This window comes from Diadema antillarum, unplaced genomic scaffold (assembly GCF_040938485.1).
Source record: "Diadema antillarum isolate AM-2024a unplaced genomic scaffold, OU_Dant_1.0 seq00002116_RagTag, whole genome shotgun sequence".
NCBI lineage: Eukaryota > Metazoa > Echinodermata > Echinoidea > Diadematoida > Diadematidae > Diadema > Diadema antillarum.
Window position 1 is genome coordinate 33,564 of NW_027272757.1, and position 144,179 is coordinate 177,742.

At 38.7% G+C, this 144,179-nt stretch overlaps 1 protein-coding gene and 1 long non-coding RNA gene across 2 annotated transcripts; one reads left to right on the forward strand and one right to left on the reverse strand.

Annotated features, from left to right (window-relative positions):
* Positions 1-5,074: 5,074 nt before the first annotated feature.
* On the reverse strand, positions 5,075-19,928 carry LOC139713984 (uncharacterized). The gene is made up of 7 exons (XM_071625706.1): positions 19,868-19,928; positions 16,180-16,368; positions 12,320-12,654; positions 11,002-11,163; positions 9,301-9,404; positions 7,076-7,198; positions 5,075-5,162 (listed from the first exon to the last, which is right to left on the reverse strand). The coding sequence occupies exons 1-7, from the start codon at positions 19,926-19,928 to the stop codon at positions 5,075-5,077; spliced, it is 1,062 nt and encodes a 353-aa protein (XP_071481807.1).
* Positions 19,929-36,034: 16,106 nt separating this feature from the next.
* Positions 36,035-117,920, forward strand: LOC139713983 (uncharacterized). Its single transcript, XR_011709666.1, has 3 exons — positions 36,035-36,168; positions 71,128-71,180; positions 117,198-117,920. It is a non-coding gene; the product is annotated as an uncharacterized lncRNA (long non-coding RNA).
* The last annotated feature ends 26,259 nt before the right edge of the window (positions 117,921-144,179 follow it).

The window sequence follows — 144,179 nt, forward strand, 5'->3', positions numbered from 1 at the left end:
CTACGCCAATTTCTGTAAATGCAGTCATTTTCAATTTTTTGCGACTTATGAGATAATAACTTGGGCGCAACACGTGTTCCATACGGTGAATTGTGTAAACTCGTTGATCCATGTCAACAAAAGATAACGCTTTCATAGCTTTCATATTGGGAGCGCGCGCACACACACACACACACACACACACACACACACACACACACTGCTTTTTCCTGGCCCGTGCCCAATGTGAAAGCTGTATCTTTTGTTGACATGGATCACCGAGCTTACACAATATTCACCGTTTGGATCGCGTGTCGCACTCAAATTATTATCTCGTAAGTCGCAAAAATCCGGTGAAATTTGACAATGACTGCATTTTCAGAAACTGGCGTAGAATAAAAAGTACTGAACCAAATTGAATGATTTTGGTATCATAGTCTTCTGCCGAAGATGCTCTTTGTAATAATGTCAAAAGATATATAACTTTTAGACCGCAAGGTACTGAAAATCCACCGTTCCGCTTTTTTTGGGACACCCGGTATATACATTGTATATATATATACATTATATATATATATATATATATAAATATATATATATATATACATAAAATATATTATATCTTATATATTAGCGAAAATATCAACTTTTACAGTATACAGTTTATAATCCTCTTCCTCTCTTCTCTCTCACCCACACACAGTTGGCAACATACTCTGAACATGATATCGACATTTCTCTGATTTCACAAGTCTCACTAACTTGTTCCCACCCATAATACAAATGCTCTGTATACCATCTCAAAGTTGGGAAAAATCACTTAACTTCTTGAAAAGGGACATTACTCTCTGTAACTCTGGTTCTAGATTTTGCATTCAACCACTTGTAAAGCTGTCATGCAAGTCACAATTTACTACGTGCATGCGTTACAATAACAGAATACAGTGTATATAGATGGCTCATAATTAAAGTACAGTTGTACCTTGATACAGTACATCAGATAGAAATATGAACAATCATATTGCATTTGTTGTTGTTTTATTTTCATCATTTTCTCACAATGAAATGTGACAATGCAGAAAGAACGAGAGCTTAACATTTTTTTAGTCAAACTGAAGTCTTGGCCAACGGTATACATTAGGATATGAAGACACAGAAACAAATCCCACTACAGAATGGCCGTTACTCTTCTTGAGTAAATACATTGTGAGTGTTCTCTAACTCTGCATGTTTTTGTACAACATTTCTTGTATGAAACATTCTTTAATACCATGCAAAGAAATTACATGTATTTCAATATATGTACACAAGGTTACAGCAGAGTGACATGTTATTCATATCTTGCTCTCGCTCTCATACAACCTGTCTTGGATAATTATTTGCAACAGCTTTACCTGATGCATGCAATTAAGGCACCAATTTAGAACTCCGACATTGAAGGTGTACATCAACAGGACAATACAATTGCAGTATGCAGACCTCACAACCTTTCTGACTTCAAGATAGTGATGATCTGGCTCAAAAGTAGGAAAGGAAGAGAAGAAGAGCAGACAGTGTAGTAAAATTATTACGAAAAATTAGAAACTCCTATTGAAACAAGTGCCTGGAATGGTCAAAATTCAGATTCTTTCCTCCAAATTCAGAATGGTTGGGAGGTCTGAGTTATGCTAATGAATTATTGACGATGGTGTGTGTTCAAGAGTGGCACCAACCAATCACAGGTGAATGCCTAAGTGGGCGGGATTTTGGATACCGAATATTCATGACTTCTATGTTGCCATGACAACACAATGATATGTGTGGATTACTGGCTCCAGAACAACATTAATCTTCACTTCCATACACTTTGTGTGGCACATTGCAGTACGATATTTGAAAACATAAAAATAGCAAGTAGTAATGTTGAAAAGACAATAATTCTCCTCTCTCGGTCAGTTTAGTCACAAGGTGTAGACAAAACAATAATACTTCATGAAAATAATGTTGCAAGCATTGATTAGTTACTTTCCATTGCTATTCAGGGGAACATCAAAATAACATATCGCCCAAAAATGCATGACAAGCATTTTACTGTTCTTGCCAAGAAAATAATTGCCTATTGTCAGCTGCCATAAATCATGGAGGGCTGATTAATAATCCTGGGATGCCAATTGGGCACTCATTTGGTAATGCATATAGAAATACGTTTGCATTGTAACATGGAATATTTTACGTGGAACTTCCCCCAAAACATGAGGGATCATCAGCATTTGCCTGATGACTATCAGGCATTGATCTACAAGTACTGTCTCCCTAGAAACTTGTAGATGGTAACATGGAATGTGTCTGTATGGATTTATGATTTTGTGGCATTTGTTTGAGGCTCAGCATCTCCACAACGCAGCATTAATTGATAAAATCACTGCTCTTTTTCAGCTTATTAAAAAAAAAAAATGAAACAAAACATATGACAAATTGAACATAATCTCCTCTTTCCCCAAGTCCCTCTACTCGAGCACAAGTACAGTTAAATTCTGATGACAAAAGAAAAATTCATCTCTATTATAATATTCAAAATGAGATATTCAAACCTGATAGTACTGTATCAGTAGGAAAAAGGTTTCAAGGCACACATGTGATCATTCACATTCTAAATTTCAATACAATATCTTTGGAAAGTACAATGACGTCTTACAGCAATGTGTATGCCAGTATGTGATTTTGCACGGCACTAATATCTGTGCAAATGTACTGTCTAGTAATAATCACATATCATTATGAATTTTAAACAGAAGATAAAGTATAATGCAAACCATGTATTAAGCTGATTAATACTACTCAAAGAAAGCACCAAATTTGGACTACACTATCAGATGAATCGTCATCAAAATTAAAATGTTGCACACTAACACTTCCCTTTTCCCCCATTTACTGTAGCTATGAAATTTCATGCATCTGGCTAATGTGTTCACTTGTTTGTACACTTTGCTTGACAGAAGAGAACTTAAAAATTCAATCTCTTGCATGTCCCATATTGTGAAAGAAATTGCACATATTACAGACATTTAACTTACATAGCAATCATATGTACAAATATGTGCAACAGAACAACAAAAAAGAAATAAAGAAAACCCTGTTTAAGTTGCATACACTTATTAAAAAAAAAACACCAAACATTTCGTGTAGAAAAGCATTCAGCAAATGAATTTTCATCCCTTATATATCTGCATTATCTCAGCTGTACAAAACGTCTTACTTGTCTTCCGTTTCTAAAGAACTGTTCATGAAATATTTCATATTTCTCTTTACCAGAGATGTTAAATGCTGAAGGTCCCTAGAAAAAAAAAAATTACACAAAACAAGACAAAACAAATACCAAAAACATATCTTCTCACTGCAAAATAAATCTCTTTGCAGCCTCCTTTTAAATGAAGTGGCAACATTACATTTCTGTAATAATTACTATTTACCATAGAAGTGAAAATTTGTGTGCATTTCACGCGCCCAGAAAATAGTGCAAAAATTAAAACACATGAATATTTTTGCTTGCTATATGTACCACAATGTAATGTCTTGATTACACGGAATTAAAAACCCGCAAAATTCATCTTACTCCGCCGAGTGTGAAAAATTTCTCGCCAGAAAATATAAACTTTTACAGTAATTAAAATTGTATCCTTCTGCATGCAGTTGTTTTGTTTGCGCAAAGGAACGAGGAAGTATATGACAACTCCTCCATCTCTTTTTTGGTCCCTCTTTCGAATAGCACTTCGAATATTCTACATCTAAGCCAGGTCGTGAGTAAAAACATTCATCCAACCAACAAATACCCAGAAGCCAATACATCAAGAAAGTGTATACAAATAAACTATGGAGTAGTTTTATTTTTGCAAATTTCGCGGGTTTGAAAATGCGATCTTTTCATTTTGTCAAGTTGATCGTAAAATTCAAATCACTCGCAAAATCATTTTCAAAACCTTATTTGCAAAATACATGTACGATACTCGCAAACTGTATGGCGCACAGAGTATTGCTCCGATGTTGACATAAGTGATGGGATACATTTAGCTAATGAACATAAAATTGCACATTCAGCTCACTGAGTATTGTGATGACACATTGTACCCAACAACGGACGAACATTTTGTTCTCTCTCTCTTCTACAATTCTGTCATCAACCTTTTCTCCTCGTATGTAAAATTCAAATTATTTCATTCCATTTCTCAGTATTCAGGTCAAGCATGTTCCAACTCATCAACAACACAAGCTTGCAAGTTGTGTAGTTAAATTCACTACATCATGTAACATGAATTAGAAATTTTGAATGCAAAATCTGAAGACAGCAACAACACTACATGATTTACAGAATATATACATCACAGCTGCAAAAGAATTTTAACAATCTTTAACAGTAACTTTTATGACCCTCAAGAGTACAAGTCAGTGTATGCAAATGTAAGAACTTTAATGCCAGGACGCATTCTAAGAATCTAGACAGTCTAACATTTCCTCATATTGGCAGAAAAAGGGGTTAAAAATGAGAAAGTGGGGAAAACTTGTTCCTGATTGTCCTTTGGTATGTAACAAGGCCTTGCGGGTTTGACTTATGACAAAAAATACGGCAGCAGAGCTAGACCTGAAAGTTCCAACAGACATGCATGACATCATCAATTCTGTGCATGTGTTTTATCATCCCCAAATACAAATCAGTGATCAAATGGGAAACTATACCTAGTGGAAGGTCAGTAGTTATTGAAGGTTACAATAAAATGCAGATATCATCATCACTTGCTGTCCACAAGAAAATATTTCAGTTCATCAACAATAAATATGTGGGTTCTGAATCAATTTTATGCCTTTGTCTTGCGGACGCCAGAGACAACATCTTTTTACGTTTCCATTTGAAATCAGCACAGGTATTGTGATGTCATCTCTATGATTATCACTGCGTGAACACAAACTCATTAATATGTGATGTCACTGGATTTTTGTTTTCTGTTCTTATGTTGGAAAGCGATGCTGCTTTGAGCAAAAATGGGGGGGGGGGGGGACAATCAGAAGAAAAAGCGCCCTCTTTGTCTGAGATCAACCATCTGTGACTGGACAGGTGCGGCTCCTATGATTCCGACACTGCAGCTATCACCAAGTTCAGTCTCTGGATGCAGGCAATCATTTCCGGAGCAGCGCTGGACATCTCTTCGATTCTGAATTTGGAAAAAGAAAAAGGGGGAAAAAAAAGAAGAAGAAAAAAAAAAACAAGAAATACCGGTAGGTGAGACACAGTCAGAGATGAAACAGAATTGAGATTACCATTACTGCTGTAAATGGCTAGTTAAGGACTACAGTTTCTGCTTCACAGACTACATATTGTACATGTACATTGTACAATGCAATTCCTCACAAAGTTCAAACTTAATACAGTCAAACCTGTCCATCGTGGCCACGCAAGGGAGATGAAAAAAGTGGCCGCTGTGGACAGGTGGCTGCTACAGACAGGGTCATTAACATGGGGAAAATTGTGTTTAGTGGTCGCATATGGCAGGTGGTAGCTATAGACAGGTTTGACTGTACATTAGGGTGAAGTAACAGAGTACAGGAGGTTTAATAGAACACTGGACCAGAAGTAGGAAATCTATGAAATCTAACACTTTGAGGTGACTCACGCAGTAGCATACAGTATCTATTGGGTGCAGGTGCGGGTTTGAACTCAAGTGAGTCTTAGCAGTGTTTGTATGTTACCATGCTGTCCCATCTAGAAAAGGCAAAGCCTTGTCCCTTGGATAGGACATAAAATGGAGGTCCTGTTGTGTCAGAGAGTAACAGCCCACGCACGTAAAAAATCCAGCTTCATTCATTTGTCCCAAAGAGCAGGTGGGGGCATAACCCACTATAAATGGTCTGTCCCATGTATACATAATTTGTACACACAACTGAATCCCATGGACGACCAGCTGGTGTAGCTGAATTATTGGACTATCCAGCCATCTTGTCAGATGAAAAACGAAAATAAACATTTTCAGAAAAAAGATGATGCACCCAAAGTAACCACATGTTCACCATGGAGAAGGTGAAGATACCACGACATCATACCTCTCCCATTGACCTACAGTACATTGACCTTCACTTAATTCCACCTCACTGATATAAAGTGCACTCCCGTTTTAACTAACATGGTTATAACGAAATTCCAGTTACAACAAAGTAAAAATTCAGGCCGCAACATTATTCGCTCTATGTCTTTTATTGTTTGTTTGGATATAATGAAATTTCGATATAACTGCCGGTCCCGAAGACTTTGTTATAACAGGAGTCCACTGTACTTCTTATCCTCACTTCATGACTAACATAAATCCCATAAACCCCATATGACTCCTGTCTGACAATCAGGAGGTGAAGGGTTTCAGTCCCGACCACCCCAGTATGCGTGCCCACAATTTTCGTCATGATGGCTATTACTCAAACACTGATTGATTGCTGTTAATCTATGTCAATGAATGACAGTTTGTCAATCAGTTGCAATTACAGTAAACCTTTGAAGCAAATTACGCCTATGAAAATTATCAAAATATCATTTACTGTGTGTGATGATTGACACATTTTGTAAGATTAATCCAAAAATCTATGGTCACTTCCTTGTAGTATTATATCAAATAACTTTGTAATCAGTTGCTAACTAGTATTTGTATCTTCATCAATATCAGAGTTTTAAGTTGATATACAATAGAACAATGAAGCCATTTCTAAAGAATAAGATTAAATAATTCTTCATTAGGAGATTGGATGAGTTCATACTGATAGATTGATATACGTCTCGAGCTCAGCTGTAATGAAAGACATTTTTTTCCTGACAGTTTGAAAATTTCACACAATTACCTGTAATCAGTGGATGACAATACCCGAAACACTTCAATTACAACGCTTTACACTGGCACTAGTCCGATGGGCCATGACCAGTAAAAATCACTGTCACACAAGTAACTTTTTCAGGAGTGGACCAGTAAAGAATGGAAAAACTGGATACCTACTGGTCTGACAGACAGGCCAGACCAGTAGAAAAAAAAATGGGTTAGTGTGCAGCCCTGCTAAATGGCTGTTCCTCTCTTAACAGCACACTCACCTTGGTTTCCATGCTTCAAGCACCTCCCGGCTGAAGTCTCCCTTCCGCAAAGCCTCCACACACACGGCTGCGAGTCCCTGGTAACATGTGACCTTTAACCTGTTGTGGGCGGGGCACTCCCACCTGTAAGGAAATCAGGAAGAAATACAATTCCAATCAACTTATTCATGTACTTTAAAAATAATAAACAAATAGATAAAATATGAGGGGTTTCACACTTACAGCAGAACTTGCTCCTAATCATGTTTTCTCAAATGTGTTTCCAAACAAGTATAGAGTTCTAGAATGTTAAGACGTTCAGACATGTAAGATTAGTGTGCTTGTTGACCTATAGGGGCAATTAGTATTCCATACAACCTTGTCACACATTCCATATATAACCTGTCAATCAAAGAGGCTTCAGTTAACAGACCCATTTCAGAAAACAAGCAGTGCACACGTCTTAAGTTCATGATGTTTTAGTGGGGATGCAGTGCACTCGTGTATTCACAATGTTGCAGCATTGTAAATACTCTCGAGCACGCGCATCTACACCAGAGCACACTCTCGCCTGTGCGCCATTTTGTAGGCTATGTCATACAGAGGGACAAACAGCCTGTTGACTTAAGCTCAGAGTAAGAAAAAAAAAATCATCATCATCATCATAATAATAATAATAATTTCTTATTTTTCATCTTCACTGTTCTATTAATTTTTTATGTCTAATACATGTGTGTAATGATTTTTGTATCATAATTCACTTTTTCTAACTACGCCTTGAGCACATTAGTCATGTGGAATTGGCGCATTATACACTTGTAAGCACGGAGGTACCTCCTTGCTTGTAAGTGCCCTGTATTATTATTATCATTACAAAAATAGTTTGCTGATAGTTTTGCTCATGCTTAGTAGTTGCGGAATATATATGCTTCACACTTGTTTTTCTGCAAGGAAAGATCACTGCTGTCCTTAAATGTTGAATGAATACTAAGCTGAATTCCCTATTGAAGTACAAACCATGGGGGGGGGGGGGAACAATAACCCCACCTCGCACAATGGACTACACTTGGCTTTGTATCCTGATGAATACCCAAAACAGCAGTGCCCATCCCTGCTTACCCTATACAACTTTTTCTTGGTCTAGTGGGTCTGGACCAACCCATGAAACAATTAATTCAACCACACAGAAGCTAAGAACCATAATCCCCTTTGCAACCCCTCTTATCCAGGCATTGGCAAAGTCTTTCTTTGCGGCTATGGCATGCTTCTCTGTTGTTGTCTGATGTTTTTCTTGTTGTTCTAGTCTTCTTTCTTTTATCTTACAAGGTTTTCACCATGGAACATTTCATTCAAGTGCCTGACCACTCTACTTAATATTGCCCTGGTGGCTGGAATCCAAGACCACACCTATGGCGCAAGCAATCCACTTCATTCTTTGGGGGTATTTCAGCTAAGCAGACATGTATACAGTGCACACACATTTGATGATAATGCACACTCTTTCATAATGGCACAAGTGCCAGAACTAGGCTTGAACCCAAGACCTGTTTACGTTCAGTGCAGTATGCAATCCATCCTTTAAGAATTTTACACTAAATTTTACTTTAGTATGCAATCCAAAATGCTTCACAGCCCACAATAGCAATGCTACAATGCATACATGACAGCTGGCTGTCATACTGTAAAAGTGGAAATTTTTCGCGGTGTTGAAATTTTCGCGCATGTCATGCAACCAGAAACTAGCGCAAAAATAAAAGCATGTGAATATTTTTGCTTGCCATATGTTCCAGATGTTGATGTCTTGATTCCACGGAATTTAAAACACACGAAACTCTTCTTACCCGGCTGAGCGCGAAAAATATCCACTTTTACAGTATATAATGTCATGTCTTCATGTTCAGCAGAAGCACCCCTACACACATATCGTCGCTGGGGTGACAAGACCTCGTATCTCAAAAATGACAAATGTTCAGGAGAGCAAAAAAACATGGCGCCCAAAGCACTGTAGTGAATGGGAAAGCCTTTCCTTTGACATGTCATGGTGGCTTCATTTTTGGAGTAAGACAGTTGGGACTTGGCCAAGACATCACTTGACCCATTATTTGACCATTAAGCCAAACAAAAATTTTTTGACATTTTTGAGATACGAGGTCTTGTCACCCCATCGACGATATATCAATAACACCACTGTTTTAAAACAAATTAAAAAGGTTAATAAACTTCATTCGCAATGACCTCTGACTTACACAGGAAGTTTATGGACGTGTCGCCAGGCAACAAGGACGTACTTGATGGCTGCATCCCAGGCTCGGCAATGAAGAAAATGTCGGCCATGTTGAACACACTCTTTCTGTTAATCATTAAGAGGAACAAACAAAATAAACAACAGAACACGATAATGATACAAAAGGTAGGATTTTGTGTTCTGTCTGTCTTTTTAGCAAGTAAAGTAAACAAAACAGCACAACCATTTCTACCATTGACACAAGTTTTTTGAAAGATTAAATCTCTAATATTTTAGCAATGTAACTTGACAAACTTAACTGACAAATTACAACAAATATCCATCCTGCACTTGACCATTCTTGACCATCTATAGTCATCTTTGGTCACCCTCTTTAAACATTCCCATGGTCTTAGTCATCTCTGTCTCAAAACTCAGCAACCCTTCTCCCCAGTTTCCTAGAACTCCACAATGGGATTAATCCAACATAACAGCAGCCTTGTACCCCCCCCCCCCCCCCCCCCCCCCGGTCTTTTGCTCACTCCATTGCTCTAACACTAAGTGCTTAAAGGGAGATCGTACAGTTTTGGTTGAGACCTAATTTCAGGTTTCTAACATTTTTTGGTGAGAGAATGAGAAACCTCTTATGAAATATGAAGGATCATGCAGTTCTATGAGGAATTCAACGTTTATTTGATGAAAATTGGTTTTGAAATGGCTGGGCTATCCAAAAAAGAGCGATTCTAATAAAGTGTGGGACCCACACTTTATTACAATCGTTTTGTTTGACTTTGTTTTTGGATGTTTCAGTCATTCCAAACCCGATTTTCATCAAATAATCTTTGAATTCCTCTTAAGATGGTATGCTCTGTATTATATCATAAGTGTTTTGTTGGTATCTCACAAAAAGTTAAAAGCCCAATTCTCATCTCCACCAATACTGTACCATCCCTTTAAAAGAACAATACATGGATTACACATGAACTAGCCAGTCAAACACTTATCCCCACTCCCTAACCAGTCCCATCACACAAAAGAGAAGCCTAGGTTGTGTAGGCACAATACAGGTAAAGCCAGGGTAAAGTGAGTTACTGCATTGTGGGGAACATGTAGGGGCTTGCACCCCTCGTAATCCGTTACAGGACAATGTATTACAGCAGAATTGATGGAATTACAGAGTACAATGCAATTAACCACTCTGACAGTATTGACACAAACATTGAGTACAGTCCCACAACTGGGGTTTCTTCACTGGTGCTCCAGGAAGGTAAATCATGGGCTTGTTATACAGATGCATTAGACCAGACTGCAAACTGCACAAGAAGTGCACATAGATGTGGCTAACACCATTGTCAATGTGTGGTGCTAATAGAGTTTTCGTAATCATGGTCATTCAACACTCACATTTTCATGTATGAAATTCCTTAAAGGGATTTAACTCGCAAACTTTCCTTATAAAGTAAATAGTGATTGTTAATTGAAAATCATAATATTCACTTACAAACACATAGAAACACTATTTGGGAACATGGATAATACACTGTTTACAATGGCAAAACCTGTGAATATTAATATCTAAGAACTGAAAACATGTCATTACTATGTCAATTTGATTGATAATGTAGTGTGAATAACATGCATGTTATGAGGCCTTAGCCAGCACTTACGTAGTCCCACATACAACCATTTAACTTGAAAAAAAGGTGTGTCTGTTTCTTTGTACCTTGAATTTAATGATGTGTAGGCGAACACGGCGATAGTGGAAGGCACTTCGGGAAGAGCTCAGTCTCTGTCGCGGCATGGCGCGGTAGACGCTGTGTAAGAGGTCGCATATCTTCTCCTCGTAGCTGGAAACGTCTGGTTCTGGAATGATTTCTTGCAGGTCCTGATATAAATGATGTCCACGAAAACAAGAGAGGATGAATTAGAAATAGCTAATCCTCATATCAGGGCAGTTAGTAACTCAGACTTTAGTAAGTCATCAGACAGAATATTGATAAGGTAGTGAGAGAGATGTATTTTGTGGAACTAATTGATAAAAAGATGACCAAGGATATGATGAACATCCTTGGGTTGAAGGAATCAGTAAAATGGCTAGCAAGGGCAAACAGATTACGCTGGTATGGGTACCCAGTACTGTAAATGTAGATATTTTTGCCTGAGTAGTTTATCCCACTCAGCTGCATAAGATGAATTTCACGTTTTTAATTCCGCGGAATCAGGACATTCATTCCTGATAGGGAAAGATTCCAAAACAAGGCATGCAAAAATATTTGCTTACACTTTTAGTTTTGCGCTAGTGCTTCTAGTTGCGCAAAATGTAGGAAAATTTCCACAACGTGAAAACTTCCACTTTTACTGTACATGTATGTGTTGAGGAAGAATGATGATGAAGCTCTGAGGAAAGTAACAGCATTTAGAGAGAATGAGCCCCAAAAGCGAGGACAACTGAAGAAGACGTTGAAGACACAGGTGGAGGAGGAGCTTGGGAAGGCTTGCTCACAAGGAAGGAGGATGCCCTGAATCGGGTGAGGTGAAGAGAAAGTGTGACAGCGGTTGCTGTTCAGAGTGAAGTAAATCTGGCCACCCCCGTTATCTGTGACAAACCTGAATCAAAACTGGATGATGAGGATGATGATGACGATCTAATATGCTGGGTGGCCTGATAGCAGTAAATGTTAAAATCACGAATGGATCAAGGAGGTGAGTTACACAATGGCAACATCAGGCAAGAGATGCAAACATTAGAGAGAAATTATTTCATCATGTAAAAAAAATAGATTCCTGAAGAGTGTGTGTTAATTAAAAACTAGTGAAGTACCTTCCACAATAGATTATGGATAGCAGAGTGGAGTCTGCTGTTGGAAAATCTAAATCTAAGAAACCCCTGGAACAAGTATTCTTCTGGGAGTGTTTTTAAAATTACGAAGAACAAGACAGTTTACAATGTCAAAAACAAATATCAAACAAAATATCCCAAAAATACAATGGTTACCAAGTGAAGATTATGGCACGAGAAGTTTCTAATTTAGAAAACAGACCTCTTCTAAGTCAGGGTGCTTGCGGACGAGATCTGATATGACCGTAACAAGCTGGTCAGCTGTGAGGGCCTGCAGCCTCTTGGTCAGTTCACTGGACGACTCACGCCTCTCTAGCCGCGCTTTCTTGGCCCGCCTTAGCCACGACACACTCTCCTCTAGTATGGCTTCCTCAGGTGACCCCGGGTGGCTGAAATAGTCCGACGTCTGCGTCCAGTGGCGTTTCCGCGCTGACTGGAGGGTCCTTGATTGGGATCTTTGTGGTGTGGATGGTCCAGGCGTGCTTGCATACTGTGGCGTGAAGTCTTCAAACGTTGGTGTTACTGGGCGCTCAGCATCTGAACATCAACAAGTGATAAACATTTCACAGGATTAAACATATTTATTTCAAGAACATGACAGACTCACAAAGTGCACTCATGTGGTAGATAAACGATACACTGTATGTAAGATATTAAAAATATAAGTGCAGGATAATTTTCTAAGGATGATTAAAGCGTTAACCCCTTATTACTTCCCCTAAGGGAGGAGGTTATGTTTTCATTTTCATTGGTTTGTTGGTTGGTTTGGTAATTAGTAAGTTTGTTTGTTTGTTTGTGTGTTTGTTTGTTTGTCTATGGGCAAGTCCAAGATAAGGTCCCCTCAGAAGGCAAAATTTCATCTTTGCTCAATATTGACATGTTTGGTATCATTTTGAAGCTTATGAGTTGAAGTTTTGATCTCTGTGGAGGAAAAAATGATATTATGTAAATTTATGCAAATTTCAAGGGCTTCATTTGCATAAATGTGAAACACAGCGTTACGTATGGGACATTTATAAAAATTCATATTAATTCAAAGGAAAGCAAATGATATTTGATTGATATGTGGACATAAGAAGTTCATCACATAGTTTAACTTTGTATGAAAATTTAGGGATTATGCAAATGATTATGCAAATTAGCTCGTGTCCTATCATGAGATGTCCCATACGTAACAAAATGAGGTCATTTTTTTAGGTTTTTTCTGAAATTGCTAAGGTTATTTTAATGCCCTTTTGGAAAGTTCTAATTTATTGTTTAGAGAAATTAAATACCAGAGAAAAAAGAAAAAAAAGTAAAAGAAATATTTTTTATGAGGCATTGAAATAATGTTACATATGGGACAAATGCGTTACGTATGGGACATCCTCATACATATTGCATGTGAATGCATGTAGCTAGCTGGGAAGGTCTCTCAGTACACAAATGGTCAATCATCCTGAAGAAAGCATCCCAACATTGTAGTTACTTTTTGAGTTATAGACACTTGAAACAATACATGAACTTGACTGAACAATTTTCAGAAAGGGGGAGGGGAAAATGGCAAAATACACAATGAAAAATCAGTATTAAAGGGATAGTATAGTTTTTTGTAGAAATGGGGATTCAGTTTTCAACATTTAAAGAGATGATTGGAAACCAATTATATGAATTACTTAAGAGCATAAAATCCTAACACTAGAGGAATTCAAAGTTTATGTGATGGAGATCCAATTTGAAATGGTTGTGATATATATAGAAAAAAAATAAAAAGTAAAATGATTTTTTTTTTTAATTGCAAGTGATACACAAATTGTCCTTATTCAGTTTTCAGAAGTAGCCACAACAAAATTCATGGGTATACATACTGAGGTGTGACTCGAATCAATGACCTGACTGCTAGACAGATATCTACTCGATCACTGGGGTTCCACGCACCAGGTATTGCTTATTTATTAAACTTAATATTTCTTGTGTCAAGTTGTTTTTTATTGAAACTAAATGGCAAACTGCCCTTCATCAATGGAAGTAAACACTTTAAACTATTCAATTTTTCAGGAGTAACTATCCTGATAAAAATAGGGCATACATACTCAGGTTGGTCATAAAAAATATAGAATATGATTGAATGTGATTATGATGGTAAATATCTGGGGAATATTGTTCCCTGGTCAAGCTGGATCAGTATTTGAGTATTTTCAACTGATTCCACCTCAATAATTATGCAAAAATTTGCTTATGGGTATTTTGCAAAATTATTTTGCAAAATACCCATAAACATGGTTCTCCACACACTAAACGAATGGGGGACAAAGGGCATGCATACCCAGGTTGGTCATAAAAATATAAAAATATGATTGAATATGATTATGATGGTGAATATTTGGGGAATATTGTTTCCTTGACAATCTGGATCAGTATTTGAGTAGTTTCAACTGATTTTACTTCAATAATTATGCAAAATACCCATAAACATGGTTCTTCACACACTAAATGAATGGGGGACAAACTGTCCCATACGTAACTGTCCCATACGTAACACGTCATGTCTGTCTTTAATTAGAACCTGTAATTAGAGCTTTTTGCCTAATGACATGAAACTTACCTGTGATAATCTTGAGTGTTGTGACTTTCATCACAGTGAGTTACAAGTCATAGAATGATATACTTTCAGAGAGTTTTGAGGTTGAAAAAAATATTCAAAAAAACAAAATTTTTCTGGTCCCATACGTAACGGCACATATTTTCTCTTCTAGAATATAATAGTCAAGGTCATTTTTCTCAATTTTTTACATGATTATACTTCTCCTAGATATCAGTCACCATGATAAAGTTCAATATGATCAAAGGCCATTAACACTATTTTTCAGGTCATAAAAGTCTCTGAATGTCCCATACGTAACGTGCGCGTTATCTTGGACTTGCCCCTATGTGCAAAAACAACTCATAAGGTTGTGAACGGATTTGGATTAAACTTACAGGAAAGGTTGAGAAAGACACAAGTAATAGATCTATGATTAAATTTTGGTGGTGATCCGGGAATTCCTATGGATTTTACAAAGGATTTTCAATATTTTGGCAGGTAGGGTCTATGAACTTGGAAGTTCAAGCAGACCATATTTGAGGTTAGCATGCGTGCACTAGTTTCTGCTTAGGCGTGGCGCTGCGCAGCTGAAAGTTAATGACGTAACAAAAGGCTTCTATATTGGGAGAGTGAGCAATTTCAGCATGCATTACTGAGTGGATATCACCGATCTCCATGGAAGAACAAAATCAGTGGTGGAAAAACCCGCTTGGCACTCTCAGAGTGCTTTTCTAGTTTGAGGTCCCCCCCCCCCCCCCCCCCCCCCCCCCCCCATCTTGGTATTACAGTAAAATGAACAATTCTCAGGATAGGATGCCAGTAGTGTAATACAGTCTTCAGGAAATACAAGTCCACTTTTACAGTAATGGTGTTGCAAGTTTTCCATCATAGAGAGTGAGGCAAGCTAGAACTTTTGTTGTGAGCAGATCAGATGGACCTCGCCTCTGGGCTTAAAAACATTTCCCATCCCGAACCCACTCATTTCCCCATTCGACCACAACCAGCACAGACATGCAATACTGAGCGAGAGTACACCATCACATGCATTACTGACTTGTATGCATGCATTTAAAATCACATTGCCTCTTAATGTCTCTGTCTCGGTACCTGGTACATGAAGTTTTAATATCTGACCAGGTACAAGCATCTTCACACAGCTAGGTCACTAGATTTGTTCTCTTAATTATGTTGTGGGAAAAGGTGACCCAATCAAGGTTTGAAACCAGAAAGCTGCAAGCTTTGCTGTGAAGTAAATCTTACAACAAAGCTATGGTCATGATGCTTCCAGTGTATAGTATACTGTGACAAAGTTAATCCATTATTCCAGGTAAATCAGGTAACTGTTGGACTGCAATTCTAATACAATTGTATCTGTGAGGAAAAATTTTCAAAAACCCCTGGCACACATCAATCTAAGATCTGTGATTTTTTGGTATGAAAGCAACCACCATCTGTAATCTGAAACAGCCTGGGGTCAAAGGCTAGCTCATCTCACGTACCTATGCCCAGCTCCAGCCGTCTCCTTGTTCTGCCGGTGGAGTACACATACTGGACGGGGGAGCAGAAGGGGCCATCTCCCCCTCCTCCTGTGGTGTGGATCGGAACCAGTGGGGGTCCCTCGGGGCTCAGGGCCAAGGTCATGGCACTGGCAGATCGGAGACTTCGTCCAATGTTGGCATCACTGTCAACTGCAGTAAGATAAAGCACACAAACTTAAAGTATGTACATATACATATTGCACATCATGTAAAGGTACATGGGCATAATTAATCAAGAATTAAACAGATTTTTTTCTTCTTTTCATTTTTCTTTTTACAAAGACACTACCTAACAATTCATTTTATGTTGACTCGTGAATGACACTCTGAATGAACATTTTACTTAGATTCAGCTTAAAATGTGCAAGGTAAACAAAGGCATGGGACATAATTATGTTACTTGGTGAATGTCAAACACAATCGCATTACAAGGGGGCCACAGAAGGGGGGGGGGGCAGTTAGGCAGGGTTACCATTGACCCTTTAACACCCACACTGAAAATATACCCGCAGCCCGACTAGCCTTTACCCTGGGTCCCAAAAGGTTTAGTCAGAACTAGTCACTAGTTCCGACTAAACCTTTTGGGACCCAGGGTAAAGGCTTTATAAAAATGTAATCCTCTCTCCATAAAAGGAACTGGAATACATATGGTTACATCTTTGCATATCCCATAAACTGCTCAGGGTATTTTAAATAGCATTCCTAGTTTTTGGGCCACACAAATAATAGAGGGTAAGAGGGACTGTTTAGTTGCAACAACAAAATTTGTGTCGAGCTGGGGTCACCTTCCTGTTGGAGCCATTACACATATCTTACTGTACCGTATCGCCTACAACCCGGCCCTGCATAAATGAAAGTAGCCAGAGGTACTGGTACATGTTCTGCAGCATGTCATTTACGATGTCAAATTACACATGATTGTTGTGGCGCTTGATATCAGTAAAGCAAGCCGGCCATAGTTTGACCGTAACATGGTCCAAATTCGACCACTGGCTACATGTAGAAACCTACGCTTTTGCGTGCAGTCAAACCCAATTGGTGCGAATTTTTTAACCTACCATATACATTTATGTGGGTCGGGGTCCACAACTTGAAATTTGAGCATATTGCAAGCTCTGAATGTGAGAATATCATGGAATTGTATCTGCGTGGAGTACACATTACGAGTGTGCACAATATTTCACAATCACGGTCAAGCAGACAACGCGCAAGTCAAGCAAGCTGTAGGATTTCCAGAGTGAGCTCGCCCACGCATGGGAGGAGATTTCTGTACATGGCATTTTATTGCATGGCTTGTGTGCTGTCTGCGCTGGATGCCACGGAATGCTTGCATGAAAGGCGGCAAAAGGATGGTGGACGGCGGAATCACAAAGAAAGTAAACCCGTAATACCTGCAAAGTGATTAGTTTGCTCACAAATTGAAGTACCCACCTACTCTATCAGTGTGGAGTACCAAAACGTACAGTATAACTTCGGAATAGAACCTAGGCCTACATGCACAAGATCAGGTTAGTACAGATTTTATTTTCTCTTTACAAATATTTGTAAAATGATGTCAGACTTCCATTTCATGGAGCTGATTCATGCATGGAGAGGCAAGAGCCGCAGAAAAAAAAGCATAAAAATTTTGAGTCGAATCAGGCCAAGGTGCTGCAGCCCTGCATCTAACTGTGAAACACAGCCCGAACGCCGAATGCGAAGGAGCGCCCCGGGGTTACCCTGCATCATGATCAAACTCACTGGCACCCGTGTTCTGGTGGGTCGCTGCATGTACATCGATTGATTAAAACTCAATTTTTGTCAAAAAACGCAGAGAATATTCCCTCTTTTCATCATATGGAGAGTGGACACGTGTGTGAAACAAAAAAAAAAAAAAAACTCACGGAGCAAACTTGCGAAAATTTGTATGTCATAGCCTAACGTTAATAATAATGGATAATAGCCTATAGACCTTATGCATATGACGTACGTCACACAGTCTTAGCAACTGAAGGGCGCCCTCCCTCAGAGGGCTTTTATACGCGAGGTACATCATGCATTTACACACAGCATCAGTGTTTCTTTTACTGTCTTTTCTATTGCATCTAATTCACAGCCCTAGATCGGCAAATTCAAACTTGTAAGTTGTATAGCAAAACCAAAATTTCAGGTTACATGCATTGCACTCACCAGATTAATTATATATCCAACATTTTGGTAGAATTTTCATGAAAAAAGATGCAACTATATCAGCGGTTGGAACAACTCTTCAACATATGAATCTGTTAGCCAATCACATGCGAGGTAGATTTCTACGTGTTTTTTATTAAAACACGTACCTCGCACGTGATTGGCTAACGGATTCAAAATGGCGACTTACAGCTAGCAAACGGCGATGTTGTGATATGGATACAAATTTCTGCGATATAACCTAGGAATACTCTAGTTACTGAATACTGTGAGTATTTCGATTGCACAATGTTAGAAAGTTACCCCAAATATTGCTGCATAATGTGTCATGTCATGTCAAACTTGTTTGAATGTAATAAAAAGCTAGGTCTGAAATTTGGTTTGTCGTAACGTTTGATCTGTGTGCGCAACAGCTGGCAGCGCATCCTACAGGAGCCAGCATCATTGCCTTCGGTCTGTATAGGTCAACTCCACTACATATTTTGACAGTTTTGACATAGTAGCCATTCTGTCCCTGTTTTTTTTTTTTTTTCCTCTTTGATTTGTAGAGACGAACAACGAAACATAAAGACCGCACTGCCACTGGCCTGGGGACGAATGGTGGCGAGTGAGGCGCCGGCGATCGCCGGAAACGCGCATAAGAAAAGCATATAGCTAGCTGCACGCGTGCGTTGTCAAGGACTTCGCTTATCCCTCTAGAGTCTAAGATGGCGTCGCGATTAGTTGTCAAGCGAGTGATGATGTCATTGCATAAGGTCTATTTAAAGTGAACAGGGGGTCTTGTCAGCATCTCGCTCCAATGGCCTCATGAGCACTCCTGGCCCTGCCATGAGCATGACAAGGAGGGATCCCTATGACTCTAACCGTTAAGAGTAGATGCCCCCCTCATGAGCGGGTTTCCCCCCGGACTGATCTTAGTCTACTATGTATCAAATTGATTGACTGACTGAGCTGACCATGGCATGCCTACCGAGAGATGACAAGATCCCGAGATACAATGTATTTGCCCCTGAACCAAATTAAATCAAAGGCAAGGGGAAGAAGGTCTGTGTAGTAATTTACTGTACAAGACTGTAACGTTATAGCGAGAAGAAAATCTACATTTTTGCCAAAAATTAGGTGCAAGCACAAGATATTGAATTTGAAGACTTCATCTAATACTGTTTAATAGTAATAGTTGACGCAATTGTTACATCAATAACAGTCATCATACACATGTAGTAATGTACATGTACCTGGCTTAAATTCGTCAATATAAACCGTCTAGATATTGACTAGAATCTATGGCATGAAGATTTTTGTCAGATCTCATCAGGATTGTTGATTGCTAGGTGCCAAGGTGGCTTCTCAAACTAATTATCAACTCTGTAAACCGCATTGTGTATTCTTTATCATCTCATTTAGTCATAATTTGATACTGAAGACGCTATTCTGATACTAGGACATCAGCTAGACGTTGTTCTACTAGTTTTTTACTCACTGCTTGAGACCGGCAGCTCCCGCAAAACATCTTCATGTCTGAACGACCTCGATCGAAACATTTTGAAGAAATGAGACGCAACAAGGATGAGTTGTTGAGCCTGAACTTGGCTGAAGCATCAAGAGCAGCTGCACGGTACGTAGATGTTCAAACGTCCTTGCAGTTTTTCGTCATAATATTGGGATCTACTTCCGCAGAATTAACTAAAAGCTGCTACAATACAAAATCGAGCGTGACCGATTTCTGAATCTGAGGTCAGATCAGTTCGGTCGTGTAGAAACTCGATCTCGTCTGCAGTATGCGCTCAGGTCATCTCAGCGCACAGCACAGGAACCACGGAACCACTGGATCGCTAAATTCGGAACGCTGCACTTCCAGGTTTGCCAGCCAGGCCAAGTCGACGCTGATGAGATGTGGACCTGCCAGCTAATCGAGCCGATCATTATCTGTTGGAAATCCAAAACAATACTGAAGTTACTAGGTTGGCTTTTCTCAACCTTCTGTTAAATGCACGAACCAGGTAACCTGGAAAATATTCGTTTTTCAGGTGCTCGTTAGCACATCCAAGCGATCGGTCGAGGTCAGCATTCACAAATTAAATGCTCTTTTGTGTGCAGAGTGCAAGTGTACCGTACCCGGTACGGTGCCGCTGACCAATTTGGGAGTAGGAGGTCCAGGCTCGGCGTCAGCATAATTGACGCGCGACAATGCTAGAATTTCGCGCGGGAGTAAACAGATCATTGATTGGTTAGATTTTTTAAGCAAATATGAATATTCAATAGTTCTCTCGCTCAACTACCTTCGTGCACTGCTACTAGTATTCTGGCCATTTTTTCCCTCACGAATTCGCTTACTTTTGATGAGGAGTTTCCTAGGAAATTGTGTAATGGGGGAAAAATATCTCTACCTTGATAAAATCTGAGAAAAAGCTACCAACTGCTTTACAAATTATCGATAACATCCCGACAATTTTAACCGTGTAGATGATAATCTGAGTATATGAATAAACATGAGTTAAAGAGCCCTTGTGAATATCAGGAGGCGTGGTCTGTAACCAACTGCTGACCTGAAAATTTCGCGCGCGAGCAAAGCTACTAGACACTACACTATCGTACTGCTCATACTGGATTATCATAATCATTCATGGTATTGACCGTAATACTCTTGCTTCAAATATATAGGACATATAGGCCTACATGCCGCGATTTCCCTTATTTCATTCAATTTTTTTCATTTAATTTCATTTCCATCAATACAAAACATTTACATACATTAGGCCTATATAGTGAAAAAAAAGTATTGTGAATTAAAGGGAACATAAACCCAAAGAGCAATGTTGATCGAGTAAAAGCAGTAACATTAGTAGAACACATCAGTGAAAATTTGAGGAAAATCGGACAATCGATGCAAAAGTTATGAATTTCTTAAGTTTTGGTGCTGGAACCGCTGGATGAGGAGACTACTAGAGGTTATGACACTGATCTCCTCAGTGGGTTATGACGTATGAGTGGACAATAATATAAAGAAAATATAAAAGAAATTCCACAAATTCACTTTTCTAGCAAAATGAAAGAGTACTTGACTAGCCGCTCTTAGAAAGCGGGGGGAATAAGTGCTACCCCTAACATATGTCAGTATCAAGTTGATGGAATATGTAATTTTCATGAAAAATGAATTTTTATTGAATTCCCTTTATATTTTCTTTATATTGTAGTCCACTCATACGTCATAACCTCTAGTAGTCTCCTTACCCAGCAGTTCCAACACCAAAACTTTAAAAATTCATAACTTTTGCATCGATTGCCCAATTTTCCTCAAACTTTCACTGATGTGTTCTACTAATATTACTACTTTCACTCAATCCACATTGCTCTTTGGGTTTACGTTCCCCGTATAGGTCCTACTGCGCATCACTTTCTGATGATATCAATTTAAAATTGAAATTGCCGGCAATGGAGGAGGAGGACCTTAACTAGGGGGGTTCAGAACCCCCCCCCCCCTTTTGAAAAAAAAAATGAAAGGGGCTTTGTAGTTGCACCAGAAAATTGCGTTAGTGACGCGTTTTGTTTTTTTGTTTAGTTTTTGTTTTTGTTTTTGTGTTTTGGTTTTGTTTTTGTTGGTTTGTTTGCTTGTTTTGTGTTTTTGTTTGTTTGTTTGTTTGTTTGTTTTTGCTTGTCAGCTGATTAAACCTAGATATACGGACCTGAGGAGACATGCTAAAAAGCCAAGCTTGTATTTTGCAGTCTCCTCGTGGACATCCCCCCCCCCAAAAAAAAAGTAGGCCCTATCGTACATGCAAGCAATTGTGAAGGCAGATTTAAGCCTCAGTGGCGGCAGAAATCTTTAGGCCCCTGTATGCCATCATTAGCGTATTGACAATTTTAAAATCTTTTATAGTGTGTTGCCATGCAATTACTATCAGATAATGATAACGAGTTAGCAGTGCTTAAGCGCATTACACATGCATAGGGCTTAAATGTCCCTGTATGCACTCAAGAAAAAGAAAGACTACACAAGAAAAGACCTATAGAATGACAATGGCATCGAATTTCATGTTTGTTTACACTGTGAAAAATATGCGTTTTCAAAGCAGACTTTCTGGGGTAGCTATTCCATACCTTTATACCCAGATGATTAAAAAAAAAAAATGAGTTTGTTCGCAAAAACCGATAAGACCATATTTGCCAAATGGAGATATTTGCGAATAAAAGTCAAGAAAAATAAAGAAAATAATAAGAAAATTTTTGCTTCTTTTGACCATAACTTCAAAAATGTACCTTTATTATTATGTAATGACCATGAATCATTTAAAAGGTATTATTTTGTACTTTATGACAGAGACCGTACTTCAAAATCTTCAAAAATGGACTTATCGCTTTTTGCGAACAAACTCTTCAAATGTTCACTCTCCGCATAAAATCTGGTTCTTCTGTTCGGAATAAATTATAAGTCTTTGTTTTTTGTACGAAGGTCGTTCCTCTCTGATATGTAGACTTGAAGTAGTTCTTTTAATAGGACGGAACAAACAATTCAATAGATAGGCCTATAATGTTCAAAAGCTAAATAATATTTTATCATCTTATAAGACTTTTGACTGGAAATAAGTATACAACCCATGAAATTTTGTTAATGATTCTTGCTTTTGAAGACTACTCGTGCATCAAAGTTTGGGATAGCTGCTTGTAATCAATACACGGCATGACCGAATTCACAACTTTAATCCATTACAAAATCAACAATCAGACATAAATCTAGTAATCAAGAGTTTTTATTCCGCAATAACCAACATAATCAGTAACGTGAAAACAACAAAGAGTTCAAGAAAGAGTTATTTTTGACACTTTTGAAATCATCAAAACACTCCTTAAATCCTAAAAATCATGTTGTTTGGAAATCATGGTAAACAGTTGCCGCATTAACCCGAAATGAATTATGTTGTTTTCTATACTTTGATTTAATTATGGTTTTTACAAATATCAAAACTAAACAAAATACCAAAATTTCCAGTCGAGCAAACAGTGAGAATGCCATGTTGGCATTATTAGTACATCAAACGAAACTGATGGGTCTTTTGTAATAAGTTTGGCTATGATCAGCGCCCGTTGACGTACCACCCACATCAGATTGCTTTGCTAGCTCCAACAACTCCAGCTCCTCCCAAGAGCATTTACGAGCCACTGGTGTCGACCCATAGAGCTATTATTATGAATCCAACTCTATGTGTCGACCACACCTTCACCCAACTGGGCAACCACGGCTAAGCTGTCTGCTGCCATCTACTGCCGTTAAATGTAGATTGCGATTCAGTTCGTCGGTCTTGCGCCCATATCAGTGTCATGCACCTGACTGGAAAGCAATGTGGGCATTCAGGCCCGTAGCCAGGATTTTTCAAGGGGGGGTGCGGTCACTAAAAAAACGGACCTTCGGTACCAATACCAATGATGACACACACACACACACACACACACACACACACACACACAATTATATATATATGAAAATATATATATATATATTCTTTGGACGACCGAACTACAAAAGTTGTATAAGAATTTGCGCGCGAAGCGCGCCGCAAATTGTGAATTTTGACTGTTTTAATGACGTTTTAAAGTCTCGAGGAAAGTTGTATTTTTGTCTGTTGCATGCAATCGCGTTACGGTATTTCATCTAGGAAATAGTAAAAACTCATTTTGCCAGGAAGTTGCAAAGTTTAATTGTGTTCGAGACTCTGCGCGCGTAGCGCGCCGCAAAATTGAGAATAGTGATTTTCCTGGTGTTGTTTTAACTTTAATTTTTTCTATTGTATACCCGCGTTAGCAGGCCTGAAGCCAGGATTTTTAAAGGAAGGGGGGATTGCGTTAATTAACAAAACGGTCCTTTGATACTGTCCCGGGAGGGGTAGCGACAATTAAAAGGTGAACACCATGCTCATACATAGACTTTCTAAACGAGTAATGATCATATGATTTTTTCGGGCCTGGTAAGTATTCCTTAAATGTTTCCTGCACCCTAAAGAAGTACTTCATCATGATTGAACAATATACCATTTTCCCAAATTTCGGCCTTTTTGATACCCTTTGATTATATACGCTCGTAACATCACACTTTCCATCTAATCCGTGAGAAAAAACGACCCCTATTACGCGTTTTCTTTAGCGAGTATGGTCACGGTGTCCACCTTTCAGTTGGAGTTTTCCATCCCATTGGATGCTGTTTGGAAGATGAAACATTCACTTTACTATACAGTATATCAGCCGTTGGTATGCGAGTTTGTCAAAAACGAAAATAAATAAGAAAATTTTTAAAACAAAATGAATTGTAAATGTGAACCATTTATATTTTGCCTCCTTGTGGTAGGATATTTCCAGCATTTCCGAACTTTCAAATAATCATTTTAGATTTAATAATATTAAAGGTAGTAGATCCGATTCGCAAACATCTCCAATATCAGTCAAATGTCATATTAACCATCATGCTAAGAAGGTTTTCTTTGTGAAATTTGGAGGTCAGTGAAATTCAAAAATTAAACATCCGTTAGCCATTGGAAGAAGTTGAGTGCAAATTCAGACCTCAGGCTTAGTGCTCAGATGTTTTCCTATTTGATTTGATCTGTCTTACTGTGCACACTAAGATACATACTGGAATGGTTATTTCTTATTCATTAAATTATAGTAGCATATCATTCCTTTACAACATTATTTCAGTTGATTACCTGTGTACAACACGTGTATATAAGCGCCCGATTGCAGACAGCAGGTGGCAAGGTGACCGTTGCAACTACTTACATTATTACCACCTCCGAAGGAAATGCACCAGTCCGACTACAGCCATCATCGAAAAATGAGATGGAATGTGGAATGCTTTGGTCGTTTTGCTCCCAAACTTAACAGTTATGTTGTCAATAAGGCTGCTACGTATCTAGATAATAGTCTCACATACAACTGTATCTGGATATTGCGTTGAAAATGATATTTGGCGAGAAACAAAAGCTTGAAATCACAGGAATTCACACTGCTGACAACGGCAGACAGTGAAGGTCAACGGCTCAAATTTTCGTTGGTAGTCTCGTCACGTGATAGTTCTGTATGGATTGTACACGTTCCCTATGACAACAATTGTGAATGGGTAGTCTAGATTTACTGCAAATTTGCGTCAGGACTGCTCAACCAATGGACAAGATTCTTATGTCACAAAAATGGGCAGAACATCTACTTTCTGAAACCGTGCGCCCAAAGTTTGTACGATCTTCCGTTCTCGAGATATCCCGTCTGGAAGAATTGCAAGACGGCAAAATATGCTCAAATTCGTCAAATTTGGACTGTTCGCCATAGACAATTCTACTCATAAGGTACTTTTCTGATCTAATTTGCGTCACTGCTACAAATGTTACAATAAAGATATATACACATAAATAATCCCTAAAGTGTCCACTTTCAGAATCCGGGCGCCCCAAGTTTGCTTCTTAAACAGTTTAAAAGTTATGGCAGATTTTGTGGAAAAATGCGTCGATTTTTGACCCGTTTTACGTGTTGTATAGTTGCGTTCGCGCGGAAGCGCGGCTTCGCAGATGACCGAAAGTTTTCAATATGTAATAGCTCGCACAAATTGATACAGAACATTTGTGTTTGTGTGCATGGGGACGATCCGATAGTTCATACAACAAAAGGGTTTCGTACAATTATTTTTAACATTGTTAAACGTACTCTTCCACATTTACGTAGCATGTAATGTGTCTTTATATTTATTTGGATTGTTATCTTGAGAATTGCTAAAAACCGTTATTATGAAAAAGTGGACCTTTCAGAATTTGGGGGGGTGCGTACGCACCCGACGCACCCCCCCCCCTGGCTACGGGCCTGGCATTTCATTGGCCTGGAGACATGACACAGAGTTAGATGGCTACCTGGGCCCTGTTTCATAAAGCTGTTCGTAAAGTTACGAACAACTTACGAGCGACTGGTGATCAGTTCTGATCTGCTATACTTATCAGAATTTCCATAATTTAGCACAAGAACTGATCACCAGTCGCTCGTAAGTCGTTCGTAACTTTACGAACAGCTTTAGGAACTTACACTCCCCTGGTGTCTACTCGAGCCTGGTAGTCTGCTGGATGCCGTGTGGTTCCATCGACGTCTCTGCGACTTCTTCGGAGACTATAGCCGGAGAAGTCGCAAGAGAATCAACCATGTTCGATCTTTTCTTTCTTTCTTTCTTTCTTTTTTAAAGACTTTCTCTATATAGTCTCCGGCTGGTCTCCGAAACATCTCCGTAACGCATGTCTCCGCGACGTTTCCGTCAGTCGCAGCCACATTGCGGAAGCTACTTTTGTCCGCAATGTCCGTCCGCTACGTCCGTCCGCGATTTTTTATTCAACTTCGAGCAATCTTTTCAACAGAGTTAACACTTGCGTGGTAATCCTTTACCAGGACCACAAAATTAAATCTTACCCTCCACTTAAATTCTGTCACATATTCATGCCTTTTAGACACACTACTGAAATTATCAGTGTTCTTATTTATACCCCCATCTCGCTAGACGGCGATTCCGCTACGATCATCAAAAATCGACAAAGCGCGGCGGATCGTGGCTTGATCTCCATCGTATCTTCAGCGGTTCAGAAGCGCGGAGAGTCACCACCATCGCCATGGTCGGCGACCTCGCTACGGAAGTTTTGAACATGTCCAAAACTTCCGTAGCGAGGTCGCCGTGGTTTTAGAGCGTATCATAATCGCCTCACGAGCGCATTAAAAGCGCCACATTCGTAACTCATCGACGGGGTAGCAACGCGTAAAGTGTAACTCAAGCGCATCGAAAGCGGCCCCCATCGCCCATGAAAATTACCACTTTTACAGTATTACGTAACAGGAACCAATCATGCGCGATAGAAAGTGATGCACAGACCAGGAAGGTGGACATGGAGAGAAACGTATAAAATTCCTTTTTCCAGGTACACTCAGTACGAATCTACTCTGTTTATCAAATTGTTTGTCATATACCATTGCCAGTCAATGAAAGTAAATTAAGTTGTAATCTTTTCAAATATTTGAAGAGTTTGTTTGCAAAAACCGATAAGTCCATTTTTGAAGATTTTGAAGTAGGGTCTCTATCAAAAAGTACAAAATAATTTCTTTAAAATGATATATTGGTCACCACCCATTATAAAGGTACATTTTTGAAGTTATGATCAAAATAAGCAAAAAGTTTCTTATTATTCTCTCTATTTTTCTTGACCTTTAAAGGGAATATACAGTTCTGGTTGAGACCTAATTTCAGGTTTCTAACATTTTTTTTTTGTGTGAGGTAATGAGAAACCTCTTATGATGAAAGAGCATGTAATTCTATAATCAATTCAACGTTTATTAGATGAAAATTGGTTTTGAAATGGCGGAGATATCCAAAAAAGAGCAATTCTCATAAAGTGTGGGACCCACACTTTATTACGATAGCTTTGTTTTACTTTGTTTTTGGATGTTTCAGTCATTCCAAACCCGATTTTCATCAAATAAACTTTCAATTCCTCTTAAAATGGTATGCTCTGTACTACATCATAAGTGTTTTCTTGGTATCTCACAAAAAGTTAAAAGCACAATTCTCATCTCCACCAATACTGTACTATCCCTTTAATCGCAAATATCTCCATTTGACAAAATTATGGACTTATCAGTTTTTGCAAATAAGCTCTTTATATCTTCATAATTATTATAATCGTCTCATTGTAGGATACGATTTGTAGTTTGCTTTATTGTAAGCCGGCTCCTTAATATTATATACACATTTTTACCCTTTTAATTGAATAGATGACTTAACTAATAGTGCGATTTCTCATCAGGTTCTAACTGGTGTGTTCTACAGTGCTACGATGTAAGGGTAAAACCATATTATACAAGTCATATCCATGTTGGTTTGACAGTGACATCTGCCTGAAGAAATCCAATCATGAAACCCATTTTATACCCCGATCGCTTCAGATCGTACCATGAGCCCGGCGTAAACGTATTACTGTCGCTCCGATCGTATCACTGTTGTAGCGCGGTCTTGATAAGCGTACGAATACAGTCGGTTTGATCTCAGAAGAAGCGCGTCTCGTCGGCCTGGAAATGCGGCAACAACGTGGCAGAGTCGTATATTGTCATCGTGGCGCTATCGCCTATATAGCGCAGGTTGAGCGTGGAGAAACCGTATTGTAATCGCCTCGGAGGCCAAAAATGGAGACGGACGGCGATCGCGCCACGATTTGTTAAATCGTCACAGATCGCCAGGTCGCCATGGCCGCCTTCCTGGTGAGATGGGGGCCTAAGAACAGAAAATCTAATCTTATACGGTTGATATAAAAGCTAGAGTTCAGATGATAATAAATCGCGAAACTTTGATAAAAATGAAACGAAAATAATCATAATGGGGGTACATCGAATGCCCTAACCAATGCGTTGTTCGAAATAGCCGTGTTGGTAACGCGATTTCATAAACTACATTAGCGTAATGAATAGAGCGACAGAAAGAAAATCCGCCTTCTTATGAAAATTATGACATCCTCTGTCTCGTAGAATGTCAAGAACAAGGTTGTGTGGATATTACATCTTTGACAGTATAAGGAAAATATAAAAGTTGTCCAAGTGGTTTCTTGTTATTTCTACAACGTTCTTCAGGATCTGACTCAACTCGTGGCTGAAGAATGCGTTAGCCTGTATTGGATAGGGTCTGATTCTTTTTCCACCTTGTCAACATCAAAAGAGTTTGACAGAAAAACAAAAACAAAATAAAACTGAAGGTGAACTTGTTTTCTGCAGATTTGGATTGTTATCTACCATTTTTGCGAAAAGTGGCCGTAAAGAAAAATATGCATGCCTTGCATTATGCCATGCATTTATTCGAGTTTTTCAGACGAATCAGAGCCTTCTACAACAAGAAGGCTCCGCGACGAATCAGTGCCGTATATCAATCTTTATATGGCACTGAGACCAATGCTATAAGTGCGCCATCTACCGGCAATGGATCGAAATGTTGCAGCAATCCCCGTGACCTGGCAGTTAGACCACCCAATACTGCGCACTGCATACTCTCTAAAAAAATCGAGTGAAAATTTTCACTCTAAAAAGAGTGAATACAAAAAAGAGTGAATTTCGAGTGAAATTGGAGTGAATTTTGAGTGAAAATGCTCATTTTCACTCGTTTTGGAGTGACCTCAGGGATCACTCCAAAATCTTCGAGTGATCCCTGACGTCACTCCAAAATGAGTGAAAATGAGCATTTTCACTCAAAATTCACTCCAATTTCACTCGAAATTCACTCTTTTTTGTATTCACTCTTTTTAGAGTGAAAATTTTCACTCGATTTTTTTTAGAGAGTACCAACCATAATTGTATAAGCTTTTACAACGGACGGATTTTCCTTTGCCTTTTCTTCACAGTATTTCATATCAAATTAAACGAGAATGACTAAAACAAAAGCGACCAAAATAAGGACAATAAACAACAAAATAGGTGGCCATCATTAATCTGAATAGCATTTATAAAGTTAACGAAAAACCTCGAGTTCGTATATAAGTTTCTGTACCATGCCCGTAAAACGAAATTGGCTCTATGTGAGAATGAAAAGATAGGTGGACAAACATTATCACTAATAAATATATGGGATAAGTAAATAAATGCATAAAATTGATAGAAATATGCGGCGAGTAATCATTATAATTAATGCACATTTATCTTTAAAAAAGAAGAAGAAGATATTTGCGTACAAACCACCTCTGGAGAAAACAAAGGGAGGTATCGTAACAAAGTAACTTAACGTTTAGTGTTCATGTAAACTATCAAATATTCTGCTTTCGGATTACCTCTTCTTTCATGTTGCCATTGTCTTTCCTATTATGATAATTTGTGCTAATCTCTTATTTTGTAAATAAACAATAAGGTTTCTACACAGTGTTAAATGCGACTTATGTTGTAAAATCAAATTAGATGAATACGGTATAATATCATTAAAAGCAGACGTAAGGTGTGAAAAAAAAAGGAGTTGGTGATCAACGTATCGTGAATCTCACTGTTGTTTTGTATACACACCAGCAAAGTGGTAATGCTTACAAAATTAATTGGGTCGAGAATTTCGCAACATTCTGTATACTGTAACCTCTTCCTATCGTAGCTATTATTATAGTGGCTATTACAGAACGACGTAGACTGATATATCGCATTCTTGTTGAGTTTATTTCAAACAAAAAATATCAAAGATTTGTTCACAGTTCAACAGAAAATGCTTAATGTGTTGACTCTGCGATTCATTCTGTCTATTTGAGTACGGATGTGGATCCGACGAATGCCATTGTGGTAAAATAGGTCTTACACTGCAACAAGTAAATATGAAACACCGAGCTGGTGTTAAATATTCGGTGCTCATTTCTGGTGTTAGATTGACACCAGTTCCTCCAGGTGTCATTTCAAAATATAAAATTGTTTTTTGAAGAGTTTCTTGGTAACTGCACTTCTTGTTGATTTTCAACTTTAACAAGACGATCAAGAATTTTCCGATAAAGTACTTGATTTTTGAAAAAAATGTGTAAACACATTTACACCACAGTAACACCAGTTGGTGTGGTCTCCTATTGAAGCTGGACGGGTGTTATACCATTGACATTAACACCAGCAATACCAAATCAACACCATGCGGTGTCAGCATTGAACTAACACCAGCACACTACAGGTGTCAAAAATATCACCAGCTACTGTGTCAAATTAACACCACGAAGTGCCAGGTGAACTTTTCAACACCATCACAATACATTTTCTACACCTGTGGGTGTGGTCCTCTATCAACACTTGATCGGTGTTGAATTCAACACCCATGGTGTTAAATCTAATACCGATGTTTTTACAGTGTACTTTTCATTTTCATGTCCGATTTTGATAATTGCACTTTTCTTGTGCTTTGTCTGATTGTGCTCTTTTCTTTTACACCAACAGACACATGGTGTCAAACTGCATTTGCATGATATTGGCCTAAAAGTGTAAAGACAGAAGTCCTTGAATATTTACGTTGAAGAAAATAATGTGTGTCAACGATCATGAAGGACTGGAATGTTCAGTAAATAGGCGTATACCAATTCCAAATCGGTAGAATACCCAGTATACTGTGAAATTTACGGACTGGAACACTGCCTTCTAAAACTCTCATTTTGAATTCAAACAAGATTTTTTATACCAAAATAGTACAAAATGTAATCGGTATCCCTGTGAAATTGAATACAAATCCCTATAGACCTTATCACAATAAATATTTTACCGCACAGATACACCCATTGTGAGATAAACACAGGTAAATTATATCGTCAATTCGTAGTCAATATAAACGTCCGTAGCTGTACGCCGAGTCGATAAATCTGGGGATCACCGGGTACTGGTAGTCCGATTTTGGTTTAGCAAGTTGTTGAGGCCTGTCTCCATCAGCCCGAAGTTTCAAAACAGAGAATGAAAACATTCTGACCGTCCATTTGCAGACACACATCGCCCCACATTTTAGTGCAAGTTTATCATCATCAGGGCACATTCACTATGTAACCACACGCCAGCAAGGAAACGGACAAAGTGAGAGATAACTGTGCATTTAAAAAAGGCAAAGCAAGGCAAAGCAAAGCAAAGCAAAGCAAAGCAAAGTAAAGCAAAGCAAAGCCAAGCAAAGCAAAGCAAAGCAAAGCAAAGCAAAGCAAAGCAAAGCAAACAAAACAAAATGAAACATTGAAAATACCCGATATCACGTGCTATATAACGGCTAAAACTCGTAGTCAATGTATTCCATATCAATTTCTTATCATTAATAAAACTATAGGCCTACATCGTCTAAACCGAGTCCGACACGTTCAAAATTATGATTTCGTTGTCACGTAAAAATAGAAATCTCAGCACATATTAATAGATAAACACATAATATTATATAGAAACTGATATTATGCAGTAAAACGAATTGATGTAAAAACGTTTTTGAATATGAACATGGATCTATACACAGTGAACTTATTTGGGCTTGTGTAGGCCCTATGTCCTTAATGGGATACATCTTATCTTGAAATCTGGTCCATCCATATTACTATACACGATGCTGCCAGAAATCAAAGTTTTATAAATTGCACAGGGGTGCTGAATGCGCACCTCCTCCTATACCAATATATTTTAGCTGGACCAGAAGAACAATAATGTGATACATTATGCGAATATTGCGTGAGTGAGTCGCCAAATTTGGCTTCTTTCCGACAGTTTTTTTTCTTTGCCTGTGTTTATGGTTTGTTTCAAACAATCTATTTCTTCAAACAATCCGACACAATTTTCGAAGTATATTTGCGCTTATTTTTTCCCCAAAATTGAAAATGGAAACCGTCCTACAATCATGATTTCGTGCAATCACACTCCTGTCACACCATAGAGGCGTCTGCTTCATAATATTCCCTAACGACCCCGGCCTGACTTACACCCGTTATTTACCTCCGCGATGGTATTAGTTCCCCGTAAAGTTGATGCATGACACACTCAAAATATAAAATTCTGGCCCAGTGAAAAGTTATACGTGAAAAAAAAAAAGAGAGCAGAATGTAACAAGTATACACAATAATGAGAATTTGACCAAAACTGATATAAAAGATACATTGAAGTTATGAAAATGTGAAGTTTAGCTAACTTTCATGCAAAAAGCAAAATTATGTGAGTTGATGATGTCATCCCCTCACAACCTGCCATAACTCTTGTACAGATAATAATCTTTATGATGTTGAATTTCCAGGTTTTAGTTCAAACTCAATTCATGATCCAGTCTCGAATCTCAATAGAGTTAGGCCTATTTAGTCAAGTTATGTAACAGCATTTTCATTCTTTTATATACCGTTCAGCCGAAGAATTCATATCAATTTTTTGACACAATGGGAAATTGCGAGGTGATGACATCATCTCCCTTATTTGCATATTCATATTAACTGGTCGAGAAATGTTTTGTAAATCTTAATATCATAACTTCTTTTTTTTTATTCCGTTTTCTGTAAATTTTCATTGTTGTGCTTGTGAATTATTTGTCTTTTCTTTTGGTTAGAATCAAGTTATTACTGGTCCAGAATTATATTTTAAAGAAAACCAAAACCCAAGTATCTGAATGTGAATTGAGAGAAAGTAGCAATAGAGTAGAACACGTCAGTGAAAGTTTGAGGAAAATCACACAATCCGTTCAAAAGCTATGAATTTCCAACGTTTTGATGCCGCCATTGGGCTTGAAAAGGAGACTATTGCACCTCGTGACGTCATTGTATAATTTTATGGACAACAATATAAGCAAAATATAACGTGAGTTCCACAAAAAAACACGTATTTTTCGTAAAAGGTTCACATTGAAAATGTTAAGACTAATATTATTCCCCCTGCTTTCCGAAAGAGTTAAGTCTAGTGCTCTCTCATGAAGCTAGAAATGTGAAAATACCAGTATGTTGAATTTTATCAATTATTTCTTTATATTGTTGTGCATATCATGACGTCATAAAGTGTGTAGTAGACTCCTTATCCATCAGTGATGATGGCACCGAAATGTGAAAAAAAAAATCATTACGCTTGATTCGATTGTCCGATTTTCCTCAAACTTTCATGAATGTGTTCTATACTAATATTGCGGCTTTCATTCATTCCACATTTATATCTGGGCTTTGGTTTCCTTTAATTGTGAAAACATCATTGATTTGGGATCAATTTACGAATTTGTGAGTAGAAAGTGGGCACAAAGGTAATAAAACAACCCCTCATAGTATATTCACGTTATTGTCATACACCAATGATTATGTGTTTGAATGGCATTACTGACTACGTTTGAACTGTATTTTGTGGCAAGTTTATCAAAATATCTTTATCTTTTCATCATTCTGCAAAGACGTAAAGTTTATTGACACTCCTCCAAAACATGTGGCAAGCAAAGTCGTTTCATGCGAAAACTGATCGCGAGAGTCAACATAAAATATAAGATTTCATCGGCGATTATGCTACGCACAACACGTGTGTACAACTTTGTGTGTGGAATTCCTGTCTAACGTTTGTTTGTCTGCCTCCTATATCAACCTTATAACACTTCTGTCTCGAAATGTATCACCCGAACATATATCAGTCAATGATATATCACAATACCAATATATTTTCAAATTAATGATCACCCAAAGCACACAAACATGAAAGAATTTGAAATATTTGATGCCATATGCTGCTTGTTTTTGCTCCTCTGTCTCGATCATCCGACGTTTTTTTTTCCCGTAGATGCACTGCTGCCTTTGTTAGGATCTAATTGAAACTGTGTTTACTTTCTTTCATATCTTTCTATATCAACAATATGCTTATATTCACCAAAATCATTTGTTTATACGTATACATGCATGTACATAGCAAAATTCATAATTATAGACAACTACATAAAACAGCTCTCTTCGTATACTGTCACTTTGTGCAAGGATCGTGATAACACCTTTCATATCGTCATTATCTTCACTGCCACAGTGAAATTCTTCCATTTTTATATGTTTATTACGATTGATGTAGTCCTATATCATTGATCTATTGTGTGTATGTTTACAAATAGAATGTCTTATGACCTTGAATTTTAATCATTATCATTATCATTATCATTATCATTATCATCGTCGTCATCATCATCATCATCATCACCAATATCATTATCATTATCATCGCCACTTAGGTTCCTTTTCAAAGCATTAGTCACTGCCGTCACTGCGTGCACTTCATTATGATCACATCATCGCTGTCACCCAATATCGCCATGGTTTATCACCAGCCTCACAGCTGCAACATCTCTACTACAACAACCTCTAACAACAGTTACCGCTACCACCACCACCACCAACAACAACAACGCTATACCACCGCCGCCACTTGGCCTGCATCAAGCAAGCACCCCTACCAAGCGTCACCAATCAACCATCTTGTACCCATTTCTGCCAACGATCTTTTCACTCTTTCCACGCACGTCATCAGAAGAACAGAGTGATACCAACCTAGTCCTGCTAAATAAAGTTGGAGAAATTCATGTTCATACTTCACCAATAAGCATCCATACAATCGATGTTACAATGAAAATATTTAATACACTGCCTTCACAAAATTCTACAAGAAAAGGGAACGGAGAAAAGTTTGACCGCTAGAAGTCGACGGAGAAACCGTGCGGTGCATGGTGGGATACATGTATGGATTTTTTGAGCCACCAGCCGCATCGCAGCACACACTCTCTACCAGCGCAACGAAAACCGGAGTGCGTTGCTGAGATTGGGGTTTGGTAGAAGTGGAGTTACGGGAAAACTTCCCAATAGTTTTTGTGTGCGACAGCTAGGCCAGTGCTGTCCGCTCGTTCACAACGGAGCAGCACCCTACCCTTGTTGCTGGAGATTGGGTAGCTGAAGCGGGTGAATGGTATAGGTCATGCAGTGGTATGTGTATGCGTGGTCACTTTTCGGAGCGTTGATGCCCATTCGATATGTTTCTTCATCAGTGTTTGATGCTTGGTGGACTTAAATATCGACAAATATAAAAGGTGAGCGATATTTGGTTATAGCATGTACTGCCCTTCGTGTTAGTAGCAGACATGTACTTTGGTACATCGTCATCTTACGCCTACCAGTGTTAGATCACCAACATTATCTGTTGCCCTTGGGTTTGATGTATAACTGCTGCCCCTAAATTCGCCGTGCATTGTTATGGACTGGAGCTAAGCAAGGACTTCGGTACACACTTACTACTAGAAGACGATGTTGCTGTAGTGGCTTGGACCCACGCATTGAAAGAGAGGTGGGTTTCCACAAAGACGATTTATAACGACCGTCTTCTTCTTTCATTAATTTCAATTTTGTTCAAAAGAAGAGTATTTCTGTAGGTGGGTGACAGCTGATTCATGTTAGAGGCTAGTAGAGCTCATGTCAACAATTTACATGATCAACTATCTTGAGTGCTGTATGTCATTTAATGTAGTTATAGAAGTTCACATACTCTCTAAAAAAAATCGAGTGAAAATTTTCACTCTAAAAAGAGTGAATACAAAAAAGAGTGAATTTCGAGTGAAATTGGAGTGAATTTTGAGTGAAAATGCTCATTTTCACTCATTTTGGAGTGACGTCAGGGATCACTCCAAAATCTTCGAGTGATCCCTGACGTCACTCCAAAATGAGTGAAAATGAGCATTTTCACTCAAAATTCACTCCAATTTCACTCGAAATTCACTCTTTTTTGTATTCACTCTTTTTAGAGTGAAAATTTTCACTCGATTTTTTCTAAGAGAGTAGGCCTACAAATGTACCTATTTAATATAGCAATCTTAATGAAATGACATCTGATATCTGTTTAGGTAGTCATTGTCATTGTCTTGACCCTTTGTTGATGTATGAAAGTGCAGGTGATGGAAATATCACATTTATACCAAATTAACAGAGTACATGTTGATGCTCTTTCATATATGTTTTTATTCATTTCTCTGATTGTTTATCTGCCATTGCTGTCCATCTATTGAATACAGAACTTTTATTTCATTTTCAAAGATCAATACAACTTTATAAGTGAATGAATATTATTGATTATCAATACCTTGGACAAGACTAGTACACACTTTAAGTATTTCAAAACAGAGGAATTAAACCAGGCCTGCATTTCATTAACAAGAAGAGTGATGGAGAGCTAGCTATGTAGGCCTATGTACCATCAGAGAGCAAATATATTGATTGTGTTTATATAATTATGTATGCATGATACATACATGTACATGCACATAAGTACATTGTATACATATAAAGGCCTACAAATGTACAAGTGTACATATTTAATACCTATACACACATATATTACATGTATATGAAGGCAGAGACCTGCCAAAAGTTGCATGTATTCATAGGCATGAGACTCATGCTGCAGGGGTGTTTCAAAATGATATTCATTTGCCTGACAAACTTTTCTGATGCCTCATTGAAAAACAAACATCCAAACAAACAAACAAACAAACAAACAAGCAAACAAAACAGCAACAAAAACAAAAACAAAGCCCCAAAGTGCATTTCCACCCACAAAAAAAGAGTTGCAATTTGAGACAATATTTCTTTTTAAAAGCCAAAATAACGTATTTCAAATTATATGAACCAGATTGCATGATTTACACTTGTACAGCTTAAAAACTCTAATGTTCTTTTTAGCTCACCTCTCCCTCTGGCGGCACTGATTTTCCCCCACAGAATCTCATGCCTAGCTGCACTCTGGACTTGGCATCTCTGGTATACACAATAATTGCTGACTGGAAAACTTAATAAATGTCAGTATTCCTGAGGCATAGGGGTAGGTTATTATAAAAAGGGATAGGATATAAGTTTGGGTTTTATTAAACTATGTATAGTAGGTCATGAAAAGGTCAATTTGTGTGGGTGGGTGGAACATGTTTCACCCCCTTTCCAAGTAGATAGGCAGAAAATTACAAACAAAATCATCAACAAACCTACTGTACCTGCCTGAATGAATATTGGGACTAGTGTCCTGTAAACATACAGAAGCTTCCAGTGTAACATTTCAACCATGTTACATAATATTATAATGTGCATCAATGCACATTAGATGCATGAAAACATGTGTATTATATGCAAATACATGCTTATAGTTAAATTTTCATTTACACCTGCAGTTTGGTTAAAGCTTGAACGTCCAATTTACCAGTATGTAAATGTTAATAAAGTGCATGATGATACACCTAATTTTTCAAACTTCAAAACATTGTAACACAGATGTGAGGTTAATGAAAACCATACCATATGTTTTGTTTGAGTGTCATTTCTTTTTCATTAACAATATATGCAATTTGTACAAATTTTGTGGGTCACAATGTGGATACTCAAAGAAACCTCTTGCATCAAAATATCTTGGCATGTTTTTTACACATTTGGAATAACAACACAAAATTTGAGGTGATAAACTTTCTGCTGAATCAAGGTTTTTTTCACTGTAATCTAATCAGGAATAATCCGGGGATGATTAACTGGCTTATCCGCAATATATGGATATTCTTGGATATTGTACAACCAGTTCTTTTGTACATCTATCTTTCTTTCAAATTCAAACTCAAACCTCAAAGTCCACAAGTTGTCCTTCATATGCAATCATTGCCACTTGATTGAAAGGCAGCATCTACTTTAAAACTCATTTGAGCAGTAGATTACTAAATCCTACAATCTTGGCTCTTTGCATTTTTCAGATTCAAATAAAGTCATGAGGCCCATTTTATACAGGAAAAATGAATCTTCTGCTGAATTTCCCGTATGTGCCAACAGCCCTAGATTTCTGATGTATTCAGTATTTGTCCCCCCCCCCCCATGACTTAATATCTTTGAACTTTCTTCGAGAAGAACTACAAAGGTAGTAGATGAAATCTAAATGAGATTTGAAGCTATGATCTTTTTTATTTATCAGAAGTTCTACATATGGTATCTAGCAGTTCACAACATGACTGTGCTCTGCAACAGTCTCACACATTTCATGCTACTGAGCCTTAGTGGTAACTATGAAAATATAGGCTTGTAAGTTTTTATAAATTTGACTGTGTTTTGCTGCAACTAGAGGCATTCCTTTTTTTTAATGAATTTGCTTTTATTGTGAGTGGTTCCTCTTTATTCACAACCTCTCCAAGGTTTTGACTGTGCTGAGAATACAAAATCAGCGCCTCTTATACAGTATGTCATTGATATGGGTGTCTGAGTTGTTGAAGCTAAGGTTTTGGCGTTTGGAACATTTAACACTCCAATCCCATCAGATTACTGCATTCTGAGATCGAACATTCTGTAATGGTGAAGGCTTCCAGTACGTTTATTTGAGTCTTTACATCTAGTGCATTTGTTCCATGCCTCCTTCTGTTACTTTTGTCAATGGATTTGTTGTAAAAGGATCAGTTCTGGAGTTCCTGGGCTTTGTCGTAATTAGCCCAACTCCTCCCCCTCTCACCCCCCCCCCCAAAAAAAAAAGAAGAAAGAAAGAAAGAAGAAGAGATGATATATAAAGAAGAAGAAGATAATGGTGATGAAGAAGAAGAAAGAATTAAATGATGCAGAGCTTTTCAACAATCCTATTCAGGTGTCAACCTTTCAAGAGAACATACTTACTGCAAGACACACTTTCTTGATCCCCGCTTCATGTTCTCAGGGATTATTTTGTTATGAAGAACACATCTATCCGGAGTGGAAAACAGACTGGGGCAGATTTTAAAACCTACTAAGCTCCTTCATAAACAGGTTTCCCAGCTGTGAAGCTTTAAATTTCCCTTTTCATATTCTTTTTTTTTTTCCTTCGGGCCAAAGAGCAAAGGGTACAATGTATGTCTGTGGCAGAGATGCAGCCACATTGTCCATTTCGGACATGAAGTGGGGATTATCTCCACAATGTGGCACACATTATCGGCCAGTAGGCTGTTGAATCTTCAACCCATTGGCAATGTTGATTTTTTTCTTTTTACTACACTGTATGTATCTCATTCTATCCTTATACAGTGTACACCCAGTCTAATGGTATTTTTTCATGTTTGTTCCTCCCTCCCAATGTTGCATTTTTAAAACTTCTTTTTTGGCTTTGGTACAATTCTGCAGAGGAAGACAGGAGGCACTTTAGAATTGTGGATTACAGATTTAATGAGCTTATGCCCAAATCCGCAATATCCCTCTTAGCGATGGAAAAGGAGATGTTGCGGTTGTCTTTCCGAGGTGTGAGGAACTTAAAACTGAAACAATGAGTATCAATGGGTTTGGAGGTGTGTCCTCAGTATTCACAGCTTTCTTTCAACTAATTCTGGATTGTTCATCTCACTATTGGGTGCAGGAAGAGGCTCCTTTTTTTATTGTTTTTTTGTTCTGTGTTGTCATGCTGTGTCTGGCCCATGATCTGATCGCATCAAGTGCCTTAATACTTCCGTCAATCTAGCCCTTGATACAATTCGATACACAATAAGAATCATCTTCCCTCGGGAGCACATTGAATAGACTTTAACTCAAGGAGAAAGTTGCCTCAAGTGAAAGCTCCGTCACTTGAAAATAGCAGATCACTGAAAATCTGCAAGGTATCACACAATTTCAGACATGCAGCAGTCATCCAAATGATATCATTTTATCATTTGTAATGTGTCCGAATGTGAGGTTTAACTTTGTTGCCAATGGCAACCAGTGTGTTCACAAAATAGATGACTCTTTGAAATGGCAGTTCAGAGAAGTTGTAGTGGCCACCCTGGGTGCACTGATTATGAAGTCTTTTTACAAATCTTACTCTCTTTCTCAATGTGAAAGATTATCAAATGCATTGTATGGGATTTTTCCTTGAAGAGCGATGTGACTCCCTCCATCTTGCACAAGATTGAGAACTAGGAGTGAGAAATAATATGGGAAGAATCCTTAGAAAATACTCAGATTGAGGCAAAATTGAAATGAGAGACATTCTCTGCTCAAAGCGAGATTGCTGCAAATCCAGTCTCAGAACCACCTGACTTCAGTGGCAGTTTGATAAAGCAATCAGATGTAAGGTTGCTGTGAATTAGGAACATTGGAATATCGATGCAGATTCTAATTCATCCAAGTAGTATGTACATAATTACATCTGTTTGACTGGACTTGCTTGTGAAAAATCACAAGTAAGTCATGTTGAACAGATTTACATTTAAGTACCATAGAACTTCTCTGCATGTATGACCTGTGTAGTTTTTGCAGTTGGTATCACAAGTATATACTTTACAGAAATATATTTTGAGAAAAGACAAAGTGAGATATGAAAATAGCCCTAAAATTTGTTTTCTTATTTTGATTCAAGTCATCTTTTATGCACAGTTATTATTTGAAGAATTGTGGACCATGGGTCAAAGGGCAAGTGTCAATAAGTCAAGTAAAAATGCTCAAATTCCAAATGCTTGTTCTCTTAAACAGTATTAGCCATCCATCCAAATAAAACCTACAGTACATGTAGTTCAAGAAAGTAAACACTCCACACATTTGTCATGAACATGTCATTTCAATTCTTTTTTTGTCAATTATGTGAAACTGGTATCTTGCATTGTCAAAACGTACTTTAGACCTACATTGTATTGGGAGGACCATGTGGTAAGGCAGAGGCATGCAGTCACCATAGCAACATTTCCAGTTACTTTTCAAACAATATTGTCATTGCTCATAAAGTGTCTTTTTTAAATTTCCATATCAAAACCTTCATATTAGGGCCTTTTGTGCATAGTAGATAAGTCACATGTTTTCTGATGCATGATGAAAAAATGTTTCCCCTTAATTGTGTAAAGTTACAATGCATAATGAAATCTACATAATTATGTACATACAGTGGAAATGTACCAGTAGATCACACTTTACTGGAGAGCATGAGCTTCAGTAAACCTCTTATGAAGACATGAAGAGTTTGTTTGCAAAAACCGATAAGTCCATATTTGCCAAATGGAGATATTTGTGATTAAAGGTCAAGAAAAATAAAGAGAATGATAAGAAAAATTTTGTTTCTTTTGACCATAACTTCAAAAATGCACCTTGTAGTCACCAATATATCATTTTAAAGGTATTATTTTGTACTTTATGACAGAGACCGTACTTCAAAATGATTTTATTATCATCATTATTCTTATTATCATTCCTGCTAGAAGTGGTGATATTATTATCGATGCCCTTATCTTTACTGTTCATTCATTCAATCACATGGCGTAATGTTCCTGGTTGATGCCGGTTTACTGTAGGCCTACTCACTAACTATTAGTCACCTACAAAGTGTAACTGTAAGCTGATTTTCTGAACCACAAGGGGTTGGCATCATTTGCCCATTTTCTTGTGTGGGTGGGTAGGGGGGCTACTTCACCGTGTTGGCACCTTGCTCATTACGATGAATGAGTGGAGTACAATTTGTACATGGGATCTTTCACATGCGTGAGTCGTGGCTATACTCACACATGGGACCTCCACTTAATGTCCTATCCAAGAGACATAGTGTTTTGCCTCTTTCTAGAGGGAACAAAACACTTTAGGGTTTTTTACACTTGCAAATTTTTGCTTAGTCCCGTACCAACGGTGGGGCTAAGGGGGGGGGGGGGGGGTCCTTAGACCCACCATTGGTACCGGACTTTCCTTAGCCCACTTTCTGTTTACACTTGTTTTTGCCAAAGTGGGCTAGCCCCACCGATAATCCTGTACTATCTGGCCCTGCAAAAGAGCAGGGTTACCACCGCAATTGCGGTGCTAACCCCACAGTTGTGGTGCCAAGCAAGTAAGTGTAAACAGAACAAAGAAATAATCCGGGGCTAAGCAACGGAGACGAAGTCAGACCCTCACTGACCAATCAGAAATGAGGTAATCAAGTGCTGCCGATGCGTGCGTGTACTTGTACAGTGCACAGCGTAATCATGAATATTCATGTGGTTTGGGAAGTACGAGACTAAGAAATACGAGTGTAAAAAAGGTCACTTTTCTCTTTAGCCCAGGACAAGAGCTTAGTATGGGATTTAATGGCGAGTGTAAAAAGCTGAAAAATTGGTATGGGATTAACGATAGTCCTGGGTCAGAGAAAGTACGGGGTTAAGAAAAACAAGTGTAAAAAGGGCTCTACAAACGCTATTGCTCAAAGAGACTAGGGAATCGAACCCGGTACCCTTGAGTCTAAGGGTAAACATGCTACCTACAATACATCTGTACTAGAGTCATATCACTGCCCCTGCCGCCAAAGTAGCTGGATTGTAGGCACACGCCACAACGCCTGGCCACCATTATTGTTATTATCACCATCATCATCGCTGTCATTACTATCATTCTAGCTTCACTTTGTCAGATACAATGTACTGTAGGGAAGTAAATGTTTTTAGATTTCTTGCGTCGCTAGTGATGGTTGAGCAAAGCTCCCTCTAAGATCAAACACACATTGTGTCTTTAGCCCCGACATTTTGCCACCCCTTGAGATGAAACAGAGGCCATCATGGCGGGTAGTTGCTATGTCAGGCTCAATCATATCCACGAAGAAGGTGTTAAATCGTCAAGGGCAACACTGTGGTGACAGACTTCTCGTCGCAAAGGTCAACTTGTAAACAAGTCACCCTGACCAGTGCTGGGACTAATTCGCTGTTGGGGAAGGAGAAACAAGCCAACTCTAGAGAGTCTTTCTCAAATGAAAAAGTAAAAGAAAAATAGACAGAAAAAGAAAGGAAAAAAGAGAGAAAGAAGTGAAGCAAAAGATCTTCAGAAGGTACGTTGTTGTTTGGAAGGATGCATGATGGGTTGTAAAAAGAGCGGGCAAGATTAGTGAACAAAGGCGTTTGACAGGGAGCACAATGGGAGTGTTAAAAAGCGCACTGAATAGAAACTGTGGGTGGCATCGATGGCAGGGATTTTGCCCCGGGCCGGGAGAGGAGCGATCAGTTAGTTCAGTCTTTTGCAGGGAATCTCGGTCATCACATTGCTTTCATTTTGCTCCATCAAGGAATTGGAAACACACTGTAGATCTTTCTTTCCATTCAAACAGCATGTCTCTTGTCATCATTAAGAATCAAGTGATGGATTTGATTCGATAATTTCATGTTTGAGCCTTGGAAGTTTTTGAATGGCTTTAGGAGAAAACTGTGTTAGCAGATGTTATCACATACAGTACACTCAATGTACTTTTGTTAGCAATGATAAATTGTGATGATCATCATAATTTTTCTTCTTCTACATTGTATGTCTGTCACCACCATTATTTATTTTTTTAATGATTGTTGCCACCATAATAATCATGTGTAGCAGCAACAGGACCATTTCTACTATGGATTTTGCTGACTAGATCATTATTTTAGGAGTGATGGTGAGAATTATTGCTGCTGTTTTATGTTTTTATAATGTTCTCTAACAGTATCATACATATATGTAAATCATGGACTTGTCATCAGAATATTACTCACATGTATTTTATTTCTATCAAGGATTTATGTCAGCCACATTATGGTGATTTCTTTTTTCTAAAGATTTGAATGGTAAACTCTACTAGTTTTCCTGTTTTCAGTTGATAGCAGGTCAAAGAGGCATGATGGTTGTCAAAGAACCAACATTCAGAGAAATTGATTGAATGACGAAGTGATAAAATGTCTTGTAAATAATCTAAGGTTACAAACAAAGACAGAGCATTAACTACTAAAATGAATTGAGTCCCAAACTTCAGCAAACACACATGTACTGTGCAGTCCTGGGGAACATTAGGAACCAAGAAGTTCAGGGATTCATTGGTCTATGTAGCTGAATGGTCTTTACTTCAGACGTAAGGGCTTTTTACACTTGTAAAATTTTGCTTAGCCCCGGACCAACGGTGGGGCTAAGGGGGGGCCTTAGCCCCACCGTTGGTACGGGACTATCCTTAGCCCACTTTCTGTTTACACTCGTTTTTGCCAAAGTGGGCTAGCCCCACCGATAGTACGGTACTATCTGGCCCTGCAAAATAGCAGGGGTTAGCACCGCAATTGCGGTGCCAAGCAAGTGAGTGTAAACAGAACGAAAAAATAATCCTGGGCTAAGCGACGGAGACGAAGTCCGACCCTCACTGACCAATCAGAAACGAGGTAATCAAGTGCTGCCGGTGCGTGCGTGTACGTGTACAGTACACAGCGTAATTATGAATATTCATGTGGTTTGGAAAGTCCGGGGCTAAGAAATACGAGTGTAAAAAGGTCAGTTTTCTCCTTAGCCCCGGACAAGAGATAGTACGGGACTAATTGGCGAGTGTAAAAAGCTGAAAAAATTGGTACGGGACTAACGATAGTCCTGGGTCAGAGAAAGTCCGGGTTAAGAAACACAAGTGTAAAAAGCCCTTTAGTGATTGAAATATTTTGGGAACTTGCCAACACATCATCTTACAACCTAATGAACCATCTGTTATTTGAATGTTTGTGCATTTGACCATGGAATCGTGCCAGTCCATGTTCTCGTTTTTTCCTCTTTTATGCCGAAATGATGTTCACATTCATTTGAATTGCCCTAGAGGAAGATACAGAATTTGAAAAAAAAAAAGAAAGGAGCATACAGTTGTACATGTGTAGGAGGGAAATTGATGATTGGAACTATAGGACTGCCAACTCTGAACTGATTCCAATAAAGGTGGTATAAGACATTTTTCACTGACTTTGTATGAACAAAAACAAATTAATTTTGTTCTATGTATAATATATATGATGCATTAGAATATCTACATCTACTTATCTATTTACGGCATCTGGCTCTTTTAATTACACTTACATGTACAATATGTACATGTACATGTGCATGTAGGCTGTCTGACTATCTGCCCATCTAGATCTAGTCATCTATCTTACTATCTTTTGTCTTGTATTCATTTATCAGTCATTTCTATTTTTGGGGGCTGTGTGTGAGTGGTGCCAAATAAAATCAAATTTCACGTTGTGATAAAAAACTGATAATTCCTGTGTGGGAGTACAGCTTCTGTGTCTGATTTTAGTCTATTTAATGAATTTAATGTAGTGTGGTATTGCATTTTATTTAGTAATCTGAAATCTCTACCAGTGGTGTGCACTTTAACCCACTGAGGACAAGTCCCGAGTATACTCGGGCAAGTGTCTATGGGAAATGCGTGTTGTAGCAAAATCAGCCAGTCCTCAATGGGGTAATATGCAGCTACTTATATACAACGTACTACACTTCGGGTGCTAAATTAGTTACAATAAAGTTGTTCTCTGTTTGTTTTGTAGGGGGGGGGGGGGTGGAGTTGGTGGAGTTTCTTACTTGTGATTGGTGTTTCAATGCCCCAATCACAACTGAGAACCAGTCCTGATATGTTTCATGCTTTTGTCTCCTTCATTCCCCACCCCCCTTTCACCAACCCAAAATTTCAGAAGATTTCCCAGGTTCATACTTGTAAACCCTACTGGCCCTTTTGTGAGGGTGTCTGCGGTCTGCCATAGTGCTATAGTAATGAATTATGTTTGTAGAGCAGTAATGAGGTTGAAATGTTCCCCCTTTGTCAAAGGAGAACTCTGTACAATGTGCACTAAGCCACAATAAAAACAGCTTTGCGAGGGGAACCAGTTCTTGACACTTTATGTGCACAGACCCATGAGCAAATGCTCTGTCCATGAAACATAGTACTCTCGTCCCCATGACCTTTATCAGAAATTTTTTAGTTCGTGAATACGAGAAAGAAAACATCCTGTGTGTGAAATCGTCGTTTATATTATCCCTCCCTCTAGCCATGGATCACCCCAGAGCAGTCTGATTTTGACTATACTTGATGTACATCACAAAGCCAGCATAAAAGTCATTGCAATATTAGGCATTCAAAGACGAGATTCACAAAATTTCTAAAATGATAAATAACTCATGATCATATATTCCTGAATATTATGATATCAATGATAAGAAGTTTACTCTATTGAATGTAGCTTCTTCATTTCAAGATAAAGGGCCTTGAAGTGTTTTTAAGGGACTGTTTTACTGCACTGATTTACTTTTACAGTATGTGTGTGAAATGAGAAATCAATGAAAAAAATCCATATCACTGTAATTTTCATATGAATAAAGCTGAATGATGGCATTATTATGAAGTGCAGTCAGTTTATAATCATCATGAATCAAGAAAACTTCTGACTGCATGTGAAGTTCCTGTAGGATGTTTAATGCATACATTCACTGCCCTCATCAGGCGAAAACAAAAATAACCAAATTCATAACTCATGGGCATAGTTTGTAAAAAGTATTAAAGGGCTTCCTATACCAGTAACTAGAAATAAGCACTGAGAGGGAGCGCAGACCTCTGCCAAGCCACGCATTTTCACCCATACGCACATGCTTAAAATCGCCCTATTTCCCATTTAGGAGGCTTGTGTTTACCTTGAATCCTGATGCACAGTGCCTGCTGCAGAGCTCTCGCTTTAATGTGCTTAGAAATGCAAACCTCAGATATGTGTGCAGCTTGAACTCCTAAGTTCATTGACTTTTTTTTTTGGCAAACATAAGAAATCCTTCAAAAATTGATAAAAATTCCCAGTTCACTACCAAACTTTATTCATCTGTTCCTTGTGTTATTTCCAATGTTTCCTGTAAGTTTCATCTTAATCTGTTCTCAACTTTCTCAGTTATTTTGCAAACAGACAAACAAACCAATGCTAACAAACAAGAAACCAACCTCCTTGGAGGAGCTAGTAACCTATTTTTTAAACTTAAAGGGATAGCACAGTATTGGTGGAGATGAGAATTGGGCTTTTAACTTTTTGCGGGATACCAAGAAAACACTTATGAAATAGTATAGAGCATACCATTCAAAGAGGGATTCAAAGTTTATTTGCTGAAGATTGGGTTTGGAATGACTAAAACATCAAAAACAAAACAAAACAAAGTAAAACAAAGCAATCGTAAAAAAGTGTGGGTCCCACACTTTATTAGAATTGCTCTATTTTTGGATATCTCAGCCATTTCAAAACCACTGTTCATCAAATAAATGTTGAATTCCTCATGGATTTACATGCTCTTTCATATTTCATAAGAGGTTTCTCAGTATCTCACCAAAAAATGATAGAAATCTGAAATTAGGTCTCGACCAAAACTATACGATCCCTTTAAGCTCCAGTAGTACAAGGTTATTAAAGTTGACCCACGCAACTTTTGTGAGTTGCGTGGTGTATGGTTGCATTGAAGGTAGGAATATAAAATTCTTTATACTTTCTCCTTAAACTGTTCTCACAGCACAAAAAGAGCATGCTCGTTGTGTCCCCAATCTGTATGTGGTTAATTACTCCCTGTAACGTGAGAGGTAGGTATAGGCCATTGGGTCAAAGGTCAAGTGCACTCGAGGTTCAGAATAATAGTGTTGTACTTGAACGATGCTATTTGAAGCATGTATACACTTTTAGAACATGTCTACCACACACAGAGAATATGGTTTAATGCGTGAGTGAATGAGAGGGATAGATAGATAAATAGTTAGATAGGGAGAGATATAAAACAGACATGTAGAGAAAGTAACGAGATAGTTGAAAGAGGAGAGGTATATAACATAGTATCAATTTCAGTAAATTGAATTTTGTCAACCTCTGGTTCAGTCTGTTTTTAGTAATCTACTACTGGCGATGAAATGGATTCAGACTGTTTACATACCGGTACTGTGAGTTCTGTGACAACATGCTTTATATAGTGAAGTTCAATGCCATTTCATGTTCAAATAACTTTGATGAATTCAGATTCAGATTCAGATTCAGATTCATTTATTTTCCATTTAGGAAATTCCTTTTGTTGGCATATAGGCATACACATTGGAATATCTACATACATACATACATGTACATACATACATACAATTGTATACAAATATTCATGTACATATTATACGCAAATACAATTTTCAATTTATTCACAATTATACGAACATAATTCATACTCACAATACAATAAGCACATACATCAGTACAAGTTTATAATTTATTATACACGTAATTCATTAGATTTACTGATCAACAATGACAATAAGCTTAGATCAAGCAGAACAGCCAAAATTCTGCAGAAATCAGATTTTTAAAGGACAAGTTCACCTTCATAAACATAAGGATTGAGAGAATGTAGCAATATTAGTAGAACACATCAGTGAAAGTTTGAGGAAAATCAGACAATCCGTTCAAAAGTTATGAATTTTTGAAGTTTTTGTGCAGTAACCGCTGGATGAGAAGACTACTGCAGTGTATGTATAACTTAGATGTCACATGCGTACAACAATATAAGGAAAATATAAAGAGAATTTCACAAAACTCCATCTTTTGAAAAAAGTACACATTCCCCTGACTCGTTACCGACAAATGTTATGGGTAATATTATTCCCCCCGCCTTTAGAAAGAAGCAAGTCAAGTGCTCTTTTATTATGCGAAAAAAGTGAAAATATGTTGAATTTTCTTTTACATTTTCTTTATACTGTTGTACGCATATGACTCACATGCTGTAGTAGTCTCCTCATCCAGCGGTTCCAACACAAAAATTTTAAAAATTCATAACTTTTGCATCGATTGTCCAATTTTCCTCAAACTTTCACTGACGTGTTCTACTATTATTGTTGCATTCTCTCAATCCTTATGTTTATGAAGGTGAACTTGTCCTTTAACAATAAGGCAGTTATACGGTGTAATTTCACATTTACGCAGGGTATGTTATCACACACAGGGTGCTGCACTGAAAATGGTGCAGGCGAGGCAGCGATATAAAATAGTGGTAATGTAATATCTTCATCTTACCCAAGTCACCTATCATCTGTAAAATCAAACCTACTTTTTTGGTTTTGTTTTTTCAATGCTGGAATGAATAAGAAATTGTCCTGCCTGTAGGCCTACCATTCAATCATCTGAGCTAAATGACTTGAGCTGACTTCATATGGACCAACTTTGAAATTGGTTACTGCTCTTAATTGCTCTCCATGATGTACAGTAATAACCACAGAACATGCATCCTGAAATTGTTTCTTGTTCTGTATTGTAGGATAGCTGCCACATGAACTCTCATTTTTATTAGTATTCATGTGTATTTATATTAGTAACCTCAATATGCAAATAGCTGCCTGGTTTAGTAGACCAATATGATTCAAATATCAAGTAACAGATATCAAGAGCTGTGGCAATGATTATTCTATAATGTATGATGTGGCGATACAACATTTGCTGCTGTGATAATTTCTCTGGTCATGTTTTCCCCAAGGACTCAGGATGAGTGTTAGGGCTGCAATAGGGTTTTAGGTTTCGTTTGATGTGAGGATTAGGATTAGGATTAGGGTTATGTGTTTGGGTAGGTTTCGTGTTTGGCTTTATAGTGTGCAGATTTTCATGGGAGCAATCGTCGCAGGAGCAAATGTTATGGAACCGTACAACTTTGAAGATCTGTCAAAACACATGGTGTGTGATTGCCCTTTCTTTATGATGGGAGAGGGCTATGTAAGCTGCTAAACAAAAATTGTCTAAACAATACATCTGGGAACCTTGTGAAGTCCTCATCATCCAAACGAAGAATGCAAGGTGGAAGCAACTTGGAAGTTATGATAACTGCTAGACAGCATTTTGTCCCTTTTTTGGAAGCATTTTCCCCTTCAAAAGTAAACAACTTGCACGCTGAAACCAGACAGTAGTGTTGTATTGACGCTACTGTGATGTAAAGCATGTGCTGACTTTACCAGAGGTGTTGAAGCGTAAATGGTTGATTTTTATGTGTGTTGGTACACCCCCAAAAAGGGTTAAATTTTCTATATATATTTTTTTTATACCTTACCCTCTTCAGTTTGGGGATCTTTTGTACGATGTGGCCATTGTCAGGTTCAAAGTCATCTGAGCGTGATAGAGTGAGTAATTGTCGACAATGGCCGCGGTAATCCATGTTTTCGTTGCCTCTCTCAATTTTGACAAATTGGAGCGGAGCTGATGAAAAGAAGAGTGCGGCCCAATTGTGGTGCACCCTGCAAAGACGAGCTCATGTCTTTGTGGCGCATGTGCCAATCAAAAGTTTGTCACAATCAGGTAGACTCCTGATAGAAAAAAAAAGTTAACAAAAAATGAAAAATGAAGAAATTTTGAACAGAATGCTTGGGGGAGACCGTGGGGGTAAGGAAATGTTCTTGTTGGTCACCTTGTCAATATGCAGTGTAGAGTACTCATAATTGCTAAAATAGAAAAAACTGAGCAGTAATAGGAGCTAATAACTGAATTTTACGTGCTTGTTGTGTGGTTATGAGAAGATATTGCAACTCCTTTGAGGAGCTTGAATGTACAAGTGTAGCTTAAAATTGATTTTGAAGCATTAAAAAAAATTGTTTCAAAACAAAACAAAAATATATGCACATTGTATTAAAGCATTGCACTTTCACAATTCCTTGTAGCGGTGCTGTCTAGCCATTGTGTTGTATTAAGACACAATTTCAATTGCATTGCTTTGGCACAAGTGTGTGATAAAGTCATCATGGTCATTGTGTTTGAAACAAGTGTCATTTCTGGTACTGTAAAAGTGGTTTCTTTCACGTACAGAAACTTTCGCGGTTTCCATCGGTGCGGACTTTTTCGCGTGTGTTTAAATTCGCGGTCGTTAATGATAGCGTTGTACAAGCGACGAGTTCAAAACATTTTTGTGTGATGTTAAATTCGCGGTTCAACCTCAAAGTGCGAAAAGCGCGAAAATAAAACCACAGCGAAAGAAACCACTTTTACAGTAATTGTTTGGATTGATATTTGTTCCACTTGTTAAGGCCTTTATTTCATTTTTGTTTTGACAAAGAACCTTCTTTTTCAGGTTTTTGAATTTCTTGTATAAATATTTATAAGGATATGATATGTAGGCCCACATGTTCAAATTTCCTTGTTATTGAAATACTCCACGAGTTGGAAATGGACTAGCATTTTGCACAGGGATGGCAATATTTGAAGAGTATTATTGCAAAATGAGCTACGTAAGAGCCATTTTCAAACATTTTAATGTAAAGTCCATAATCAGATAGAGCAAAATTAAATCTTTCCAGGACCTCCTTTGTGACATAGCAAGGAATAAACTAGAAGGTGTGATTAGAAACATCCTGTATTTTCTTATTATTTTCTTTGTTTTTAGCAGTTTTAATCACAAATATCTCAACTTAACAAGAATGGAGTTAGCTCGTTTTGCGATAAACTCTTCATTTTCTAAGAGTGGCAGGTGATACAAAATTGAATTTCAATCGAATGATTGGAAACACCTCTTTTCCCAGTGTGACATACAAATTTCTATTCCACTGTAATTGAGGCACACATACAGTGTATGTGTGGTGGTGTTCTTTTGCTAACCTTATGTGGATTGAGTGAATGCAGCAATATCATCAGAAACATCAGTGAAAGTTTTGGGGAAATCAGACAATCCGTTCACAAGTTATGAATTTTTAAAGTGCCTGCTTAGTCACTGCTGGATTGTGAGAAGACTACTACAGTGTATGATGTCACATGCATACAACAATGTAAGGAAAATATAAGAGAATTTCACATATCTTTATTTTTTGAAAAAAAGTGGACATTTCCTTGACTTTTTACTAAAATATGTTGAGGGTAATATTATTCCCCCTGCCTTCTGAAAGAGGCAAGTCAAACATTCTTTTATTATACAAGAAAAGTGAAAATATGTTGAATTTTCTTTATGTTTTCTTTATCTCATTGCAGCCTACACATGTGACATCACAAGCTGTAGTAGTCTTCTCATCCAGCCCTGACTGAGCAGACACTTTAAAAATTCATAACTTTTGAACGGGTTGTCCAATTTTCCTAGAACTCTCACTGATGTGTTCTACAAATATTGCTGCATTCGCTCAATCCTCATGTCTATGAAGGCGGACTTGTCCTTCTAAGAAATGTATCATGCAGTACACTTGTGCATGTACAAATTGTACTGTCTCTGTGTGTGTGTGTGTGTGTTTGTGTGTGTGTGAGAGTGTGAGCATCGATATTTCATGCTGTTCTTTTTTCTTTTTATAGTGAGATAAATATTTATGTCGAAACCGACATAATGCATGATGTATAGTAGACATGCATCTCCAAGTGCTAGTACTTGTACCCTGGAATAAGAAAATATCCAAAATCAATGTTGTTCAAACACTCTCCACACTTCATTAGCAGAAGCCAGTGCTTATTTATAAACAATGTCTAATGTGTCTCACCCTCCACCAGTCTGGATAATAGTCCCCTATGACCTTGGCATTCCCCTTGTAGGTCAAAGCCAAGCTGACCTTTGACCTCCAGAGCCACCCCCAAGGCTTGAGCCTTGCTCGGTCATACCTCCAAGGCTTTTCCTGACATGCAGGGCCATTATCAGTCTGGGGGTGCGATACTGTCCTCTCTGCAAAGCTGGAATGCATCGTGATGGCTGGAATTCCAGTAAATCTGCTTTAGCTTGGCTCATGAAAAGATTTCAGGGACATCACCAAGTACATGTAGGCCCATGAATCTGTACACATATGAAAGAAACTATTTAAAGAGTTCATATCTCTGAAAGTGAAAAGAAGAAACTTCATAGTATGGTAATAGCAGCTACATGGATGTACAATATATATAGGGCCTACATGTATGATCAAAAGACCTTCACTAACATTTACATTATGCCTAACCTTACCCATCAATAGTACTATAAAACTGGAAATTTTCGTGCAATTCTCGCAACCAGAAACTAATGCGAAAATAAAAGCACATGAATATTTCTGGTTGCCATATGTTCCAGTGTGATGTCTTGATTTCCAGTGTAATGTCTCGAGTTGCATGGAATTAAAAACATGCAAAATTCATCTTACCCGACCAAGCACGAGAAATTGCTCATGTGAAAATATCTCCTTTTATAGTATGCAGTCATCTTGGAGGAGTTTTTTAACCTTTTAGACACATACTGTTCTCTCTCATATGAAACAGAAATGAAGATAGGATTTGGCAAGCCTGAAAGATACACTTGAAGAGTTTGATCGCAAAAACCGATAAGTCCATATTTGCCAAATGGAGATATTTGCGATTAAAGGTCAGGAAAAATAAGGAGAATAATAAGAAAATTTTTGCTTCTTTTGACCATAACTTCAAAAATGTTCCTTTGTATCTAGTGACCAGGTATTACTTTTTACTTTATGACAGAGACCGTACTTCAAAATCTTCAAAAATGGACTTATCGGTTTTTTGCGAACAAACTCTTCACTTGTAGCAGCAGCAGCAAAGGAATGAATGTTACCTAAAGCAGTGCCATGATTATTAACACACTGACAGTATTTGAAGAATTTGAATGAAAAAAAAACCAAGATAATGCCATTTTCAAAGATTTCCTTAATAACATCATCAAATAGAGGAAAATAAAGTCTTTTCAGCGATACTGCACTCATTAACACCATGAAAATGACTAGAATATCTTTAAAGATATTACCAAAATTATCACATATATTTGTCATGTTGCCATGGTTTCCCAAAGTGAGGTAGTAGAAAACGATCGTTTCATACTGTATACTTTATTTTATGCCCCTATTTGTGTTGTGAGTGTGTGTGTACACGTATGTCTCTCTCTCTCTCTGTGCATATGTTTTACAAGATACCATTACCAAGTGTTTCTGGTGGGGACGGTATCTCCTGCGACATAGATCCATCAAAGCCTTGTGGTGTGAAGTGTTAGGCTCAACTCCAGTGAATACCTTGCATGCAGACATGTACGGGAGGTGGCTCAGTCTTTTGTAGTGCAAGTAGACCTCACATGTGTGCATGTGTTAGACAGAATTTTTAGGCCCATGTCAAAACTGGAAGACAACTCTCCTACATGTAAGCTTAAAATGGAAAAAAAAAAAAGGAATGGGGGGGGAGGGAGGACTTCATTCAATCTTGGAGACTGTTTTCTTTCTTTTGTTTCGTAAACTTATATAGATTAAAACTGTCATGGGGAGGGGGCTATAGTATGCAAAGATTTTTGAGATGGTGTGCATGTTAAACTACAACTGTAGCTGAAACTGGCAAATTATGGAAGACAACTTTCCATTTTTTTTTTTTTTTTTTTGGGGGGGGGGGGGGGGGGGCGGAGGTAGAGAGGGTGAACAACATCCAAGCTTGAAGACTTAAAAAAACAACAACAATTGTCTCACATATAATTCATGAATTAAAATGGTGGTGGTGGTGGTGGTGGGGGGGGGGGGGGGGGGTCTACAGCTGTATACCAAACCTGAGATTGTGTGGCTGTTAACTGAAAGTGCCATTTTCCACCTTTTTGGGCTGGGGGCTGGGGGAGCTCATTACAGCTTGCATACTACAAAATGTACTTTCTTGCATGTACGCCCTAATATTTGTAAACTGAAAATGTACTTGGTGTGGGGGGGGGGGGGATGACTCTACAGTACATAATACAAGTGAATGTCAAAGCTGCAAAAGTCATATTTTTCCTGCATGAAAATGTGAAAGATGTCTGGTAATTGGGCCTACATAATATTATAACATCATGCAAGTTGAATATTAACTACTACAGAGTGTATTCTACACTCCCAATAAAGATAAATGCTTGTGTAATAATCACTTTCAGTGCCTGCTAAGAAATGTCATATTGATGTGATATGCCAATACGTAAAGGGGAAATTTACCCAATTATACATGTGGATTGAGTGAATGCTGCAATATTACGTGTAGTAGAATACCTCGGTGAAAATATGAGGAAAATTGGATAATCCGATGATATAATGAATAAATCCTCAATAAGCCAAAAAGCAATAAAACACATTAAAAAAATGAACAAAACTCAAGAACCACAGTGTCTTGATAGTTAGGCCTACATTGTTTTGCAATAAGTGGATATGTTGTAAATGTAAAAAAAATTATGGTTATTAGTAGTAAGTAGTAATTCTTTACAGTACACATGTGTACATTTGTACTGGTAGCTTAATGGTCAATAATTGCTGTCGGTAGGCCTATATCTTTCTTGTAAAATATAAATGTTATGCAGAGCAAAATTTTGTCACAAAATTTTGTATTAACACACTAGCAAGGCATGTTAGTTTCTATTACTGTTCAAACCGAGATAGAACATTTTGATATGACAAATGGATTTCAAAATGTTCTGTAGAGTGTGGCATAAATTAATGTGAATCCTACACAAACTGCATTGTTGTGAATAGTACAATTAAAGTCACTTGAGGAGGCTGTAAAAACTTTTCTCTAAATGTGTGAGCACATTGACATTCATGTCATCAATGCGTCCAGAGGAATTACAATGAAGTTGCAAAAAAAAAATCTTTTTAGATCAAGTTTATTTCGAAAAAAGTAACACAGTGGATCTGATGTTTTAAAGACTGACGGTGATGCTATTTCTGTTCACATTTTGGCAGAAATAAGATGTCAGTTAATATTTGTTTAATAGTTCATTAATTCTTTGGGTTTTTCTTTTCTTTAATATGCATTGTGTGTACAGCTGTGCTAAATGAAGAAGAGAAAATCAAATTTTGCCCTAACTAAGCAGTCTAAAATTTCCATTGTTCCAATACCGTCTTCATTGTGTAAGGAGAGTGCAAGTACAATTTGTATTACTCCGATTTGCAGTAAGAGAAAATATATTTGGAGTGACTTGAGTGAAGACAATATATCAGAGGTCATGGGCCTCCTACCCAATAACAGTTAACTTTCACTTCTTTCCCATTTCCTCCTCCTCTTCCTCCTCCTCCTCCACCTCCTCCTCCACCTCCACCACCTTCCCATTCTCCTGCTCCTCATCAAATCATCTCTGGGGTCACGGTGTGAGGTCGTTGCCGTGGCTACCATGCATGCTGTCAGCAGATACTGTAACAATTTCTCATTAACCCTGGCCAGGTTGCCTGGCCTCAGGGGAGAACAGTTGGTCCTTGGGCTCCAGCTCCATCCCAGCCCCGCTAATATGTCCCAGACCTTTTAGTGACTCTGGTGGTACTTGCAACCCCAGGAACATACCTCCTCGGCGTTTGTATATCCATATTGCTAGTTATATGCACTCTACAAATACAACTTGTTAGTTGTATTAGGCCATCGCAAACCCGGGAACATACCTCCTTTGCTGTTGTATTAATATCCATATTGCTACTTATGTACTCTACAAAACATTTTCACAACTTGTATAAGGCCATCGCAGTCTACGGCTTGTGCCCTTCTTTTCTTGGGGGCAGGGGTTAGTGTTTAACATCATCAATTCATAATTCACACATTGACGTGGCATTTTTCGATTATGAAGGGACAGGAATGATTATTACAGTACTCCATTTTCATTCCAGATGTAAATAGCAGAAGAAGAAAAGAAGAAAAAGAAGACAAAAAATACTGTAGGTAAAGCTGTATGACTGAGAGAGTTGGATTTAGAATGCATAACAGTAAGGAGTAAAGTGTCCAAAATATTAGACGGGCCTGCAGCTTTGAAAAAGCATCTTTGTTTGCCTATAATTAATAATAATATTGATTTTTTTTGGGCGGAAAAATGCATGAGGAGCACAAGACAAGGAACTTTAACAGTTACTCAGCTTTACACTGATATGCCTAAACAGAATGGCATGTTTAACTGGGAGTTCAATTGCATTCATGTTGTTTTACTATGGGCCTATAACATAAAACAATATTGAAGATAGACATGGATAAGCTATGCTAGTAATGTTGATTAGTGTTCAAAGATATTTGATATGGTATTTCAGTGTTTTTTGAAATTGTTCATGACCTGTTGTCTGATGCCACTTTTTTCTGTAAAAATGTGATTCTCCATGAGAACAAATTATTCATTATGTTTGGACTGGACAGAAGTCTAGTGGGTAGGATACTGACAGTGTGTACTTGCCGCTTTTCCTCCAAATTATCCTTGCGGGGTCAGAGTTTATAGAGCCGTGACTTGCTGCAGGCTAACTGCCCAGGGTGGTAGATTTGAAACCAGGCTTGCTGTTTGAAAGTGAGAAGTTAGGATTGGGAATGGTTCATAGATTAGGCCTACATGTACAGTACGTGGATGTCATCATTTTTTTTTTTTTTTTTTTTTTTTTTTTTTTGGATGATGATGATGCTGGAATAGTTAAAGGTCTTGTTTACCTTTTGGAGCAGGGATTTTAAAAAATATTCAAGATATCACATTTGATGCATATGCATAGGTTTGTTTTACTACTAAACATGCTACCATATAAAATTTTTGCAATAAAGCCTAAAATATAAGGAAATATCAGTATTCTTCTCAATAAACCGTAACTGTAGATGGTTTAGTCTGGAAACATTTTCAGTATAACTATTGTTCGCATTTTGTATATTTAACAATACTTATCAGCGATTTTACTTTAATATTCAAATTTTTACAGTGGTTGTTTCTATCCCTAACTCATATTTTAGAACTGTTTTAAAGCTCTAATGCTGGGGTTTTGTTTCATCTGCATATGGTAAATTATGCCTTTAATTTGTGCATACAGCAGCTAGGCCTAAAACTTCACTGTCCCATTTTCTGCCAATTTTTGATAACTTGTTTCCATTGCTTTCAAAGTGTAAAATAGATTGTTTAGACCTACAGTTGAGAGTCATGATAAATAAATTCAGCCAAGGGAAAATGCAGTGTATGTCAGAAAATTTCTAGCACTGATATATTTGTGATTTTTATGAAATATGTATATATTTACAGGGAGCTTGCTTTGTCTTTTTATGTGAAGCTGGATGTAGGCCTACATGTAGGTCCTATGTTGAAAAAGAATAAAGAAAGAAGAATACTCTTTAAGGAGATCTGATTGACTGAATGGCTTGGCTTTAACTTTGTATTGCAGGAGAAGTTCTTCGGTAACCTTTTCTGTTTCCCATCTTGAAACACACATCTCTCCAGTGTGTATAGTATAGTATAGTGTTCAGAGCATGGAGCTACAGCAGATGTTCAGACTCGGAGTGTGATATAAAAGAGACACACATTTTCAGGTAGGCCCATCACAAGACATGCTTCTTCACAGCTTATGTCAACAATGAAACTTGATTTACATAGAAGGTGATAATATTTGCAGAAACAGCCTTAAACAGACCAGAGTAAGGCACACTCCCTTCGATTAACACATTCGATATGTGCCGGATCACTTGAGCCTAGAGGTAAATATGGAAATAAAGAAAGTTAGCCTTGAGCGAAGTCTAAGTAGTAGTACCCGTGGATTGGGGTTCTTGCCCCTCCAAAGGTATCACACATGATGACCTACGCTGCCAGGCCTCATCCATGGATGGGTGCGTTTTTGTTGCTCCCCTTAGTATCTGTGGCTGTTACAATTTCACTTCTTGTGTGGTCCCCACGCAAACAGAGTTTCAGATGTGGACACATATCTCCTCAAATCAACATTTTTTTGCCTGGCAAAGCAAACTGCGCCCTCCCCTTGTTTCTTTTTTCTGAAGAAGAAAAAAAATTATGAGGGATTTCAGATTACAGAAATTTGATGCATACTAACTTCTGAGATCCTTTCATTGTCATGTTTAGAGTCAGGTGCTATTCAGACATAATATATTTGTATGGGTACGGCTGCATTACTGTAAATGACATTCTAATTACTCCTAAGCTCTGTCAATCAAACAGACAATATTGTCAAAATGTTTCTACACAAGAGGGCTTCCTATTTCGCTGATGTACTGGTGCAAAATGAATACTGCTGGGCAAGCCGAGTCCACCTCCTAAATTGCATTTTTGAGGTCCAATTTAGAAATGCACACCCAGAGCCAAATGAAAACTGAGACCACAAATCATCCATTACTGGCACAACAACAACAACAACAACAACAACAACAACAACAACAACAACAACAACAACAACAACAGCAATTTGAAAGAAAAAATGTGGCAGGAAAATATGAATTGATTTTTAGCATTAAATGCAACCCAAACATGTTTGTGAACGAAATCTCATGCAAATCTGAAACCCCTTTGTGATGCTTCTTTATTTACTTGTCACTCAATCCTTAGGCCCTATATCTATCTTACATGGTGTGCAAATGTACAGTGGTGTGAGGAGCTAGCATATCTTGTTCAGAATCAAGACAACATCCTCATCAGCTTTCATATTATTTCTGTAATCAATTATGAAATTTATGATTATTGCAGAGGACTTACAGTATATTAAACTTGTGTGTAAAATGCCTCTCATATCTAATGCATATTTCACTTCTGTTGCTCCAAACAACAGTGCAGTATTCATCTGTGTTAGGTAACTCTTTCATGGAAACAGTTAGGAAATAAACATTAACAAAACAAAACTGAAACAACCCAAACCCATTTGAAGAATCTCTCTGATATGAAAGAATAAAAATCTGTCACTGGAACTTGGATGAACTCTCATTGTTATACATGTATATTCTCTTATACCTGTAATTACCCCACATTGGAACCCAGAGGATGCACAGTGTGCCATAATTGCACAACTCTGTGATACTGAATTTGACATTCATGTACAGCTAGTATGTTTCTTCATCCAGGGTAGCCTCTTTACCACAAGACCCCATCATTATTTTTACAGTATACTCCACTTAATCAGGTGGTGTCGGTAGAGCATTTGTTACCCGATTAAGTGGAGAACCCGATTATGCAGAGAGCATGTTTCATTCACATCACCTATATTGTCGCTACCACACAATAACATGCACCCATCTTTATGTCACTACGGCTACAGCCTGTCTGAAGTCACACCATAGCCTTTGCAGAAACCTAATTTCTCTCATCTTGCTTTCAAGGAAAAGGACATACGAACCTAACAAAATTATCGTGTTTGAATACTGTAACCTGCTGATGACCAGCTCCAAAGGATAATTGATAATCCACACCAAGGCCTTGCTTGTATGAGTGCAGACTCACCATTCATGAATGTGCAATGTTCTTCGGACAAGTCACATAATGTTAATCACAAAAATTGCAATCATTACCGTATGCCGTGTGTGTGGTGTTGCCGTGATGTCGGTCCCTTTTTAAAAGAGAAAAATCTAAGTTGATTAACATTTTTTTTTCCATTCTGAAGAAAGGTTGGAGTCTCAGTGGAGCTATAGCTTCTTCTTTTCTTTACTTTTTTCTTAAGAGCTGGCTAGACAAATACATGTATACTGTAGGACCTTGATTATGCGGCCATCAATTATCCGGATTCTCTGTTATCTGGACGGCGACTGGCTTACATTTTTGTTAATGTTTTCATGTATTTTCAGTCCAAATCTCACTCAAAACGAACACATGTTCATTCAACCAGTATCGTGCAAATACACGACAGGACATATTCCAATCATTCACTGGCACTGAGTGCACAGCAGTAGTTACAGTACACTTTATCTGACAAGTAGCATTATTGATCCCATTGGCGGTCAATATCAATCAAACAAACAATACATGAAGGGATATTTTACCCCATCTCAACCAAATATCATCCCTTTAAAGATAATATAAAGTTGTGGTACCTCAAAAGTTTCCCTGAGTTTCCTTGTCTTATCTCGTTTGTGTTTCAGGTTATTAAAGTACCTTTCATATAACTAACACTGTGAGACTTACTTGCCCCAAAGTGCTCTCATGTCTTAGTAATCATGCAATAATGGTTTCGTACCAGAGCAGAGCGGGCTCTGAAAAATTCAAACGAGCCGTTAGTTTGACTCGACGCGGTACCGCAACAATCAATGTACACGTATTGTACGAAACCATTATTGCATGATTACTAAGATATGAGAGCACTTTGGGGCGAGTAAGTCTCACAGTGTTAGTCATATGAAAGGTACTTTAACCTGAAACACAAACTAAGACAAGGAAACTCAGGGAAACTTTTGAGGTACCAAAACTTTATATTATCTTTAAGAAGCTTTTTAAAAATATTGCAAGGAATTTAAATTTGATATGAATATTGCAGGGCTCAAATAAAAAAAATAATTTCATACTCCAAATAATGAAGTGCTATTTGTACAGATGATAATAGAATGATACAGCACCAAATCACATGAAAGTGGTGACTTTGAATGATGGATTACATGATATGAACTTTTTTTTTATGGTGATGCTGAGTATGAGGAATTGTTATCACTCATGTCAGGCGCTATAAACCTGCTGCTATGTTATGCCTGGATATGCACCGGCATTGATTGATGCCCGTATGTCAAAGGTCGCCAAGTTCATGATTCTGACCTACTGTGTTCGTGTACACAGTCATATTGTGTTTGCACGTATTTAGTGACCTTCTTGCGCAAAAGGACAATGATTGCATACTTGCACCGAGTTCGCATAACATTCGTGCCATTTTGCATCCGTTCCACTCCAGACGAAACGTCGACGGGTAGTACGATTTATGCCTTTGGCTTCGCGCCACTATTGTTTTGACTCGCTGAATATCTATGTCGGCAGTGCAGGAGTATCGTCGCTTCACACAGTCGCAATATCATATCAAGCGAAAATAGAATGTAATGAGCTGAGAATTCCATGTTTAGAGCAGCAAGTTTCATTAACTGTGTACCCAGGGTATAGTAATTTCTGTAGAGCTTGTTTGGAAGCACATGAGGTTTTCTTCCCACGTCTATGTGAATCATTTACCGAGAGTGCATAAAAAGAAAATATATATCACAAAGGTACTGCGTAGCCATTTAGATACTGCCCTTTATTTACTTAGGCATTACTGTCAAGAAGTGAGCTATCACTCGAGAAAACTTTTTAGGGAAAAAAAAGACAACTTATGAGATAATTTCTCAATAATAAACTTATTGTGATTGTTTCAGTGTCGGAATTATAGTAGAGTCTATATACCAAATGGTTCACAAATGTAATATTTCATGATTTGGGACTAGAAAAATTTTGTGAGTGGTTGAAAAACTTGTTGGAGAAATTCAGTGACGGAATGAAAAATGTACCTTTTATGAGAAAAGTTTATGACTTCCCACCTAAGAAACAAGATGCAAGGTGCTACATATACTGTAAGCACTTTCCTGATTGCCAGGGGGATGTGACAATAAAATTCGAGCAAGTGTTTTGGAACAAGGAGAAAAAAATGCTTGCCCAAATTGGGCAAACAAAAAGTTTTAAAGTCACCTTTTTCTTTTCACTTTTCCCCCTTCAAACCTACAAAGTTAACTATACAGAGGCTTAAAGGTCCTGTTTACCTTTGGGAGCAGTGATTTAAAGATTTTCCAAGATATCACATTTGATGCATATGTGTAGGTCTGTTGTATGACAAAACATCCTACCATATAAAATTTCCACAATAAAACCTAAAATATAAGGAGATATCAGTATTTTTCTCAATAAAACATAACTGTGTACGGTTTAGTCTGGAAACATTTTTATTATAGGCCTAACTCTTGTTCATATTTTGTGTATAGTTAACAATACGTAACATCGATTATTTCAGCAACTTTCTGACACTTACGTGAAAGAACCCCAGTGCAATGCAATGCTGACACTCAATCGAAACAAGTTTTTTTTTTTTTTTTTTAACATAAATGTGTGATGTTTATTCAAGTGATTGTGTTTTATTGAACCCTGACTTACTTGTACATGTGATTTTCTATATCATATTCTAATATTTTGGACTTTCTTTTCAGGTAAGTAGAATTTCAGTTCAGGCAAGTGTTGTGCAACAATTTGTAAGTCTGCTTGCTAGACTGGGCAAGTAATTAAAAAAAGTTATGCACAGTAGCACCCTGCAAGATACACATTTTTGGTCCATGAAGCAAGTGGAATTTGTGGACAGACATTGCAATATAGGCCTATGCTGCAAGTGCAGTAGATCTGGTATTCTAGCATGTCCACAGAAATAAGTTTTTTTTTTTTTGAATTCAGATTGAATTCTAGAATAGTTCTTGCCATATTGTATATTTTCAAGGGAGAAACAGTCATAAACATTTATCTCTGTAGGACTTGTTCCAATATTGATCAAATACGCACTGACAAATTTATATGATATGGGGGAAGTAGATACTTTTTTGTGTGTTTTAATAATTATCTTTAATAAAAGTTACTGTTTCTTTCTTAACCCGTTGAGGACGAGTCCCGAGTATACTCAGGCAAGGGTCTATGGGAAATGTGTGTTGTAGCAAAATCAGCCCGTCCTCAATGGGTTAAACTTCATTAGTCAACAATCATTGGATGATTCATTGGTTTGATATTTACATTTTTTCCTGCGTATAATTGATGTACAAATTATGTTTTCAGACTTACAACCTGTACCCTGTTGTGGAAAAACAGTTCTAGCTCCACAGAGTATTCATAGGCACTGAATCCTTACCAAACTGGCTGTGTTTTTTCATGTACCACCTTGGGTAGAAAAAGAAATCCTATCACAGTCACATGCAGCAGAGAGAGAAAAAAAATGAGTTTAGTATTGTTATATCTTCCTTTACTCTGTCAGTCTGCATTATTGGGGATTTACCATGGCGATGAGGGTTATTTTCAGTCTTGGAGGAGCAGGATTTGGTGACTGGTGTAATTTCCACCACTTGGTCACCTGCTGGGCACGGGGGCACATTATCAGCGGAGCGCTGGCCCTGTGGGGTCAACCTCTACCAAAATGAAGTTTGTAGCATATTCGGCAGGGGTGCGTGCCAGTCAAGACATTCTTGGCAGAATTTTGAAGAAAAAAAAGTGGAAAAAATGAAGAATAAGAAAGAAAGAGTGAGAGAAAAATGAGGGAGAGAAAAAAAAAAGTAGAGAAGCAAAGACAGATTTTTGACTATCGGCTTGCCCTCTGTACATAACCTCTATGGCAAGGAATTTCTGAATAGCACAGCGGAGTGTGAGAATGTGACTCTGTGTGTGTGTTGATATGTGTCAGAGGCCGTATGTGTATGTGAATATAAAAAGTTTGTGTGTGTTTGTGTGTGTGTGTGTGTGTGTGTGTGTGTGTGTTAGTGAAAGTGAGGCAGAGAGAGAGAGAAAGGGAAAGAGGAGGGTAGGTGGAGAGGAGAACAAGAAAGCCAGTTTTGCTTTTGTATATTGTGTGAACATGTTCAAAGCCGCAATCGGAGGGATATATGGATTTCAATTTTCTTACTCAAGGGATATAGCAAGCATGCAGACGGCTAGACTCTTGTGACAGTCTTTCTTGTGGTTTTGCGAAAGTAAACAAAGAAGAGTCCAATTTGGCGACATTTGATTTCTCCCATGTTATGAAAACAATGCTGCCAGGTAGCATGTTTTCATAATCATTTATTATTTTCTTCTTCACAAAATATGTTAAATATGTGATTTATTATTTTTTCAAGTTTTATGATAAAGTATTGTTTTTGAAATACAAAGACATGTACGACCAGTTATTTTTCACATGTGAAGTATATGTTTGTAGGCTTATAATACTTTGTGCAAGAAGCATGGTTTGTGAGTGATAGTAATTCATTTGTTCAACTTCAAGAAGCATGGTTTGTGAGTGATAATTCATTTTATCTGAATCTTGATATGTCCATGTTTTTATCTTCAAACAAAAGTATAAGTTTTTGCAGTTAAAACAAGTGTGCTTTTTTAATTGTGTATCACTATGTTTTTTCTGTAATATCTGAAGTGGTTGGCAACCCTGTGGGAAGCATCTTAAAGGAAATTAAAATCTATCATGAATTTCAATGAATCTCTGTAAAGGTGAAATTGATATGGTGATGATGTATCATAAACCAAGAGCTGTTCATCATTTCTTTTTTTTCTTCATGGTTACTGGCAATAGATTTAAAGTTTTTATGTCTCTTTTATTTGATATCGAAAGTATTTTATTTGAAACAAGGTATGAACTTGATTTGCTAGTGGAAGCATATCAGATGAGATCATTTATATCTGTTTAAGTAACTTGTTTTTCAAAAACAAGATTGTGTGATTAAATTGTTTGAAATTTTTGCCCAAATGTTTCTTGTGTAATAATAAAGTGTCAACAAAAATGAGAAAAGCGTGTTGTCCCTGTCTTCAGTGACATAAGCCTATAGGCCTACTGTAAGCCTATTCATTTAGATTCTTCTGACTTACAAATATGTTGCTGCAGTTACATTAAAATCTTGTATCAATGAACTCATGATTCACTTTAAGTTCACACTGTACATTATTATTTTGTAATATACATGTGTGCTAGATGAGATATAGATGTGATCATAAGAGGTCACTGCACTTTTGATGTAAAAAAATACAAAATGACACATTTCATCTCCAATGGCAGTATGGAATGTTCAATGATAATTTGGCATGAAGGGTAGTCAATTAAAAGTGAAGAGTCAAATTTGCATATTCATATCAGCTGCTTGAGAACTGTTTAGCAAAAACTAGTGAGTCTTTAAAATTGTGTAACTTCTTTGCATTTGATCCAATTTTCATTTTTGTGTTTCTGAAATTTTACTCTCTTTTCAGACTAACTTTTAACTTTTAACTAAATTTCCCTTTGTATACGCTGTCTCATTTCAAGGTCAAAGTTCATTCTCTACTATCATGGAATGCCAAGCAATTAGGTCCTATATCATTTGGTAAGGGGATAGAAATGCGTATATAAATGATTAGTGGTATCAAATGACAAAGGTGTAGGGAAACAATGTGAGGTTATGGGCTATACAAATTTAGCTAAAGGTATATTCATAACTTTCCCTTTTCAACACATTGATCACACAATGTTGTCAATTTGTCTTACATGCACTCTCAAAATTTTACAGTTTATAACTTTTTTATGAGTCTTTTTTTTTTGGCCCAAATTTTCCGTAATCTATTTCTCTGGTTTTTCTGTTTCATGCACAGAAACATATTATCACGATGGAATGTCCATGTGACGTATTAATGATAATAGTTGATATTTTCAGAGCTCCTTTTCCACTGGATACAAAGCACTATGAGATATCAGCCCTGGTCACCATAGTAGATTTGAAGAGTTTGTTCGCAAAAACCGATAAGTCCATATTTGCCAAATGGAGATATTTGAGATTAAAGGTCAAGAAAAATAAAGAGAATACATAACAAAATTTTCGCTCCTTTTGACCATTACTTCAAAAATGTACCTTTATTGTAGTGACCAATATATCATTTAAAAGGTATTATTTTGTACTTTATGACAGAGACTGTACTTCAAAATCTATCAGTTTTTGCGAACAAACTCTTCATTTCTATACAAATCACCAGGTAGTGACAGTAAAGTCCAGTGCATATGCCTATACATATTATTCATAACCTTTGTATTATACTTCTTCTTTTTTTCTTGCTGTGGGAACTTTAAGATTATTTTAATGAGATGTGAATCTGGGTGGGAAGATTTTTGAAAGGGCCTTCCATGTCCTGTTTGTTATTGTCATTTATGATTGTGAAAGATTGTGGAAAAGAATAGGCATATGGGTTATCGAGTCAGTTGTTCAAGAATGGTCTGGTGATTCAGTGAGTAGTTTGCTTTTGCAGCGCCAATTTTGTAAAATAGGTTACCAGATAAATCTAGAGCTGAGACAGACAGGAAGCAGTTTGCAAACTCATTTGAAACTTGCCTTTTTCTAATATTTTGTAGGTCTTATGATGTGCATAGATAGTTTTCTAGATTATTATGTACTATATGAATTCGAATGGCTATTATTATTATGATTATGATTATGATTATGATTATGATTATGATTATGATTATTATTATTATTAATATTATGATTATGATTATGATTATGATTATGATTATGATTATGATGATGATGATGATTATTATTATTATTATTATTATCATTATTATTATTATTATTAATTATGTGTATTATCATTACATTTTATTAATATTAATAATAAACATACAACTGTTAGTTGTATCAAATGGACTAATATGAAAGAAGTGACTGTGCAGGAGAGTCTAGGTAAGCCACCAGGGTTAGCCTGCAGGGCAGTGGCCCCTATTCAAATGATTCCCAATTGTAACAAACATGGTAGTGAGCCTTGGGTTACAGTGTACCAGGGTGGCTGTCATTAGCCTCTATCCAGTCTGACCCCAGTGTGGAGTCTCGGCCCCTCTTGCCAGCCTGCCGAGGGGGGTTTCAGACGGGCAGATGCCTCGTTTTAACACGATTACTGTGATATTATGTTTCACTAATGCACTTCTCGTCATATGAAGTACCAAAGTATGATGTCATATCCATGCATCGCCGTGGAAACTTTTTGTAAACACCGTCACCCTTACTGTTGCTAACCTTGCGCACACTCCATGTAGTTCTTACCCAAGCCCTAACAAAGGACCGTGACATCATCACTTTGGTACTCTGTAGAGGATTGCACATAGCATGGGGCTGTGAATTCAAGGTGATGTTCAGGCTTTTTAAAAGCTTCACAACCTCAATCAAATTCCAGAGGTCAAACTGTGAAAGGCATTATTTACCATTTGCAGATGAAACAAAAATGAAGTTCTAGTACTTCAAAATAGTTCTAAATGTGAGTTAGGGATAGAAACAACCACTGTAAAAATATTAATCAGTATAATCAATGTTAATTATTCTTAAATGTACAAAATGTAAATAGTAGTTATAATAAAATTGTTTCTAGACTAAACTGTCTACAGTTATGGTTTAGTGGGGAAAAAAGTGATATCTCCTTATATTTCAGCTTTTAGTGCAATTTATTTTTATGGTAGGATGTTTTGTGATACAACTGACCTACATGTATGCATCAAATGGGATATCTTGAATATTTTTTTTTTAATCACTGCTCCCAATGGTAAACAGTAGGCCTTCCTGAAAAAGACTGCAAACATGCTTCAGAACTGAAAATGACTTGAATGGAAAAATTATTCTGAACTACATCTTGCCAATCTTGATTTACAGGGCTTGCTTTGGACACACCTTATTCAACTTTACCTGCAGAGTTCACAAAAGAAAAAGAAAAAGAAAAAAGCTCAGACTGATTATGTTAAAAAACAAGATCATATGTAAGTCTGAAATACTTCTGTGGTTCACCCTGGCTCCTTTGCAAATGAGAAATAATATTTCCCGGACCTTCATAGGAAAGTGAGCTATAATAAGTGTGATTTGACCTTTTCATTGGAGGCTATCATGAGTAGTGGATGTGAAATGGGAGTAGGGTAGGGAGAAAAGGGCTACTGTATGTTTCAGAGTTTTGCCATGAGCAGAACCTGTTGTCATTCACATCACCTGCAAAACAACCAATACCGTTATCATTTTCACCTACATCATCATCTTCCTCAGTACCAATACTGTCATTGTCATGACCACTTTATCAATGTCATCAGTATCATTCAAAGAATCAATTATGCTACCCAACCACCATCTGCTGAATGCATCCATCACCATCATCATCATCATCCTCCCCATCAAAATCATCGCCAACATTTGTGTCATCCTCCTCATCATACATGTTGTATACACTGGTATCACTACCCCAACCACTTATAATCATCTAAAACTTCAGTATTGCTATCATTATTGTATTCGTCATCCATGTTGGTGAAGTCAATAACATCATCATTTGGAATGGCCCATCAATATCATTGACAACATCAGCTTTGTTGCTATGACAACCACTGGTGCCAGCACCGTCAATAGCGGCCTGTCATGAGTATCATCAGAATATCCCTGACACTATACCAACAGCGACACAACATTTGCACCTGCGACAATTACTCCAGTCTTTAATATTGTTGTTTAGGACTTGGGATTAAGGCTGTGATAAGGTTTTAGGTTTAATTTGATGTGAGGATCAGGATTAGAGTTAGGGTTATGTTTTGGGGTAGGTTTTATGTTTGGCTCAGCATGCAGATATTTCACGAGAGCAATTTTTTGTAGGAGCAAACATCATGGAACCGTTACCACCACCACTATCATTATCTTCATCCTCCTCCTCCTCTTCTTCTTTTTCTTCTTCTCTTCCTCCTCCTCTTCATCTTCATCATCATCATCATCATCATCATCACCATCATCATCATCATCATCATCATCATCATCCTTATCAACATCATGGACTGCAATGCCAGAGCTGTCATCTGTCTGTGACAGTCACAAGGGTCTGGAGCCAAAAGTTGGATTATATTTTTGGATACAGTCATGTTCATGTCTGACTATATCTCACAATATCTATCTTTGAAAATATTGTCTTTCCAGTTCTCACTTCTATTGAAAATTTAACCTTGGTTCTCTGACTGGGTGAATCTGTTTCCCATTGTGGCAATTCAGCACCTACATAGCTTACATTTGCAGATTTGCAGAATTTTCTCCCCAGAACTGCTCTGCTCCATCAATGTCAAATTTCAAATATATTTTTGTGTTTGTTACCTTTCAGTGTTTGTCATTCAGTCTTTATGATTTTGCTTACTCTGCTATTTTTTGACAGATATCTTCTTTATCTTGATAATAATTGTTTTTACCATGCTAATGTGCTTCTCACACTTGCCTATAGGATGTTTACACTCTGTGCGACTATTATGAGGAAAAATGATTCACTTCTATTCTGCTTCAATGACAGAAAACTGCATTTAAAGATTGTTTTTTTTTTCTCAAGGAAGGCAGTTGTTGGATTTAATATCAGTAGTTCAGCTGATATTCATGAAAGTACAAAAATACACAGTAAGAACTTGCCACCATGTTTTGACAGTAAAATTTTGACAACCTGTGCTTAAGTTATTGCTCTATCATAAGTCCAGTTGTGCCGTAAAAAGAGAATACCCTTAGTTTAATTGTTTTGTTTTGTTTGTTTGCTTTTATTTCTGCATTCAATCAGATGCAATTTGAATACAAACTTCAAAAAGTACAAAGACGAAGAATAACAAGTGCAGTGAAATAAATCGATAACAATACATAAATAGATACACATAGGTGATTGCATTGAGCAATGCAGATACACGGAAACATAAAATAAGATATACAGTATTTTTCAGTAAACAACAGAGATCATTGAATGCAGGAGACCACCATCATAAGCGATTAAGCTTGAAATGGATGGAGGCCTCTTCTGTTGCATCCAATTATTCATTTCTTATTTACACTTATGATTTTGTTTTGCAGTAAAGTGTCATAACAATAATGCAGTAGAATCACAATGTCCCTTTCATCTGGTAGGACTATACCAGAGCAAATATGCATTGTAAGAGTGGGAAAATAGGGGGAATGTGCAGCACAATTATGAATATGTCACAGAAACCTATGACACCTTGTTGGATTATGTCAATGTTCTGTGATATGCCTTTGATAATTATGATATTTTTGTGTTTTTAAATGACTTGTGAGTCATCAATTTTGAGCCCCATTTGATGATTTTTTTTTGCTTTGCGGCCCCCACAATGCATCGCAAACAGAGAGACCTACGTGTAATATTTACAAAAACGTCAAGTGAGGAATCAAATTGTTCTTTTGTTGCGTTTGTCTTTCAGAGGAAGCATCAAAGATGGGGAGAAAAGTGTGACGTGCCGAAGTCCACGTACTGGTGAGTACTGTCAACAGTCCCTACCCCTCTCGTAATTCACGTCATGACTTTCATTTCCAGGACAGCAGGCGAGAAGTTATTGCCCGATCCATGCCTAGTTGGCGTGTGACTTTTAGGGTTGTCTGCGCCTTGATAAACACTCATCTTCCTGTCAGAAAACATTTGAGCATAAAGTATGTTTGGATTTCCAAGTGGAATGTCCCAAGTTGCATTATTGGCTCCCTAGATGTGCGAGATGTGGATTATGATACAGATTTTTATATTTCGAGTTTCCTTCTTCATTCTTGTTGCGTTTTTTGCCGTATTTGTTTAACCCTTACTGCGCTTTCTTTGCCGAATGGCTGACTGATAAATTGCCCTTCATCGACATAAATAATCATTATGATTAGTGATTAATTTGGTGCTTATTGACATCGGTGTAGGGCAGTTTGTTGATCAGCAGAGACTCCAACCCCAAGCACCTTCTGATCTGGAGATTCTCCCGCCTGAAACCCCTAGCAAACGGGATACTCCAACTTGATGTGCGCAAAGTTCCCTGTGGCCGGGGTCCAGGGCCCACTTAATTGGGCTCTGAACGCTCTAGGGGTCTAGATGCTTTCTCGTGCTATCTAAGGCTTATTTTACAACATACAATGGCAATAAGTTAGAAATCATTTCAAGAGCCAGGGCGGGAGAAATTATATCTCAAGCGGGAGAGCGGGAGATTTTGCAAAAATGGGCTTTCGACGGGAGATCTCCCATCAACAGCGGGACAGTTGGAGTCTCTGGATCAATTGTAAGATTTTTATTTTAAAGGAAGAAGATGATACAGCAGGAAAAAAAAAGTACATGTAGAAGAACAAACAAGACAGACAAAGAATAGGATGACGATAGGAGAAAGAAAGGGTTTGGAGGACCAGATACAGAAGAAAAGAAAATCCTGTTATCAAATGAAGAGTTTGTTCGCATAAACCGATAAGTCCATATTTGCCAAATGGAGATATTTGCGATTAAAGGTCAAGAAAAATAAAGAGAATAATAAGAAAATTTTTGCTTCTTTTGCCCATAACTTCAAAAATGTACCTTCATATGTAGTGACTAATATATCATTTAAAAGGTATTATTTTGTACTTTATGACAGAGATCGTACTTCAGAATTAAAAAAAAATGGACTTACCGGTTTTTGCGAACAAACACTTCAAATATTGCTACCTGCCAGTGCAGCAAGGGGGAAAGTGGAAGAAGAAAAGGACTGACAGAAGAAAGAAGAAGAGGATGAGAAAAAGGAGGAGGGGGTTTGGGGTTGGTGGAGGACCAGACACAGAAGGGAGGAAAAGTCCTGTGGAGGACAGTGCTGCCTTGGTGATGAGAGAAGAACTGTGTGTGTTCAAGGTTCCAGCTTTTATGCCACCAAAGAAGTCAAAGTCAAGTGGGTCTGGATTAGAAGGGCGCCATCTTGTGGCAGCTGTTTGTAAAGTTGTTTCCCCCAGTCCTCTCTTTGTCGTGCCGGGTTTGGATGTAGGAGATCTCTATTTGATATTACTTCTCAGATCTATTCTCTGTTTTAGTGGTAACTTTGTTGTTTCTTCTGTTTGTCTTTTTTTTTTTATTATGTAACAGCATCTTTGCCTGACCTCTTGAGGAGCAATCTGTTTTGCTCTCATGCTTTGCAATTCATCTGCAGTGGTTTTTATTACCTTGATTTGATAGTCAGCAGCAGGTCTTTCTTTGCTAGATTAATAAAAAAGTTTTGCTTGGTTCAAATTCAAGCATGAAAAGACACTTAAACAGAGATATGAATGTAAAATGTAAAGTTGTTTTTATACTGAATGGAGTTAAAAGACAGAAATTATTTGCATTTCAACTTGATAACATGCGAGATGCAGTCCTGCTGTGAATATGGGATAGAGCTTTAGGAAAAGTCCGGAACACAAGTAGGCCTATATGTCTTTTCTGCTCTTGCTGAGTGAATTTTGTCTGTTGATGTTGTTTTGTTTGTTTTTTGGTCTCAATTTCATTTGATCTTGTCATGCATCATTGCCCATGTCAGTTCTATGCAGTGCTTCCATAGTGAGCAAGCAAGCGAGTGAGGTTGGGCGAAGGATTGTAGCAAATGCTGTGGTTTCTTCTTCTTCTTTTGGTTAAGTCTGCCTCCTTCAATAAGCTGAAGATTCTTGCAGACTACAAAAGAAAAGGTTAAAAAAAAAAGGTTTTGTAGGTTTAGATAGGACCATGTGGAGTTGCAGAGATGGACCCTCCACAGGGGTGTGGGAGGACTCACGCGAGGTGGGATACTGCCCACCTGGAATATGTGTGGCACTGCAATAGAATCTCTCCCGTAAGTGCGCCAGATAAACTTCCGGATGTGTTGAAATATTGTTTGATTTTCCTCTTTGCTTTCTGGTTATTTCAGCATCGCGGCAGGTGTGGGGTGCAGCAATCACCCCAGCTCCTCTTTATACTGTTCCCTCCTTCTTGATCGTGCAAAGGAATCGGGATCCACTGGTTTGAATTCTTGGGGTAAACTTGCTCAGCTTATTCCTTCTCCTCCGTCCCCCCCCCCCCCCCCCCCCCCAAAAAAAAAAAAAAAAAAAAAAAAAAAAAAAAAAAAAAAAAAAAAAAAAAACACGTTCTCCCACTCTCACCTCACCTTTCATCTCTATTCCTTTCTCCTTTCCGCCCTCCTCCTCTCTTCTTCTCTCTCTCTCATTTTCCCCTTGGACTAGGGATTTAGCCCAACCTCAAAGGCCATCCAGAGCTCTGGCCTCGGAAGTATTCTCAAAGTTTGATGCCTCCATCACCACACTCAGGTCCCTATGCCTCCACCACCTACAAACAACCTTGCACATACCTGTTACAAGATGTGTGAGCATATGATTTTAGTGTAGTCCACACCCCCAAGGAACCAGCTTTGTCTTTGGTTACCATGGTAACTCATTTCGGGAGGGTAGGATATGATGGAGGGGGGGGGGGGGGATGGGATTTAAAGTCAAGGCCCAGTGGGGTCAGGTAGGCTTTGCTGTTGGCAAACAATGTGGTTCACCCTTTTCAATTGTTGATTGCGGATACCCTATGAATTCGCCTGTGAAATATACAATAGCATGAGATGCTATTAAAAAAAAAAAATATATGCTGGGGTTTAGAGCAATTGAGATTCTGATTTCTAATGTGTCCTTGATCCTCCCAATTTTTGTTTTTGTTGCTTTTTTGGTGAGAGGAATGGAATTGCCTCTTGTTGTGTGTGGTATCTAATGCAATCAAAATGGGTGAAGAATGACAATGATATGACAATTTTAGATAATTTGCAGTATTTTCCTTTGATGCAATACATCCATACAAGGACAGCTGACGATTGACAAGATAGATTCATAACATTTTTCTCCTGTAGTGAAACAGAGAAACAGAAATTGACAACATAAACATGATTATAAACAAGTCTGTAATAATAGTGTGAAACCTCTCTGCGTCACCAAAAGTCCATTTCACTGGCATGCCAAAACTCAGCATGCTGAGGACACCATCAATGGTAGACTGGCTGACCACAATCAGAAACCAAGAACCTTTGCAGGTTCTTGTCTGCTTTACCACATAACAGACACCTGGGGGGGTGTTTCATCAACGAGTTCGTCGGAGTTTTCACCGACGAATTTGCTATCAGCCAATCAGACCAAGAATTTCATTAGCTTTTAACAGTTGTCAGTGTAAATCCTTGCGTCTGATTGGCTGATAGCAAATTTGTCGGTGAAAACCTCCGACGAACTCGTTGATGAAACGCCCCCCAGAAGAAGGCTTTGTCTCAAACCACAAACTTCTCAGAAGAGGGGGTCATCATGCCCATGCTTCTTCACACAAACAAAAAAATACCTTTTAAACAACAACAACACACACACAAAATGCCAGTCAAAGAACATCACCACCACAAACAACAACAACAATGTCAACAAAACCCCAAATTGCACAGATGACTCCATTGGAGACACTTTTCTTTCTTTCATGAAAAGATAGAGGTACAGTGTATTATATGAAAACTCTGGTTTTCCCAACAAAAAAAAAAACAACAATGCATGAAGTGTTTGTGCCAACTATGTATGTGTTCCTTTACATTCAAATAAGTTTGTATTTTGTGTTCCCCTCCCCATCCCATTCCTCCCCTGCTCCACCCCCAACCTGTGTGCCACAGTCACTGGCTGCTTGTCATGATGGTCACAATAATTCCATAATAAAATTCAAAAGGTCTTCTGAAATTTATCTACAGATTTATGCTGTCATTGCTTGGAAATCTAGATCAGTGAAAGAGGGGACGGTACCTCTTTATTTTTACAACTGAAATGTCAGACATCAAGAGCAGAATAGTAGTGGACAACCTCCATCAATTTTTATGCATATATTTATTTTTCATTTTATATTTTTTATATTACAATTTTATTTTTTGAACTTGAGAGTTTTCGAAAGGTGTGCAGTGATGACTTCTAGTATGACTGTGAGTGATGTGTACAATTGTAGAATTAGAAAGAGGTAAATACTTATGATTTCAAATCTATTCTTCAGCCCCAAATTTACCAGTTCTTCAGAAGTCCTTTAAAATATCATACTGTTAACATAGAATCCAATTTTGGCTGAAATGAAATCAAATCAGTGAGCGCTGAATGGGACGTAAGCTCTGCATGTTTGACAGAGTGGATGACCAAGATTGAACATAGAGGGAGCTGTTTCCATACTGGCTACTATGTAGTCTTGTTTGGATAGACAGTTACAATATTGTGCTTATCTGCAAGTTGTTTGAGAACATGCAACAGACAGCCAGTGTTGTCAAAACTGCCTCTAAGAAATTTTCATTGTTCATGATTCTTCTCCATTTTTCTCCTCCTCCTCCCCCAACATGTTTTCATGTTTACTGTTATCATACGGCAGAATGACTCACATTATTTCAGCTGCAAAATGCTGGCCGTATGTTTGTCACCAGGGAAATGGGGGGCTTACCTTCCCTGCTTGCTCCATGGTCGATGAGATATGTAGCGGCATGTTATCTCCCGCGTAAAAGCATGTTTGAGGTCAGAAAAACATCTCGCCTCAATGTTGCATTCATGTGTGTTTCAGTCACTGGCAGAATTGAGGTTCCCTGGGTGCGAAATCTGATTGGCAAAAAAGAAAGAAAGAAAAAATTCATCATTGAGGCTTTTGCCAAGGGAAGCCAAATTATTACAAAGTTCTGCACCATAGACTATAACACAGACTTTTGTATTTAGTATGTAATCTAGCCATTTCAAGATTGTTGATATATAATAGCCAAGAGGTTTGTGACATTATTTTCATCAGCTATTTTTTATTTTCATCAGTCAGTGTCTAGGTATTCAGTTTTTTCCCATGTTGGATGTTCTGATATACTGTAAGTTTCGTGTCAGACTAGCTTTCGATGTTGCCGAGTGGCCATCACTGGAGTTTGGAAAATCAGAGTCTGGTATGGTAGAGACTAGCTCCCTCTAGTGGTGAGTGGGAAGTATGCTTCTCTATGACCTTTGGGGCTGAACTTCATGTTATGGAGATAAACATTCGTGTGTTGACTTATTCTATCTGCTGTCACTACAGTGGCACGGGCCGATGATAAACGTGTTGCCCTCCCAAAACCTGGGAGTGGAATTGATTTTCGTTTGATGGGTTAAAGGGCGTACTTCTCCTCCTTCCCAGACTTTCCAAGTTTTTCTCTTTCTTTTTTTTTTTTTTTTGGGGGGGGGGAGGGAAGGGGGAGTTCTTTTTTTTTGTTGTCGATGCAAGATAATGTACTGGTATCAGAGGAATGGGGAAATTCAGCTGGAATCATGTGAACAGCTGCATCTGAAAGAAAACAAACCGGCAGTGTTGTAAGTTTTCTTCCAAAGCTTAATGCATTAAAAAAAAAATCCTTTATCTGCTGAAAAAAAAATGCAACACAGTATTCACTGAGACTAGTGGGGCAGGTTCACAGGCTGAGGATATCTTATTCGTCAACTGAGTTTGGAGAGTCTATGTGATGTTTGTGAACATAATATGCGTAACTTCTGTTTGGTATGCCGTGACCTTCAATTCTGCAAATGACAACAGGAGAATAAAGTCGCAAAGTTGTGGATTTTGTGGCAGACATGATATTTCTGCCAAGCCGTTGATGCACAAGTGTGTATTGTGCCAGTGCATTTTGACAGACAAAAATGATTGAGAAAATATTGCATCATTTGAAGGTGATACCCCTATCCAGTGAGATAGGATTTTTGTTGTTGGTGTTGTTGTGTCGGGGGGGGGGGAGGTATAAAGAGCGTGGGGCATTGGACAAAGATTTATAAACTAATCTCAACCTCCTATGACACTTCCATTTGTTGACATATTGTAACAATACATGGATCACTGAGAGCATAATTTACAGTATAACATGATGTCCATGACTGGACTGGTATTTGTACCCCCCCCCCCCCCCCCGAAATACCTTTAACATCACCTTTGTCCATGTTTGGTGTTTCTCTCAAATGGCTAAAATCATGATGTGGATTTTGAGAAGGATACTTTTTGCACTTGTTGATTAAAACAGTGGTAAGCTATGATGTGGTATGTTTGATAGGAGCCATGCTGCAATATTTGAAACCAAGAAGAAAGGAAAAGCAGTGTAAATTGTATATTGCATAATCCCACCAGTTTGCTTTGAATGTCTATGTACACATGCTCCATCATTTACTTGCTGAGATCAATTATTCACTGTGGAAAAACAGATCAGTGACAGTTTCTCTTGGCAGCTAAACAGTATCAGCAATGTCTCCCTCTCTTGGCCAAAGATGTACCAGTGTAACCACTCCTCTTCTTCCAAATCCCCCCCCCCCCCCTCCCTTTTACACTCACTCATAAATCATGCAAATATCATTCATCATGGTGGCGAAGGGTGAAGCCTAGAGGTCAGGTGAGGTTAAGTGGGTGAAACAGTGGTAGTAGGACCAGGGAGGAGTTGGAGGAGTGGGTTGGGGTGGTAGAGAGGAGAGGAAAAGTAGGCCAATGGTCAGGTCAGTTGGAGTGATGAAGAGCAAAGTACGAGAGAGGGGAGAGATGGAAAAGGGAGAGATAGGGGACAGGAGGACAGAGATAGATAGATAGATAGATAGATAGATAGATACTGTAGATAGATAGATGGATAGATAGATAGATAGTTACTGTAGATAGATAGATGGATAGATAGAAAAATATATACCAGTAGATGGATATATAGATAAATAGATAGATAGATAGATAGGTAGATAGATACTGTAGATAGATAGATGGATATATACATAAATAGATAGATAGGTAGGTAGATAGATAGATAGATAGATAGATAGGGAGATAGAGAAATGGATAGATTAATAGATAGATAGATAAATAGAAAGACAGATATGTAGATAGAGAGAGAGATACAGAGAGATAATTATCATGCAGAGTTCCTTAGATGTAGGCCTAGGAAAGTCAGAGAGAGACAAGAGAGAAATAGATAAAAAGAGATAGAGATAGGAGAGCTAGAGATATGCATGCATAATATGTAGGCCCGACATATAAGACGCAGAGAAACAGACACACATTATTAGAGGGAGGGGTTGGGGTGATAACAGGAAGAGTACAGAAACGTATTCATCGTAATGTTTGTTAAAGGAAAGAATGTGGATCATACTTGAATGATTGGTACTTGAAGTCATTGTCTTGCATGATATGTTTAACTCATTATGTGCCATGGTGGAAACTCCCTGTGTGCCACATTATTCTGAGACTGCAACGTAGTCATGCTTTGGGAAAACATAGTTTTTCAAATCTATGTTATCCTGGACATGTAGTCAGCAAAGCTGTAGAGAAAATGCCAAGCTTTGCATTAGTATAAATTGTATGACAAATCAATGATTGCTTTTCTTTGAAATTACCAGGAGCTACATGATTGTAGAGGCATGACTTTTGCACACAAAACAGTTACATAATCTTAGAATTTACTCACAAATCCATTAGGGAACACTGCTTGTGATAGTCAATCACCACATGAGATGCAAGCTACATGTAACTGGAACGGAATCCCGAGAAACACTTTCATTGTACGGTGGCATTTGGCGATTAATTGATTAGTTTGGGCAGGTTTGTGTGATTGAGCAGAATATGCGAACTTGGCACGCTGTCGACTGAGTCAGGCATGCGAACGTGACACATGAAGAGTTAAAGAACAAGGTAGACCTATATTGATAGATCTCTCTACAGTCTATACAGTCATATATAATTCTATTCATATCATATCTATGGAATATAATTATGGCATGATATATATAGATACAGTTAATATAATGGGTAGATTATTTGACAAGAAGATTAATAGTTTGCTATACAGATATAACAAAGGAATGGAAGAGGGGTAACATTTGTTCAAACTCCAAAAGTAAATGTACACATCAGTTTACATGTTCAACTTAAATCTTAGCCGCAATAGCCAGGAAACATTGCAAGTTGTAAGATCCAGTTTTTTATGTTTCTTGACAATTCACTATAATGTCATAGATCATCACAGCAAAAACTCAGAAGTGAAGTCGCACTGTGGCCTGTAATTTTTCTGGCAATGCTTTTGGCAGCTTTTGTTACATTTGTCCAACAACTTTAACTAAAATATCAACATTTTTTTCATTGTCCAAGTGGATTGCTAGCTGTATTTTCATATTCATGTTTTTTTTTTTTTTTTTTTTTTTTTAGGGTGATTGTAAGTCTTATATCAAGACTGGGTCAGATTTTATTGAGTCTGACACCAGGTGTGTCCCATTGCTGATGTTTTTATGTCATTAGTTTGGTTTGCAAACCCACACAATTACTAGTATTATTTTGTCTAAGCCTGCAGTTTTATTCATTTATTTATTTTTTTACAAGACTTCAGGTTGAGAGAAGGCAGATGCCACCATTAAAAAAAAGAAGACTTTGTCACTTCAATTTTACAGAAATATTAATTCTTTGCTTTCTCATAATTTATGGGTTTTTTTTCTCCTAAAAGTATATTATACAAAGATGAGTCGAGAGAGAAAATCAAAATAGCCAAGGAAGAATGTCTTAGTTTCTCAGCTGGAAAAGAGTCGGCTAAAACTTTTGTCTGATTTGTGGTCAACATTGTGCATATTTTTGTCAGATTCAAGGAGAGATAGAGAGAGTTAAAGAGGGAAGGGAGGAAGGAGATGCAAAAATATGTCTTTGCCATTTGTACAAAAGTTAATTAATCTTTGCTTTGTTATTGTTTTCGAGATTTGAGCTCAAAGTGGTAGTGGTCTGTAGAAGGATAATGGAGACGGGGAGAGAAAATGTGAAGAGAGAAATGGAAGAAACTTTCAATTTTCACAGGTAACTCTCCCATATAATCTGCCTAATTTCTCCTCAATAGTATACTTTTCTTGAGAAAGATGACAAGAGATTGAACGAGAGACAGAGAGAGAGATGGGAAGGGATTGGGAAGAAGAAAAGAAAGAGGAAAGAGAAGAAGAAGAAGAAGACCGGCATGCTCTGTACGTGGTGTAAGCGGCGCAACGACGTGCAACTACTTGAACTTGGGGAATGGGTCAACTCATCACGGTCCTCTCGGTGCGGGGATGATGAATGGCGGTGCCTCGCGCCTCTCTGGAGTTTAAAAAGAAGGCATCGCCAAAAATGGCCGTCACACCTGTCTGCCTTGGGGGGCCAGTCCCCGCGCCCCCGTGGGGACCCATTTTCAGCACTGCTCCAGTGGAGTGTGGAACTGGGAGAGAGTGGAGCAGGGAGTTGCCAGAGTCTGCCTGGCCTGCGGAACTTGCGCCCAGCAAGTTTGGTTAGACTTGTTCCTGGGAATTGGTGTTATTTTTTGCGTGCTCATTATTTTCCCTCCCTCAAATGTAGTGTTCTCATACAATCTCTTAAATTAATAGCAAAGTTTAAAACACTATTCTAGGGTCAGAACTGTATAGTGTATCATTATCAAAGTCATGACTGTTATTAAAAACAAACTTAATTTGCGCTCATTTATCTTTTGAATGTCATAACTATGTCATACTTATTTCAGAAAATGAAAGTGATAGCAGTCATATTATTTGTGCACCACCATTAATACTAATTGTACTGATAACGTTGATTATACTCTATCATCATTAATATAAATATAGTTATAATTATTATTGTTTTTAGTGGTAATATCTGTGATTACAATAAGGAATATGAGCATGGTTGGTAATATAATCACCATAATTCTATTAAACCTTGATAGTGTTGCTATCATTTTGTGCTTTCATTGTCGTGGATGGATGATGCTTACGCTGATGAATTCTAGTGCCATCATTATGGCTACAGTAGGTGTAATGGACCATTGGTTATACTGAAATCAAACCATGCTATCCTCAAAGGGGGGGGGGGATGATGGGTCAACACTGAAATTGTTTGGACCTCATAATAAGCATTTTTGTCACATTCACTCAGTGTTTAACACAATTACAGAGTAGCTTGCTAGTTGTAGTGTATGCAGGGCTCAACATTAGCACTTTGCCTGCTTGCCCACGGAAATAGAAATTGTATGTCAGGCAAGTGAAAATAAGAGAATTCTAAATGTTACTTGCCCAGTCAAGCAAGTAAAATTTTGACTCAGATGTAAAAATCAGAAGCTCCTCAAAACAGTACATTACCACTTTTATTTGGATCAGTACTTTCTTCTTTTGTGCACATAAACATGTGAAATTTAATGATGATACTTGCCCTGATGTACAAGTGAAGAAAAAAGTTAGTATCAGGCCCTACTGTATGTAATCATACAATGTAAATGTAAGAATACATGTAGTCCCAAATTATCATTCATAAGTCTTAACAAGTCACATCATTTTTGCCCAACAATTGTGTATGCCATGTTCGTAAGAGGGCAATGGCATTCGTTGGTGGATCCTAAGTAGAATTTTAAAGCAGGAAAATGAAACTGAATTGCAGAGTCTTGAAACGCTTCAGTCATCAAAGTACATAAATCTCTGCAAATCTATTCCTGAAGCGATCAGATTCTACTAGGTATGAGCAGGGACCTTTGTTCGTTGGAAAATCGTCGGCCTAGATAGATGAATCCTGCCCAGAGTTGTGCACTCTAAGAAGTTGTAATGGTGTAAATGAATCCATAGTTTTCACCTTCCAGACTCACCTCTGTTATGATTTATGAGAGTCTGCAGAATCTTGTGTCAGCGTTCTCTCTGCCCTGGAATGTCCTTTTTGTTTTCTCTCTTGTCATTTATTAGTCATTGGAGTATCAGTTGTAGAATAGACTTCAGTGACCCTTGTTGGAATTATGAACCTGTTGTTTTGCAGCCTTAGATTTGTTGTATTTTTTTTTTCTTATCTTTGGTCCAGAGAGTATGCCTGTGAGTATACACATTGTGGGCCTAAGCTACGGCGGTTATGATGCAAAGTTTGCAGCATGTGAGGAATGCGATAAAAGCTGTATATTTGCCCTTCATATCCTCAGAGCTTGTCTTCACACTTCATCCCTAAAGCCTTCCTCTCTTGTGTGCACGGACGATAATTTGAATCGTGATGGCGATCGTGATTGTAATTCAGCGTTGCAATTACATTTCTCGACTGGACTGAAAATGGCCTATTTCTTAATCATGAAAAAAAAAATTGAAATTAGCTCCCAAATAGGAAAGAAGATTCTGAAAATGATTATGGAAACACATCCTTGCTTTTTTTTTTCTTTTTTTTTCTTTTTTGCAAACGAGAAATTTCCTAGCCATGCAAATTGTGGTATTTGCCTTGTGTATTATCAACAAGGGAGAAAGGGTAAATCACAAAACAATAACAGTTTATTGAGATGTATGGCCCCACTTGCTTTCTTACCGATCCCCAGATGCATTGGAAGATCTCAGCGCTCAGAATCCGATTTGAATTCTTCCCCGAGATTTATTACTTTTAATCAACACCCCTGAGCACTCTTGGGAGAACAGATGCCCCAGACAATGCGGGCAGGGTGTGAAGAATTAGGCAAAGAGAGGGAGAGATGGGGGTGATAGAGAGAAAATAGAGAAGGAACCAGACAGATTGAGGGATGGAAAGAATGACGGATGAATTCAAGAAATGAATAATGGAAGGAGAAAATGGAAGCCGTCTGTGTATGTTAGAAATGTGAGACAATAGAAAAATGAGAGATTCTGCTCATTGGACCGTTTGAAATTCACTGGCAAATTTAGAAACTGATAATACTTACTGTGATGTTAGGACAAAGAGAGAGAGAAAAAAAAAAGGAGGGATAGATGGAGAGAGATGGGGAGAAACGAAGAGAAAGCCAACAGAGAGAGACCAGATTGACAGATGGTAAGAATGAGGGGTTGAAGTGAAGAAAGGAGCAATTGAAGGAAAAAAAAATGGAAGTTGTGTATAGTAGAAATGTGAGACAGAAGAAAATTACAGATAATGCATAGGCTTATTTGCCAGAAAAAAAAAAATGTACTCACATATTTAAAGATTGACAACAGTTACCATGATATTGAGAGAAAGAGAGGGAGAGAGAGAGAGATAGATCAGAGATAGAAATAACAAGAGGAAGAGGTAGGGGGAGAGAAAAGAAAGAAACATGATGAAATATGAGCTAAGGTGATGTTTGATGTATCAGAAGTTTTGACACCAGAATTTCAAAATAGCATACAAGTTGGGGCCTACGTGCCTTCAGCTGTTGTGAATTCAAAGAAAATAAGAGAGAAAATTTGAAAGTATGATGGGCATTAAAAAGGCAATTACCTCAATGGAGGTGATAACAAGGGATTTAATCATCAAAGCAGGAGAGTGATAGCTGTGAGGAAACTGGGATCGTTGCAGTTTTGAAGGGTAAGCGATTCGAGAGCAAAGAAAATATCAACACTTTTTGAAGCGGGTGACAGAGAGGGGGGAAAACATGTGTGTCATGGTCCACAAGACACCAATTCCTTGTCGTCGTAAGCGCCTCCCCAAAATCCATCTTCTGCCGGCATAAAGTTTTTGGTCCGAGCGGATTATCGCTTTTCGGCAGAGTGTCTGTCATGGCAGCACTCCCCGCCGCTAAATCACTTCGTCGCCCCGCATCATCCATCTCCATACCCCACCCCCTTCCTCTCTCGGTGCTTATCACATTGTCTCCAACCCCCTCCCACCATCCTCAACCTGTCCCCATCCTGTCCCCACCCGACCCCTCCTCCATCCCCACCCCATCCCCACCTTATCCGTATCTTATCCCTACCGTATCCCCACCATATCACCACCCCATCCCCACTCTATCCCCACCCTATCCCGTCCCACTCCCCACTGCTACCGGCACCCCTTCCCCTCTACCGTCCCCACCCTACTACCACCACCACCACCTGCCTCATTCCCCCCACCATCTGCGGCACTCCCTCTCATCTCTCCACCTTGCCATCCCCTCTGCCCATTCCTTCGCCCGATCCTGTGGGTATTGTTGGCTCACTAGGGCGAAGGGCCCGAAAATGAGTGATTAGAACAATTGTTTCTTCTGGCACCGATGGAGTTTAGTTTGTCTTCGTGCCTTCTGTTATTTATGCCAAGAAAGCACGAAAATATACCCAAGGTTAAAGGAAGGTTATGAATTGCACTGCCTTGAAAATGCTTCTGACCTTCATCAGTTGACCTTTGCTTGCAGGATGACTACACAGTCTAACAGGCACCTATGTTCCAGCACAGACAATATTTTGTTATAGGTCTTTTTAGCATGTTATTCTGTGTATTCTATTAAGATAGCTACCCAGTTTTGGGGATGCTGTGATACCAAAAAAACTGTGATTTAATGATAGAAAATGTGTTATGCCAAATGTCTTCAAAAGATTCAATGAGTGCCTACAAAATGTAGTTTCATTTCATGCATTGTACATGCATCATGATTGAGATATTTATGAACGTTTTGTGTTCAACCTTTTATTGTTCAAAGTGAAAGGCAAATGTTTGTTGATTAGATCATTTGCATATCTACAATTTAATTTACCTACATTCGTATGCCTCAATCAACAAGTTTTTGTCTTCTGTTTCATCTAATCACAGAGCTATTAGCTCCATGATTTAATGATCTATTATGTGGATTCTACCATGAAAAGCACACTCACACACAGGACTTTTTATGTTATTTTATTAAAAAAAGAAAGAAAAATCACTGGGTTGCAAATGAAGCACCTTGAATCTCCAGAGTCCACATGCCTAAACAAGGAGAGGAGCATGACCCTGGGCACCTCATTGTGCAGACCTGATGTGCCGAGGTGCATAATGGGAATTTTGCAAATCAAGATTTCTTTGAGTGTCATTTACATGCACTCTGTATGGCAGATTATCGTGAGAGATTAATGAATTAATGCATCATGATGTGTATCGCAAGGGTTGATCAATTTTTGTGTTTGTTTAAATGTGTAAGTTTCTCCTGACAGTGGTCTGTTGACTTGTTTGTGATGTTGGTACTGAATGTTGGTAGCAAAATTCAGTGATTCAGGGGCTGAAGTTAAGAAATTCGGGTGTAACCCCAAAGGGTGTCTCGCTGGTTCTGTGCTCTCGCTTGTGGCTTACTTAGTGTCGTGTGACGACCCACTTCGCTATCTCTTCTTGCCATCATTGCAGTAAGAGGGCCTTTAACGTAGACTAGGGGAGTGCAGTAATTAACAGACACGGGTGGTTACGAGTGGATCCTTCTTCACATCATGCCGTGGACAAATAGAACTCGTCTCTATGCCACCTCCCTAATCAAGAGTCTCCCTTGCAACTTGTGTTGGAAAAGGCAGTGAGCCAGAAGAGGGTGGAAACCTGTGAAATACTGATAGATCGGTTGAAAGTGATCTTTTCTAATGGCTGTGCTCGCTTGAAGTGTCTATCACCCGCGTCTGACTTGTTTGTTCTAAACTTCTTCATCAGCCAGACGCGTTGAATTGCGGTTGAATCGGTGCGCAGCCGCTGATAGCCAGAAATTTTTCGGGCAACTCGTGTCTGCTCTGGTGGCGATGGACGTTGTTAGTGTTACACAGATGATCTAATTAGCTGCCCTCAATTTCTTTTCTTTTTTTATTATCGGTGTTTAACCCATATCGGGCCACCTATGGGATATTCCGTAGTTCGTCCGAACGCCGCAGGGGCCATATACGGAATATCCCATAGTGAATGAAATGACATATAAACGACGTCATTCCAAAGTTCTTTCACCTTCTAATCTTTGACAACATATCCCAGAATGCTTTGCTACACTGTATGCAATTCTAGAAGGTTTTGTCAGTCGAACGCCAACAATATCGTAAAAATCATCGAAAAATATGGAATAACGCGAATAACCACGAAGCGTCAGTGGGTGCTATCTACAGCTGTACGGAGTGCTCGATTTTGGATTTTCTGCCGCAGTTTTTGAGGAGGTTTGGACACTTGCCGGGTGATGATTCGACTGTGATAATAGTCCCACATGTACATCCACATGTGTGTACAACAATTGTATAATTCAGTCGAAACTGAAAAGCTGTAGTTTAGAAGTGTATCTATCATGATGAGTTTCGCTTCAACAAACTATAGGATGTACACATTATACTATCGATTTCCCGAGCACTCGCAATGGCTTCATCGTCATAAACATAAACATAAACCTGCAATTATTGTATCAATGGTCATGATATTCATATGTCAAGAAAGCTGACACTCTGATTACTGTAAAACGAGAAATGTTCGCGTGCATTTTAATTTCGCGAGCGCCAAGATTCGCGAAATTAAAATGCACGCGAAATTTCTTATCTACACTATATGCATTGAACGCAAGAGGCAATTCGCGAAAATTTCTTGCTGCGAAAAAGGCCATCGGCTCCAATTCGCGAAAATTTCGTGCCGCGAATATATCATGTTTTACAGTATTTCATTTCCGGTACTGGATGTGTAAAATTACAACATTTGCTATTTTTAATCCATGAATGAAAGCAAACAAACAAATTGATTTCGTAACTTTTGGATGACTGTACTTCACTTCTGCTGAGTACTATGACTGCACTGTGCATTGAATGGCAGCATGTCATATATCATTTTAGAGGGAATTTTATCCTCTTTCAAATGACATATAACTTGTGTATGTTTTGTTCATTGCTTGCTAATGAAGAGCGATTGTTTGGAGAATTGTCTGCCTGTCGGCGTGTGTGTGTGCAAACGGTGCTAGGCCACTGCAGTGTTTATTTACACAAGTGCATTGGCCTGATATGGGTTAAAGGAATGGGTATAGTTTTGGTTGAGATGGGGATTGAGGTTTTAACTTTTTTGCAAGATAATTAGAAACCACCTATATGAAATATTAAGAAGCATACAATTCCATGTGGAATTAAAAGTTTATTGATAATAAATATTGATATAGGGCCTATATTATATTTCATATTTTAATGAAATACTCGGGCAGGTGTCTATGGGAAATGTGTGTTGTAGCAAAATCAGTCCATCCTCAACGGGTTAAAAGGGCTGAGATGTAGGGATTTTTTTTCTCTTTCTTTCAGAGTTTATTTATTTTTGGGGTGGATTTCCTTTTTAAGCCTTCCACCACCAAGTCTTCTGTGGCCACAGAAGCCTTCAAAAATTTCAGTAAACATTGTCATATTGTATTTTGTAGTTCTTTGAACAGCACCAATGATCATAATTTTGAAAGGCAATAAAAAATACCTTTACTAATGATAGCATGAAATGTTAACAGAAAACTCTGCTTGCATTTCTCTGGGGTCATAGGTGCTCAAAGCATAGTGCAGTAAATTGAAAAATCATCACTTTTTAAAGCAACATATGTGTGTACATGCAGAAGACTGAAGTTGTATCCTAACCATGTAGTTGCAGAAAAAAAATGCAAATACTTCTTTAGTAATTCTTCCAGTTAACTTTTGGTTACATTTGCTGTAGAATTTAATTTACAGAAGTCTAGAAACCAGATAGCAACTGTCATTTCTTCTTCTGTTTTTTTGCAGCAGAAGGAATTTGTAGATGCTGTGCGAAGAAGATTTGTCATAATGATGCAAAAAAAAAGAGGAAAAAATTGGTGAAATTTCTTAAACTGTCAGTTTCCGTTTATGACAGACGCCTGAAGTCTTTTACGGCCACCTACGAGAAGCATGAAAAGCACCGCCCCCACCCCCTTCGTCCGTTACCTGCCACGCCAAACAGGAACCTGTGCTGGTTCCACTCCGGAGGTCCGGGGCAAAACTATTATCTTCGGATCCCTCCTGTTTGACAAGATCAGAAAAAAAAAGGAAAAGAAAGAAAAAAAAAACCAGCAAGACCCCCAAAACTTTGGGCCCCCGAGGCAAGCATGTAAATGTACCTTTGCAAAATGTGAAAGTAATTTTCTGCCATTTGGGTCTTCTTCATTCTTTACCTGCTTCCTCTTCTTCTCTCTCGTTCTGTCTTTCTTTCTGTCTATTATTCATGTCCTATCAATTTGTTTTGTTTGAGCTCATTTCTGCATTTGGTCCTCGGGAGTATTTATACAGAAGTCCAGTTTATTCTGTTAGGTCTGTGATTTCATGCAATTTGTTTTCCATTTGTTGGCCTTTCAAATGTTTTTCGTTTTTGTTTAGTTCTCTTTCCCATTGCGAAGATTTGTTTATACAGATGTTCAGAAACAGGGCAATTATCTGGTTTGCTGCGTTATTGGATGTATGGTTACATTCTTTGTAGGGACTCACTTGTATATTCAAGGGTATGGGTAACATTAAAGAGCTATTAAACTGTTATTACTGACTTACAGGTTTTGTGTGTGTCCATGTTATAAGGACTTGACTATATATCACTTTTGTGGTCAACTCTTGGGTTTTGCAGTGCTACAGCCTGTCAACTTGCAAGAAGTTTTCGTGCGTATGTAGAAATTAACTGTTTTAAGATTTTTGTTTGAATGCAGCTAACTTCTGCAGCAGTGCCTTCAGTATCAAGGAATCCCACATTATGTGTCACACAAATTTGTGTAGGTGGGACAGCAGTTAACATGAATTGATTCAGCTTTGAGGTATTGAATTACGTGTTGTAGAGTTAAGATGGTGTCATTTTGTTTTAAACACTCGATAACAGGCTTTGTGGTAAAGTTGTAGCACGACCTTACAGATCAGTTTGTATGTGATTGTTAAAAGTTAGAATGTATAACTCCAGACTTTTATGCATCTGTCTGTCTGTTTCTGTTGATGAACCAGTGGTACAGTGCTAGAATGCTGTTATATCCATCATCTCTTATATCAATTAATGGTATGACTACCATTCCTATTTTATTCCATATTTGTAAGATCATACATTGTATAATGCAGCCTTTTAATTGTCATTGAACTTGATTTTATCCTGATATAAGTTGCACTTGTGAGCATGGTGTGGGATATTAAACTGATATGGAGAAAGTTAATTGGGAGGGGAAGGGGGGTGGGAGGGTAATGATTGACTGGAGGGTAGTAGCTATAATAGGGGGAATGAGATTGTTGGCAAAAGGGGGATTCTGGCCACAAAAGAAGTATCATAATCAAGTGGGGAGAGCAGGGCATGATTTGGCTAATATTTGGGGGAAGTGCATTGGGTTAAATAAGGCCAAGAATCCTCCCAACCAGTAATAATCCTGTTGAGGGGCTCAGAGGCTTGCGTTGCCGGGTGTGGAGTGATGCAGAGAGAGATGGTTTGCTAGGCAGGTCTGCTCCGGGTGATGACAGTGGAAAGAAGGCAAAATTAGTGACTTGGTAGTAAGAGTTGTTTCTGTTCAAGCTCTCCTTCGTTGCTTTTGTATGAACATGGGTATCCGTCATTCAGGATAGGGGAATTACATTTCTGGTTTAGTTATCATCCACCTACACAGTCAAGGGGGAAAAAAAAAATCTCAACTTTTTTGATCAATACCCAGGTGATCATGCACACATATACTGAAGTATTTATTCTCCAAGTATACTTCAACAAATCTTGTGATGTTTCTGCTGATTTGGTGAAATGCACAAGAATTCTACAATTGCGTATCAGAGGTACAGAAGAGATATGTCGAACAAGATGAACCAAATGATGATACCAAATAGACTCTCATTCTCCCTGGCATATCTTGAATGAAGTAAAATGGTTGTTAACCCGTTGAGGACGGGCTGATTTTGCTACAACACACATTTCCCATAGACACCTGCCCGAGTATACTCGGGACTCGTCCTCAACGGGTTAAACTAACGTTATAAAGTGTCATTGTCCATATCAGTTTTTGGACATCCTGTCTCTTGCTTGGTACCACCATTTCTCTCGTTTGCTACCCTCTCTCAATGCCACTACCCCACCCTTTCTCTTAAAGTTTGCCTACCTTGACTGTGAAGCACACATGCTGGTTGGACCCCAAAAGCTAATTGCGGGGGAGCGATTACGACTTTGCTAGGAAGAACACGTGTGGCCTCCGATGTGAACAGGGCCGAGGCTGGGGACAAGTTGGAAGATGATGGGAGCTGCTGTGACTGGGAGACCAAGCAAGCAAGGGGGGGGGGGGGGCAGCTAGTAGGGGCCGGTCTCATTATGTCTTAAACCTGTAACTGTACCGCCAATATTGGTTTTACCAGTTTGCCCCCCAGTGTGCGCGCATCCTTTGTAGAGCGCTGTGTTTGCCGACACCACCTTCCTTCTCTCTTGGGACATGCCCTTCAAAAAAGTGCAACGTCAATTGCCCTGGGATTGTTCAGACTCGAACTCTTATGTATCTTTATGTAGTCATAGATATAAATGAGTACAGCCCTTATCACCACCCCCTTTGTAAGGGTCTGTTCACACTTCTCTAACTTAAACCACTGAAACTTTTCCTAGACATAAAGTTCAACTAGGTAGGTATAGTCCCATTTGCCTTGTCCACGTATGTGTGAAGTATGCTGGAAGATGACCAGCTCACAAATCTTGGAGCCTGAGATTCCGATCATCTTCAGTTGATGCTGTCATTTCCAGATGTCATGATACATCTCCGGCTTTATGTGTGGCATTTATGAGAATTAGTTTTGCTCCTCCATTTGGCACAATTGTAGAAAACATGTTTGTCATTCATGTTCCCCTTTCATATAGTTTTAAACCAGCATTGCTTCTTTGAGAGGCCCATTGAGAAAGCCGTAACCATTGTCACGACCATGAATGTCTCGTTACTCTCCCTCATTAGCTCATTCCATCTGCCATCTGTTTGCACATTCTTGCGATCCTTCCCAAAAGAGACATGCAACACAACATGATGCACATTACCCGATTAAAGGGACTTCCCCTTGTAGTTTGTAGTAAGTATCAATGAATGATGATGGTGTTGGAGGCAACGAGTGGGAGGATGAAAATGGTGGTAGTTTGTGGTGGCAAAGATGATGATGATGATGATGATGATGATGGGGGCATTGTCTTAAAGAAGGACAAGTTCACCTTAATATACAGAGGAAAATCGAGCAAAGAAAATGGGATTCCATCACACGTCAGTGAAAGTTGGAGGAAATTTGGGTATCTCTGTATATCTTCCTTGTTCTACCCATGTGAAATCATATACTGTAGTAATCTTCTCAGCCAGCAGTGACTGCGCAGAAACTTTAAAAATTCATAACTTCTGAACGGATTGTCCAATTTCCCCCAAACTTTCACTGATGTATTCTACTGATATTGCTGCATTCGCTCAATCCACATGTATATTAAGGTGAACTTGTCCTTTTAAAGTGATAATGATAGTGATAGTAATGATGATGATAGTGTTAATATGATAGCAGTGGTGGTAATGTTTGTGGAGATGGTGATAGTGATGTTTGTGATGAGATAATGGCAATGCTGATGATTAGGATAATGAAGATGGTTGTCATGGTAATGGAAGATTATGGTGATGACAGATATTAAATGATGATAGATAATAATGATGATGATGATGATGATGATGATAATAATAGTAATAATAATAATGTTAATAATAATGGTAATAATAATAATAGTAATAGTAGTAGTAGTAGTAGTAGTAATAATAATAATAATAATAATAATAATAATAATGATAATAATAACAATAATAATAATAATAATAATATTGATGGTAATAGTGGTAATAATCATGATAGTAATAATTTTGATAAGGTCTACTTTATCCAGGGTAGCCTATTCAATGCTACCACTGCTCTGCCAGAGGGCCCTGCCATTATCATCACCCTAGGGTTGCAAGGTACCCCATTGATACACCTGAGTGGAGAGGGACATGACGGGTAAAAACATCTTGTCTCGGGACATAAGTACTGGGCGGGAATCGAACTCTGGTTCTATTATTGGGAGTCTTATCCACTATGCCACAGTGCCCCCACCCCCAAAAAGATGAAGATGAAATGACTACATATTGGCAAGCTATGGAGATGGAACATACCATTCAATGCATGATCTGTTAAAGGAAGGATTGGCAAAGAAACCCTTTAAAGGAGACAGGGTTAATGTTTTGAATAAAATCTTCTTTCATGCAAGCTGTGTGCTTACTGATAACTTTTAGAAGAAACAAATCCTGTTAGACTGCTTTTGATTACTGTGTTATTACCCCTGAAAGGAACATCTTGTGGACTCATCATTGAAAACAGCTGTTAACATTGGACGTGTGTTTGTAGGGTGTAAGTGGGGTAAAAGGTGAGAGAGAGAAAAAAAGAAGTCCATCTTTTCAGAAGAGATCAAAACTCCTGGGTGCTCATAGATACACATGTATAAAGTGTATGCAACACTTTGATGGACTGAAATACACATGAAAAGTAAAGCTTTTCTTATTTTCAGCCCAAAGGAAGCCTTTTATTTGGAGCTACCCAACTTTTCTCATCTGCTGAGTTCTAACCTGTTGAGAATAGGCTGGTTTTCCCACAACATGCATTTCTCATAGACACTTGCCCGAGTATACTTGGGACTCGTACTCAACAGGTGAAGAAAGTTCTGGCCATTTGAAGGCTACCTTGAGGTGGGGTGTTTTGCTAGAAATGTGTAGGTCCTGTTGCCATGGTTACATGATACTTCCCTGTGTATTAGACTACAATGTAGGACATTTAATACACCCACCTCCCATAGGCAGTGATTTAACTTGGCAGATTTATGAGTAGTGTAGGCCCTATATTGCATACGTGGACTGTTTAATGTAACTTGAAATCTTCCAATATGCGCATTTTGCAAAGTACTGATCAAGCTCAGTCAAATACTTGAGGGAGACAACCGTTTTCAAAGTTTACATCAAAGTGACATGAATTATGTCGCATGATTTACTGACGATCAAATTGTCCTCAAAACATGTCAAATTCCATTCAAATCAACCAGATTTCTGTCAGAATAAAATTGTAGCTCAACAGAGATAAGTAACCCAATTTCAAAACCATGAAAACATTGCGTTGCTAAGAACAGTATGATGTCCACAGTTTGTAGTAAGAATTAGCCTATGATTCCCATACAAACCACACACACAAAAACAAATATGTAAAAAAAAAAAAAAAACACAAAATGATGATTCTTATGACGAATGCATTCCCAATTACTTCTCTTTCTGTTTTAGCTGGCGGCAAAATGTAAACACCATTAAAAGAGCCAACTGACTCGATTGTAGCGGGGCCTCTGCCGACCCAGAGCCACCCCACCACGCCCTGGGGTCAGGTACGGCTCATACCACCCCAGTCGATTCAGCTGTTTATTAAAAAACCCTGTCATAATTGATACAGTTTCTCTCTGGATGGAGTCCCCCCTCAACCCCAGGCCCGGCTCCCTCCTTCCAAATTCTATTAGGAGCGGCGTAGTGGGAGAGCAGGGGGGACAAGTTCCTACAGCGCAGTGCGTTTTTCGTTTCGTAGAAGGCAGATACTCTACTCCACAGAGCCGAGAGCACGCACATCGCATCACATCACATCATGTCACCTCGCGTCACACGTCTTGGGTTGGGGAAGCCGAAGGAATGCAAAGCAATCTTTGCTATTTCTTGTCCCATAATATGGACAAAGACATTTATCCATCTGGCAGGGTGGATAAATTCTGTCTCATTTTTTTTTTTTTTGCATTATCAATTTGTAGAGTTAAAAGCTGATTAAAGAACCAACATTGAAGATTTAGAACATTTCGGCACCTTGCGAGTTCCTTCTCTACCATCATAAGACTATGAGTATAGTATGGGGCGTTCAGACTTGAGATTCCACTCAATTGTTACTAAATCTTATAAGTTTAAGAATAGGATGCATGTGAACAAGAACATAAACATACTGACAATAGGATAAAAGTTTTTTTTTTCTGAATTCAAATTTTAATCATAAAAAGCCAAAGAGAGGTTATTACTGAGTAATGAAGATTTTCTTTTTTATTTTTGCATGTACGGTGATGATGCAGATACTTGTATGAAACTTTGCTTTTCTTTTACACTGAGCATTGATTCTTTTCCAAGGATGGAATGTATAATAGGGCTGCTTTTGTTGTTTCTTCCAAAGGAATATGACTGAGAAATGACAGTCTGTTTAATGACAAACTATCTGATCTAATCATCGAATAAATCATCAGTTATTGTGTAGGGAGTATTCACACAACAAAATAATTCCTCCTCCCGTTGACGTGATTGGACGTCACCAGGAAACATCGAAATCGGTGTGTGGCAATGAAACGAGGGCCAGTTTTAGAATTCCCTCTCCTGCTGTGTGTTTGTGTCCGGGACCGCATGACCTTTGACCTTGCCCTGTCTTTCTGTTGCTACATCAGGCTTTGATTACAACCTGCTATAGCTTGGAATCCCAGTGCTCAACACACCATAATTTCCCGCCCCTTGTAAACCCAACGTTTTATGTGATCATAGCTGTCCATAACAGTCCTGGTAATACACCGTTCCTCAAAAAAAAAATATTTCAATGTGACAGCGAAAGCAAATATTTCTCTCTTTTATTGTATAGGCCTACTCATACTATTCTGAGTCATCTGCATGAATTGGACTATACCTCACACCCTTTCTATAAAAAAAAGCTCTAGGCAAGTTTTAAACCAGCATTTTGTGAATAAACTGTTACAAAGTAAAAACAGAACAAAACAAATTTAAAAAAAAATGGATGAGAGTGTTTACAATGCTGACAGAATAAGAAGGATATTTCTCATTTTGACCCACAGATAAGTTGTTCTCCATCATTTTCCTCGCCAGTGAATTCAGATTTCAAGCAGGGTATTCTCGGAAAGATAACGCAACTTAGCACAAGTAACAGTCACACCTGTGTTTTGTCATCCTTATCATCATATCTTGGACTCCTTAATTTTTCTTTGAGAAAATTATTGAGGAAGAAAGGAAGAGTGGCTGTTGATGCGCACTCGAGAGGAATCACGTCATGCTTCATGATAGACTATCACAAAGACATTTTATCATGCCTTGTTCGTCTTCGCTTTAAACCTCATTGCATTATTCTGTGTCATTTTCAAAATTTATGATGCCAGTGACAATGTCCAGAAATGGGGTGTTTGGGGGGGAGGGGGGAGGTGGGTAGACTTAGGGGTTACTGACTGTAGCATGGGGATAATGTCATCCATTGAAGTTCATTGTCCTTCCTGCTGAATAGTCAGTATCTTTTTCTATCTCATTCCTCTCCCATTGGTTGCTCTATAAGAAGAATAAGAAAAAAAAAGAAAGAAAGAAGGAGATGAAAAAGAAGAAGAAGAAGAAAGAAGAAGAAGAAAATAAGATGTGATCAGAATTCTCTTGAGAGCTTGTCCAAATTCAGCACAATTTTCACAGATGTGATGTGTCATGATGTATCAAATTCTTTTTGCAATTTTGGCTGCATACTGTTGCAAGAAATGAATGTTTCCCCCAAACCTGAATTTTCTGAAATATTCTCTTGAAGCAAAGGATGCCTTTTCCATACTCTTCTGAATGAAGAAAGATTGGAAGTTGAAGATATGTATGGTATGACTTAGTAGCATTAGATTGAAACTGTAAATTTTTGCTTTTTAACCAAATGTGACCCTGCACCTCAAAACAAACAAAAAGTCGCCAGACATGAATTTTTAGTTAAGACCATGTTCTGAAAGAGCAGACTTTAAGCTTTAAAATGATGTATAACTCAAATCAAATGGACTCTCCTAACCTATCTAAATATTGGAAAGAAAGCACAAACTCAGGAAAAGTGTGAACTGAGAAAAGAGGCTCTGAAGTACAGTGTCTATTCAAGCGCTTACTCTTTACCAAACCGTGCTGGCTGTGCGATGAATAGGACAAAAAAACAGGAAGTAAACCACCAGAGTAACAACAATGAAGAGATTATCAGATTAAACTGAAATGAAGCATGACTCATTAACACATTCTGTCCATAGTCAGTGCCAACTTTCAAAGCAGTAGCACTATCCTTTCGAAAGTTATTAGAGTTGAAAGTGAAGAGTGTGGACAAGGTTTTTCAGAAATGAAAAAGGAATTCTAAAGACACACCTAATCACACTAGTCTGCCAAAAATGTTCGAGATAAACTGCTCAAAAACACTCTTTCCTGCCCGTTTTATGATACCAAATTTTAGCATAATGTAAAAGAAGACCCGCTCTTTCAGAAAATATGAAAAAGTCAAATTCGGCTAGGTTGACCCATTTCACTTATTTTCAGTCCTCACGCAAAATCAGTGTGTGCGACTTTATGTTCGTTTTGAGGTGCACAGTCACAAATGGAGTATCAGTTATCATATTTGAGTGTCATTGTTATCCAAAGTGTGTGTAGTATTTTAATAAAAAAGAAAAGAAATGTAAAAATGTTTGCAAGAGGCAAGATCGTACTACAAAGTATTGAAGTATACTACATGAAAATCTGAATTGTATTTTTTTCAGCCTCTGTTTGTCTTTTGCAGGCTTAAAATGGATTTGTCATCATGCACTTAAACCTTTCTGGCCTACATCCTTAAAGCAAATGTCATACAGAAATGTGACCATTGAAACATTCAGGAAAGTGTCAACCCAACTAATCTAAAAGATAATTTATCATTCTGAACCTACAAGCATATATGTATACATTTTTTGTTTACATTTATTTATTTAATATACTTTTTTTATCTGCAGAAAGCTAGTGTAACTTGCCGCAGTAAGATAATTCATAGTTCTCTTTGCATGAGGGTTTTTATCTTTCATGTTGAGCAAACTCTAGGTGGTTGTTTACTATTAAGCAACCATATCACATGCCACCTTAAATATTTGTAGGGGGAGGGAGATTCTTCGTGTTTTCATCGGTTTGTCTTTCTAACGATGGGCGACAGTGTTCTTGTATTATCTTCTCCTGTACTTTCTTCCTTTATTTTTCTTTCTTTCATACCTCTCTGCATACGTCCCTTTGAATAAAGCAAACACATGTTTTCCTGGCTTGGGACAGATTTAATGAGGGCCCCTGCCAGTTAAGCGGCATGATCTCCCAGCGCTTAATACCGGTGGAGACGATTATTCGTCCCGTTCCCGCATCACTTGGTCTGGTATTCATCTCCAGTCATCAGGACCGGTATATCTTCTCATCTTGCCTTATTTGAATCATGACATAAAGAGTGGAAGCTTGTTAAATTTTTTGCCTTTCTTTACCTTTTATTCTTTTTCTTTTTCTTCTTTTTTTTTCCCCCTTATTTTTGTTATGAAATTCATTTTGATTTTGTAAACAGACCAACAGTGATTCCCTGGCAGATGTTTTGTTCAAGACCACACTGCATTACACATGCAGGATTGCGAAGAGCATTGGTTTACAGTTGAACAGACTTGTCTTGAAAAAGAGAATAGTAGTAAAAGTATACAGGAAAGGAATGTATAATTAGGATCGCAGCTTATCTATTAGCACAAAGGAGCTTTAAGAGAGCATCTTGATAAAGTTCATATCCTCTGTACACAGGAGACGGAATTTTGAGGTAGAAATGAAGCATAAGGGATTTATTGTAGCGGAAGTGGCAGTAGTGGTCAGGATACGGTGATTGGAAGTTGACTCGACCAGCATTAAAAGAAGAACAGTTGAGTCTTGAGTAATGCAGATGGGAGCTTGACCCTCATGAAGGAAGAAGAGATGAGGTGTGAGTAACTTGGGTTGACGTAAATGCACAGATTAAGAGAATTCTACAGTAATGGTAAACCACACATGGCTAAGTTTTGATTTGAGATGACAGTGATGAGAATGATGAGATCTAGATAAGTCATGGCATGACTCCTGTGAAGGCAAAATTTGATTCAAGTTAATTAAAGTGTGAAGTTCTAAGAAATCTGTATCACAGCCTCAAATTTGTTCATTAACATGAAAATGACAACATGCTTTATGGGAAGCTTACTGAAGCATACCATATTAATTTTTACGTGTTTTGTTATCATCTTTGAAGTATGGTAAGTTTCAAAAGTGTATGCCTTTTTCTGATTAAGATTATGTATGTGCAGTCACCCTGTCATAGCAGCCTTCAAACCACTTATTGGGATACAATGTGGGATAATATGTCACACAATCATAGATGAATAATTGTAGGATTTTTTTTTTTTCAAAGCAGTGCTTCAAGGAAGGACTCTCTCTTTAAACCAGCTGATTTTTTTTTTTAACAAAGTTGAAAGCTTGAAAGGTTCTGTTTACCTTTGGGAGCAGTGATTTAAAAAATGTTCAAGATATCACATTTGATGCATATAATTATGTATAGGTCAGCTGTATCACAAAACATCCTACCATATAAATTTTTTGCTAAAATATAAGGAGATATCACTGTTTTTCCTCAATAAACCATAACTGTAGACGGTTTAGTCTGGGACCATTTTTGTTATAACTATTGCTCACATTTTGTATAGGCCCTATGTAAACAATACTTACCATCGATTATACTGGTTCATATTTTCACATTGGTTGTTTCTATCCCTAACTCACATTTTAGAACTATTTTGAAGCACTAGTGCTGCTCGATTTTTGTTTCATCTGAAGAGTTTGTTTGTAAAAACCGATAAGTCCATATTTGCCAAATGGAGATATTTGCGGTTAAAGGTCAAGAAAAATAAAGAGAATAATAAGAAAATCTTTGCTTCTTTTGACCATAACTTAAAAAATATACCTTTATATGTAGTGACCAATATATCATTGAAAAGGTATTATTTTGTACTTTATGACAGAGAACATACTTTAAAATCTTCAAAAATGGACTTATTGGTTTTTGCAAACAAACCCTTCATCTGCAAATGGTAAATTATGCCTTTAAAAGGGTACTTTTCTCCCAGGCTCATACAATGAGAGAGGGACAACCTGGGCCTAATCTGAGCTCCACCAGCAGCACGCATCCCAGCTCCCTGGCGCCACGGCAACAGGGACGCTGAAGTCTGGCCAGACGGAGGCGTACAGATGTCTCTCCCACACCGGAGTGACGTGAACAGGAGCAAACCTGTCAAATTTCGAGCCTCTGCCATGATTATGCCGGGTCGTGGCGGTAAACACGTTTGGCGCACGCAAGGGTTTGCGATCCCAATATATGATACACCAGAAAACCTGTCAGTGGTGATTTGATCTGCCAGCCCAAACGTTTATTCGGTTTGTGTGCATTTTCTCGGGATTCCATTGCCCAGCATTGGTCGTCCTATGATCCATTGTGTCAAGTCTCAAGCGAATTTTGCCCAAGTGGGAAAACGTTGCATGCTACGGAGGGCAGATGTTTACTGCAATATTATCATTTTGTTTACCCATTGTATTTATGACTATCAGGTGCATGACGGGGACTATAAGGATTCATAGGTTGTTTTTGATGTATTTTGGTGGACATGCAGAATTGAACTATAGTCTGTGGTCCTATATATGTAGTGTTTGTTTCCAATTTTGTTGGTTTGTTTGTACTTGTCTTGGTTTTCCAAATAAAACACACCATACTTCTTTGGAAAAAACAAACAAACGAACATACAATCTGCTCTTCCGAGGGTCAAGGTCACACATCTTCGGTTGCAAAATGTACAGTGTGTGCAGCATAGAATTCTAATGTGTTAAAAATGTCCGTAATTTATGTTGTGAACTCATTGAGACTGTGTTGAAAAGGAGCTTGATCTTGTAGAGATTTAACTCATGGATAAAAGGAAAGTGGTCTGTTGCAGGTAACTAAAAGGAAAATGAGTACAGGCGCGGCGATACGGTGCAATTAACTCGCCAAAAGCATATGACCTCGAAGCCTCATTTGCATAAAGTAGACAGCTTTTGTAGGCAAAACCATTGGGGAAGTGTTGCAGGACAATCGCAATATCTCACCTCAGAAGCCATCAAATGATTAAATTTATACAGCAAATTGAAGAAGAAACTATTCTCTAACTCGCAATGTTAGTTATTTTGGGTTTTATTGAGGATAAATCTGTGAAAATAATATCGAAACTTAGCTTCCAAAACAGAAAATTTGGTCTCAAACCAAGTGTTATGTTTTCACATTTTCCTTCATTGCCCAAAATGAAACTTCGGTATATGACTTGTGGTAGTATATCCATACTGTGTTCCAAATATCTTTTCTGTATCATTTGGCGCGCAGTTATGTCCGAAAAAAATCAAGAAAACTGTCACTTGTGACCCACGTAAAATCCATAGCGTAAGCAGTACGCAGTCCGATGTATTGGTTTTCATGCTGCATGAAACAGTTGAAGCACATTGCAGGGTTCCTCTCTTGCCCACTCACCACCCTGTGGACCGAAAACTGAACCCTGTCGCATTGCGCCGAACCCGACACTGCTGATTGGCTAAGCGTGCACTGACCAGTAGAAATGCATGCGCAGGAGGATGATCTAGTTGTGCATGTCCAGTATTTTCTCCTAAATTCTCCTTTTTGCTCTTATTCTCACCTACTGTAACTACTAATTGCACAAACACGAAACTTCGCAGGAAGTGAGTCTGGTGTATACAGACTATCAATATGTTAATCAAATGTATATTCATGCACGGTTGACTCAAACAGAAAAACGCACATATCTCAAAAAATACATTTGCATTTTCGCCCAAAAATCATATGAAGGATGATATATCCATATTAGATATATGTGTGTGAAGTTTCAAGGGATTTGATGGTAAAATAAGGGAGATACGAGGAGGTGAACTTTCGAGATTTTTTGTCCATCCCTCCGCACAGTGCTTCGATGACTATTATGAATTTAAAAGCTTTGGCCTCTTATCAGTGAGTTAATTGCACTGTATCGCTGGGGCTGAGTAAAGGTATACAATACCAAAGTGACAATCCCCACGTTCACATTGGTCCCCGCGATGCGGGGAAAGTCCCACACTGTGGGACTTTCTCCTCCAAAACCATAATGTGAACGCTCGCTGGGACTTGTCCCCTCGTCCCCGCGAAGCAAGTCGGGTACGGGGACAAAATTTGGAGGGGAGAGTGACCTTGGGGCGCAATTGATAGCGTCCAGCTGTGGTCATCAAATGTGCGCATGCGCAATGCCTGGATTCAAGTGGCAGAGCTCGCTCCAAGCCCCAAAATGCCCCCACAGCTCGGGGACAGATGAGATACCAATGTGAACAGTCAGTCGTAAAAAAGATAACATCTCTTGTGGCTGTCCCCGCGTGGGGACCAATGTGAACGCGGGGAATGTCACAGTCCTTTCAAACAATATATCCATGCACAAGGATTTGGACAGTAGGTTCGAACCCAGTGCGAGCTTGGTCAGCAGCAATAGTGCTCACAGATATTATGTGCTGGGTGAGGTTGTTCAGAACCAGTTTCAATGGCGATGAATAGCTTTGACATCACACTTTGGCACTCTATTTCATCAAGGTTTGATGGAAAGGAGTGGACTAATGTGGATACAGGTTAAACATGCCTCCACTCCCCATCTTCCCAAGGAAATCGATTTGGACCAAAAAATCATCAGATAAAATGGCAGAACTTTTTTTTTTTCGTGATGTAGATTTACCCCAGGTCTGTGCCTAAAAACATCTAAAGAGAAGAGAGAGAGAAAAAAAAATGACCCATCAAAACAGAATCCATGTATTTTGAGCATGCGAGAACATGGTCGAAATTTCCATCACCATTTCTGATTGGGTGAGATTTATGACAGATAAGGTGCACCGCTCCTGGCGTGAAATGAGAAAACATGAAAATATTCCGCCTATTGTGTTAAGCCTCGTCACATGGTACGCATCTGCTGTTTTCCCCCTTAGTGTATAAAATCATCCAAGGAGTTCAGTACTGTTTCCTTCCTACTTTCACCAAAATGCAGAGACCAGACCAGCGACCTTCTATCTATCGTCCATGGCCGTCTTTGATTTCTTGAGGTCTATTACCAGATGGATTTTGGCAGGTTCTCTATTTTTTTCGGTTTCTTTTCTTCTCTTTAAAAAAAAAAAGGAAAAGGAAAATGTATTTTTCGTTCTCTGTAGAGAATAGTTCTCATCGGTCGAGGAAGGAAACGGTGCAAATTTGAGCCAGAAGTTGTTGCAAAGCATGGACTTAGTTGTAATGCCCAGCAATTTAGGGAGGTGATAAGATCCCGCTTGGCGGCTAGCTTTGTTCTGCAATTTCACTTTCGCTGAGGAATCCATCCCACCCCACCCCACCCCATTTCTTTTGCTTCCTTTCCCTCCCCCACCCCTAGTAAACCTAAAATAGGACAAAGTATAAAAAGCAATTTTGATTCATTGTTAGTTCCACAACATTGTAATTTTTTTCTTCTTTCCAAACCTGTGAATTTCATGTGACTACTCTGGTCAGACACTCTTTCCTTTTGTGTCTGGATTCAATATTTTCAGGCTTTCATACCCAAGTGTCTGATGAAGTTTTGTTTGAGATTGTCTTCAGATCGTCTTTGTTGTATTTCGTTAGGTTTAACTTCTTGAAATAATTCATAACATGTCATTCCGAGGCTGCCCTCTTTCATAATAACTGTTTCATCCAGTGTCATATTCATCTCCTCACGCCATGTTCTGAACTGTGTATCTCGCACATGATCTCTATGATTGTCTTCAAATACTTGACAGATAGGATCCTTTCTTCTATCATATTAGCTCGCTTTATATCACCTGTCACCTTATCTCGTCCTAGATCTGGCTATTTTTGCTCCTTTCTCCACCCTCGCTGTGGTTGATACTGTAATATATCAAATGTAGGAGTGTTGTCGCTGCAAAACCAAGCTTCAACCACTACAGACATGAGGGAAAACTCCTTCATTGCTATTCCCAGAATTTTGTCCACCCCGACTGGTCATCACATCCTGTGGTCAGTCCACACACCCTACCTCCCTAGGAGCCTAGCCTCTCCCATAAACATTTCTGGATAACTTGTCTCCCCACTGTCTACCAGTGCTAAGTTTCTCCCCCCATCATCCCCATCATGTAAAATGTGAGTCACTGGTGTCAGTGACCCATGGATTGACAGTGGTCATTACTAACCTACTCCTTTGTTTTATTATAATCTGAATCCCTCTATTTTGAATATTTGAATATCATAGATTAAGCCCCTCCTTCTTGTATTTAAAACACATGTAATATAAAAGTGACCATGTGCTTTGGTCAAGAGTTCTCTCTTTCACCCTCTTGGGGTAAAGACACAAAGCGTTGGTCTCCCTTGCCATCCCTCTTTAGGGGCAATATATGGCCGTTTGATGGGGAGTACCTGTTCATATATATCTCTGCTAAGTGTTATATCCCACTGTGATTAAATAAAGAGCCTGTATACTTTGTAATAAGAACTGGTCTCTTGATCTCTTCTGTGTGCTGTCGTCGAGTGTCGAGAAACTTTACCAATGTAACACCGCCTATCGTACGCCATCGAAGAATAACATCAACACTACAAAACAAAGGTGTTACATTCTGGTGACAGCGGTGTGTCGATTAACGATCCCATCTTCACATCATACCGCTTTGGATTTTGCTGTTTCTGGACTGTTGTATGTTATTATTTGTGGATCATCGTGAGACAGCGACCTAACCTGCCTTCTACGGAACTGAATTTGAGCCTTTGTGCAGTATAGGGCTCCTGCTGACACAATATATTTTTGCACTGTGAGATTGCATTTTCACACGGTGAACAGACTTCTGCAGAATTACCTATTCCTCATCACTTTCCTGGATTTTGGAGCAGTGGATTGATACTTCAAGCAACGTGATATTGTGCTCCTTAGCGGATTGTATCCTGTCGTTATTGCGGCATCATCGCCTGCTGGATTGTTTCGTGTTGTGATAAAGCTGTTCACCACTGCTGGAGAACCAACCTTTGCTGTTTTACAGTGCTGAGCTGTTCTTCATTCTGAATCTATTTTCATTGCTGACTTGTGCTGTGAATGCTGTTTAATGTTACCGGGAGTCTACCTGTGCTGTACCTGGCTGTGCCTCCTGTTCAGTCGTCATCAACCAGTGACGTCATACATGGACTGTACAGAGCTACCGGTCATCTACGAGGGATCTGGATGAGTCCTTGTTATTCATATCATTTTTTCTTTCTCACTGAACATTAATTACTTAATTCAGACAGACTCTCTTGCAAATAGTTTTTTTTTTCTTTTGTCTTAATCCTGTCTTCTTTTTATGAGATTTGTTTTTGATGTTCTGAGTGTTGGTACGTAGCTTGATTATACTCCGTTGTTTAAATTTTTTTTTTTTTTTTGCTTTCATTTTATGCGCATGTTGATATACATATTTAATTGTAATTGTGTGACGTGCGTTTGTTTGTTGATGACATTACTTGTTTTTCTTACATTGATTACGGTTCATGATATATTGCTAGTTTTGTATGTCAGTTTATGCTTGATTGAGCATAAGTTTGTTTGCTGATTTTTTCCTTTTTATGCTTGCATAGGGTGATTTATTAACATCTTCACATTTTTGTTCTCTATATCTTTCTTTTTCTTCTCTCTTCTCTCTCTCTCTCTCTCTCTCTCTCTCCTGTGTAATAAGTTAAGTAGGTTTACAATACATAGTACTCGATATTTCTTTCTCATTCTTGACTTGGTTAAACCTTTTAACTTCTAACAATGGCTACTGAACAACCCACTCCTACCACATCTACGTCTCCTTCCACCTCCCAACCCCTCATCCGCATTGATCTCCCTCCTCCTTTCAGCGGCGATGGGAGAGAAGATTTCTCCCTGTGGTGTAGGAGATTAGAAGTAGCAGCAGAAGCATGGCCAGGCAGTAGTCAGATTGATCTGGCCAAAATCCTCCCCTCCCGCTTAGAAGGCTCTGCCTTCACTGTCTGGGATTCCTTTCCAGCTGCTGACAAGTGTAATTTTTCAAAATGCAAGACACAATTGTCCAAAGTGTTCTCTAAAACGACAGAAATTTCAACATTCCAGCGAATGTTGAACGCCCGACCCCGCGCCCAAAATGAACCCCTTGAGGTTTATGTTGCAGACCTCACCAGATTAACATCCCTTGCTTTCCCTAATTTTGACGAAAAGGCGAGGGACGACGAAGTTTTCCGTCGATTTTTGGCAGGATTGGATGCGGAGTTGCAGCGAAAATGCCATGAGCATGGCGCTGCAACTCTCGACGATGCACTCCGCATCGCTCATCAGATCCAAAGAGCGGATGAGGCACTTCGTCTCCCCTTTCCCCATAACCGCCCCCAATCCCCAGTTGTTGCTGCTGTTGCTGCCCCCTCTGCAGATGTTTTGAACACAGTAGTTGAGTCGCTTGCTCAACTTCAGGTTCAAGTTGGTGATTTGGCAAAAACTGTCAACAGTCGTTCGCACCACGACCACCCTCCCAATACAGCCGCTCGACATCGTTCCCCCTCCCCATACTCTCGCTCATTGTCACGTGCACACCCCTCCCATTCATCTACATCTCGCAAGCAGGATACATCATATCGTTCCCCTTCCCCATATTCCCGCTCATTGGCACACTCACATCCTCACCACTCGTCTACATCTCGTCGGGAGGATACATCATATCGTTCCCCTTCCCCGTACTCCCGTTCTTACTCACCAATTCGATATCTCCCTTCATCCTCCTATTGTCACCATCCACGTACTCGCTCCCCATCCCCATATCATCCTAACAATTCACGGCAGTATTCCCGTCGGGAATATCGTTCTCCTGATCGGTCTTCCAGTTATGGTGGACCTGACGTGCGATTTTCACGCCGAGATTACATGCGATACAGGACTGATAGTCCCGCTCGCCCCCCTCCATCTCACTCCCCGTATCGTTCCCATGACTACCGCACCCCCACTTCCTCTCGCCATGTTTCATTTGCAGACAATCAAAATGGCGGCCCCCATGGATCTCAACATACCTTTTCTCAGCCGGGAAACAGGTATTAGCTGGTACTGCGGGTCGACTACCAGCATCCATCTCTCCTGATAGACCCACTGATTCTCCTCACTCTGATTGCCTTCCTCGTATCTTGGTCAGAATTGACAACATGCAAATTCCTGCTCTTATAGATACTGGTGCATCTGTCTCTCTTGTTAGTGATAAATTGCGTTCAGCCATTCCTAGTTTGCGTACACGCCCTGTCCACTCATTACCTGTTAAGGTTAATTCTGTATCTGGTGACCCCCTTGACACATTAGGTGCAATTGATGTGAATTTTTCCACAACCTCTCATTGTTTCACATTTCCATTTCAGGTGGCCCGTGACATTGATCCCCCTTTTATCATTGGCTGGGATTTCTTGCTTCACTATCATGCACAGCTTGACCTCACTTCAGGTGTCCTCATCATTGGCAATGCTATTATTCCTTTCATGCATCCTCATGAGTTCACACCACTGGTGTGTAATGCTGTTGTTAAGGAGCAAATTGTAGTGCCTGCATGGAGTGAAATGACAATACCACTCTCTCTCGCTAATGAACCATTTTCTTTCCTCCCTGTCAGCTATGATGGCGTTCTCGAACCATCTACAGATACTCCCATTGTCGTAGCATGTACGTTAGCTTCTGTGCATGAAGGTACAATCCCAGTGCGGATTAGCAATCCAACCACAGGTGATGTTACGTTGTACTCTGGTATGATTTTGGGTGAATTTCATTCTGTCATAGGCCGACAAGGTGAAGGCTACTGCGCTGTTGCTGCCCCCTCCCCCTCTTCCCCTACCACTCCTCCCCCTTCAGACACCTTGTCTTTTGATCTGTCATCGACTTCTCTGTCACCATCTCAACAGGCTAAAGTTCAGGATTTGCTAACTGAGTATGCTGATATTTTCAGTCACACTGCTGATGATTATGGTCGTACAGATTTGGTCCAACATGAAATCCCCACACCCGACACAAACCCAATTCGCCAACGTGCATATCGGGCTTCTCCCCAAATTAGGCAGGAAATAAAAGAGCAATGCGATCGCCTGTTGGAAGCAGATGTCATTGAACCTAGTTCAAGCCCCTGGAGTTCACCGATTGTTATGGTAAAGAAGAAAACCGGTGGCTATCGGTTTTGTGTTGATTATCGTAAACTCAATAAGGTGACACGCCCAGATTCCCATCCCCTTCCCCGCATCGATGACACAATTGATGCGCTTGCTGGCAACTGCTATTTTAGCACTATGGATCTCTCTAGTGGATATTGGCAGGTAGGAATGCATCCCAACGACAGTCCCAAGACTGCTTTCACTACTGGTACGGATTTGTTTCAGTTCAAAGTCATGCCCATGGGATTACGTAATGCTCCCTCTACCTTTCAGCGACTGATGCAGCTTGTTCTACGTGGACTGCACCTTGATTCGGTTCTTGTGTACCTTGACGACGTAATTGTCTTTGGCAAAACGTTTGATGAAAAGCTGCAGCGCTTGCGCGAAGTGTTCGCCCGTCTCCGATCAGCAGGTCTGAAACTGCGCCCAGAAAAGTGTAACTTTTTCCAACAAAAGGTTACATTCCTCGGTCATGTCATCTCACCAGATGGTGTCTTACCTGATCCGTCCAATATCGAGAAGGTAAGAGACTGGCCGACCCCGCGCACTGTGACAGATGTTCGTGCGTTTCTCGGTCTGAGCAGCTACTACCGCCGATTTGTGCAAAATTTTGCAGAAATCGCCCGACCCCTGAACCATCTCACTAATAAAGGTGTGCCCTTTGTTTGGTCTGATGAGTGTGAGAATGCATTCAACACATTGCGTAATATCCTCATATCACCCCCTCTCATGGCTTTCCCAATTTTCTCTCAACCTTTCACTCTACATACTGATGCATCGAATTTTGCTGTAGGTGCTGTTCTGACACAATTCACTGATGGTAAGGAGCGAGTTATCGCCTATGCGAGCCGAGCGCTTAGCAAAGCTGAACGAAATTGGTCTACGTACGATAGAGAGCTTTGGGCCATTGTCTGGGCAGTGCGTCATTTCAGGCATTATCTTTCAGATAATCAGTTCATTATCGTCACAGATCATAAGCCTCTTGTCAGCCTCCGCAAATTACCCGTCTCCCTTGATAAGACCGGACGTCGAAGTCGCTGGGCGCTTGAACTTGACCCCCTCGACTGGGTCATTGAACACCGCGATGGAGCCAAGCATGCTAATGCTGATGCCCTCTCCCGAATCCCCACTGAACCACCTAGTGAATCTGTGTGTTCTCTTCATTCGCCACCTCCTCCACATCATCCTCCACCACCTCCACCACCTCCTCCACTTCATCCGCCACCTCCTCCACCACCTCTACCTCCACTTCGTCCACCACCACCTCCATCACCTCCTCCACTTCATCCTCCACTTCATCCTCCGCCACCTCCACCTCTTTATCCTCCAGTTCCACCTCCTCCTCCTCCTCCTCCAGCCCCTCCTCCTCCACCACCCCAACCTCCTTTTTCACCTGTGTCTCCCTGTGATACTCATGACCCAGATTTCCATACCCCGGAAGATAGTAATGACCTCTGTTTCTTGTTAGTTAATGAAGGTTTCAGATTACATCAAGCACAACACCAGGACCCCATCATTCGTGAAGTTCGGTCCTGGGTTAGATCTGGAAAATTTCCCCACAAATCATCTATCCCTCGTTATGAGTCTGCTCTTCGCAAATTTCACTCAGAACGTGATCGCCTAGTGCTCCATGATGGCTTGCTTTGTAGATTAAGACGTGCTTCAAATGGTTCCCTCGATCGTCAGGTTGTCATACCGCACTCTCTCGTTCCTAATGTATTGGCTATTTTGCATGGTTCCCCATTTTCTGGACATTTTGGTGCTGCTAAAACTATCCAGAAAGCTGACAAGGTTTGCTATTGGCAGTCTATGCGCCGAGACATAACAGATTTTTGTCTCCGCTGTGCCCCGTGCCAAGCACGTCGCAATCCCATTCCCGCTCTCCGTGCCCCCCTTCAACCCATTACCTCTTCTCGTCCCTTTGAACGCATTGCCGCTGACCTGACCGAATTACCCCTTACCTCACAAGGCAACCGCTATGTTCTTGTTGTAATGGACTATTTCACGAAATATGTAAATCTCTTCCCTCTGCCCGACCAGAAGGCTACCACTGTTGCCACATGTCTTTTTGACAAATATGTGCGTCAGCATGGTATCCCAGAATCGATCCACACAGACCAGGGACGCCAATTTGAGGCCCAGTTGGTTCAGACATTGTGTGTAGAGATGGGGATAACCAAAACAAGAACGACCCCATATCATCCCTCATCAAATGGTATGGTGGAACGCTTCAACCGCACCCTCAAACGAGAGCTCGGTAAGCGTTTAACTCAAGCTGGCTGTGAATGGGACCGGATTCTCGGCCAGGTTGAGTTGTCCTATAACACAACACCTCACTCCTCTACAGGATACACCCCATTTTTCCTTGTACACGGTCGCGAAGCCCGCCTTCCCCTCTCCCTCCTTACTGCCTCTAACCCCACCCTCCCATCCTCCTCTGCTGGTGATTATGCGGCTGATTTACTCAGTCGCCTTGATTTTGCTTTCACACAGACGGCCACCAAGGCTGATCGTGCTCATGAGACCCAAAAGTACCATTATGATCGACATACACGCTTTGTCCCATACAATGTCAATGATGTAGTTTGGATAAATGACCCTACTGTGTCACGTGATAAGCTGGCCCCACAGTGGAAAGGCCCATATCGTGTCACTAAACGAGATGAAAAAGGTATTCAATACCATCTCATTGACCCATCCTCCCCTTCTTCACAGCCGAAAGTAATACACTATAATCGGCTCAAGCCCTATCTCGACACTTCCCTGCCTCTGTCATCCCCGACAACTCCACCACCTTCCCCCGATGCCCTCCCCCCACCAGTACCCCCACCATCACTCTCTACTAATATATGGCTTGTCCCACCTCCCTCCCAACCTGTCCCACCTGTTGCGTCCCCTCCCAGTCACCCCAACGCGCCTCCCACTCCTCCCTCACCATCCCATGATGCCCATGCACGTAACCATGATCCTCCGAACCGCACTCGAAGCGGCCGGATTGTACACCCTCCCGATTACTTTGGTAACCCCATTTCCCCCGACTTCACCTCTTTCTCTCGTTAGGCCTTGGTAAACTTGACTTTCAGACAACCTTAATTAAGGATTGTTGCTATTTTCAAGTTTATTGCATCATTTGTCTTATGTTCACTTATGTTTCTGTTATGTGTTTGATTTCAGCATACAAAGTAAGGAGGTATTGCCTCCCGTAATGCCATTCCTTGGTATATATATTTTTTCATGACCATCAGACAGTTCAAGCAGGTCATGATTGATGTTTATGGACAAGTGTAGTTCCCATCGACTACTGCCTTAACATTGTATTTGTTTGCTATAATTTTATGTGTGATTACCTTTTAAGTCAACGATGTCTTGCTCATGTTTCACACGAGTGTTATGTAGTTTAAGTTTTAATAATTGACTTTCTATTGCTTTGATTTTTCTTATGCTCTGCCTGTTTTCTGACTCCTCAGCTTTTGAATCTCCTCCTCTCTCTATTTCATTTCACATGATACTTTCAACACATTTCTGCCTATCCACAGCCTCATGTGGACCAATTATTAAATTTTCTTTGCACATTTCAGTGAGATTTCGATTTTTCACACAAGTATCTATGACCTTATTGCCACACCCAGATTGGCTTTTCTTTTATAAAGATATCCGCCTGAATGTGTTTGTCTTTGAATTATGTTACGCAAACAATATCCTGGTTTAAGGTTTTTCATTCCATAATTTTTGAAATGCAAGACTATTGCATTTTCATTACATTTTTAAAGTTGGCTTCATTTTTCCTGCTGATTTGGAACATGAACCTCATTATATTACCAAGATATATTTATTTTATTGATTTTTTTAGTCGCTGATTTTGGTGATCAATGCAATCACTTTTTCCCTGGTTATTATTCAATTTTGTTGGAACTTTTTATTCCTTTCTGTGTGTTACACCCTATTACACATGGAGTTAATTCTTTTGAATCAATAGGTTCAATATTGTAGTTTCGTATATTGTTCAGATGAAGTTGGTTTTTGTTTAGTTGTTTTTAAATTCACTGTGCACACATTTTTTTTCCCCTCATAGTCTGAATCAGTATTTATGCGATTCTTTGATTTCTGCCTCGGTTTTACAACTTTTAGTATCGCAACACGGAAGCAGGAAAATGTTTCACGATTTTTCCCATGTGCTCATTGCCTTTTAACTATGATTTCACTTTATGTTTTTGTAGTAATGTTAACACCATGTTGAATTTGATATTTCTATGTTCTTTTGTTTCCTTCTACACATGTACCTCTTTCTACTTTTTTCCATTCCTTTAGTTATGCTTTATTATTCTGTATATTGTATTTCAGTATTTTGTAGTTTTACACAAGTTACATTTTGTATCCAGTTCCCTCTATCATTTTCTCACTGGAGAATATTTTCAATTGTTTTTTTAGATCACCTGTCCCACTGTAATAAACCTCCTTGAAACGAGGACGTTTCATTTTGAAAGATGGAAGTAATGTAATATATCAAATGTAGGAGTGTTGTCGCTGCAAAACCAAGCTTCAACCACTACAGACATGAGGGAAAACTCCTTCATTGCTATTCCCAGAATTTTGTCCACCCCGACTGGTCATCACATCCTGTGGTCAGTCCACACACCCTACCTCCCTAGGAGCCTAGCCTCTCCCATAAACATTTCTGGATAACTTGTCTCCCCACTGTCTACCAGTGCTAAGTTTCTCCCCCCATCATCCCCATCATGTAAAATGTGAGTCACTGGTGTCAGTGACCCATGGATTGACAGTGGTCATTACTAACCTACTCCTTTGTTTTATTATAATCTGAATCCCTCTATTTTGAATATTTGAATATCATAGATTAAGCCCCTCCTTCTTGTATTTAAAACACATGTAATATAAAAGTGACCATGTGCTTTGGTCAAGAGTTCTCTCTTTCACCCTCTTGGGGTAAAGACACAAAGCGTTGGTCTCCCTTGCCATCCCTCTTTAGGGGCAATATATGGCCGTTTGATGGGGAGTACCTGTTCATATATATCTCTGCTAAGTGTTATATCCCACTGTGATTAAATAAAGAGCCTGTATACTTTGTAATAAGAACTGGTCTCTTGATCTCTTCTGTGTGCTGTCGTCGAGTGTCGAGAAACTTTACCAATGTAACACCGCCTATCGTACGCCATCGAAGAATAACATCAACACTACAAAACAAAGGTGTTACAATACTTATCTTTGACTCCTTCATCCATCTTTGTTCATTATAATTTCTGCCTCTTTTTTCTCCCTGTTCCCTCAATTCTGTCTATATTTCTCTCTCCCCCTCTCTCCCAATCTCTCTCTCCCGATATTTCCTCCCCCTCTCCCTTTTATACTCTCTGTCCCCTTCTCCTCCCAATCAATAGTAAAAAAAGTTACAGTCCAACTATTGGGCTGTGAAGTTTGATAATAGATACAAACCATGCCATTATTATGATTATAATCAGGCATTTGACTATGCTACACATATAATGTAGTTCAACTATATCACGGTGCTTACAAAAGATAAAGAGAAAAAAAAAATGAAATGTCAAATCATTACAAGTCGGGAAAAGAAAAATTTTCAGCTATATCATTCCAGCTATCTTTTATTCTCTCCCTCTTCCTCTATGTCTCTTTGATCCTTCTCTCTCTCTCTCTCTCTCTCTCTCTCTCTCTCTCATTTTTATTTTCTTGAAGTATATTTTTATCTCTCTCTATATTCTCCTTCTCTCTATATATCTCTTCCTCTTATATTTCTCCTGTCTCTCTCCCTCTCTCTCTCTCTGTTCCTCTCTTTCTTTCTCTTTTCCAGTCTTTTCTATCTCTATCTCTCCTCTGGTCTTTTCTCCATTGTTTCTTCCAGCACCTCTTGTGAATGAATCTATTCAAAATTTGAGCATTCCAAAGCTCAAAGGAAATTCCAAAAAAGAAAAGAAAAAAATCCCTGCTCCCATGTGTTGGTTCCCGTTGATTTCTTGTTATCGTGGCCATCTGCAGGCGACCGGGGCACGGTCGTCTCTCATCCCCCGTATCTGGTTGCTTTTGTCGGGTCGCCCGCGACATTGAACTCGAGATCGAATCGTCAGCTCAGCAGCTCTGCAGAACCCGGCTGCTGCGTGAGGGCAATTTTCCTGAGGGAACTTACGAAAATTTTTGATGGACAATCTTGACAATTATGTGTGTTTTTCTTAAATTATGATATTACAAAAAAGGGAAATGTGATTCCCCAAAGACCCAGCAGGTTTGGCACATGGCATTGAAACTGTAGTTTGGAGGAAGGAAAGCAATGTCATGTTTGTTTTGCAAATGTTCATGGCACCTGGCGATAATTGATGCGATGCCAGACTTTTGGGGAGATGTGAATCGAGTCAAACAAGATAACATCTAGAACAACAAAACAATATTGAACAACTTTCTTCAAGAATGTAAATTGTTTTGAGTTCAGGGGAAAGTTAATTGAGAAGGAGAGCTTGTGGATTGATATGTGGGATTTGACGGTCTTTGGAGGGAAAAGAGTTTTTTTTAAAGGTTTTTCTACTTTCTGATTTTTTTCTCTACAGTTATCCCTATATTGAAAGATTTGTTAGCTTGTATTAATATCCAAATTGTGATTGGATTGCTGTTACACTAGCCTCAGGGTTTTCTTTCATACCCCTTACATCTTTTTATATTGTCATAACCCTTGCATCTTCAAAGATTTGAAGTACTGCTTTAAATTCCACATTGCAGATTGGATAAGAATTTATGAAGTTATGAAATTGTGAAGTATCATTAATTTTCTTTTAACCCTTCTTGAAAATTCAACATGTATGTGCAAATGAGAATGTCATTCCCTCACAACTTGCCATATAATTTGTGCACAGAATTGTAGATTTCCAGCTTTTTTTTGTTCAGATGCAATTATACCCTAGTTTCACTTCGTAATATATCTGACTGACCATTATTTTTAACTTATTTGTCTAAGAATAACATCATGTATAATACTTAAATGGCAGGAAAGTTGAATTCTTATCAGTTTTTTGTGTGTACAATCAATGGAAAATTGAGAGGTGAAGAGACCTCATCAGCACACTCATTTGCATATATATGCATATTAACTGATAAAAAACTCTTCTGTTTAAATTAATAAAACTTCACAGTTTCATAATTTCCCAGATATTTATCCAATCTTGATCAAATTTTCACTGCTGATGTGTTTGTAAAATTTTACTCTTTCTTTTAAGACTAGCTTTAAACTGGCCTTGATTGTTGTGTTCAGAAAAGAATGACAATACACCTTTGGTAGGCATTGAGGCAGTTGGAAGGAAAGTATGCTTAGAAAACATGGAAAGCTGCTGCTCTAAACATTACAGTGCATTTTTTTTCACCGATTGGAGCAGATGTGTGGGAACTGATTTCCAATAAATGGAGGTTATCTACTCTCCTTGATCTTTATCTTGTCACCATGGTCTTGCTTTTGGAGTGAAGCACATTGCTTTACCTGAGAATTCCACACAATTTGATTTTTTTTTTTTAAATGAAAAGTACACACATCTTTTACTAGTTATTGACATAAAACATGTTAAGGGAAATTTCATTTCCCCCTTTCTTCTGAGAGAAGAAAATCAAGCGCTCTTCAGTTATGTAAGAAAAATCAAAATATGGTAAATTCTCTTTATATGCTCTTTATATCCTTATCCTACTGTTGCATTGTAAGTTGTTGTAGAATTCTTATCTAGCAATGACGACACATGGTTTTAAGCAAAACTTTAACAATTCGGTACTTTCAAATTACATGACTTTTGGACAAAATCTTTTGACATTCCTCAAACCTGTCAAATGTGTACTACTAGTACTTATGATTCAGCATTTACTGAATCCATCTACATATTTTGGGTGAATATCCCTTTAAAATAAAGAGAGGAAGTGGGTAGGATGAGGCAATCTTGAAGGTAGGCTAGTGTTGGGTGCATTGGAAGCTGGGTCCACTGCTCAGTCACACCCTTTGTGCCTTGTGCAAATAGGGGGTCAGGCCCCTAGAGGAGGGGAGGGCCTAACCCTGTTTTCACAGGGATTTGATTTGGAATCATATTATGGGTGCCTTTGTCAAGTCAGTACAGCTCCATCTATTATTACCCCGGGCACTGCCGTCTCGTCGTGATTTCATCCCTGTCGTACCACGTCTGGAGACATCTTCCTCCTATTTGCTTACGTCTACGGTGCATCCACACATTCTACATCCGCCTTGAAACTTCTTTAAATCTTGACTCTGTCAAGGTTCTGTTTATAAAACAGTCTATTGAGATGTTTCTCTAATTATGAATGTTTAAAAAATAAAGGTTTAAATACATAGAGCATCCTAACCATGCACTAATATGGAATCTCTTGTCTTTGTTAATATGTCATTTGAGCAAATAAACAGCTTTAAATGTTGCAGTTGAAATACCAAAGACTTTTGCTGTTGTACAACCACAAAAAACAGTGAATGTACTAAAAAACCAATATTGATTTCTTTATCAATGTTGTCTCAAATCATACTTCTTTTTGAAATTGAACTATATTCACCTTTTTTATATATCATATTTAGTTAATATCCAGGTTTCATTCATCATCTTTGTATTTTATCAATCTATTTTTAAACTGATCTTGATAATACCTGTACTGTTTTCCATTAAAATAAGAAATGGTGCCATAGAATATTACTCTCACAATCATTTATGCGTAAAGTACAAATGCGACAAAGTAAGAAGTGATTAAAAATCAATTTCAAAGGATGATGGTCATCTTTTTTTATTAATGTAAATGTGACTTTTGATTTTGAGTAAATGTGAAATCTGTTCTATGGAGACTGATTGTGAATAGATCATCTCTGTAGGTATAGTGTTATTATTTGAGAGATTTGATTTAAAGGATGAATTGTGTCTAAAAATGGTATACAATAAATTTGAGCTGTCAGTAGGATCATTCATGCCAAGTTAGGCAAAAAGGATATATATTTGAAACAATTTAAGATTGAGAATCACATTAAAATTCAAAAATGAGATATAACGGACGACGAATCCTGAAAAGAATGAAGCTTAAGACATGGAAAATGATATAGTAACTTGACAAAAGAAATATTGCTTTATTGTTCATTGTGAATGTAGTGAAAAAAATACAAATGTATTTTGTCCTCATCACAGATAGCCTGACAATTCAAATGCCACAAGCTCCCCTCATACATGTACCCCCTCCAACTCCCCATCCCCCCCATCCACATCACCGTGGAAACGGGACCGGTGTCAACTGGCATCCCTCCTCCATCCATCTCGGTTACCCCCTCATCCCTTGAACCTGGCGGAGCAGTCTCCACCCCTCCAACCCCGCGGCACCAGCCTAATCCACCGCAAATCTCGGGGCCCAGATTTTTCTGCCAGTGATGTGGTCTCCAATGAGATCTCAGACCCTTCCCGTCTCCCGCACTCTCCTCCTCTCTCCTCCTCTCTCCTCCTCTTTCATTTTCCCCCCATTTTCTAGTTCCTTCTTAGGATAATACTTTCTCACAATCAAGAACATTTTTTTTTTCTTTCCAACCTTTATTCCTTCTTTTTTTTTTGGTAGGTCATTACTAATATCAACATTTGAAAAGTGCCTTTTCCCCCTTGGCAAGCTAAATCCTGATGCAGACAGGGTGTTGAAAGATGTATTCATTTACATCTTCAGTAATCGTGACGTTTTGTCAAAAGAATTTCCAGTGATGTATGATGTTCTACGAGCCCTTAAACCTGGCTCGATCGTAACGTCAATTCGTGAAAGTGTGACACGGAGTGATGTGTCCTCTTTTTTTTTACAGACACTGCCGTGCTGAAGCAAGAGCTCATCATGGTGATGCCAATGTTGCGAACATAGCGGATGTCTGCGAGACCCGAATGCAGAGGTGAGGAAAGTTTCTTGATTCTCATGTTCCAGATCAAGTTATTTAACCCTTATAACACTCAGACATTTTCTTGCAATGGCGTAGCGTACTTGCTGTAGAAGCTGATGTGCTAAATCTTACATGGCATTATGATGATGAACAAATCATGCATTTAGGGAGTTTAACTTTAAACTAGGAGGACACAAGGAGATACTCAACAAATGAGCAAATGCATTTCCACATCTTCCATTTTATCAACAATTTGATTCAAATCATATTCAGAGATACAGACTTGAATTTAGTGGACTAAAATTCCCTGCTTTTGTCTTTTATAGAAACTAACTGCCCTCTTATTTCAGAATGTAGTGATAACTAACATATTCATGGAGGTTGTAGACATAGGAGAACTATTGATCAATGTAGATGAAGATATTTGCCAACTCTGTTAAAGTCTTTGATGGATGCGTCATTGATCCAAACTAAAGACTGTGTGTGGAGACTACTCTTTTAAAGTGACTCTTAAAGGGAAGCAGTCCTGAGATTTTCACTGTACTGATAATTAAGAAGAGTAAAAAATATAACCTTTCACCAATTTATACGCGTGGACATAAAAAATTGTCTCCGTACGCGATTTTTAAAAAATAATTCCTGCAAGCGATCGTGTAAGAGCCTGCCAGAAGGTGCAACGTCATTGATGCCCTATTCTCAAGTTGACAGCCGTGCCTCAGAAAACCAATTTAAGTGTTCAAAATGATCATATCTGGTTTTTTCATAAAATGTGACAATATGTGGTTTTATTATTTCGAACAAAATATTTCAAGCTTATTTATATATACAATTAATATAAAAATAAATAGTAAACATGTTTTTATGAATAACTAGGGATGACGAGCAGAACACCTGGAAAGAGATGTGCATTGATGACGTATGACTCTCCGCCAAGACTTGCTCATTTGCAGAGTCGCACTTTTTTAACCGAAATGTATGAGCTTATTTGGTGATTTGAAAGTTTGTTTTTGATGAAAGTAGTTCGTTGGAAGGTACCAACAACAACATATTTTTTTTTAATTTCGTGAGGACTGCGTCCCTTTAACTTGACGATGTACCATGATAAGGAGAGAGGGAGAAAAAGAGAAAGAAAAAGAGAGAGAGAAGAAGAGAGGAAGGGGGAGAGCGAGAGATGATTTCTCTGGTAGAAACACTTGACCTCTTGTGAGGTCATGACCTATTGACCTATTGACCACACCAGCAATGTCAAGGGGGGATTGAAGGAACTCAGGAATTCTTTCCATGCACATAGTCTCGATTTCCAGTCCCAATTTCCATGGCAGAATTTTTGCCTCCACCATTACCATGAATATGCTGTCTGTATCAAATTTAGTATGATGAAAAATGTCTTGGACGGTATGTAAGTTTGTAGGAAGCAGCTTGTTTTTCGGAAGGTGCTCTGCGACATATATTCTAGATGTGACCCCATCCAAATTTAGCTCTTTAACCCTATGGACTGCTCTTGGATGAGACTTGTAATGCTGCGACTGGACATTGTTGCTCTACGTGGAGGATCCTCCTGTAGCTTGATGCGCAAGTGATTGTAACCTGGCTCCTGAATCAAGAATACAGCCGGCATTGAAAATTCCCCCTAAGACTCCTGTCAGCGAGTGCACTTCAGCGAATAATTCTTCATGCTGTAAAGTCTGTAAAGTCCCAGCTTCAACCTATGTATCTGATGCTCTCATGCTTTATTGTCTCACCCTGATCATGACAAATTCTTTGTAAGTTTCATGTTCATCATACATCTTTGACAGACATTTGTTTAAAGAGGAGAGATACGGATATACTTGTATTATTAGTTTTTTGTTTTTTCTGGAAGGCTGAACACAGCTGGGAAAATTCTCAACTGCATGTTTCCAGTTGCCATGGTTACACCAGATACTTCTCTTTGCAAACTATGTCCTCGGCAATCCAGCCAGGATTTTTCGGAGGATATTGGAGAGCGTATCCAACACCTGCTCTGTTTACAGTTCTGATGGTGTGGCATTATGAAAAGAAATATACATACAGGATGCAGGCATGATCGTGTATATAGCTTGCTGAATCATGAACATCTCCCTCCCTCTTTCAAAAGTCGCTAAGGGGGGACTTGGTTCGTTGCGGCCGTAGGTCCAGTCAGTTGGTGTTGGGGATATCTCTCAAGTCCATCAAGTCAGGGTCAGTCCATGTAACCACTGGCCAGTGATCCAGACTGACCCCAATAGTCGCTCCTTCTTGACCCACTGACCCACTCACACAATATCCACCGCTGAAAGTTGACTTTTAAAGAGGGTTGAAATCCAGTGATATTTTATGGTCAGTAGGGGTCATAGTGGGGGATTTTATTGGAGCGCACAAGGCGAAGACTTTTGTTTGCAATCAACAAGCTCATCAGAAATCACTTTTCCCTCATGTCTACCTTCATCACTTTAAAGGTAACAACAAACAAAACGAAAACAAAAATATGTCGTAAATCACATCCTCATATGGTTCACATTATATGTCTGTTATACATGCATAATTTCACTGTAATAAGACCATTTTCTTTGGAAACTTAACCTCCTTCAAAATTGAGTTTGACTTTTGAGCAATTTCGTTATTAACATTCTGTACGTCACCTGCAAGTATTATATGTACTCTCATATTTGATATGTATGAGAACAGATAAGAAAATACAATGGTTGATATGTTTCAATCATATCAGATATATTTCTTGTATGCCTGTATTGGAAGGGGCCCGTATGTCAGAGATTTTGAAGCTGTCTTTTGCTTTGCTGTCCTGTCAGTAGACTTGTAAGCAGAAATGTGACTTCATCTTCTGGGTCTTATGTTTGTTTACTTGAGTATTTTGCTAAACAAACACTGTCTACACAGGCACTTTACGCTACAAGGAAAATGACAAAACTCCAAATTTCGAGCCGTCGCCCAATCCATATCTCATCTGGCAGCAGACTGTATCCAGCTCGAGGGTCAAGGCGATTGTTCAAACTTACGCTTCAGCTCCCCCACCCCCTCATCTCCCTCCTCCTCCTCCTCCTCCTCCTCCTCCTCATCTTCTTCACCCTCAAGCGGAGGGCTCCCCAACATTAGTGTAACCTTTGACCCTAGCAGAATTCCTCTCTTGCTCAGGAGGCCCTTGGTTTCCTTGGGAGTGGAGGCCAGTTTCAAGTTCATTGTGCTGGCCCACTGAAAGCAAAATTTTGTTTCCCGCTATTTATGATTTTTCACTTCATCTTTCTTCCCCCCCCCCCCCCCCCCTTGTAAGGGAGGGGGATGGGGATGAAAGTAGGATGAATAGGCCCATTTTGTTTCTTGTCACATTAGCATAGATTGCTGATATCCCTTCCAGTGCTTTTATAAAGACTTGCCCAACATAGTAGTAGGAAATGTGTCGATCATTGCAATCATGTCAGGGATGATGGTCTGCATAAAGGAAAGTAACAGGTGAAGGTACAGCTGGCAATGGTGATTACTCGCATGGAGCTTTCAAACGATGAGGTACATCATAAAGAGATTGTTTTGTGCCCATAGATCTCTTTATCATGACATTAGTGTCCAACATAAGGAGCTAATGCTGCCACATTCTGTTTATATGAGTTTCTCTCTTTCTGCTCTACTGGGCCAGATCAAAGGCATCAGAAGTCTATATTCAGAGAGAGAAATGGGGAAGAAAGAGGGGAAAATGATGCCAAGAAAGGTATAGAGGAAGGTAGAGATAGAGAAAGAAGGAGAGAGAAAGCACAGGTGCATATCTTTTGTTCCAAGGAAAGAAGTGATCATGTAAACTGTAAAAACTGGGAAATGCTGTGGCAAGTGTTGGATCCCATCTGATGTCTACTGTTGATAGTTTTAATGAGAGGTATTCTAGAAGAGAAAATGCCCACGCACCGGCACAAAACTTCTTACTCAACAAACCACCTGTCACAATGCCAGGCTGGTTTTTAACTCCTCAACAGTGAAGCAGAACCAAGAATAGTGTGCTATTTGTTTTATCAATCATCACTGAAAGCAGAACAAGTGATCCTACCTAACTCTGATAATGTAAGGTGATATAATGGAGAACAGCATCAATAAATCTCTTTGTGAAATCAATAACTCATTCACCACGCCCACCCCCGAAAGCTGCACCCCCCCCCCCCCCCAAATCCAATGCTCAGAAATGTAGGTGTGTGCATGATCATGATAGTGATGATTATTATGATGTTGATTATCATGCTTTATTGTTATCTTAAATATACTCATTATTTTTTCATATTGCTCTTATCATCATCTTCATCTCAGTCATTCTTTTGCCTTTGTTTGTTTGTTGTTGTTGTTGGTTTTTTTTGGGGGGAGGAGTTCAGGTTGTAAGGGAGAAGAGAAAAATTATATTAATGAGAGGAAATTATGGGAAGAGTGGTTATGGGAGCAGAGGAGCTCCTTCTATGGGCAAATATAACAAAAATGAGCAGCAAACCAAAAAAGACCGCTCAATGTGGTAAGTGCATCTATTTGAATTGAAACTGGAAAAGTGGTATTTAACATATTTCAACAATCAAATTCTCCACAACACTGTGCTTTTCATTTACTCCCCCATCTTTTCCCTTGATTTTCATTTGGGGGGGGGGGGGGGAGGGCACTGGAAAAGTGAAGATTTTATCATAGCTCCCCAGCTTGAGACTTCCAATAGCCCACTCTTTCAAAGGTCCTGTAATTAGACCAGAGTTTGGGGGAGGGAAGGGGGATGGGTGAACCCCACAGACATCTCCTGTTGATGAGGCCTGCATCTCAAGACATCTCATTCTTGCCTGGGGAGACAGAAAGCGCTTTACAAACCGATTCCTCCTCATGACTGATTAACCGAATGTGTTCACATCCAAACCAGCAGTGTTGAAACTCGGATCCTCAAATCCATTTACTGTATCAGCTGTTCTTTTCATGAGGGTTTAATTTTCGCACATTTTTGGCGAATCACAGTTGGATCGCAAATTTATCAACACGCGAAAATGTTGCAATGCACTAGGGTATGTGCAATTATGATAGTGATGATCTCACTTTGCAAAAACAACATCCCACGAAAACGTCTGTGAGCTCCTCATTTTTGAAAATATCTGGGATGCGAAAATACAGTATATCTCAAGATGTTACTTTTTCCCCCCCATTTGATTCCCAAAATTAAATTTGTGATACAAACTACTCTAAAGAACAAGTCACTTTAAAAAAGAAAGGAAATATACAAATGAAGCATTTCTATGTGTTACTTTTCCCCCCAAATGATTATGCTATCTATAGACTAGTTTTAGCACACATTGAGAAATTTGTTATTGAAAAAAGGTCCTGGTTTACACAACAGAGTAGTGATGATAATAATAATGATGATGATGCTTATTATAATAGAAACAGACATTTTAGCAATGATGATGGCGGCCACTGTTTTCATTATTTTCATTGTGTGCCATTCTCTGACAGTAGATATTATGTTAAGATAAGAAATCATCATGTGTATTAAGTATCCCCGTATTAGGCGTAAGATTATTATTATTATTATTTTTTTTTTTTAATTTTTTTTTTTTTTTTTTTTTTTTTGGGGGGGGGCTTTTCAGAATATAAATTTATGTTGAGTTGAGTCATTCTGCTGTTTCCATGTTACAGTGGGGTAAATGGGGTGGTTCGGCTTTAATAGTAACTGTCATATTTTTCCCCTACCAAACAATATTTATGTCACAACCCAACAATGTTATGAAGTAAGCACCGACATATTCTTAGAAAATATGATAAGCCATATATGGTGCCATTTAGCTCACTAAACAGCTGATGGTGTCCTCTCTTAAAAACTTTGTATAAGATCCTGACATGTTCTTTGAGTGTATGTGTGTGTGTGTGTATGTTTATGTTTGAAATATGTAGATGCAATCAGTCCAAAGCTTGTTTCCTTTAAATACACTCAGCAAAAAAAGAAAGTATACCCTTTTTCGAGGTCATGTTTTTCATAGAAAATTTTTATAAAAATCAATGTATTATATACCATATTAAAGGGAATTTTATTGGCTATTAAGCTAATAGGTTAATTAAATAGAAAACTTAACGTATGAGTGAGCACAATCGTTTTTGTCCTCCAAGGCACAAAATTAAAAATTGCAAAAATTGACATGTTCTCTTTCATTTGCAAGTGCGCTTCACGATAACATTGACAACAAAAGACCGGTTTGACACAATGAGAGACATGAATGAAATAGGAAAAATAAGTTTATGTTCTCTTTATCTTTTTATAACCTCTAAGAAAAACAAAGTGGGAAACTAAAGGGGAAAGATAAGAATTTTCTGTCAAGTCAAACTTCAAATGACGGGGAATAATAAGCATAAAGATGATTAAATGAGCAGAATTTCTTTATTTGTTTCTTTTAATCTAGTGATTTAAGAATCCATGTGACAATTTCATGAACCAAACATTATTTACAATTTCCTAATTTGAAAAAAACTCAAATTTGTACCATTTTTGTTTATCATTTCTTCTTCTCTTATTAGATTTGAACTTTGTTTTGACATAAAGATGCTTTATTTTTAGCCTTCGTTGATCTTTTGGGCTTTAAAGATATCATAGAGATCAAAGGTTTAGTTTTTCAACTTAATTCATGTTTCTTTATGAAATGTGTTGTTTGTTCTTATTGTTCAATAGAAGAACACATACGCATGAATGACAAGTTGTTCAATTTTGCAATTTTTACTTTTGTGTCCTGGAAGAGAAAAACAATGGTCTTCACTCATGCGTAAGGTTTTCCTTTATGTTGACCTACCAGGTTGATAACCGATTAAATTACCTTCAGTATGGTATATAATACATTAGCTTTCAGCAAAATATTCCATTAAAAATCTAAACTTGAAAAAGTGTTTACTTTCTTTCTTTGCTGAGTGTATAAGTTTTCCTATACTTATGCAGAGGAAAGAAGAATTTAAACTACTCAGATGTGATATAGTCAATGCCTGTTTTTCCCTCTCTATATTGAATTATATCTCATGATCTGTATTTCTTTTTTGTTTTTCAGATTGCTTTAATAACGTGAACCAACAAATCATCATTTTATGTATATTATTTTTGTTGATGATGGGAATCAAATTGAATTGAACTGAACAGAACTGAAATGTTCACATTGTTGGAGTAGGTCAAGTCAAAGTGTGCCATGAAATTCATGTCAGTAATTCTCTCAGGATGAGTGCAGATTTGCCTGGGCTCCCATGCCCCCCCCCCCCCCCCCCCCCCAGCTCTACCCCAGCCCTGCCTCAAGTTGTACCAGGTGTCGACGCTCGAAGATTGTTGCATCTATGAAACTTGTTGTTATCACTAATGCACATTTTCACACTCAGAAACAATTGGGAGTTATTCCCTCTCATGGGTTTTTACAGCAAAACATTCATCACAGCATTCCTTGGTTGGCATTCATTCCTCTGCCTCCCCCCTCCCACTGGTGATAAAAGTTCTATTTTCCCCTCTTTCCATTTTTGATCGAGACTGGTGGAGATTGTCACAAACAGGTCTGCCCAGCAACTTTTTTAACTCTTTTTGTTTCTTTGTGAAGTCAACACATTTCTTTGAGCACAAAAGGATTGAAATTGACTTGAGTTTAAAGTGACCAATTTGGTTCAGATTGGCAAACATGGCAAAAGTCTGAGAGAATCGGAGAAAGAATAAAAAAAGTAATGCAAGTTTTCCCAAACACCAGAGATACTGGTTTGCAACCGCATCTATGCAAATTAGACGAGGTGATTCTGTGGTAATGATGCCTTACAGTTTTCATACTGTCCTGCACACAACTCTTCATCAGATTCCCTTTCTTGAAATGATATCATGGCGGTATGGTCACCATGATTTGTATTGTAGCATTTAACAAGTGTGCAATGATAACCTATAAGGAGGGAGAGATGCTGTAGTTACCAAATTCTACATCTAATTGTGATTTTTATAATACTTCAGCATACATGTACACCCAAATTGAACAGTTATGAGGTGATGACACCTTTAATACACAACTGATTGGAATGTGGATGGTTTGTTGCTTCTGTTGCATGAAGACATAGTCACAAAACTCTGATTAACCATAGCTTTACATTTTGCATCTTGATTTCTGAGTTAACTTGATAATGGAATGAACTTTGAGATGGACGAAAGAGGCAAATTTGAAAAGAAAGAAGAGTTTGCTGTATAACCTATGAAGCATACTGCTTGACTCAGCTCTGTTTGTAAATGCAAGGCAGTCATCGTTGTTGGTGTTGCTTTCTTTAATACCTGTTAACAATGACAAAGAAAAAGGGGTGAAGTGATGTAGGGGGTGGGGCCAGTTTGCTTTCAAAGATCGCAACACCCTCCCCCCCCCTTTTTTCTCTTTCTTAGTGAATTATAGCATCCTATGGGAGTACCATCCATCATGATGTGGTGATGTTTATCGCTCCCCAAATTTCTCCACGTTGGCCCCGCTGTCAGGGAACGGGTCGCCCCATCCGGTCCCTTGCCATATCAGGAAAGGAACAAACACAGAACGAACAGCTAATAAAACAAAAAGAAAAAAGATGGAGAAGTATTCAGAGTTCCTGTTTTCTTGTAACCTTTGTAGTTTTAATACAAGACATTTGGTTATGCATTTGTGAGCATCAGACTGCTTTACACATGGAAAATGTGCACAGGAATGGAAAATCGTATACCCCTTTCAGGTAATTGTGGATGCGGATAATAGGAGCAATAAGTCGTAAAATTTTGATTACATGAACGGGAGAGGAGTAAAAAAGTGTGCATTATTTTGATGCTGCTATTATGCGCATTATTGCAGCATGAGGAGTTGATCGAGAATACATGAAAGCGTTTTACGACTTATGCACACTAACATTCCACAGTTCGGTCAAAGGTCACTCGATTTCCCGCACAACCGCTGATTGCTGAGCTTGAGCGAGAGCTGTGCATACACGTGAGTATATATCACCGGAAACATTACGTCATTATAGAGGCGTGCGCAGTAACCATGACAAATACTCCCGTCTTTCGCACCGTTATATGAACGGGCGCTCGTAAAAGTAGTGCGCATTTCATGGGATATATGAACGCGATTTTGATTACTTCATCCGCATTATTTGGATGCGGATAATTGAACCGCGATTACCTGAAAGGGGTATTACTTTCCATTGTACTGCCCAAGTTTGTGGAAATTTAAAATTTGAAGATAAGCTGCAATTTTGTAATATTTGCTATCTCACTTGAGCATCATGTGCAATTAAGATGTGACATGTTTATTTTGCCTCCAGGGATATTCTTTCCTCATCACTCTCTTTCCATTTTTATGGGTAAAATAGCATTATTCCTGCCCGAAAATGGATTCATTTTTGTTACTTATAAGGATGACACTAAATGGCGGCATGAAATTATTTTGACATCTTCCAGACAGAACCCATACCCCTTCGCACTGAAATATCCAAACGTGTTTCTGCAGCATTGTTCGTGGGAAATGAGAGTATCAACTAATAGATGCATGATAAGGAAGCATCTGAAAAAAAAAAATCAAGGCAGGTGATTTTTGCAGCATTTCTCACAATCATGATGTTGATTACTGTAAAATGAGGAATGTTCGTGTGCATTCTAATTTCGCGAGAGCCAAAATTCGCGAAATTAAAATGCATGCGTAAGTTCTTGTCTACACTATATGCATTGAATGTCAGAGGCAACTCACGAAAAATTCATGCCGCAGAAAAGGCTGTCGGCTCCAATTAGCAAAAAATTCATTCCGCAGATAAGGCTGTCAGCTCCAATTCGCAAAAATTTCATGCCGCGAAAATATTGTGTTTTACAGTAACTGCTCCTCCGAATTGTGTCAACATCTTTATAGACGTTTTGTTCAATCCCTTAAATGTTTTCATGGCAATGAGTGCTTCAGTTAAGTGGCTCAGTTTTCTTTTCCAATGTGATTGGTCATCAATGTCCCCTTTCTGGATGCTTGAGGTGTCCTTTTCCTCCTGCTTTGTTTCTTGCTCTTGTGGCGAAAACTAAAATTGCTTCAATCTATCTCGCCTCCAGCGAGTCCCCTTACCCCTTAAAGGACTTATCCAAGCAGCTCTGAAGCTGATTTTGATCTTACTTTCACCGTTTTATGTTTATCATGTAGTTTCTCCCTTCTCGAACAATCATTTTGGCATTGGCTTTGACTTATCCTTTAATCTTTACCACTATTACCCCCCCCCCCCCCCCCAAAAAAAAAAAAAAAAAAAAAATCTGTCTCTCATCCTCTCATTTTTTGTCACCCCTCCCTTTTCCTGACTCTGGCCACATCATCAATCTTGATTACAGCCGTCTGACCACGGGTACTTGGAAAACAAAAACGAAAACAAGACATAAACCAAACCTCAAACCCACCCATCTCTTTAATTCTAAACTACTACTTTATACCTTTTTTTTTTCTCCTTCCCTTTGAGGGAGATTGAATCTTAATCAGGGTATCTGATGAGGTCATCGGTTAGCCCCACCGAACAATCAATTTCTTTCGGCTGTGGAGCGTGACCGCCTCTCCCATTGCGGTGCTCTTGCGCTCCTCAACCCGTCAAACCCCCTTGACAGAATCTCCTTGGAGAGAGCAACTACATTGTCTTCTCGCCAGTGCCTCGGTTTCTAAAAATTCTCATTTTGTGAAGAAAACAAAGACGACTGCAAAGCAAAGTCATCATATCTTTATACTGGCCCAGAGTCGTAGTCAAGTTTCTGCATTATACAGTTTAATTATTTACTTCCACATGTTTTTTTTTCTTTCAAATGGAAGTCACAGAGAAATTGTCTTTCGAAGACTCATGTCACATAAAATCAATACACGGGATCAGCCTCAGTAGCAAAACTATATCCAAAGTGGAATCATTCCAAAACTACCTATTCTTGAACATGAAGATAAACCAAGCATACACACATAGCTTATCGTCGCTGGGGTGATAAAACCTTGTATCTGCAATTTTGGTGAAAATGAGTTTTTTGAATTAATGGTCAAATAATGGGTAAAGTGATGTCCTGTCCAAATCCCAACTGTCTTACTCCAAAAAAGAAGCCACCACGGCATGTCAAAGGAAAGGCTATCCCATTCGCCACCATGCTTTGGCCGCCATGTTTTTTGGCTCTCCTGAACATTTGACATTTTGTAGATACGAGGTCTTATCGCCCCAGCGACTTTATACATATGACATACAACCAAATGACCAACACCACAAAGTCTCAGAGACCTTGTGCGCTACACACTACCAATTTAATGCATGTAGCTGTATTGGGAGATACTAGTAATGGGACATAAAACTAAACCAAGGCAAGTTTGTCATATGTTTACTTTGTGAAGTGATATGATTGTGTCTGTGGATTTGTCTCGCAGCGGCACTTAACTCTATGGTCGCTATAAATAAGTAAAAAGTGCTAGAATAATGGTTCAGTGTAAATTATACTTCAAACATTGCTGTATGTGTGTTTTAAGAGGAGTTAAGGTATTGGATACTTGTTCTTTTTGTTTTTCTTTGGTTTGGAAGGGATATCATTGTACGTGCACCTCTTGATGCTATTTCTATAATCAATTCAATTCAGTTCATTTCAATTCTATTTCAATTTCAATTGGTTTCACAAAATTTCACAAACATTCACATTTAACACAAAACTTGCCTTGGGGACGTATTCATAGTATCATAGTCTATATCAGTTACAAAATAGAAGCAGGTTTACATATATACATAGGATGTTGTGTGGGACTTATGTAAACCAAGGCAATTTTGTCATACATATGTTTGCTTTGTGTGATATGATTGTGTCTGTGGATTTATCTCCTGGCTGCACTTAAACTTATGGTAGCTATAAATAAGTTAAACGAATACCAAAATAATGGTACATTGGGAATTTTATTTCCAACATTGCTTTATGTATGTCTTAAATGGAGTTATAATTATGGGATAATTGTTCTTTTTCTTTTTATTTGGTTTGTGAAAAGGATATCATTGTATCTCTTGATGCTCAGTCCATTATCAACCCCTTTGCCGTGGATGTCGCTTCTATGAATTTAAAATGATGCAGACAGGTTTCTGGGCACAGGTGTCGTCTGTTCATAGAAATCATGGCAATATGACTTCATGGGTCAGTAAAAACGGAGGAAACACAAAAAAAAAGTAAGGTTGAAATGTGCCACTCTTTGTCATCGCAAAGCCAAGTTGAGGCCGAGTTGTAATTGAAATAGTAACGCTAATCTGCGCCCATGTGGACGGATTTCGGACAAGGACGTGCTAAATGGGGCAAGAACTAGAAACAATGTGAATGCGGCTGTACTTTGGTTGAAGCTCCTTCTACCAGGGACTTTCGCACTTGCAAAGTATACTCGTTTGTATCCCAATTGTATGAAATGGGGATCTAATCATATTTGGGACTAGAGTTCAGCCATGGAAGTATTTTTCGTCACTGACCACAATTACAATCACCGTTCCATGCACACAAGTCCATGGCCTGGCAGTCATAAGATGTGTTTATCAACTTACTTCTTGAATAGAAATAAGGTTTCCGAACAATTTCCAGGGTTTTTTTTTTGACAGTTGATTAATGCAAAGCTGTTTGGTTTGGGGTAAGAAACACATTTCTGAAACACCAAAAAAACGTGATTGCTTCACTTTTCTGAAACACCAAAAAAAGTGTGATCACTATGCATTTCTGAAGCACAAACAAAGTGCAATCACAAGCACAATTGAGCCAGAAAGGCATGTCTGCTAAGATGCTACAATTGCAAAGTCATTTTGAAACATATTTGTAGCTCGGACCTGCCCATGTCAACCACTGCCAACTACACATCTCCACTCCTCGGGTAAAACTGTGCAATGGAGTTGCATGGTGACAAGGCCTCCCAATCAACTCACAACAGAGTTGATGAATGCAACAAATCATGAAACATGATCCGAAAGGCATTTGCAAAGGCATTTTGATAGTAAGTATTGAGATGTGTTTCCAGCATGGGAAAGATGTTTAACGCTCCATTAGACACAAGCTGCACTACATTGAATACACACGGAAAAGTAGCATATGTATGCATGCACTAATTAGGCAGAAGTGACTACACGATAAAGCAAAGTTCAGTGCCCTCATTCAGTTTGGAGAGGCAGTATTCTGCACTCTCCAAATCTGTATCTAGACTCCAGCCAAACTCCACAGGGGAAACCCCTCCTCTGACTGTGATTGACCAAATTTGATTTGAGAAATGTGTTCAGGAAGAATGCAGTTCAAAAATTTGCTTTGATGCAGGCGTAGAAAAAGATTACTCAGCATGAAATGTTCTTCTGAACAGCTTTTACAAACAAGTTATTTACCAGTCGGAAAGGGCTCTTTATTTCTTTTTTTTCCCTCCACGTACTTCTATCCTACAGATTGAGAGAGAGAGAAAAAAAAGGAGAGAATGAAAAAGAGAAAAAAAAAATGCGAGGAGGGCTTCATACAAAATTCTAAACATGCAGTGCCGAAGTGATGACAACTCATTTCATTACCCCAGAAAATTGGTTCACAATAGCTTCGATTGGCGAAGGCGATTACGGCTTGAGCAGCAGCGGCTAGGTTCCGCCGCAGAGTCATGGGACTCAACTTTGGTTGTCGTCTCATTTCCTTCCTTTCTCTTGCTTCTTTTGTTTTAGTTTTTTGCGGCACTTTTTTTTTTCTTGTATAACTTTGGAGCATGTGGTGTTTAATTCTCAGCTTTTACCGGTCTCTGCACCCCTCCCTCCTCCTCTCTTTGCCCCTCTCTTATTGGAGAATGATTTCCCTCGTGATTTACCTCTTTTATGGGTTGGTGAATTTCAAAAATTGTTTTAGCTGTGGGGGGGGGGGGGGTGGGAGATGGAATATGGGAGGGAGGGGTGGGGGCTAGGAGGAGGGACTGTTGGAATGCGAAGATGGATTCCTTTTTTTTTTTTTTTTTAGGCAGGACAGATTGAGCTCCCTTTTTGTACTTGACACTTCTGTGGCTAAGTGACTGCCTGGAGAAAATTGATTTCTCTTTGTCTGTGTAAACTTCAAAGGGTGAATATAGTGTTTGAAGATTATAAAACAAGAAAAGAAATTTGTGCGCACAAATGCTCCACCCTCCTTTCTTGGGAATATGATAACAGATACCTGATAAGATGTAACAGAATATCCAAATTTTCTGTATAATAATGTCATTAGCAGCATGAAACAATTGTGAATTGGAGCCAACTGTCTTTTTCGTGGCAAGAGATTTTCGCAAATTGCCACTGGCATTCTATGCATACTGCGTGCATTTTACTTTTGCGAATCTTGGCTCGTGAAATTTATAAAGGTTTCACACACACACACACACACACACACACACACACGCACAAATTCTGTATTTACAGTAGTCAAGAAGAATTTTATAACATCTCAATTAAAATCATAAGATGACTCCCAGTATTCTCTTCTCTGTATGAAGGATCTTTGCACAGAGACAGTGTGCTTTGGTGGACAAAACTCCATCAATTGATCTTTTGAAATTCTGTTACTACCACTGGCAACCATTTTGTATAAGATTTCAATGGCATAATTGGTAGGGGCTATGGGGGATTAATCAAACTCCAAACTTGTCTAATAATAGTCTGTGTATGTGTGTTAATGTGTATTAATGACTTTTTAGTCGGTGGAGTGTGGGGGAGAGAAGCTTTGATGTGCCTGCAAGAAGACAACTTCTTGAAACTCATCAAGGTACCTTGCCTAGGGACACGCTGCAAAAACACAACTTGTTAGCATATGGGGGAGTTGAGTTCTTTTCTTATTGTGTCAAACCAAGTACTGTATAAGTTGTTATTTTTGTGTACAGATAATTTTGGGAATGAGGAGGTCACGGACATTTTTGCGATATGTTGTTTTCCCAAATTGACACAGGCTATCATAAAGTGCACTATCACTCTAGCACATGGTGACATTTTAGCTTGTTGTTCAATTTGTGGTGTTCCAGCAGTAATTCACGAAATTCGCAAAGATTAAACCCTCACAAAAATAACAGCATATACCTTGATGGGTTTCTACAAGCTTCCTTCTTCCTGCACATGTAAGCTTCCTCTGGAATGGAGTAGGGCTTCAAGAAGGGAAAGTGACTCAAGTGACTTGAGACAAGCCATACCTCTATATCTCTCTCTCTCTGGAAATAGAGGTGAAACAGGGCCTCTTTGGCTTGAGATACACATCTTTCTTGACTTATCCCACATCTCCCCCTCAAGCAAAATTTTTGTTTTGCTTTGTTTTCAACATTCCCCACCAGGTAATCATACATTTCAAACTCTGTACAAAGTGAGAAAAAAAAAAGTTTTCAATGGAAATAAGGAAAGGGGAGGACGGTGGCCATGACTGTATGTTGTACCGGTTGCTACCTAGGTATGTTCTTTATTGCAGAAGCAACAAAGTGGTGCGAGATATTACATTCAAGGTACTTTGTCAGAGATGATTAATGAATATGTAGGGGGGAGGGAGAGATGGGGCATTTCATGAAGTGTTTCATCAGATATTTTTCTGATAAACTGTTACAAGCTACTGAAATCCTTGCATCTCGTTGGCTGAGAGCAACTTTGTCCGACAAATATGTCTGATCAAAGGTTTCATGAAATGGCTCCATGATTATGATTAGTATATCATATGTTGATTTAAGTGATGCAATGCACTGTGTACTTGCTGTTATGAATGTTATGATAATGATAATTGTAAGGTATGATAATCGATGTAACACCAATGTCTCTATTCCTTTCTTAAGATTCTTAATTGAGTCATTGAAGTCAACTGATATTAACATAAAATATGAATATTCATGGACAGAATACCAGCATAGTGGTTGAAGGATTACATTTACGAAGGAAGTACTTTCATATCTTCATTTGATAATGAAAAGCCATCAGGATGTCATGAAATGAAAATGTTGCCAGCCGTCCTCCAAACTTTCCTTGTGCCAATTCGTATAGAAGTTTTCAAATAAAAAGTTTAAGATCATATGATAATCATGAATTTGAACTTGAAATATTTTGAGGAATGGTTTACTTCCAAGTCAATGAGGAAGACTTTAGCAGAACTGATAGTGAAGAGACTGAAGGGAATGAGCTACAAGGTCCACACTTTAAAGGGGGGTGAGGATTTAGCTTTTAACATTTTGCGAGATATTCAGAAACCACTCTATGAGATGTCAAAGAGCATGCAATTCTAAGGGGTATCAAAAGTTTATTTGATGAAAATCGGTTTTGAAATGGCTGAGATATCCAAAAACAAGGTAAAACAAAGAGATCCTAATAAAAGGCATGGCCTGTCGCCTTTTATTATTGTCATTTTTTTTTTGATATCTCAGCCATTTGAAATCCAATTTTCATCAAATAAATGTTGAATCCTTCGTAAAAATACATGCTCTTTCATATTTCATAAGAGGTTTCCCATTATCTCACTTAGGAATGTTCAAAACTTGAATCCCCACCTCAACCAGTACTGTACAGTCACTTTAAAACCAATGAGGTGGCCTCAAATCAAAATCTGCCCAGGACCAGGGTTGGTTGAGGTCTTCACTCCAAATAGAGTGCAGAGCTGCCAAGTCTCCCTGATTCTACAGGAGTCTCCCTGAAAATGTCAAAATCTGTTCATGTCTGAATAAGAGAATATTAAAATCTCCCTGATTTGGGAATTATTTTTGCCCATTAAAATGCATGCAACACACAGATATCTCCCGGATTGCTGTGTGGAATCTCCCTGATTTGGATGTGGGAATGTTGGCAGACCTGAGAATGAAATCAGGTGGATGATGTACAAAGTGCTTGTTTGCAAAGCAGAGTGAGGCCCTCAAATACAAGTTGACATAAAATGGTCTGGTACAAGGCCATTTCTCGAATGGATATTAAGGACCCTCAAACAGAAATGGATTCCAAATGGGGGTGAACAAGGCCTGATACTTTCAAAGAAATGACATGCCCTCAAATAGAAATTGATGTGAGAGGACGCTGCCAAGAAATGGGGGGGGGGGGGGGGGGGGAGGTAGGGGGTGGGGCTCCAACGAACGCATGAGCTCAAGATGTTGCTTTTCAAAGCACTTGATTACAAGAATAGCAATGAGGGAGCCTTCAATGATGAATGCCTCAATTTGAGTTCAGAGAATGTCAGCTGATATGATGCTCATTTATCCACAACCTTTATTCAGTTCATGTTGCCATGGTAACAAATCTGTGATGAAGGAAAGTTATGCCTTCCCTTAAAAAAGAAAGAGAATTTACCTTGAGACAAAAATTTGATAGGTTGAATAACAGTGATGAAGTCCCTAGCAGTAAGTCACTGACAGTTTAATTTCTTTTTAAACAAAATTTGAAGGAAAAAGAGAAGAAAAGTTGTAACTGGTTAAATGCCAAATCAAATTGAGGTCAGGAGGGCTTGTGAGTGTGTAAATGCCTGGAAAAAAAGAATGCTGGATTACAAGTCTTTCTAGCCCTTTCCCTTTTTCAAAGCCAAAGTCACATGAACTACCGGTAAATATCTTGTGTCAACATGCATTAGTGCTCCTTGGAAGTCAAAAGCGGCGGCAACATATTTTTTAATTTGTTAAATTCTCAAGGAGGGAGCATGAGACGAGGAGCGGCTGTCGGAAGAAATTAGTTTCACGCTCCGGCGAGTCAAAACACGTGGCGGTCCCCGTCTTTCCCCGCATACTATCTCCCGGTTATTGTCACTTGCGTTTAGCGTCTCGGCGTCCCCATTGTCTTCTGGGTATAACGTCGCGCTGATCGTTGCCCAAATGGAAGTCGATGTGACATAACCAAGACAGTCAGCCCCTGCTGCTGATAGACAATTGCGCTACCTTTTCCCTCTTGTATTTTATTTGAAGACGCCAGCCTTTTCTTGTTGGATGATACACTTGCTCGTCAGCAAGAGAAATCGAGTATGACAAGCAAAGGTGGCGGGGTCACGCAATTGCAACAGTTTACAAGTCATTTGGCATTCCTTTGGAGTAGCTCCTGCCTGGGTCCTGTTCCTGTATGTGGATTCTTTTTTTTTTTCTTACCTTTTAAAGTTGTGCATGAGAATTTATAAAGGTCATTTCATGGTATGGAAAAGAATCAGAAAACATTCAGAAATATTGTGTGACGTTTAGGAAATACTTCGTTGTAGTGACGGGGGACGTCATGCCACTTAATATGACTGAGTTCTTACTCAGTTTTACTCAGTGGATTTTCAAAACTGATGAGAATTATGAAGTATCTTTTTAATAGTTTTAAGGATGGACACTGACTTTGGAGAGTTTGCTGTGTTCCTGAACCAATTAGTCTCTCTTACGTACATTACCAATACAATCATGGCAGAATGATATTTACATTGTTTGCCAGAGTGGTAATGATTGTGCCTCAGAGGGAAAAAATAGGCTTTTCCCCATTTTATTTATGTGATTAATTCCATTTCTGCTTTATGCATTGCGATACCTTGTTGTGCCCAGTGAAGCTTTGCATGTGATTTATGTCAAGTATGATCTATTCACAGGGCTTCTCTGCTATTTATTATTAAAGTTTATGCAGTATATGAAAAAAAGGAATAGTGCATGTTCAAGACGAAACTTAAGATTAGTTGAAGCAAACCCAATTTACCTTGTGTTCTTTTGTTCTTCTTCCTCTCCCCAAGTTAGTCCACCCCCGATTCTTACTTCATCATTTTGCTATTCTTTTCTGATCTCATCTCACTTGTTGTGTTCATCCTTTCCCTCCGTTTGTGTCATCTCATCAGAGTCATTGCTCCTAAATGATATTAAATGATAGAGACTACTGCCCCAAGAACCAGTGATATCATCTGGGGAAAAGGTGGGGCACAATTTACCCCCATCTACCCCCCCCCCTCCAAATCAGATGATAGAACACTTTTTGTCACTTGATATTAAATCCCACACTCTCTACAATGTATGGGAGAATGAGATTTGACGTTCTCTGGGCTTTGAGTTATTCTACCTTTTTCTTTTATTCTGTTCCTTTGCTAACTCTGCAAGAAGACTGTCTGTCCTAGATTGCCTCGAAAATCAAAATGATCAATTTTGAAAGTTTTGAAAAAAAGGAGAAAGCTTAGGAAAAGAAGTCTCAATGGGCATTATATTTGATGTTACAAAGGGATAGTCTGTTCCAGAATTTTATTCTGTGTTTATTATAAAGAGTCTTGTCTGACTTATATTCAGGGTGAGCTGTATACTTACCATGGTTATCAGTTGTCACAGGACAAGTCTAAGTTACTCCCTGTCGAAGATGTGTAGGGACAGGTCATCTAGCTAAAAAGAATTTTCATAGGGTGTTACTGCTTTTCTTTTTAACTTGAAGTGATTTCCCTTTCATTTTCCAAAGGCTAAAATGTCTTAAAGGACAAGTTCACCTTCATAGACATGTGGGTTGAGTGAATGCAGCAATATTAGTAGAACACATCAGAAAGAGTTTGAGGAAAATCGGACAATCCGTTCAAAAATTATGAATTTTTGAAGTTTCTGTTGAGTCATGATTGGGTGAGAAGACTACTATAGCTTGTGATGTCACATGAGTGTAACGATATAGAGAAAGAATAAAGAAAATTCAACATATTTCCATTTTTCTCGCATAACAAAGGAACACTTGACTTCTCTCTTTCAGAAGGCAGGGGGAATAATATAACCCTTAACATACGTCAGTAGCAAGTCAAAGAACTGTGCACTTTATTCAAAAAGCAAAGTTTTGCGAAATTCTCTTTTTTATTTTCCTTATGTAGTTGTACGCATGTGACATCATACACTGTAGTAGTCTTCTCTTCCAGCAGTGACTGCACAGATATTTAAAATATTCGTAACATTTGAACGGATTGTCCAATTTTCCTCAAACTTTCACTGATGTGTTCTACTAATATTGCTGCATTCTCTTAATTTTTATGTATATGAAGGTGGACTTGACCTTTAAACTCATCATGTTCATATCAAATTGAAACAGTCTGGGAGAGTGTATCTAAATGAGTCTTTTCTTATTCCTTTTCTTGTTTTTCAGACTTTACAATGAGTTGTTCATGAGACCTGGTAGATCTCCCAGGAAATTGACTTTAGAAGATTGCTTAGATTTGGAAGGAAGAAGTGAACAGTGGAATACAGGTAAAGGATTGTATTTGTTTGTGTGTTTGTTTGCATGCTTTCTTGCTTGCATTGTTGGGCAGTGGCACAAGTGTTTGGAATCTAGATTTGATTAAAAAAAAATTGACCAATATCCTGAAGTGAGGTACACAACATTTCAAGAGACAATCTGGACTTCAATAAACAAAACAAAAAAGGCAAATGGAGAAAAAAAAAATGACATGATGAATGGTCTATTACCTGATCAAAGTGGACGAATGTTGACAAAAATTACTGCCATGTGGACATCGAGTCAGTTAGTGTAGTAGTCAAGCCATCTCGTGGAGTAAGTCTGCGGTCATCTCAACATACTGTAAAATCAGAAACATTTGCAAAATGGAGTCAATGGCCTTTTCTGCAGTATAAAACTTTTGTGAGAATCTTGGGTTTTACAGTAGCTGTTTCGGTTTCAGGACCACACCCATATGCTGTCACACTTGTTTTTTGTTTGGGGCAGTTCTGTAAAAGTCATTTTATTCAGATCTTCCCAGAGGGTTGTAGTCAATTCCCTTAAACTGAATTCAAAGTGATAGCATGTCTTTCCATCCTATTTGAGTGACTCAGGAGTATGAATGAATTAACTGCAGACCATCAGTACTCAGTTGAACCTACGTTCATGTGACCATTAACCCATTAAAGACAAGTCCTCAGTATTCTCAGGAAAGTGTCTGTAGGAAATATGTGTTCTAGCAAAATCAGCCGTCCCCAACGGGCTAAGGTAGTTAGTTTCAGACATCTTGAGGATTACATGTGAAAATTGAAACTTCTGCATGAACAGTAAAAAAAAAAAAGGTGATATTTTTGCTTCCAATCAAAGCGTCACTTATCTGTAGCTGTATAAGTTCATACTTTTCCTTGTCAACCTGTAGTTTTCTTCTTAGTTTTGCAGGTCAATTCTCCTTTAGTGCTTTTAAGACCATAGTATCAAAATTCCATAACTTTTGCATTTGATAATTTTGTTCATGGGTTTGATGGGGTTAAACTGTGCAACCAGATTCCATGATTCATTTGGGCCGGGAGCTATGAAAACTGTATGTTTAGGGAAGAGAAAGAAAAAAAGCTGCTACTGACATTGCACATAAATGTTTTGATAGGAATGAGAGAATTAATGGGTGATCAAGTTTTTCAAAAGAGGTCATGTCCCCACCACTGTGTTATTTTTCTTTCTTTATTTCTCTCTCTCCCTTTGTCGCTGTTTAAAGACAATTTTTTTTTTGTCTTCTTAGATACCATTTGCCTCAAGTCATAGGGTAAAGTTTTGACATCCAATTTGTTTTCCAAACACTCATGTTTTACTCATTTATGGTAATCTCTGTTTGTTTATTCATGTCTTTTTGAGCTAGATCTTTCGTCAGAGAGGGGGAAAAACAAACAAAATAAAACTTGCCAAAAAATAATCTAGAAAAGGGGAATGTTTTTCCTGAAAATATTTCTTCCGGAAATGATGATATGACAGACAGTCGCCTTTCGACCTCTGCCGGCTTTGTCTACGCCGGATATTGAGCCCAATTAGCCGGCGAGCCTCTAGCTTTCCCACAAGATTCACTCGTAAACACAACATATCTGGCACCCTAGTTATTGTGCCAGATTTGATATGAGGGTGAAGGGCTTTCATTTTTTTTTTTCATTTCATGTCTGTCTGTCTGTCTGTCTGTCTGTCTGTCTCTCTCTCTCTCTCTCTCTCTCTCTCTCTCTCTCGCTTTGTAATGTTCTTTTGTATGAGTCATCAGTTTGATTTTTCTCTTTTTTTTAAGGTCAGTCTCGAGTGTCAAAAAGAATAGCAACCTTGGAATAACATAGATTTGCCAATCAAAACTTTGAAAAGTTTGGGAAGAAATGTGGATTTTCGATATTCTGACTTCTTTTTGAAGTTTTGATACTTGGGTAAAAGCTCAGTGTCTTTCTGATCTTTTTGCTCAATATCTTTATGATCAAAGATTTTTTTCAAGTGGTTTAAATGTAAATTCATTTGTGATGAAAGAACAAAACAATATTCACTAGAGATTTTGGTTGGTATCCCAGGTATGCTGTATGAGATGTCTATGCATTGAATATAATTATTTTAAAGCAATATCCCTCAAGGTCAAAGGTCATTGCAGTTTGCCTAATTTCTTGTTTTACAGTACCAGTGATGCTAGTTGTCCTGCCAAGCTACACTGTACAAGAGAATAAAGAGCAACAAAATAACTCAACACAACAAAAACATGTTACATTCTTGTAGATCACCTAAAGGGGTGATACAGTTTGGTTGAGATGGGGATTCAGGTTTTAACTTTTTACAAGATAATTGGGAATCACTTTGTATGAAATGTCAAAGAGCATACAATTCTAAGAGAACATCAAGGCTTATTCAATGAAAATTGTTTTTGAAATGGCTGTGAAAGCCAGAAACAAAAGGATCCTAATAAACAGTGGGACCCACCTTTTATTAGGACCATTTTGGTTTGCTTTGTTTTTGGACATCTCAGTTCAAGGTTTAATTCCATTAATAGCATTGTATGCTCTTTGATATTCCATATAAGTGGTTCTTGATTATCTTGCAAAAAGTTAAAATGTTCATTCCCATTTCATCAAAAACAGTGCCATCCCTTTGAGATTGCAGCTCTGACTCATAATCATAATTGGGTTATGGCAGTTATTTTGTAATATTTCTTCTAAGCATAGTTTTTGACTTGTTTTTGTTTTGTATTTTTTGTCAGAGGTGGGGCAGGATGGGATGTCTCATCAGAGCCATCATGTTACACATACCAGGGTCATTCATCTTGCGATCAAGGATGCGATATGATATTGAATTTCCTCTAGGCGACAGGTTCATATTTGCGGCTCCGTGTTCCCTGTGATTTTGCGATGATATCCGTCTCCAAATTGTCCTGCTTTGTTTTTGTTTTTCCCCCCATGCCCTTAATTCTATCTCTTGCAATGCATGCAGAGAACACCGCGAGAAATTATGATTGCCGATCCATCATTTTGCGGACGGCGCTCGCCCGGCACAGTTACGATCCTCGCATCCCCGACTCTCGGCACAGATACGGGCATTGGATGAGTCGCAGGGATCGAAAAAGAAGAAAAAAAAAGCATGTTTTTGTCCATCTATCTGTGTCACGCGCACCAGCCACTGGCAGTGTCAATGACTTTGAGGTTATGCTCCGGCTTCGACGTCTGGTGAAATAGCGTCCCACCACTGAATAAGAGTCCCCTTCTGAGGCACTAAAGCAGCAGTTATTGAATGGACTCACTAAATCGTAAAATAACCCCCAAGCACTCTCAATTGGTAGGCTATTGTCAGCACTAGAAACTGGATTATACTAGTATTTATAACACAGTTGTCAAATTGTTATTTCTGCCATTTAAGAATGGGGATTACAGTGTGTTTGACAACTTGAACTTGAGAGGTCTCCAAAGAAAAAAAAAGAAACTTCTCTGAATTGGCCAAATCTATTCAAAATGCACAGAGACGCATTCTCGGGTGGTGGCAGTATTGCGACGAACTCTTCATGAAGTGGGTGAAATGAGTCCCAGGGTTTTTGTTGTCTTTCGTCTGGCTCCCTCATGAGGTCCGTGGTGCCCTCTTGAAATAGCGGTTAGCTGAATACAAAGCTCAATCGAATGAGAGGCACACTATCCCATGCCCTTGTACACGTACATCAGACAACATCTTTCTTTTTATAGTTGGGGGGGGGGGGGGAGTTGCTGGGGCATGAGACTCAAGTTACATAATTCATCACCTCTCACCAGCCAACATCATATTTTTCCCCTGTTGGTGTTCAGGTTTCTCCCAGGTCACTGCTTGCCCATCTTTGGGTGGGATTTCACGGAGCACGCGAACGATTTGCGAAGGACGTGAATGACAAAATCCAGCATTAGTATTTTAGTCTGCAAAAGTTCGCCAAAGGAACGTGAGGGTTCGGAAGCGTCGTCAATTGTTCGCGAATGTCGTTTTTACTTCGGCGAGAATTTCAAAAAAGTTTGAAATTTTTTGCGAACCTTTTCCGCACACTTGGTCGTGATTTGCTCGTGAATTGTTCTCGAAAGTGTCTTTAAAGCCTCGTCATATGCGCAAGACCTTCGCAAGACACGCGCGATGTTCGCAAAATGTTCGTGAAACCCCAAACAGACTCTGAAACTTTGGAGAATGTCTCGCGTATATGTTACGCGAAATCTGCGAAGTTTTTCCAATCATTTTACGACGTAATCGCAAACTGTTCGCGTACCTTTTGAGACATTTTCGCGAACGTTTAGCGCACGTTTGGGGGATGTATGGCCTATACGTTTTCTATAAATAAAAATCGTAGCATACATCTAAATATCAAAAAATTATTAACAACCATAGTAACAAAAGAAATTAAAGACTAGCAAAGAGAAAGAAATGTTTGATATACAAAAAAAAATTGCAGAATACACTTAAAATTAATCTAAAGTATGTAAAATTTCATTTGAACTATAGAGATTATGTGTTGGAGGAACTGCAAAAAAAAAGATCAAATGCTTTACTAGTGGAGATACGTCCTAGAAAAAAAAATGTAGGCAAGCTCACGATAGAGAAATGAGAGAAAAAGAAAGGAGAAATAGAGGAAAGAAAAAAATTCAACTCAAGACAGCTTCCACCTCTCCATGGGTACATTTTCTCCCATGATTATTGAAAAATTTTCGTTGTTCGCATTTCTGTCGCGTGTTCTTCGTGTACGTAACATGCTGTACTTTAGCAATGATACACACGACATTCGCACATACGTCGCGGAAACTTCGCACAAATTGCGCAAGAATAGTTTTCGGCTTCATTGTCGGAAAACATTCGGAGAAAAACTTTTCCGAACATTGGATTGTGTAATTCGCGTCCTTCGCAAATCATTCGCGTGCTCCGTGAAATCCCACCCTTAGCAATATGTCTCACATGGCTTCAACCTCACTGTCGATGGTTGGGTTCATAAGTCATGGGCAGTGCAAGCCTGGTGCCAAACGTGAATAGAATTTCGAGTAAATGTTCAGCTTTGCTCTTTGCTCTTCTTTCCTTTTTCTGTCACAAGCACCTTCATTTAAATACTTTGTTTGCATCTGCGTCTGTGTGTGTGTGTGGGTGGGCGTGGATGTATATCAGTCACAAACATGTAGATGGGATGATGTTCATTATACTGAAGGTTCGTTAATCCCAAAATGAAATAAGGTTTGTCGTTCTGAAGGTTCATTATTCTGAAACACACAAATTCTCTGTATCTAGATGTTTGTTAATCTGAAAATGAAAGGGTTTCATTGATCCAAACATAAAATAAGGTTCATGAATTTGAAGGTTCATTCATCCGAAAATGAAATATGGTCCATTATTCCAAAAATTTGTTGATCTGAAAATGAATAAAAAAAGGTAATTTTTGTGAAGATTGGTTAATCCAAAAATGAAAAAGGGTGCATAATTCTGATGGTTTGTTGGTATTTATCTTTGCTTTGTTTTCAGAATCTTTGGAAAATGAACCATATTTCATTTTCAGATAAATAAACCATGGGATTTATGAATTGTAACCATGTAGATGAATAGATAAATGTATACATGACTGATGATGAGTAGGATTTGTCTTTTTGCTATTTTGCAATATGAAGTAATGTTGGTTTTCATTCACGAAGTTAATATCATTGTTGTGAAGGCAAGCACAACTGATGGACTTTATTTCTGGAATGGTAAAACCTTCAGCATCCTTGAGGTATTTTGAGATATCCAAAATGGCTGCCAAAAACTGAAATTCCAATATAAGTATTTCCAATAATTCTTGAAAAAAAGGAATGAAAATTAATTGATGGTTTTGCTGTATTTGTAGGGTGATGAATCCGGATCTGGTTGATTCTACCCATGCGCTCTTGAAGTTTTTGATATGTTATTTGAGATTTTTTGTTTTTGTTTCTTATTTCTTTGTGGCCATTTTGGCGGCCATCTAACAAGACTCAGCCTCTGGGGCCCAAACTGTGTACATGTGTAGTCTGATCGATATCGTCATTGGAGCTGATTGGTAGGAATGAGCTCATCATCGTGGGATCTCTGCACAAATCTCGCAGCATGCACCCTATGCCAAGCGCCTGTCCATCTCAATCCCCTCACCTTCCCTTGTCTATTCCTTGTTGGTTTCTCCTGAGAAACTTGGAATTCATATGTCAGTATCCCTTTTTTTTTTCCTTCCTCTTTTACTCTTTCCTAATTGACAATCCTCATGTGATCACGCTGGTGCATGGCCCGCGAACTCACTTTTGGTTAGGTCGGCATTTCTTTCCCAACTCCATTGATGCGATTGACAGTGAAGCTTGTATAAAATGCCCTCACATATTCCTCAGACATTTGCGAAAACTGGTCTTCAAGAGAGAAAAATGAATCAAAATTTAGAACTTCGCTTGTTTGTAAGATGGTTAAATCTTTTCAAGAGAGAAAAAGAATCAAAATTTTTTTTGATTAAAGGGATCGTATAGTTTTGGTTGAGACCTAATTTCAGGCTTCTAACATTTTTTGGTGAGATAATGAGAAACCTGTTATGAAATATGAAAGGGCATGTAATTCCATGAGGAATTCAACGTTTATTTGATGAAAATTGGTTTTGAAATGGACGAGATATCCAAAACAGAGCGATTCTGTAAGAAGTGTGGGACCCACACTTTCTTACGATCGCTTTGTTTTACCTTGTTTTTGGATGTTTCAGTCATTCCAAACCCGATTTTCATCAAATAAACTTTGAATTCCTCTTAAAATGGTATGCTCTGTACTATTTCATAAGTGTTTTCTTGGTATCTCGCAAAAAGTTAA

Excerpts from the sequence above, each read along its gene's own strand:
- LOC139713984 (XM_071625706.1), bottom strand. The coding sequence starts at position 19,928 with ATGTTTCGATCGAGGTCGTTCAGACATGAAGATGTTTTGCGGGAGCTG. Across the intron at positions 12,655-16,179 it reads ACGGCTGGAGCTGGGCATAG|ATGCTGAGCGCCCAGTAACA; the intron begins GTACGTGAGATG and ends GTTGATGTTCAG. Across the intron at positions 11,164-12,319 it reads AGCACCCTGACTTAGAAGAG|GACCTGCAAGAAATCATTCC; the intron begins GTCTGTTTTCTA and ends CATTTATATCAG.